Source organism: Lacerta agilis, chromosome 8 (assembly GCF_009819535.1).
Source record: "Lacerta agilis isolate rLacAgi1 chromosome 8, rLacAgi1.pri, whole genome shotgun sequence".
Lineage (NCBI taxonomy): Eukaryota > Metazoa > Chordata > Lepidosauria > Squamata > Lacertidae > Lacerta > Lacerta agilis.
The window spans coordinates 10,063,123-10,203,355 of NC_046319.1; the positions used below are offsets into that span (position 1 = coordinate 10,063,123).

At 46.7% G+C, this 140,233-nt stretch overlaps 7 protein-coding genes across 10 annotated transcripts in view; 4 read left to right on the forward strand and 3 right to left on the reverse strand.

The window, feature by feature from the left end:
* The first annotated feature begins 7,807 nt into the window (after window positions 1-7,807).
* On the forward strand, window positions 7,808-20,593 carry LOC117052453 (F-box only protein 6-like). The gene is made up of 6 exons (XM_033159404.1): window positions 7,808-7,967; window positions 13,980-14,263; window positions 15,167-15,293; window positions 17,446-17,541; window positions 19,139-19,274; window positions 20,280-20,593. Exons 2-6 carry the CDS (start codon window positions 14,005-14,007, stop codon window positions 20,424-20,426), a joined length of 765 nt encoding a protein of 254 aa, XP_033015295.1. The 5' UTR covers window positions 7,808-7,967; window positions 13,980-14,004; the 3' UTR covers window positions 20,427-20,593.
* Window positions 20,594-28,127: 7,534 nt separating this feature from the next.
* LOC117052454 (F-box only protein 44-like) lies at window positions 28,128-35,491 on the reverse strand. Its single transcript, XM_033159405.1, has 6 exons — window positions 35,409-35,491; window positions 33,494-33,763; window positions 31,883-32,075; window positions 30,969-31,064; window positions 29,443-29,563; window positions 28,128-29,015 (listed from the first exon to the last, which is right to left on the reverse strand). The coding sequence occupies exons 2-6, from the start codon at window positions 33,735-33,737 to the stop codon at window positions 28,689-28,691; spliced, it is 981 nt and encodes a 326-aa protein (XP_033015296.1). The 5' UTR covers window positions 33,738-33,763; window positions 35,409-35,491; the 3' UTR covers window positions 28,128-28,688.
* Window positions 35,492-39,167: 3,676 nt separating this feature from the next.
* LOC117052455 (F-box only protein 44-like) lies at window positions 39,168-46,356 on the reverse strand. Of its 2 annotated transcripts, XM_033159408.1 has the most exons (7): window positions 46,294-46,356; window positions 44,489-44,758; window positions 42,507-42,687; window positions 41,703-41,798; window positions 40,271-40,385; window positions 39,751-39,899; window positions 39,168-39,306 (listed from the first exon to the last, which is right to left on the reverse strand). In XM_033159408.1, coding segments are annotated over exons 2-7 (786 nt in total). In that variant the 5' UTR covers window positions 44,733-44,758; window positions 46,294-46,356; the 3' UTR covers window positions 39,168-39,305. The 2 variants fall into 2 exon arrangements, with proteins under 2 accessions (XP_033015299.1, XP_033015297.1); XM_033159406.1 differs by having other exon boundaries at window positions 39,168-39,899.
* Window positions 46,357-49,593: 3,237 nt separating this feature from the next.
* MAD2L2 (mitotic arrest deficient 2 like 2) lies at window positions 49,594-58,154 on the reverse strand. 2 transcript variants are annotated; one of them, XM_033159410.1, is made up of 9 exons: window positions 58,047-58,138; window positions 56,050-56,135; window positions 55,217-55,335; window positions 54,435-54,506; window positions 54,123-54,223; window positions 52,765-52,859; window positions 52,342-52,415; window positions 51,438-51,530; window positions 49,594-50,213 (listed from the first exon to the last, which is right to left on the reverse strand). In XM_033159410.1, the coding sequence occupies exons 2-9, from the start codon at window positions 56,087-56,089 to the stop codon at window positions 50,172-50,174; spliced, it is 636 nt and encodes a 211-aa protein (XP_033015301.1). In that variant the 5' UTR covers window positions 56,090-56,135; window positions 58,047-58,138; the 3' UTR covers window positions 49,594-50,171. The 2 variants fall into 2 exon arrangements, with proteins under 2 accessions (XP_033015301.1, XP_033015300.1); XM_033159409.1 differs by having other exon boundaries at window positions 49,595-50,213; window positions 56,050-56,143; window positions 58,047-58,154.
* Window positions 58,155-78,701: 20,547 nt separating this feature from the next.
* On the forward strand, window positions 78,702-84,913 carry DRAXIN (dorsal inhibitory axon guidance protein). The gene is made up of 6 exons (XM_033156862.1): window positions 78,702-78,739; window positions 78,862-79,223; window positions 80,397-80,696; window positions 82,140-82,223; window positions 83,393-83,482; window positions 84,629-84,913. Exons 1-6 carry the CDS (start codon window positions 78,702-78,704, stop codon window positions 84,739-84,741), a joined length of 987 nt encoding a protein of 328 aa, XP_033012753.1. The 3' UTR covers window positions 84,742-84,913.
* A 3,572-nt stretch (window positions 84,914-88,485) lies between these two features.
* AGTRAP (angiotensin II receptor associated protein) lies at window positions 88,486-106,712 on the forward strand. 2 transcript variants are annotated; one of them, XM_033159411.1, is made up of 5 exons: window positions 88,486-88,673; window positions 100,099-100,133; window positions 100,601-100,712; window positions 101,696-101,894; window positions 106,515-106,712. In XM_033159411.1, the coding sequence occupies exons 1-5, from the start codon at window positions 88,647-88,649 to the stop codon at window positions 106,625-106,627; spliced, it is 486 nt and encodes a 161-aa protein (XP_033015302.1). In that variant the 5' UTR covers window positions 88,486-88,646; the 3' UTR covers window positions 106,628-106,712. The 2 variants fall into 2 exon arrangements, with proteins under 2 accessions (XP_033015302.1, XP_033015304.1); XM_033159413.1 differs by lacking the exon at window positions 106,515-106,712 and adding an exon at window positions 102,115-102,355.
* A 3,675-nt stretch (window positions 106,713-110,387) lies between these two features.
* Window positions 110,388-140,233, forward strand: part of C8H1orf167 (chromosome 8 C1orf167 homolog) — a 31,578-nt gene continuing 1,732 nt past the window's right edge. Inside the window, exons 1-15 of the mRNA XM_033156863.1 lie at window positions 110,388-110,520; window positions 114,113-115,848; window positions 116,867-116,910; window positions 117,909-118,128; window positions 121,825-121,994; window positions 123,228-123,325; window positions 123,889-124,072; window positions 125,034-125,215; window positions 125,670-125,823; window positions 127,695-127,908; window positions 129,164-129,447; window positions 130,490-130,631; window positions 132,162-132,270; window positions 136,690-136,921; window positions 138,068-138,203. Of these exons, the coding sequence (XP_033012754.1) occupies window positions 110,460-110,520; window positions 114,113-115,848; window positions 116,867-116,910; window positions 117,909-118,128; window positions 121,825-121,994; window positions 123,228-123,325; window positions 123,889-124,072; window positions 125,034-125,215; window positions 125,670-125,823; window positions 127,695-127,908; window positions 129,164-129,447; window positions 130,490-130,631; window positions 132,162-132,270; window positions 136,690-136,921; window positions 138,068-138,203 (3,966 nt within the window). The 5' untranslated portion in view covers window positions 110,388-110,459. The remainder of the gene's footprint in view (window positions 110,521-114,112; window positions 115,849-116,866; window positions 116,911-117,908; window positions 118,129-121,824; window positions 121,995-123,227; window positions 123,326-123,888; window positions 124,073-125,033; window positions 125,216-125,669; window positions 125,824-127,694; window positions 127,909-129,163; window positions 129,448-130,489; window positions 130,632-132,161; window positions 132,271-136,689; window positions 136,922-138,067; window positions 138,204-140,233) is intronic.

The window sequence follows — 140,233 nt, forward strand, 5'->3', positions numbered from 1 at the left end:
AGCACCCTGGATGCGGATGGCCAGGTCCTTAGCAGTCTGCACCATAGAGCGGGTGGTCATGCCCTCCACGTTCTCAAGAAGATTGGAGTGGGGCGACAGAGTATAGGCAGCGTGGTCACTGACTGGCGTTAAGGCCGGGTCAGGTTCCATTTGGTCGTTGGATACTGTGGCTATCTCTTCCTGGTCCATGGGTTGGACTATTAGCTGCCCGCCTTGAGCTCCTGCCTGATTGTTCGGGTCTGCATCATTTTCGGGTCCCGGGAGATTATTTTGCCCAGGGACATCATTCTGTGCAGGGGGAGCTGTGGGGGCTTGTCTGGGTCTATTATAGTATAGCGCCATGGCCTGATCCATAGAATCATCGTCTGATGGATCCTCATAAGGGGGTGGTGCAGGACCTCCCTTGGGTTTCCTAGAGGCTTTCTTAGGAGGTTTTATCATAGGCATCTGGAGAGCTGGGGCATCCTTCAGAGTAGTAAGGATTTGATATACGACCTCGAAAGCTGTTAGGTAGTCCAACTGGCGGGGTCTTTCTTCTAGTAGGTGCTTCTTTAGAGCATTCAAACGATCCTGGTTGAAGGATCCCTCCGGTGGCCAGCGGAGTTCAGATGTCAGTTTATCAGTAAAAGATGGCCAGGTGTTTTCGCAGAGTTCTTGCAACTTCTGCCTGGATAATATTTCTGAGCCTGGAATCTCTTTCCAGTGGTCCAGTACAAACTCGAGGGGGGAGTCGGGTTCCGGCTGGGCAAAAGAAGGCTTGCAAGAAGCCTTCTTCCCAGCGGAAGTACGACTGGGCTTCGAAGCCTTGGCACCCATTGTTCCTTGGGGTTTAAGAGGAACCTGGGGTTTTTGGGAAAGGAGGGACGGGAAAGGTATCTTTGTAAGTCGGGGTTTCTCACTAAGGGAGTGGGACAGGGGGGTTTCTTAACACAAGCAAAGTACAGTACACAACGTTCCAATAATCTAGCCTGGTCCCTTGCGTTCACTAGTTCGGCTAGCGGGGCGGCTGACCAGGGGGATCTACTCTAAACTACCTCTTCCTTTCCTTTTTCCTGGAGCTCCCTTTTCCTCTTCCTTTCTCTTCCATTTCTTCTCATCTATTCCTATTTCTCAACCCCCATTTCCACCCATTACAGGGTACCCCCACCTGGCAACCTCCTGCCTATCGTTAACAGCTAAGGAAGGGAACCCTACTGGACGCCTGCCACTGCAGTGCCAGATCGGGCAGCCCTTTAAATAGAGTTAAACGGTCCGGAAAAACCTCCCTTGCGTTCGGAAGCGGGCTCACGCACGACCAGCGTGTTTTACATGGCCCGACCGGGGCGTCTGAGGTTTAGGATAGTGCAGAGAAGTCCTTTGCCCCTTGGCAGCTGGCAAAGTAGAAAAAGAGCCCAGTCCCTTGCGTTCGTTAGACCAGCTAACGGGGCGGCTGACTGGGTATTGGAGAAAAAGAGATAGAGCTCAGGACTCCCCTTTCGAGTTGAGCAGCAGTCCACGGGACAGACTGAGAGACAGGCAAGAAATGATAGGCAAGAGAGCAGTAGATTGCGGTTGCCAGGCTTACCTCCCCCCTCCCCCCAATCACCAGTGCACTGGATTTATACTTACGCGTCTTCCACCGCGATCCGCTGGATCGTTGGAGACGAAGCCGGCTGAACTTTGCCTTTGCTCCCCGGTTGGCTCCCCTTGAGACCTGCAATTACCGCCCGGAGGATGGCCAGGGATCCGATGGGTCTCCACGGGAGAAGAGGGTCCCGATGCCGGCTGAAGACTCGATGGGGTCCCCGGCCACCACGGGAGAACGCAGGTCCCGGGTTTCGGCACCAAGACTGTTACGGAAATTACCGGGTCGAGAAGGCTCAGCTCCCGGTCCTACGGAGGAAGCCCGTGGTTCGCTGCGGAGGCAATGGAGACCAGCCGGAGATTGGAGCAAAAGCAAAGGAGTTTATTGCGCAACAAGGTTCAGGAGGATCCGAACCCCGAACAAAGGGTGTCCTGGACTTTTAAAAGTTCCCGCGATAGCCCAGAATACATAGCGAAATACATCACAGAAACGTCAGAGATGGGAGGGGAGAGAGGAGGTTACAGTAAAATTTACATAGGGGAAAAACAAGTTTTGCATATCAGGAAGGATGGCAGGAACCGGTGAATGGATCTAGGGTGGGTGTAATACACATTGAAGGTTTCTTCTGCGTCAGGACAATAGAAAGCTCCTAGGAGGATGTCTGCTGCCATGGTAGCTGATGGATGGGTGCTTGACTGGATTATCGGGAGGGGTGTATCTCCTCCTGCGGACGTGACTCGCTGCTTAGGGGATTATGAAAGCCACTGAGTGGAGAGTCCAAAAATTATGCAGTATTGAAATAATATACTTCTGATGATCGGAGGATGGCGGGGACCGAGGGGTTAGAAAGGTTATTTTACAAGGAGCAAATAGACACCCGAACCAGGCAAATCGGATACTGCGTTCAGGAGTTGTGGATTTTTACAATAATAAATATTTCGAGCTGTCAAAATTGGGCCACCCAGCGTCTAAATTGTCCATTTGATACATTGTTGCAAGTTATAATTAATAGTTTCCCCAACTGGTTACATTTTGGTTTCGATTCCATTGTTCTCCCAGCGGGGAGCCTGTCAAAACCCACTTAGTGTTCAGTCAAGCGTGAAGGTGATGATTGAATCATAGTAGCTGATCTGAACGTTCCATTTTGCAGGCTGAGCTGAATGCATGCTCCTGATTGGTGGGTTTCCCGTTCATTGAGAAAATGGAGACCAGCGGAGCGCTGTTTGACAGAAGCGCTTCTCCGAAGGTAGATTGAGGCTTGGGGGTGCAGATCGGGACATTTAGGGGAAACCCTTTATCGCGAGGGTTTTATGTGGTGCTTGTGCGACTTGTGTGGTGAAGGGGTACCCGCTCATCGTCGGGGGGGGCAAAGAGAAGAAAAGAGGCTTCCAGGTCCCGCATTTGGCAGCGCGGGAGTCCCGCGAGGAGGCTGCGCGGTGGGGGAAGGTGGTGGCTGGAATTTTTCCCTAACAGGGCTGACCACAGTTCTTGAGCTTTTTTGTGTTTTGTTTAAAGTTTTACAATTCAGGCCCCCGAAACAGACTTTGGACATGCCTGGTATAGACTTTTGAAATTGCCTGCCCTGTAGCTCAAGGCTGCTACCCACCCCCCCAATACATCATACATAAGTCACTGAAGGGGAGGTCTACAGCAGAAATCCTATCTGCCAGGATACCTAATAATTGTCACTGATTGCATTACCTGGGCAGTCTGGCCATTCTTTTGTGATGGTAAATAATTCCTGAATCCAGGTCACAGGCTCACCCTATTCATACACAGATACGCCCTTAAGACAGGATTTTTGAGCAGAGACAATGAGGAGGTTTTCCCATTTCCTTCCTCCTTGCAGAGAAACATTTGAAGTCAATTTGGGAGAGTCAGAATGGTTTCAGGACTTTTTCCTGTACTGTTTCAGACATGTGGTTTATATATTTATGTATGTGTTTGCCTGGTATATTTATGAACATTTATTTTATATATTAAACCTTACGATTCTCATAACAGTACTATTTTCCTTTTTTTAAAAAAGAAAATTTATTGGTATTTCCACATAAAAACAGCAAATAAAACCTACATTATACATATAAAAACAAACTCAACACACAATACAAATAACAATCAAATAAAAACTAATACAAACCTCTAACACGACGAAAACACAGAAACACACCAATCTATATATCATATTCTTATTTTGAATCTTATTTGGGGGACTTCCTCCGTTCTCTCTTCTGCGTTCAATTCTAATTTACTTTAGTAACTTTGTAACTAATTTAACAATCATTCACCATTATTCTTACTCTTCAAAAATATCAACATATCTTATATCATAAAACTTATTATTTAACAAATGAAACCACATTCCAAATCTTAACTTCTTATATCCTTTCTTCTCTTAACTCAGTAAAGCTGTTGCCCTTATTACTTCTAATTCCTACCTTAAAAAAATAATATAATCAATACATTTTCATACAAATCTACAAATTTCTTCCATTCTCCAAATCATTTTTACCCTCTGATGTTGGAGTACCATGGTTAGCCATCCTATTAAATCTCATCTTTTACTCATAACAGTACTATTTTCCAAACAAAAAGGCCTCCGGCCTTTTTTTGCAAAGTTGTTTTAAACATTTTTTCCATCTCATTGTAAATCATTTCCCAATATTATTTAATCTTTTTGCATGCCCACCACATATGAAAAAAGGTTCCCTCCATTTCATTACATTTCCAACACAGATCGGATTCTGCTTTATACAATCTACACAGTGTTAGATACCATCTATGAATCATTTTCAAATACCTGTAGTTCCCTTTCAAGGTAAAAAGGTAAAGGGACCCCTGACCATCAGGTCCAGTCGTGTCTGACTGGGGTTGCGGCGCTCATCTCGCTCTATAGGCTGAGGGAGCCAGCGTTTGTCCGTAGACAGCTTCCGGGCCGTGTGGCCAGCATGACAAAGCCGCTTCTGGCGAACCAGAGCAGTGCATGGAAACGCTGTTTACCTTCCCACCAGAGCGGTCCCTATTTATCTACTGGCACTTTGACATGCTTTCGAACTGCTAGGTTGGCAGGAGCTGGGACCGAGCAACAGGTGCTCACCCCGTCGCAGGGATTCGAACCGCCAACCTTCTGATCGGCAAGCCCTAGACTCTGTGGTTTAATCCACAGCGCCACCTGGGTCCCTTCAAGGTAAAGCATGCAGTAAATTTCTAATCATTCTTCCAAAGTTTCTCCCGAAGATTTAGGTCAGGGGTCAGCAGACTTTTTCAGCAGGGGGCCAGTCCACTGTCCCTCAGACCTTGTGCAGGGGGCAGACTATATTTTGAAGAAGAAAAAAATAACGGATTCCTATGCCCCACAAATAACCCAGTGATGCATTTTAAATAAAAGCACGCATTTTACTCATGTAAAAACACCAGGCAGGCCCCACAAATAACCCAGAGATGTATTTTAAATAAAAGGACGCATTCTACTCATATAAAAACACGCTGATTCCCGGACCATCCGCGGGCTGGATTGAGAAGGCGATTGGGCCAGATCCGGCCCCCGGGCCTTAGTTTGCCTACCCATGATTTAGGTCTATGTTGTGCCCTATATCCATTGCCCAGTGTGTCATTGATGCTTTGACCAGCTCATCTTTTGTTTCCCATTCCCCAAAGTGTGGCCAGTAATACAGTCAGAGGAAAGAAGAGGCAGACTATGTTTAGGGTACCCTTTTTAGCCTCTCCCCCTTTTCGGGGTGTTATAAGAATTCTAAGGTCTCAAATATTTTTTGTTGTTCAGTCGTGTCCGACTCTAATGTACAAGGCAAACACATACATAAGTATATAAACCATGTGTCTGAAATAGCACAGGAGAGCAATATTTCTCTGTAAGGAGGAAGGGAATGGGAAATGCTTTCCAATTGTCTTTGGACTGTAGGGGGTTATACCTCTCTTTTCAAATCCAGTCTGTCAAGTATATGTTAAGCTGAGCACACTATTGAGGAACTCAGGGCCGGTGCTAGGGTTTTTTGCGCCCTAGGCGAGATCACCTTCTGGCGCCCCCCCCTCCGCCAATCTCTAGCACCGGCCCTGCGGAGAAGCCAGATTTCGGGCTGCTCCCCCCTCCCCGCCACTCTGCCGCTGGCAGAGGGGACGGAGAAGCCCGATTTCGGGCTGCTCCCCTTCCCCCACCACTCTGCCACTGGCGGAGCGGCACCGGGCGGCGCCGGGGCAGGGGGGGCAGGCTGGCCAGCGCCCCCTCCATTTTGGCGCCCTAGGCAGCTGCCTAGTTCGCCTAAATGGACGCGCCGGCCCTGGAGGAACTAAGTATTTAGCATCTCAAAAGAATGGCCAGGCTACCCAGAAAATGCAATCAAGTACACAGGTGGCCGCTGTGGTCTAAACCAAAGAGCCTAGGGCTTGCCAATAGGTTGCTTGGTCACTGCTGCTGCCAACCTAGCAGTTCAAAAGCACATCAAAGTGCAAGTAGATAAATAGGTACTGCTCCGGTGGGAAGGTAAACAGCGTTTCTGTGCGCTCCTCTGATTCTCCAGAAGCAGCTTAGTCATGCTGGCCACACGACCTGGAAGCTGTACACCGGCTCCCTCGACCTATAGAGCGAAATGAGCACCGCAACTCCAGAGTCGGACACGACTGGACCTAATGGTCAGGGGTACCTTTACCTTTACCTTTAAGGCATTATCAGGTATCCTGGCAGACAGGAGGGAAGCAACACTCAAATTACTGCTGTAGACTGCCTTCTTCTGTGATGTTTGTATGATGTTTTAGGGGGGTGATCTTGGGCTACAGGGTGGGCATTTTCAAAAGTCTATATAGAGGCTTGTGCACCATTGTTATGAGTTCTCTCCTTCTTGTGGGGGGGGGAGTGGGGGATCCTGTTGCAACTGTTTAGGAGAAAACAGAGAACCAACATAAGGACTCTATACATGTATGGGCTCTTGGGTACCCGATAAGTGGAAAGGAGCAGGTTTTTTTCTTATAACAGTACAGTCAGAAATTCCCAGGTGTCAGAGCCCGCGTTCTGTTAGCCCACAAATTGGAAAAAGAGTGTGGTCCCGAACAAGGAGGATTGGGAACTTGAGCTGATAGGACATACGGAAATAGCAGATTTAACAAATAGATTAAGAGCAACAAGAATATGCATTTCAAGAGGAGTGGGAGAATTTTGCTGATTATATGCAAAATCAACTGTACACATTTGAGAAAGCTGGTAGCATTAAGATAAATCCAACAATTTAACTAATAAATGAAAGATGTAAAATTGGGAGATCTGACAAAAAAGGACATAGCAGAATATGCAGGGAAAATAGTTAAATAGATGAGCCAGGGAAGGGGAAGAAGGGAAGTCATGGATTATATGTAAATATAATATGTAAATGTTTATTTCGAGATGTTAAAATGAAAACTTTAGAAAAAAATATTTATTTTAAAAAGACAATTGAACTTTGGCCAGACTTTGTTGGATAGTACAGAAAATTAGCATTCTGAACGCAGGATTGCAAGAGAGTTGCGACTTTTGTTTTCCAAATTATGGTCCCAGAGCTGCCTTGGGTTCGAAAGAAGCGGGGCAACACAGTCCAAGTAGAGAATAATAGTGTTACTGGAATATCAAGTATGGTTTCAGATTTGCCAGGCTTGTGCTGAGGGCTGTCTCAAAAATGAAGGGATGCTAATCATATTTTAAAAAAAATCTTTTCTAGTCCTTGTCGAAACCTCAAATTTCGTTCCTTAGGGTAGGACCTTAGGCATAGGGTGAAGTAATAAAATAATAGGAATAATAATAATATTTTCTCAGTTATAACTACATTCCAGAGTGAGTGGTACCAAGCACCCAGTGTCCATAAATTCTAATGATATTAAATTGTTGCACAAAGTTTAAACGTCATAAACGCATATGATTAAAATCTGCCTAAACAGAAACACTGTCAAAATAAAGATCCGTAGCTGAAATGCGTAACGAAGCATTCCCATTTTTAAAACGTTAACATAAAGACCTACTTAAAAATAATAATTTTAAAATGGCAACGACAGGAGGCTCGGATTGAGTCAGCAAACGGAACTGATGAATGGCTTCTCGGAAGCGAACCTGGAAATCCTCAACTGGTGACTGACGACAATGGCACTACTCTAAACTTTTCTCAGCTCTGTGTTGCGCCTGGGATTTCCCTTCTTCAGGGAGCAGAAGCAGAGGCCGCTTGGTTGGTGGATCTTGGTTGGTAGAGGAGACGCACCGGGCGGGACTTCCCCCGGCTTGCCATTTTAATATTTCCTCTTGCAGACAGCTGGATACTTTCTGTTTCTCCCTTTCTCCCCTCCTCCCACCTTTTTTTTGCATTCCCTCCGTTTTGCAACTGGGTGCTGCTCGGGGCAGAGACTCCTTTTCCATTGCTCCGCTGGAAAGGTAAAAATCCAGGAGTTTTGTGTTTTTTTAAAGGGATGGGGACCTCGTGCAAGGCAGCCAAGGGGGTAGGTTGGTTGTTGTTGGGGGGGTGTTTTGGTTTTTTTTGCGCGAGTGTGTTTCGCGAGCGCTTTTTGCACGTGAGAACGCGAGAAGGGTCTGTAGGATGAAGTTGGTGGCCACCCCCCGGGTGCATTCCGCAAAAAAAAAAAAGAATCTCCCGTTAAGCCCTGCAAAGTTTACCGATACCAGCATAGAGGCAGAAAGGGGTTGGAGAGGTACTACAAGCGGGGGCGAGGGGGGAGAGGGAGAGATCTTGAGGCTTCTGCGTGTACCGGTAGTTTTGGGGCAGGGGTCGGGAGTGGGAAGAGTTGTTGCTGCTTTTGGGGTCTTGCTTTTAAACATCCTGTTGGGACAGCTGGTTGACCACAGTGAAAACAGGATACTGGGCTGATCAGATGTTTTTACATTAAATAACCAAGCAAAATATTTTTCCTTTGTTTAACTTTATGATGTATATAAAGCAGAGAGAACTGTTTCAGATGGGTAAAGTACAGGTAAAGAATATCAGCGTTACCCGATTATCAAGTATACTTCCATATTTGTGATGAAAAGGTTGCTTGTTTGTTTTTAAAGTCTTGAATAATAAACAGCGGTGCTGAAAAGTGGCCGTATTTGGTGCTCTTCGCCGCGTTAAAACGTCAGGTCTGCGCCGCAGGGCTGTTGTGAGTTTCGTTCGCTCAGAAATTGGAAATGGGAACCGGACGACACCTTAAGAGTTGCCCCAAGGCATTCCCTCTCTGGCTTTGCCGTGATTTGATTGCAAAAAGAGATGGGACAACAAAATGGGCTGATTTGCTTGCAGGGAGGTGATACTGATGTTGCGTCAAAGCAAGTGTGGCGCCCACACGTTCGATTTTATTTTCTTATCGCTTTCCTCCTTGCAACCCCCCCCCCCCATCTTTTTGGGAAGCAGGTTTGTTGCGCAAGAGACCATTCAAATAATTTATAATTGCACAAACGGTTGTCATGTTTCGAAAAAGACGCTATGATGACTCTCATTTTAAATACTCCCTACTATATGTAGGCCAGGGGGTGGCCAATTTCCAAGAGACTGCGATCTACTCACAGAGTTAAAAACTGGCAGTGATCTACCCCCTTTTTTTAGGGGTTCAGGTCAAAGTTGTTGAGCTTTTTTTTTAGGAAGGAGGTTAAATGTTGAGTTTTTTTGGGAGGAGCCACAGTTACTCAGCTTCTTGGGGGGGGCATTGATCTACCAGTGATCTACCGCAGACATTCAGTGATCAACCGGTACATCACGATCTACCTATTGGGCATGCCTGATGTAGGCTATGGAAACTGTGATATATTGCTGAGGGGGGCGGGCAGGAGAAGAGAAGGAGAAAGCAAATCTTCACCCAGCAGTTATGTCTTTGTCTCATCCAGAAAGTATAGACAGAGACGTTTGGGCAAATTTAAAAAATCCACCTGGATATATGCTCCCCCCAGCAGAGTTTCTCTCCCCCCCCCGCCTCTCCATCCCTTGATGATTGACCTCTCTTCCAACATCAACATGCAGTAACAGTAGGGGACACTCCAGGGTTGTTGTATAAGCCTCCCTGTTAACAGTGGACTACACGGCAGGGTTGTTGTGTAGGCCTGCTCTTCTTCTTCTTCTTCTTCTTCTCTCTCTCTCTCTGTCTGTCTGTCGTAAGGTAAAGGTAAAGGGACCCCTGACCATTAGGTCCAGTCGTGTCTGACTCTGGGGTTGCAGCGCTCATCTCACTTTATTGGCCGAGGGAGCTGGCGTACGGCTTCTGGGTCATGTGGCCAGCATGACTAAGCCGCTTCTGGTGAACCAGAGCAGTGCACGGAAACGGTGTTTGCCTCCAAGCAGGGGTGTACGAAGGCTCCTCGGTACCCGGGGCGGCGACCGGAGGCACCCCTGGGGGCGGGGCATCGTGGCGTCACGTTGTGACATCTTGATGTGCCGTCACTGCGGCTCCAGCCCAGGCAGCGGGGGGAAAGCCATTTTTTTAAAAGCTTGCCTTGGCTTTTCTTTTTTTTAAAGGGCTTCTCTCTCCACTGCTGGGCGGAGCCGCCTGCGGGGGGGGGCAGCGAGGATGGGGGGGTGTCACCCTTGTGACACTCCTCATCCTCGCTGGCCACCCCTGCCGCGGGGAGAAAAGTCCTTTTAAAAAAGAAAAGCCAAGGCAAGCAGCCTGCTTGCCTTGCCTTTTCTTTTTTAAAAAAGGCTTCTCTCCCTGCTGCCAGGCGGAGCTGCCCACAGGCGCAAGGGGCGGGGCGGGCCAGCGAGGATGGGGTGTCACCCTTGTGACAAGCCTGACACCCCTCCTCCTCGCTGGCTGCCCGGCAGCTCCGCCCCAGCAGCGGGGAGGAAAAAAAAAGGAAGGCAGGCACCAGCCGCTGGCTAAGCCAGCAAGCGCAGCGCTGCCAATCGCTGGGGGCGGTGCCCCCCCACCCCAAGTGTCACCCCCACCCCAGGGCGCTGCCCGGGGCAGCACCCCCCTACCCCACCTCGCTATGCCCCTGCCTCCAAGACAATAATGCCCCACATACCCCACAAAGAACTCATAACCCACCTACTTTCAGCAGCCAGAAACATCATAACCAGACACTGGAGAGACCTGTCGGGAGTAAGCATGGACCAATGGTACCAAACAGTATGGGAAACAGCTTTACTAGAAAAATTAACCAATAAGCTGAAACTGACACGGGGACAAATAGAAGAAGACGCCTTCACCCCGGTATGGCTCCCCTTTATCACACACACAGCCCAACAAGACAATGACAAAAACTCACCAATAGTATACAAATCAATATGGCTAACCTGATCCAAAACACCCACCCACCCCACTCACACATGAAAACAAAGACCACCACAGCCAACCACAAATGAACAAGCATAGCCGAAGCCAACACCAACCTCTCACCACCAAAGGAACACAACCAAACAGAGAACCTGCACAAACAACGCTGACACCAAATCCTACATATATTAAGTAAAATAGAAATATCATCCCCCCACCCATCTCCCCCACCGTCCACCTCTTTCCCCCCTTTCTTCCTAATGTCTCAACATATGAAACTGATTTGTAAAATCAGAAAGACATTGCACATACTTTTGTAAATCAAGAAAATCTTTATTTAATTTCAAACTTATAAAATACAACCATATCAAATCAACCAATAGAAACAAATAAACAAAAAAGCATATAATCTAGACATAGTAATCCACAAAAAATAATATATGAAAAAACAAAACACACGGGAAAAAGCAAAGAATTATAAATAACGATTAAAAATTGGCTTCTTTAATAAAAAATACATTTAAAAAAACAACAACGCCGTTGAGGTGTGTAGTTTAACAATGAATTAAATTGCTGAATTAGCATAACGCTCCCTCTCCCTGCCACCGCCCAAAGCAAGTGGCTGTCATGGCATCGGGATGTTTTAAACCTTTAAAGCCACACCCAAAATGAGAAATGAGTTACATAAATAAGGAACAGGAACCCCTGCTGTTAGTCCTTTCTGTTTCGTTGGGGCAGAAGTTAAAGGGACTCGGCTGCTTTCAAACACAGTCTTCATCTCTATGCATAGAGATAGATAGATATCAAAACCCCTAAATAAATACTATTCCAACAGGCCTTCGGGAACTGATTTATTTATTTTTATTTTTATTTTTAAAGAAAGGGCTTTTAAATAGTGCAGGGCTGTATTTATTACCTGTATATTAATATATATATTTTTTAAAAAACTATTGTTTCAATTCTATCAGTGGCTTAATGACTATGATTACCTTTTATATGTTCTCAGCTTGTTTGTTTTTATCTCTGTTATAATTTTTGTAAGCCGCCTTCAGTCAGTCCTGGTTTGGAAAGGAGGCAGGTTATAAAATATAACGACAACAGTAATAATAATAATGAATCCATATTACAAATATTGCTGTTATTATTTATACCCCACCTTTCTTCCAAGGTTCCCTCCTGATCCCATCATTTTATCCCCACAACATCCCTGTGAGTGAGGTTAGGCTGAGAGACAGCGACTGGGCCCAAGGTGAGTTTAATGACTGAATTGGGATTTGAACCAATTTGCCAGACTTTTTTTGTGTGAATAGCCATCAGTTTTCTCCTTCAAGCAGATGGTGAGAGTGGCAAAATGGTGTCAAGAACTAACCAGGAAATTCTGTTTTTATGCCATGAAATTTTGTCAGAACTGTTAGGGAACTGTCAAGCATGGTAGGCGAGCAGGCCCCCAGCAGATTTCCTGCAGATTTTGACACTCAGATAGACACTGTCAGTTTGCGGAGGCTCCAAAAATCCATTTAGCCCGTAATTCCGTCTCCAGTGGCAACTGGGCAGAAGGATCTAAGGAAGTTCACAAGAAAGCAGGGCCTTCCCTGCTGTTCCTACTCCACTCCCCATATGATCCTCTGAGGTATACTGCCTTGACAAAAGGAGGTTCAGATCAGCTAGAATCATAGCTGTCAACTTTTCCCTTTTCTTGTGAGGAATCCTATTCGGAATAAGGGAATTTCCCTTAAAAAAAGGGGAAAGTTGACAGCTATAATAAGAGCCAGTGGGGGGCACTTATCTCTAGTTTCAATAATCTGCTTTCCACAAAGGACCAACCAGAAGCCTTCATCAAGGCATGAAGGAGATGGCCTGCCTCCCTCTTGACCGAACACAGTGTCAGGTATATTGCCTTGGAATATGGAGGTTCTGTTCAGGTGCTGTGGCCAATAAAATTCTGAAACGCCAGGGATGGGGGGACGACGACGACGACGACCAGTCTATAAATTATTTCATGCTAACCCTATGCCAGGCTTTATTTATTTTTTTGCAATGATTTATTTTTTGCTTAAAATTATTATTGTACATTATGGGTTGTATTCAACTCACTTTTACTCATAGAAGAGACCCATTGGACCCCAGTCATATCCAATAATTTCAATGGGTCTATTCTGAGTAGGAGTAGTAGGGGACAACCCCCCCCCCCCATGGGTGATTATTAACAAAGACCTCTTCTGCACTAAATATTTAAAGTATTGTGTCACTCTGTGGTGTGGGAAACTATAGTTCCCATAATTCAAGAGGGGGTGCTTTAAATATAGGCCTATACGCAACCATGGATTCGGGACAAATTTGTTGTCTCTGGGCATCGCAGCCTCTACCTATAAAAATGACTATAGAGTTCCTAGCACCCTTTGCAAACTACGGTTCCCAGGATTATTTAGGGGAAGACGTCATGTGTTGGATGTGCTTTAAATGTGGCCCTTCCCAGCAAAAATGTATAAGACAGGTACAAATATCTGCTGGAAATGCAAACAAATAGAAGGCACCTTTTACTGTATGTGCTGGTCTTGTAAGGTAATAAAAGCATTCTGGGAAATGATATATAATGAGTTTAAATTAACTTTTATTTTAAAAAAAACCCAGAGGCTTTTCTATTAGGAATTGTAGGTGCTGATATCCCAAGGGAACAGAAAATACTCTTTATGTATGCGACGACAGCCGCACGGATGCTATTAGCCCAGAGATGGAAAGAAGATAAAGTCCCTAACAGAGAAGAGTCGCAAATTAAACTGTTGTTGGACTATGCCGAAATGGCAAAGCTGACCGGAAAGCTCAAGAACCAAGAAGACCAAAAACTTCAGCAAAGAATGGGGAAAATTTATAATTTATCTTGGAGACCACTGCAAGCAGATGAAAACGTTGGCAGGATTGCAGTAACACTTGTAACGTAGCAAGTACTATGGAGTTATTTAAAATGTGGGACTATTGAAAAAGATGCAGTAGAAAAGGTTTAATAACAGGACCACGGAGGAGAAGTCCAGACATTCAGAGGAATCTTTTAACTGTTGATGTGTATGGTTGTATTGTTATGATTTTATATTCAAATAAAAACTATTGCAAAAATAAATAAATATTTGCAGCCCTTCCCTCAACAGCCCTTTTACTGATTTATTAATTTTTTTTCCCTTTTTTGCAGACAGCCGAGACCACTCCAGAGCAAGATGGTGAACATCGGAGATTTGCCAGAAGACATTCTGATTGATGTACTGTGCCTGGTCCCGGCCAGGGAGCTGGTTCTCCAGTGCCGCCTCGTTTGCTTGCTGTGGCGCGACTTGGTGGACCTCCCTTCGCTGTGGAAGCGGAAGTGTCACCTTGAAGGGTTTCACCCCCGCGCGCCGGACAGGAATGTTCCCGACTGGAGGATATTCTACTTCCTCTCCACCCTTCGGAAGAACTTAATCCAGAACCCTTCAGGCGAAGGTTTGTTTGGCACAGATTTCGAGTTGATTTGGGGCACCCTTTCTTCAAAGTTTGGGGGGGTGGGTTGAGCTGGGCCTCAAAAGTCTGGAGGATGGGATGTGGCCCTCGAGGCCTTTCTGTCTGGCCCTCAGGAATTTCGCAGGCCTCCACAAGCCACGGCCTTCGCTCTCCCTGCTTCCCGACCTGAGCGCTTGTCCCTGGATGGGATGTATCCTTGGTAAAAAGGACACAGGTGGCGCTGTGGTCTAAACTTTCTGAGCCTCATGGGCTTGCCGATCAGAAGGTTGGCGGTTCGAATCCCCACTCCCATTGCTCTGTCCCAGCTCCTGCCAACCGAGCAGTTCGAAAGCACGCCAAAGTGCAAGTAGATACTGTAAATAGGTACTGCTGTGGTGGGAAGGTAAACAGCGTTTCCGTGCGCTCTGGTTTCTGTCACAGTGTCAAATTGTTAAAAACCTTTGAAACTCAATAAAAAAGAATGGGCAGAAAAGAAAAGAACAGCCGTAATAATGTAACGCTCGCTGTCACAGAATCATAGAATTGCAATGTGGGAATCTTTCGCCCCACGTGGGGCTCGAACCCACCACCCTGAGGTTACAAGAGTCTCATGCTCTGCCGACTGAGCTATGGCTTCATGCTGCATTTGTCAAAAATATACCTGCACAGATGTTGGGCTTTCCCCAAAGGATCTGGTAAAATGTCAAGAGCCGTCAGAGCAATTCTGAGCCTTGAAAAGCACATCAAGCTGAAAGAGGAAGTGGAAAGGAGTGCCTCTCTTTCAGCTTCCTCCTTCAAGCTCTATGTACTTGTCAAGGGACTTAGAAAAGGCCACTGCCAATTGGACAGTGATGGTCTCCTCTGCTTTCATTGTACTGTATCTTCTCTCCCTGCTTTTCCCCACAGCGGGCTTCAACTCCTGGGAAATTGAAGATAATGGAGGGGACCAGTGGAAGATTGAAGACCTTCCTGGAAATCACGGGAGGGAATTTCCTCACCCGCATGTCCGCAAATACTTTGTGACTTCTTTCGAGTGAGGATTGTGGGTCTTAACGTGAAAGATCTTAGCATTGTACCCAACAGATTTCTTCCTTTTCTGCTGCACCAGTTTGCACCCAGATGTCACCCTCTGGGTTGTCTCCAGCCAAGTCCTACTGAGAGATAGGCCAGCTGAAATTCCTGGACCTAAATCAGTCTTGAGGACTAGTAGCTTCCATTTTTTATTTATTTTTAAATGAAATGAGATTCCTAGGGTGCGCCAGTTTTCATCCAGATACCGACTACGTTCTACTCGAGAGTTGACCCATTGAGGGGAAAAAGGGACCATAGTCAGTCATGTCTCTTGACTGCAGTGGGTCTACTCTGAGTAGGAACAGTATTGGAAGCAACCCATGCTGAAAGGTGAGATAAGATTGGCCCCATTGTATGGTTGCCAAAGAGAGCAGGAGGTAGGGTCATCATGGCTTCCTGTAAGATGCGGGTGGGGAATCTGGCTTTCAGAACTTGTTGGGCTTCTAGTAGCCATGCTCCAGGATGATGGGAGTTGGAGTCCAGCAACACCTAGAGGGTCACAGTTCCCTCATCTCTGTGTTAAAAGAAGGCAGAGTGGTTATTGTCATGGAATTCTACTCAATTCTACTCCAGAGCAGAACTGTGACGTATAGTTAGCGGCATAAAAACTTGAACACTTTGCAGGATCCCTCCAAAATAGACCAGAGGCAATTAATATTTCATCCAGCAGAGATTACTGCTACTGAAGGCAAATGAGCATAATAGTCACAAATCCAATACGTTCAGGATTGGCACTGTCCATAAGAAATCCAGTTGCAGCAGACTTAACTTAAACTAACAATAAGTCTAAACCTTAAGAAGAGAAGAGGAGCTTGGATTTGATATCCCACTTTATCACTTCCCAAAGGAGTCTCAAAGCGGCTAACATTCTCCTTTCCCTTCCTCCCCCACAACAAACACTCTGTGAGGTGAATGGGGCCGAGAGACTTCAAAGAAGTGTGACTAGCCCAAGGTCACCCAGCAGCTGCATGTGGAGGAGCGGAGACGCGAACCCGGTTCACCAGATTACAAGTCTACCGCCCTTAACCACTACACCACACTGGCTTAACACTAAGCATACTATGTACAGAACACCACACCAGAAGGAAAAGAGATAGAATTAGGAAGTGAAACCCAGGCTCCTTCTACTTTTATGGTCACAGCATGACCTTGACTGAAAGAGAACCAGTTTAAGCCAGCTGTACTCAGCTTCTCTGAAGGAATAACCCAAACATCATGAACCTTCTGCTTGTTTCTGTCACATGGAGAAGCTTCCAGAACCCTCTTGAATTAAGTAGAATAGGAAAGATCTCTACACATCAGAGCAATACTTTTTGCATTAAGAAATGCAAACTGACAGCTATGATGGTAGCCAGGGGCAGTAAAGGCAAGTGATGGTCGAGTTCAGGGATGAGGAACCTGTAGCCCTCCAGGACTCCCATCAGCCCCAGTCAGCATGGGATAATGGGAGATGTTCTGACGGTGTTAGCTAGGGCCAGCAAAGGCAAGTAACTGTTTAGTTCAAGGATGGAGATCCTGTGGCCTTCAAGATGTTTCGGACCTCCCCCCTCAGCCAGCAGAACTGATGACTGGACATGATGCGAATTGTGCCCCAGAGGGGACGCAGCTTCCTCATTCCTCCCGTAAAATTGGGTCGACGCGTTTGTTTGCTCCCTTAGTCCTTCCGTCCTCCCTTAAATTTGCATTGAGACTTTCCAGACCCGGAAGCTGTTTTCAGTGCGTCGTCTCAGCTCTGGAAGAGACCATGTGGAGAAAATCCAGCGCTCTTTCTCTGGCAGTGTGCAGTACTGCCACCATTTTTTTTGGGGGGGGGAGGACACCGGAGGGCTCTCGGCCCCCATCAAGAGTATCACGTCTCCTTCCCCGAGCCCTGGAAGCGTTTGCCCAGCTTAGGGAAGGAGGCACGACGCTCTGACAGGATTTTGGAGCCCTCCTGCCTCCTTCCCAAAGCCAGGCCGGGGGGGGGGGGCTCTTCACATGGGGAGGAGCATCAAGCAGCTAACCCGCCCTCACTGCCCAGCCTTGGCGTCAGGCTACGCCCCTCCCCCATGCACACTCCCCCCCCACCTTTTGAACCATTGGTACTTTTGAACACCTCAAATGTGCCTTCGCAGGTTCTGTCTCAAAAACCAGCTTGTTACCTTAAAGGATCACGGCTACTGGGATCAGCTGATGGACGAGGTCAAGCCAGATATTGTGGTGAAGGACTGGTAAGTAAATTGGGGTGCGGGAAAGGGGGAGGGAGAGAACTGAGAGAAAGGAGAGTACAGAAACGGAGGAAGGGGCCTCAAGTGGTGATAACAGCACTGAAAGCCCAATTTATTCACTATAGAATGAGGCACACTTGCAGGAACAACTATTTGCAAATGTATGTTCACCGTTAACCTCCTCCAGTGGGGTAGTGGCCCCGGGTCTAGATTACTATTTCTGCAGCTGGGTCTCTGCATCCAGCATCCCAGAGCGGACCAATTAGCATGAAAATGGAGCTTTTTAGCCACTGAGAAGGAGTCTTCTAGCCCTTTGCGCCAACAGGAGGCAATTGGAGTGAAAGGAGGCAAGTCGGCCACTGAGAACGGGCTCCTAGGGTCCCTCTGGAGAAGGCAAGCAGGGAACGAGTTGTTCTGTGTGCTTCAAAGCTTAAAAGAAGCTATAAACTGTAAACAAGTTGATACATTGGCAGGATTTTAAGTAAACACTTGCAATTAGTAGAAGATTAGATAAAATTGAGGGAAATAATAATTGGGTAAGTGTAAGTATGGAAAGGCAGCAGGTCTTTGTTTATATAAGGAGCCAGAAGAGGGTGTGGAGGGAAGTCTAGAGATCCAAAGAATCTCAAATAGAAGGTTTGTGAAAATGTGTCTGTACAAATCTAGATCTGGTAGAAATGTGAGTTAACTTAATTGTGGAAATGTAACTGCAGAAAATTAATTTTAAAAAATTTACAAAAAAGCAAAGCATTTAGGAGCACTGAAATGCATAGCTGTCAACTTTTCCCTTTTCTTGCGAGGAATCCTATTTGGAATAAGGGAATTTCCCTTTTAAAAAAGGGAAAAGTTGACAGCTATGCTGAAATGCAAGGTTTCAAGGGAATGGTGTGCAAGCTTTGATTACGTACAGTGGAACTTCTAAAGTCACCCTGAAAAATGATACTGCAGCACTCCCAATCATTTGCCCGTGAAAGTAGCAGATCCAGGCAACATGGGGAGATCTGCATTGATAGTTGCAATGCATCCCTTGCTATTAATGTTATATAGTTATAAGATAATTGCATAATCTTAAAAGCAGGTGTGGCTGTGAGCAGGTAAGGTGGCCATGCCATGGAGGAAGGGCCCCTTAACTTCCAAATTTGACACCACACTACTGACCTCCAGTGACGGATTTATGTATAAGCTAAACAAGCTGTAGCTTAGGGCCCCACTCTCTTGGGGGCCCCCAAAAAAACTAAAGGGAAAAAAACTGGATGTACATTTCCAAAATATAAGATATAAAATATAAGATGTGTAGGCTCCTATGATGTACATATTTTGTTATGTGCAAATGGCTTTAGATACCTATTAGGTCCATAAATTACCATATAGCATATATTCAACACAAAAAACAGCGACAATTTGTTGTTGACAAAGGACAGCTGGACATATAAAGGGCCCCATTGCCTTCAGTAGCTTAGGGCCTCATCAAACCTAAATCCGGCCCTGGACCCCCTCTGCCGTCACATCCTGATGCCATGGAGATGCAAGGTTGGGGGGGGGGTCTGCACCCACCTGTCCAGTGGTGACATCCTTTTGTTCCTCCTGTTCCGCATCCCAGGTATGCCGCCCGACACGACTGCGGCTGTCGCTACCAGCTCTGGGTGGAGCTTCTTTCCGCAGACTACATCGTCCTGCAAGAATTTCACCCCGAAGACGTGGTCATTGAACAGTGGAGCGATGCAGTGTGGCATGAGGTGAAGGCATCAGGGTGGGGCGGGGCAGTGGGGTGGGCCTGCTTGGCTCTGCCTGCCCCCAGAGCACAACCGCAAGCTGGGCATTTGTTTTTTGCCGGTTTGCAAATAAAATGTTAACATTGGGGTCCTTGTGGGGCTTGTGTAGTCCAACATCCTGTTCTCAGAGTGGCCAGTTTGAGGACAGAAGCAGCGATCTCCCTACCTGTGATTCCCATTAACCAGTTTGTAGACCACTATTTGTTTTAAAAAAACAAACCCACCAGAGCGGCTTACAACATATAGTTAAAATCAGAAACTGTGGAAAGATGTGTTCTTAATTGTCTGCCTAAGCCTGGAGGAATAGAAAAGTTCAACAGGCGTTTAAACGTCGGCACAAAAGTTGCACCTGCCGAGCCTCTAGTGGCAGAGAGTTCCACAGGACTGGGCCGATGACACTAAAGGCTCGCTTTCTTGTTGTCAAGTGAGCTATGCCAACTCGGGGAATGACCAGCAACACTCCTGCAGAGGATGTCAGTGATCGAGCTGGGAGATAAGGGTTCAGGTGACGCTTGAGGTAGCCTGGACCGAAAGTTGTTCGAGGCTTTGTAAATTAGTGCAAGGAACTTGAACCTGGCTTGGCAGTAGACAGGCAGGCAGCGCAGACACTTTAACAATGGTGTCATGTGGTCTCGACCCGTCAGCAACGTGGCCGCAGCATTCTGCACCGGCTGGAGCTTCCGAACCACCCTCAAGGGCAGCCCCACGTAGAGCACATTGCAGTAATCTTGCCCATGGTCTACGGTGGTCAAGTAACTTCGGTGGATCTACAGCCTTAAAAGATCAGCTGCTGCCTCTGTGCCTCTCGAGGTTCCTGATGTCGCGACGTCCGATTTGCTACTTGAAGAACAGGATGCTGGGATGTCCAGACCTTTTGCTTCTTTATCCCGCAAAGGTGGCCTTACGATGCGATCAGGCCCAGGAACTTCGCAGCATCCAAACCTCTTCCATTTCTCTCTCTCTCTCCAGGTCTCGCACACGTTTCACAATTACCCTCGTGGCGTCCGCCATATCATCTTTCGCCACGGAGGCATGGACACCCAGTACTGGGCAGGCTGGTACGGCATCAGAGTCACCAACAGCAGCATAACCATTGGGCCGGAGGTGGCAGAGTGAAAGGTCGTGGCGCCGAGAGGCTTGGCTGATTTTTTTACAGAGACATATATCTATAAAACCTCCCTTTTCAGCACTTTCTTTCTCTCGCGTGGTTGATGGGCGAAGCATCCCTTCCTGGCCCTTTTAAATTTGCACAGCCGATAATCCTATTCCATCTCCACCCTTTACAATGATCCTTTTTTTTTTTTTTTGCAGACAACCTGTTTTGCCAGTTTTATTTAGAGAAAGCTGGCTCTCCGCAGTGCTGATTGGCTATCCCTTGTGCCAGTCATGGCTGCGTGCAGCGCTGGTTAGCTGGCCTGTGTGTCCACAGTTACGACGACGCTTCCTTTACGTCTCGAGAGCAGAGTTGGTGTTTATGTCAGTCGTAAAGCCAAGTTTTTTTAATCTCCCAGAGGACCAAAAAATTGCCCACACTTGAAAAAGAAAGTAATCAGCCAGTTTAAAATAAAGTTGGGGGCTTTTTAGTGGTGGGGGAAGGTTCAGGTTTAAAGGCTGGGGGAAAATCCTGCCTGAAGCCCAGAGAGCCACTGCCAGTCAGTGTAGGAAACACTGGCCTAGATGGACTAACAGCAAAAGGCACCTTCCTGTTTAAACCAGCTCTTTAGTCTAACCATGAAGGCTAGTGTCTTCTATTTTTTTATGGGGAAACAGTTGCTCATTGAGGGAGCCCTTGCTCTGTATGGAGAAGGGATCTCCGGCACCTCCGGGTAGAGTTGGGGGCGCTCCCTGCCCGAGACCCTGGAGATCCACTGCCAGTCAGTGTAGACAGCACCAAGCTGCATAGACCTGGTGGTCTGACTCTGCCTAAGGTGATGTCGTTGGTTTGTATTGATTGGGGGCTGGGAAGATGGCAAGCTGGATCCTTCTCTCCATTTCCATGTTATGTCTGTATGCAAACCCAAATTTCAGATGTTCTCTGCTATTCCGGGCTAGGCTACAAGCAGTGATTGTAGCCAGTTTTTCCCACAAGGTGGTGGGTTGGCCAGGATTTTCAGATCACTGGTTATTGCAAGGATGTGGCCATGTGCTCCGGCTTTAGAGAACAAGTCAAACCAACTTTATGGTGGTGGAGAGTTCTATGAATGGATGCATCATCTGCAATGACAAAAAATGGAACCTCCAGCTTTAGATGCAGTCTACCTCCAAATACTTCTCGCTGGGCCAAAGCAGCAGCGAATGGGTGGAATCTGGTCGCCTGCTGCGGGACTTTTCATTGGATATCAGCAGGGCTTTTAGGAGTTTGATGCCTTCAGGCTCTGATTAGGCACCACACAGAGGGAAGAACGGAATCTGGTACCTGAATTGTGCTGGTTTTTGCTTAGAGAACGAAACGTACCTCAAACCTGAGTAGGGGGCAGTTGTGTGGGGAGAGGCCTTAGCTTCAGCCCAACCTAAGACTCCTGTCCTTATGGCTCTTTTAAGATCGGCACGTCCCATTGTAAAGCTTTTTCTCCAGGATGGGCAAAGCTGCTTTCAGGGTCTTATGTCTGTTTGCTAACATTTCTTTTCCACAGGTGGGTGGAGATAGTTAAAATCATGCCCTCCTCACCAGCAGGGGGCAGCCTTTCTCACCACTTTGCAGCTGAAAGTGCCTGTTCTTGTCTGGTGTTTGCTCCTTTTGCTGGAAAAAAAATGCAGCAACTGTTTTGGCACATCCCAAAAAGATCTCTGTTTTGCTGTTTTGTGATAGTGGAAGCAGGAGGATGCATGTACTAGTAGGAATAATAAAAAAACATATTCAAACACCTATTTGCATGATTCCAGAAACCTCCTGCTCGGATTAGCAATGGTGTATCGTCCTAGACACAAAAGGAAAGGAGGCAGAGGCAGTCCAGAAGGAAGGTGTTGGAGCGAGAGCAAAGGAGGGGAAAACAGGAGCAGGGGTTTTTTATGGTTGGGGGGGGGGGGAGAGACAGAAGGTGCCTGAGAAAAGGAGTACATACAAACAAGCAACGATGGGTGGTCAATGAGGGAAAGTGGGGCACCCCCCCATCTTTCAGTGTGCCCACTTTCTAACTTTTAATTGGGACAGGGGGGTGGAGCTATCTGTCACCTTCCTCCTCCTTGGTCTCCATGTTTCTCCTAGTAAATCTCATCAGGGAGGATGATGGGAACAAAACCGCAATCGGTCAGCTCTGCCTATCGCCGCTTCTGGCGCCACCTACTGCTGGCCTCTCTGCCTGCCACCCTATCACTCTCAATGGGCACCAGCCGTCACTGTATATCTTCATATAAAGGTACAGTGGTACCTCGGGTTACGTACGCGATCCGTTCCGGGTCGCTGTACGTAACCCGAAACGTACGCAACACGAAGCACCGAAAAAACCCGCGTCTGACCGCGAAAAAACGCTCTGCGCATGCACGCGCTTCGGGTTGCGGGAGTTCGTAACCCGAAGTGTACGTAACCTGAAGCTTGCATAACCAGAGGTATGACTGTATTGATATAAGAATTTTAAGGTTGTGTGTGTGTGTGTGTATCTGTATATATATATATATATATGTGTGTGTGTGTGTGTGTGTGTGTGTGTGTATACAAGACAAACACATGCATAAATATATAAACCACATGTCTGGAAACAGTACAGGAAAACAGTCCTAAAGCCATTTTGACTCTTTCAGCCATCTCAAATATTTCTCTGCAAGGAGGAAGGAAATCGGAAAGCCTCCCCATTGTCTCTTTGTTCACAAATCCTGTCTTAAGGGTGTGTCTGTGTATGAACAGGGTGAGCCTGTGACCTGGATTCAGGAATTAAGTAGTTATCATCACAAGAGAGTGGCCAAATGGACCAGGTAATCCAATCAGTGACCATTAACAGGTTTCCTGTCAGACTGGGTTCTGCTGTAGACCGCCCCTTCTGTGATTTATGTATGATGTATTGGGGGGTGGTCTTAAGCTTACAGGGTGGCAATTTCAGTAAGTCCATATAAGGGTTCCTCCCTCCTGCATGTGGTGAGTGGGGACCCTGTTGCAACAGTTTAATAAAGAGACGGGGACTGACTTGGTACCGACAGTAGAAGAACCGTAAGTCAGTGCTAAGAAAGCATTAGAGAAAATAGAAGAATTTGGACAAGTAGCAGGCTTCAAATTACCGGTAAATAGAAAAAAGACAAAAATGTTAGTTAAAAATATGGATAAAGAAATGGAAGATAAGATGCAACAACAAACAAATATAGAGGTGGTTAAAAAAATATTTCAGAATTTGGTTAATCTCAAAGAATATAAACTTGTTTCATGATAATTTTACATTGGTGTGGAATAAAATAAAGAGACTTGGAATGAAACTATCATTCCTGGGAAGTCGAAACAAAATAAAAAAATAAAAAATATTCCTTCCAGTAGCACTCCTGGGAAGGATATCTGTAATCAAAATGAATGTGCTACCAAATATGTTGTTTTTGATTCAATCCATTCCAATAATCAAGGGGACAGGTATATTTAAAGATTGGCAAAAGATAAATTCAAGATATATCTGGCAGGGGAAGAAACCGAGAATTAAATTTAAACTGTTAACAGATTGTAAAGAAAGAGGTGGCTTTACTCTGCCAGACTTGAAGTTGTATTATGAAGCAGCCTGCCTCAGTTGGTTAAAGGAATGAACGTTATTGGAAAAAACAGACCTATTAGATTTAGAAGGACATGATGATAGATTTGGGTGGCACACGTATTTTTGGTATGACAAAACGAAGGTACATAAACGATTTGGAAACCACATATTCCGAAAGTCTCTCCATGAAGTATGGGATCGGTATAAAAACCTATTACAAAGGAAAACACCCTGGTGTTAGAAGCTATGAGTGTTAAGAAAATAAACCTGAATAAAAACTGGGTAACATGAAATGTTACTCAAAAATGATGGTAACAAATGGAAATTAAAACCATATGAAGAGGTGAAGGGATTTGTTAACGATTGGTTGCACTACTACCAAATTAATGAGATGTTTAAGGATGATATGAAGAAAAATGGATTTGGAAATATCAAATCAAAATTAGAAACTGAAATATTGAATAATAAGTACAAAATATTGTCAAAAATGTATAAAATATTGTTGGAATGGCATTTGAAGGATGAAGAGATAAAGTCAGTAATGATTCATTGGGCTAAAGATTTTGGTTATAATATACAGTTAAAAGATTGGGGGAAATTATGCAAAGAAGGAATAAAATTTACAGCGTGTAATGCTTTAAGAGAAAATGTGATGAAAATGATGCACAGGTGGTATATTACATTGATAAAGCTAGCCAAACTTTATAAGGTAAATAACAAATGTTGGAAATGTAAATAAAAAGAAGGTACCTTTTATCATATGTGGTGGGAATGTAAGAAAGTGAAATGCTTTTGGGATATGATATATACTGAAATTAAGAAAATGCTGAAATATATACATACATTAAAAAACCGGAAGCATTTCTACTGGGAATTGTAGGTACAGATATTAATAGACAAGATATTAAGCTTTTCCTATATGCAACAACGGCACCAAGAATTTTATTAGTACAGAAGTGGAAACGAGGAATTACCGACAAAAGAATGGCAACTGAAGCTAATGAAGTATGCGGAACTGGACAAAATGACGGGAAGAATCCGAGAGCAGCGGGACCAAAAGTTCATCAAGAACTGGACTAAATTTGTAAATTATTTGAAAGACAGTTGTAGTCAATTTACCGTATTTTTCGCACAATAAGGCACACCTGACCATAAGGCGCACCTAGTATTTAGAGAAAGAAAACAAGGAAAAAAATATTATTTTCTAGAATATTTCTTTCTCTCTGTCACCCCTTCCTTCCTTCCTTCCTTCTTCAATGGCTCAGAAGAATGAAGGAAGGGGTGGCAGAGAGAGAGACAAGGAAGGAAGGGGTGAAAGAGAGAGGAAGAGAGAGGGAAGGAAGGAGAGGGAAGAGAGAAAAGGAAGGAAGAAGGGAAGGAAGGAAGAGGTGAGAGAGAGGAAGGAAGGAAGGAGAGAGAGAGAAGGAACGAAGGAAGGGGTGAGAGAGAAAAAGGAGGGAGGGAGGGGGGTGAGAGAGCAGCGGGGGGGGAGGCATCCCAAAAGCGATGCTGTCAGACGCACAGACATTTCCCCTTTCTTTTTAGGAGGGAAAGGGTGTGTCTTATGTAGCGAAAAATACGGTAAATACGTTGGTAGGATTGCAGGAAGCTTTTTAAGGAAAGGTACAAAAATCACTGCAAAGAAGAATAAGAAATTATGAGGTTTTACTGATTTTGATTTGAAAGCAATGATTAAGTAGTGAAAATGCAGAAATTTGGACTTCCGGCGGCAACGCCATTGCGGAGCGGTCGTGGGTTGCCTCGGCTGCGAGGCGACCCAGTCCGTCCCGGGGGTTGGAGCCCCGCTACCGCAAAGCGGGGCTCCGGTGGGGTGCGGGAAGAGCGTCCCGCACCCTGGGCTCCCCGGCTGTGCCCATTAGTGCTCTGAACCCTTCCCTCGCTCCCCCTGTAAAGGGGGAGTGGGGGTGAAGGGACAACGGAGCCGGGCTATAGGGGACATGCCCCAACCGGGACGCAAATGCGGCGGTCACCCCCGCGACGAGCGTCAAAGTTCTACCTGTGCTTAATGGAATTAAAGAACCCGGTGGTCGTGAGTATTCGAAGGGCTTGACTTTATGTTTTTCGGACGATCCGGGGGGGAAGAGGAAAGGAAGCCTGCCTCCCTCCCTTCGGGCGAAAGAAAATAACCAGTTTAAGTGACTGCTGCTACAGTAATGGATACAAAGTATTTGAACTTTGAAAAGTGAGACTGTTGAGATCTCCCTTTGGGGAGTAAGTCTGTAGAAAATATCTCCGTTTAAAGTTTTGGTCTTTGCGCTCTGGCTTCAGGAAAAATGGCGATGGAAAATTTGGATTGACGTGGGAAACAATTGTAACAAAGGGAGGAACATAGAGACAGGAACTGAAATTTGACACTCACCCCCTCCCCCAATATGTTGGACTTTGTGTTTGAACTTATTTTGAACTCTGAACTAACGGATGAAGAAAGGCTTACTGTCTTGGAGCTGGAACTGCTTAATCGGAAACTGAAAGTCTTGAGTGGGGTAATAAATAAATAAAATCCATTTCCCACAGAGGAGGCTTTCCAAATGTTTTATTCAATGGAAGGAAACCTTGGCAAAGAGTTGAAAGGGATGCTGGAAGGATGGAGAGAGATGACAGGGCGACTCCGAGTAAATGATCCGTTCTTTGGGGGTGGCAGCCCCGGGACGGTAAGATTTGCTATATCCAGACCCCGAGGTGTGAGCTCGGGGGCAAGGGACAAGAAATTAAGATATCTACAAAAAGAAGAAGAATGTTACAAAGAAGCGGAGGAGCCGAAAGAGGAGGAGATGGGTACCCTGATGCTCGATGCAAGGATTGATGTGAACTGTGCCTGGATCTGTGGACATATGGGAAAAGAGGACAATTGGAAGATTGGTTCCGTCGATAGACAGAGAAGGACAATGGACAGAGGGGGAGTGGGATAAAATACTAAATGTAAAATTTAAATGGTTTGTTATGGTATTCTGAAATCGGAGGGCGAAGGTGGTTAGTTTTAAGTTTATTTTGAATAAGTAAGGAGATATTCGAGGTCTTATGTTATTAGCAGCAAGATAAAGGACAGAAGAAGTTAGTATAGATTTTTTGAGAATATTTTGTTAAGATTTATGATAAAGTAAGAGGATTAAGATGATTGTTTTATTTCTAACTGAAGTTAATTTTTAGGGAAAAGTTGTTAAAAAAAAAGAAGATTATGGATTTAAAACCGAAGGTGAAAAGGCAGGGGAAGTCAACTGTCAAGATTCGGAAATAGAATTTTTTTCTTTACGCATGCAAACAAGAAGAAGAATCCTGGCAATATTTGTATTTGTTTTGTATTTGTGGGTGTGGGTTTGGGTGTATGTTTTGTTACGAAAAATGCCAATAAATTCTTCATTAAAAAATAATAATGCAGAAATTTGAAATGAAAGACAGAAAATCATAAGGAAGGTTTGAAGGAAGTCACGGTTCTAAAAAGCCAAAAATTAATAATAAAACAAGAGTGTGTGTAATGGAATGTATTATTGTAACACTACTAAAAATGATATGGCAAAAAATAATAATTAAGAGATAGAGACATACTTCCACATGTGGTGGAATTGCACAGTCATCCAGGAATTTTGGGACAAATTATATAATGAATTCAAAAAGCTATTCAGATTTTCATTCAGAAAAAGACCGGAAGCCTTCCTCCTAGGAATAATGTCAGTGGAAATCAGAAAAGATATAAGACCATTGTTTATGTACTGAACAACAGCAGCCAGAATATTAGTGGCAAGAAATTGGAAAAATGAAACACCACCCACGTTAATAGAATGGCAGGCTCTTATGACTGAATACCTCAACCTGGAAAAGATGACGGGGAAAGTAAGAGGGCTCCCAAAGTATACAAAGAATGGAAAATATTCAAAGATTACCTAAAAACGCATTTGTCCAAATAACAATCTCCTTGCGGAATTAAACTGATCCTTGTAAAACACAATGTGCAAATGTTAATTTATTATAGTACACACAAAAAAAACTAGGGTAATAGAAGGCTGTGTTGTCTTCCACAAACATGGTTTTAACAATGAGTCCATAAGTGACTATGGGGGCCAATTCTGGATCCACACATCCTTCCACAGAGGGGACATTGGTTTCTGAGCGGGAGTTGATCACGGTGTGGATCTGCCAAGCGTGCCTTCCTCTTAGCACGTTTCTCCCTTGCGTCCTGAGTTCGAGTGTCTTCAAAGCCCATGAAACCTTCGGTAAAGGCTGATTTCCAAGTGGAGCGCTCGCAGGCAAGTGTTTCCCAATTAAGATGGCATTAGCAGAGGTTCCGGAACCGTTCAACACACAGGGTTAAAATAGGGGGTCTCTTTTTAGATCCATCTATGCCATGATCTTCAGCATTAAACCATAGAAAAGAAGTTCAGGTTGCCACCCATTGTTGCGATGTGCCCTATGCAATGGGGGGGGGGGCGGAGAGGACCCCTTGCTATCCCAAAACCATCTCACTTAAAAAATAAAAAAGAGAGTCCGTTTTCACCAGCCTCCTAGCCAGCCCATCTCTTGCCTTGTTTTCATATTCAGACATGCTTCTAGATCACAGATATATCGAAACAGGGCATCTGCAAGAGATACAGGTTGAGAGAAGCAAAGAGCACCCAAAATCGAAGCTACAACTGGGTGCAAATTTTTGTGCAGGTAAGGGAAGGGATGGCGGCGCTAAGAGGGGCGGGGCGGCGGCTTTTTACCAGTTATCACTGTACCAGAAATCACCCCCACTGTAAGAAAAACCACAAGGCGATTCGTCACTGCTGGAATGCTCCGGTGGATCGTGGTAATCTAAGTAGTCGGAGTCGTAATCGTAATCCACTGTTGCCCACGGTGGTGGGTGAAGTGTGACGCTGCTTTGCAACACCCTCAGTCCACCCCAGGACGGCTCCCTGTCTTCACTTGGGCCTTGCTCTGGGAAGAGGAACGTACGGAGGCTGGGACGACAGGCTCCCTTGTGCCCTTTGTGTTCAAAGAGGATATGACGGACACCTGGAGGGTAGCTGTTAATAGCGCGATAAACCTGGAGAGGAGAGAGAGAGGGAGGGGGCTGCTGGGTCTGGGGGAGGTTGCAGAGAGGAAACTGCCCCCTTCCAGGATGCAACCTCTCCCCCCACAGCGGTGGCTGGAGGGGCAGAAGTGGGGAAGCCAACAAGTAGGGGGAGAGAGAGCCAAAGAGAGACAGAGGAAGACTAGTTTTGTCTCCATTCTTCTCTTGCCAGATGTTAGGCAAGAGGAGGGAGCTCCCAGGTAGTCAACCAGCTGAGCTGCTTGTCAGTAAGACACTTTGAGGTTTTCCACAATCCAGTGGTATATATCTTTTATGAAATATTTACACACGAAGGCCTGCACGTGGTAGCAGACGGAGGTTGGTGGGACCCCTTTCACCCTCATAGACCACCCTCCACTAATTTAACAAAGTTTGCATTTTCTACTCAGGCTCAGCTCACCGGGAACCACGATGGCACATGAGATTCTTCAAATGGAAATTGATGTTCTTTAAGGACTTCAGAGTCTGCAGACAACAGCTTCACAGTCAGTTTATAGCGTGAACCAGGCCCACTTGAAAAGCTGTTTTTGGTGGGGGGGGGGAGAAAGAAGAGAGAGAAATTATATGAGCTTAGGACAAATTGAGATCCAGCTGGGCACATCGACCAACACTGTTTCTGCCACTACAACATGGTGATTGAAACAAAATTTTCAAAAATTCCTCCCAGTAGCACCTTAGAGACCAACTAAGTTTATTATTAGTATGAGCTTACGTGTGCATGCACACGAAAACTCATACCAATAACAAACGTAGTTGGTCTCTAAGGTGCTACTGGAAGGGGATGGGTGGGAATTATTTTGTTTCGACTATAGCAGACCAACACAGCTACCTACCTGTAACTAGAACATGGTGACTGAGAGAGATCTTGGCAGTGCTTGTTTCCTAAAAAAAATCCTTAGAAGGCTGTGTTGTCTTCCACAAACATGGTTTTAACAATGAGTCCGTAAGTGACTGTGGAGGCCAATTCTGGATCCACACGTCCTTCCACAGGGGGGACATTGGTTTCTGGGCGGGAGTTGATCACAGTGTGGATTTACCAAGCGTGAACAACAACAACAACTGTCTGCTGAGCATAGGGGGCATATGCCATTATTTATTGGCCCATAGATGGTCCTTGTGGCTTTAAAGAAACTCTGTGCATCATGAGTGTCGGCCGAGTGCTGGATCTCTTGAGCTTTTTTATCCACCAGGTGTTTTTTAGTTCTGTGGTTCTTCTTTGAACCTCAGCCTTAGCGTTGGCATAGGTTTTTTTCTTAGCTGCACAGTTTCTATCTCTTTGCCAGATCTGAAGTTCAATCTCACTGTCATTCTCATCAAACCAGTCCTGGTGTTTCTTGGTTTGGTATCCAATAGCTTACCTTAGGGATATGTGTCCCCCAAGGAAAAAAAGCACTGGATCTTGATATCTGCATTTTTATATTTCTGGTTATCTTTGGTCAGGGAAGTGAAGTGTCTCAATATTAGTAAGTTCTCATTAACATTCAAAATAAAACTAAAAGATGGGTCCCAGTGCCTTCCTGATTAACACATCTGGTAACTAATTGGGACTGGGTGCCACTCTAAATAAGCGGAGACAAATTGCAACCCCTAATGCACAAAAGGGCTCAGTGGTTAGAGCATTTGCTTTGCATACAGAAGGTCTCTTGTTCAGTCCTTGGCATGTCCATCTAAGACTGGGAATGTGCCTTCCTGAAACCCTTGAGAACCACTGCCCTCTCTGTGTTGTCATGGAAGTGATGGCCAATGGCCGCCTTCATTCCTCTAGACAACTGCCCCTGGGGCTGAAGCCTAGATCCAAGCAGACCCTCCCCTCTGCATCCAACTCACTGACCACATCTATCCTTGGGATCTCACAGATGCCAAGAACTTCGTTTGGGGTATCCACCCTCCCTGCACCCCAGCCAAGACAGGACACTTGGCACTCACCAGTCCTTCAACACAATCTTGGGTCTGGCTTCATCCATCAATTCATCCCAATAGCCTTCGTCCTTCAAGGTGATGAGCTGAGACTTGCTGCAGGGCCTGAGACATTAAAGGACACCATCATTAACCCACATTACCATCACTACCCCACAGCATTGGGGGATGCGGGTGGCGCTGTGGTCTAAACCACTGAGCCTCTTGGGCTTGCCCATCAGAAGCTCAGCGGTTCGAATCCCCGCGACGGGGTGAGCTCCCGTTGCTCTGTCCCAGCTCCTGCCAACCTAGCAGTTCGAAAGCACGCCAGTGCAAGTAGATACAGTGGTACCTCGGGTTACAGACTCCGCTAACCTAGAAATAGTAACTCGGGTTAAGAACTTTGCTTCAGGATGAGAACAGAAATAGCACAGCGGCGGCGGGAGGCCCAATTACCGGTAGTTAAAGTGGTACCTCAGGTTAAGAACAGTTTCAGGTTAAGAATGGACTTCCAGAACGAATTGAGTCCTAACCCGAGGTACCACTGTAAATAGGTACCGCAGTGGTGGGAAGATAAATGGCATTTCCGTGCGCCGGCTCCCTCAACCTGAAAGCGAGATGAACACCACAACCCCATAGTCACCTTTGACTGGACTTAACCATCCAGGGGTCCTTTACCTTTACCTTTTACCCACAGCATTTGGCTCCCCACAACACACTTTTTTAGTCCATAAAAAAGAACGGCTCATTTGATAGGATTTGGTGATGCAAATTGCTCCACCCTTTAGTAACCATTGCATTTTAATGGGTTATATTTATTGAGAGAGGGTGCTCTCCTTATGCTGAATACAGTGTCAAGCACAAGAACCTGCAGCAGGGCAAATGAAAACTCCTTTTCCTCATCTTTAAGTGGATCTGAGTTCACACAATGATAGGTTCCTCACCCGTTACGTGCAGCAAAGCATTTGTAGAGCTGAACAGGAACATCTTCTTCTTCATCTTCATCACTCTCCCCAAAAGTGTCCATTTCAAAAGGGCCAATTCTCCCACGGATACTTTTTGAGTCTTCTATGGACAGTTCCTCAGTTTCCCAGTGGCCCTCAGCAGGTGTCTGGATTTCCCAGGAGTCCAGGCCATCTGACGCAGCGTGTGTGATGGGGAGACAGAAAATGAAGGGAGAGGCTTTGAGTGCATGGAAGCAGCCAATGGGTTAGAAAGAAAACAAGAAGGACTTGGGCCACTTTCAGACTGTCCCTGTTTCCAAGAGGGACTCAGTTGCATAATGGCAAGTTCAGGGTCCCAGATTTAGGCTCGTTTGGCGATCGTGTGCAAGAAACCCACATCTCAACAAAATCAGACTTCCTGACGCAATGCCATAAAACCCCTCAAATGAATTGGCTCGATAAATAGCCAGTTTCCTTAAATGTGGGGCAAACAATGAGGATGATGGGGCAAAAAACAGGCATTTCGGAAATGACTGTAGTTCAATTACATATTACCCTTGGTTTGCATGAATAAGTATTAGGCACCCTGAGGTTAACTGACATTATTACCTTGGGTCCATTAATACCAACAGGTCTCCTCTGAGTAACAGGTGTAGGGAAGCTATGGCTAAACTACAATTTCCATCATGCCGGCCCATTTCTTTTGCTTGCTGGGATGGATGGGAGTTGTAGTTCAGCAACCTCTAGCTTCCCACACCTGGAAAAAACAAGGTGCTTGGCTATTTAGAATATGCAATTATTTATATACATATGGTGCAATGTGTGTTTTGTGTGTGTAGATAGATAGATAGATAGATAGATGGGCTGGGAGTTAACTGGTTTTTAAGGCCACCGCGAGGCCTTGCAGATTGCTGCTGCTACTGCCAACACATAACGCGGTCATGGCAAGGTGTTTCTGCCACTGCTGTTTCTTCTGTCTCCTAACAGGCCTGCTGGCAGTCTGGTAGTCCCAGATTATTTGTATTTACTAGGACTCACCGCCGAATTTTGGATGGTCCTGAATACCACCATTTGGTAGCCAAGCCCAAAGCCCAAAGTCATGTTGGGATGCATTTTGGCTTGCCTGCTGATGAAACTGAGTGTGTGATGATTGATAATATTGTCATTTATCCATTTTAGACCCCTAAGTAGTGGCAGTTGCCAGGACATTGTCCTGACCACCTCTGTACAGTTCCATCCTTATTTCAGATATTGTGGGAGATTGCAATGTTTAGCCGGTGATATTGTGAGGTTTAACTGCTGATAACATTGCAGTGCTTAGCTGGTGAGTTATTGCGATGTTGAAAAGCAGATATCGCCTGGCCCTTACACACACTGTGATTCGAGATATATTACCAGCTCAAATATTATGAAAAAATTATCATCATGTGAACTTCAAACCAGTTTGGGACGATATATCAATATATCCCCCCTCCCCCAGTGTAACCATTACTGTGCTAGATGAACCAATAATGGGACTCAGTGTACAACAGTTTCCTATGTTCCTAAAGGCTTTGTGATTCAGATCTCTGTCCAGGAGCGTTTTATTCTCCCAGATTAATGGGGACATACCTTGGCCATCAGGGTTCTTGATTAAGTTCTTCTCTAGGCGGGAAAAAATGTAGAAAGCCAATGGCTTTGGAGAAGAGTCGCTGTCCCTTTTCTGGAACTTGCGCTTCCACAGAACCGGCAGGTCTACCAAGTCCCGCCACTGAGAGCAGACCAGCCGGCAATTGCAAATCAGGTCGCTTGCTGGAACCAGGGACAAGATATCCAACAGAAGGTGTTCAGGCAATTTTTCCATGTTCGCTGCCATCTCCCCTTCGATGAGGTCTCAGCTGCCTGAAGAGATGAACCACGAAAGAGGGGAGCAAGGGGAAGGGGCAAACATACTAGATCTGTGAGTGGGCCATAGTCAAGGACAAGATGGGTACTGCAACAAAATGTTGCAGTGTTAAGTGCTGCAGTTCAGCTGCTTTATACCTAGTCAGACCATGTAGCTTAGCATTTCCCAACCCTGCTGCCCACCGATTCATGACTCCCTCCCCGAGATGGGTGCAGGAAGGGGAAAGCCATGCCATTAAGACTTGTGTCTCCTGTTCCTGGTTCACTTGGAGAAACTGACCTCCCAGTTTAATAGTGATCAGCTATCACAAATCTCTCTGGCTCTGTGTCCATACTAGGAGCCAACTTCTAGGGGTTGATGGGGCTTCGCTGCCCCATAGAATGTTTGAGGGAGCCCCCCACCCCCCAAAAAATGTTGATGGGCATTGCCATTCAAATGGTGTGTATGCACCACATCATCATCATCATCATTTATTGAATTTATATACCGCCCTATACCCAGAGGTCTCAATCAGGGCGGTTCACATAAAAAAACCACAGTATATAAATTAAAAATAAAAGCAATAAACCAGTAATACCCCCTTAAAAAGAGCCAAATTTTAAAAGGGTAAGGTTTAACCAAAGGCCTGGTTAAAAAGGAATGTTTTTGCCTGGCGCCTAAAGGTGCATAATGAAGGCGCCAGGCAAACTTCCCTGAGGAGAGCATTCCACAGATGGGGAGCAACTGCAGAGAAGGCCCCGTTCTCGTGCTGCCAGCCTCCAGGCCTCTCGAGGAGGAGGCCTCAGAAAATGATCTCAGGGTCAAGGTGGGTCCTTATGGGAAGAGGCAGTCCTTGAGGCATTGCATCATGTGATTGATTATGCAGGGCAGGGCTTACCTGCCCCCTCCCCCCACATTTTATTCAAGTTGGCACCCCTGTCAGGATCAATACATTTTGTTTAAAGGTGTTGTGTGTTTCGATCTTCACTCATACCAGTCTTCCGTACAGGGGTGCCGTTCCACAGAACCAGCCTCTTTGTGGAGCGTTGTTTTGAGCATGTGCAGAGTTCTATCTGAAAGCCCAAGTGCAAACGGACTCCTGCCGGCTGCCCTTCCCAGATCCCGCCCCACTGTAAAGACCCACCCTCTGAAGAAATACCAAAGGACCTGAAAAGACTCTTTATGTATGCGACAGCTGCGAGGATGCTTTTTGCCCAGGGGTGGAAATAACAGAAAACTCCAAATAAATAAGATTGGATAATCAAGATGGTGGACTACGCCAAAGTGGCAAAATGGACCGGGAAGATCAGACACCAAGATGAGAAGAAATTTAAGGAATGGAAAAAGTTTAAAGAATGCCTTAAAGATCACTGCAAACACTTAAAGATGTTAGCAGGACTTGTAATGTAATTTTGTAAGGTTAAAAGTGGATAAAAAACAAATTTGGATAAATTTAATTAGGTGCAGTAGTAAGAAAAAAAAGATATATATTGGAAGCCATGGGGGCGGGGGAAGTACGAGGATTCAGGGAATCCCATGATGTATAAAATTGATTAGGCTTAAATACAAATGTTATCTGTAAAAAGAAAGATCCACTCTCTTCGATGGCTTCTCTCCCCACCAACCCCCACCCCCACCACCACCATCCCTTCCGAGTCTTACCTGCAATGCAACGAGCGCAGGAACGGCACGACGCCCCCGAGAGCAAGCCTGGTCTCCGCCCCACTCCGCCGCCAGGCAGGAAGGGGAAACCGAAAGCGATCCTAGTCCAGGCTCTCATTTCGGAGAAACGACCCGCCAACTTCCACCAATCCCACTCCTCTGGAGGCGGGGCGAGGAGTGGAATTCCCGCCGGGGCGTATTTGCATAAGATGACGCGCCTCCAGCCAGCCAACGCGCCTCTCGGACCCAACTTTGCAAAGGCAAGAGCGGCGTGGCCGGAGGCTCCGTCCAGTAAAACAAAACCGTCACAAAAGGATATGGGTTACTGGCGAGCGTGGACCATACACAGCTCATACCAAGACTTCCCCTTGCTCAGGAGAGTTAGCATCTGTGACAAATGACCAACGGTACTCAAGGGTTGCCCAACATCCTACTATAAGGAAGATGGAGATCTATGGAGATGAGGATGGCATCTAATCAGGGACTGGAAGCTGGCAGACTCCACACACGCGCCCATCTCCCATGGTTTTGCCTTGCAATTTAGGGCGGGAGTCACAGGACCAGGAGAACGCAAGCACAGAGGAAATCTAATAGAATGCCAATGAAATCTGCATTGGAAAATACTGGCTTGTAGTTTAATGGTGAATTTTGGACATAATGGAGATGTCAAACACCACTGTGGGAGCAGGGCTGGGGTGGGAGAGTGCTGGAGCTCTGTCTGGTCGAGTTGCATCTGGAATCAATTTCAATCTTTACCCCCAAGGATGCGGACAGGCTGCTTGGATGCATGAATCCAACCACCTGTCTCCTTGATCCTTGCCCATCCTGGCTAATAAAAGCAAGCCGGGAAGGGCTGGGCGATGGGCTCTGTGAGGGAGTGTTCCCAGACCCATGGAAGAGGCAGTCATTAAACTGCTTCTTTTAAAAAACATCCTTAGACCCGGCCAATATGGCCAACTATTGCCCAGTCTCAAATCTTCCATTCCTGGGCAAGGTGATTTATGTAATTGTAAGTCATAAAGCCAGGATGGGCAAGGATCCCAAATAAATGCCTACACTTGAAAAAGAAAGTAATCAGCCAGCTTAAAATAAAGCTGGGGGCTTTTTAGTGGTGGGGGTGATTCAGGTTTAGTGGTTCAGGCAAGGCTGGGGGAAAATCCTGCCTGAAATCCAGAGAGCCACTGCCAGTCAGTGTAGGAAACACACCTTCTGTTTAAATCAGCTCTATAAAATAAATGTTCATAGCTGTACAAGGCAAACCCATATATAAATATATAAACCAGAAGTCTGGAAACAGTGCAGGAAAACAGTCCTGAAACCATTTTGACTCTTTCAGCCACCTCAAATATTTCTCTGCAAGGAGGAAGGAAATGGGAAAGCCTCCCCATTGCCTCTTTGTTCACAAATCCTGTCTTAAGGGGGTGTTTGTGTATGAACAGGGTGAGCCTGTGACCTGAATTCAGGAATTAAGTAGTTATCATCACAAAAGAATGGCCAAATGGCCCAGGTAATGCAATCAGTGACCATTAACAGGTTTCCTGCCAGACAGGATTCTGCTGTACACCGCCCCTTCTGTGATGCATGTATGATGTATTGGGGGATGGCCTTAAGCTTACAGGGTGGCAATTTGAATAAGTCCATATAAGGGTTTGCACACCATTGTTTGGGGTTCCTCCCTCCTGCGTGTGGTGAGTGGGGACCCTGTTGCAACAGTTTAATAAATAGACAGGGACTGACTTGGTACCGACAATAGAAGAACCGTTATAGCCAGCGCTAAGAAAGCATTAGAGGAAATAGAAGAATTTGGACAAGTAGCAGGCTTCAAATTAAATAGAAAAAAGACAAAAATGTTAAGTTAAAGATATGTATAAAGAAATGGTAGATAAGATGCAACAACAAACAAATATAGATGTGGTTAAAAAAAATTAAAAATTCTTATAGCAGCTGGCTCCAATGGAAAAGGAGGCTGTGGTTAGGCCTACAGGAAGGCTGCAGGGAAAACGGGAAGAGAGGTCACAATATAAGCAGGCAGCAAACCACACACCTTGATCCTGAGAGTAAAATGACACCTCCCTATTCTGAAAGCCTGGAGAGATGGTGCAGCCTTAATGAATGAATGAATGAATGACATTTGTAGCCAATCTATTTCACCGAGGAGCTCACAGAGGTGTCCATGATTCCCTCCCTCCTCCTTTTATCCTCACAACCACCTAGATCAGAAATGGGGATTTCCCTGCATGATTTTGGGCCAAGATTACTTTATGGAGAAGGGAGGAATCGTCTTTTGGGCAGGAGTGTGTCATGGCGCCTTTATTCATTTGCCCCGTTGTTTATTTCCTGCAAGTTCCGGTCTATTTACTATTTTGTTCACCTCACCTTGGGCTAGTTTCTAGCTGAATGATCCTGACTTGCAGGAGAAATGACTGGCTGTTTATGTCGTCTGTTTCCTGATTCATAGCTTCACTTTTGCAGTTAGATTCATTCACTGTCTGTGCATAACTCCATTATTTCCAACAAGAGGCAGTAATCAAACTTTGCTGGCACGTGGGGTTAGCGTGATATTAGCCATTAGGAGGCCAGGATCTTTGCTCATGCCTTCCATGTCACATTTAGGGTACAGCCTGGTACCAGGGTGTTCTGAACCGCAGACCCAGAGGAGGGCTCGTGGGAGTGCCTGGGTGCAGGTATGACGAAGAAGGAGGCCAAAGACGCGAGAATGATCCGTTCTAGTGCTTTATTAAGAAACGTATAGGCTTACAGCAAGCCAGATCTCCTGGCTTTCTCTTGCAGAGAAGCAAGACAGACGCTGCAGCAGAAGATGGCCTGTCCACACCCAAACAAAAGTGATTATCAGTACATTCTGCATATACAAAGCAGCATACATTTCATTGCCTAGGACTGGCACATCCAACTCTCTAGAGACTGCGATCTACTCCCAGTATAATAAAACTGGCACTGATCTACCCGTTTTCATTGCCAAAGGTTGTTGCATATATTCTGCATATGCAGAAGAAGAAGAAGAGTTTGGATTTGATATCCCGCTTTTCACTACCCAAAGGAGTCTCAAAGCGGCTAACATTCTCCTTTCCCTTCCTCCCCCACAATAAACACTCTGTGAGGTGAGTGGGGCTGAGAGACTTCAGAGAAGTGTGACTAGCCCAAGGTCACCCAGCAGCTGCATGTGGAGGAGTGGAGACACGAACCCGGTTCCCCAGATTACGAGTCTGCCGCTCTTAACCACTACACCAAACTGGCTCTCCAAGCATACATTTCATTGCCTAGGACATGGGTCGGCAAACTAAGGCCCGCAGGCGGGATCAGGCCCAATAGCCTTCTTTTTTCAAATCAGCTAGACTTGGGGGTCAAAAGTGAGGCGGGTGGCTGCTTGAGACAAGCCCCTTCTCCGTCCGTCACACATACAGCAATCTTTTCTTCTGGGGTGGGAGGGTGGGGAAGAGGTAAAAGGAGCCACAGCGGCAGGGGCCTGGAGGTGCCTTAGGAGTGACGCCCGCCGGTGTCTGTGGCTCCGAATCAGTTCTGCGCTCTGCTGGGGAGGCCGCTAGTTAGCTGCACAGTGCGAGCTATGACTGTGGAGGCCAATTCTGGGTCCACACTTCCTTCCACAGTGGGGACAACATTTTCTGAGCGGGAGTTGATCACGGTGTGGATTTGCCAAGCGTGCCTTCCTCTTCGCACGTTTCTCCCTTGCGTCCTGAGTTCAAGTGTCTTCAAAGCCCATGACACCTTTGGTAAAGGCTGATTTCCAAGTGAAGCACTCGCAGGCAAGTGTTTCCCAATTTTAAGATGGCATTAGCAGAGGTTCTGGAACCATTCACCTTTGGTTCAACACACAGGGTTAAAATAGGGGGTCTCTTTTTAGATCAATCTATGCCATGATCTGCAGGGTTAAACCATAGAAAAGAAGTTCAGGTTGCCACCCATCGTTGTGAGGTGCCCTATGCAATGGGGGGGCGGGGCGGGCAGACCCCTTTGCTATCCCAAAACCACCTCACTTAAAAAATAAAAGAGTTGGTTTTCACCAGCCTCCCAGCCAGCCCATCTCTTGCCTTGTTTTCATATTCAGACATGCTTCTAGATCACAGATATGTTGAAACAGAGCATCTGCTGAGAGAAGCAAAGAGCACCCAAAATCGAAGTTACAACTGGGTGCAAAATTTTGTGCAGATGAGAGAAGGTATGACGGCGCTAAGGGGGGGGGGGCGGCTTTTTACCAGTTGTACCACCAATGAAAACTGGATGCACTGTAACAAAACCCATAAGGCGATTCATCGCTGCTGGAATGCTCTGGTGGATCGGGGTAATCTAAGTATAATCGTCATACCAATCTCGCGTTGGTGGTGCATGAAGTGTGAGGCTGCTTTGTGACACCTTCATTTCAGCACAGGTTGTCACCACGTCTTCCTTGTGCCATTTGTGTTCAAAGAGGATATGACGGACACCTTGAGGGTAGTTGTTAATAGCGTGATAAACCTGGAGAGGAGAGAGGGAGGGAGGGGGCTGCTGGGTCTAGGGGAGGTTGCAGAGAGGAAACTACCCCCTTCCAGGATGCAACCTCTCCCCCCACAGCGGTGGCTGGAGGGGCGGAAGGGGGGAAGCCAACAAGTAGGGGGAGCCAGAGTCCCCATTCTAGTTTAGTCCCCATTCTTCTCTTGCCAGATGTTAGGCAAGAGGAGGGAGCTCCCAGGTAGTCAACCAGCTGAGCTGCTTGTCAGTAAGACACTTTGAGGTTTTCTACAATCTAGTATATATCTTTTATGAAATATTTACACAAGAAGGCAGACGTGGCAGACCCTCATAGACCACCCTCCACTAATTTTAAAAAGCTTGCAGGCTCAGCTCACCGGAAACCACCGTGTCACACCATATGTTTTATATGGATATTCTTCAAGGACTTCAGAGTCTGCAGACAACAGCTTCACGGTCAGTTTATAGGGTGAATCAAGCAAACCTGAAAACCTGTTTTTGGGTGGGGGGGGCGGGAGGAAGAGAGAGAAATTATATGAGCCTGGGACAAATTGGTATCCAGCTGGCCACATCAGCCACCACTGTTTCTGCCACTACAACATGGTGACTGAGAGAGATCTTGGCAGTGCTTATTGGATTAATATGTACAGTTGAGTTTCACTGACAGTCTGTAACTGCCTTTCCCGCTCAATTTGTTTGTGATTCAAACAAATGGGGTGACAGTTGCTATTGATTAACTTGTTAGCACAATTTGGATCCTTACTCTGCCAAAGTCGGAATGGATCTAGTACCCAACTCCTATTCCTATGCCCGTTTCTCCCCTCGATTTAATCAAACTCATACTTAATAAAGGAGATTGTTCTTGTTAACTTGACTCCTAGTATATCTTATTAGTATGCTGAATCACTCTTCCGAGCTGAATGCCATAACTTAACAAGGGGTACTCTCATTTGACTCAATAAAAGACCATGTTATAGTTCAAATCAGGAAAAATAAATACAGTAAATGGACAAAAGTACAAAGAACATGCGTTACTTCATATTACACAGCTGACGATTAACCATGCTAGAGAAGAGGCTAGGGGGATCTGGCATCATAAAAACCACACCTGTCATACCTAAAATAAAGAATAAACGCCAAAAAATTGGTGCGCCTATTATACCTCACCAGCAAAAGGAATGAAGACTCCAACAGCATCCAATAGAAAGGCGGATCGCCCGTCAACGTCATCAGACCTGCGCCGACAAATAATGCCCCGTCCACCATTTAAAAACTGCCATCTGTAAGCACCCGAGGACTTTCTGACACAAACCGCTCAGTGGAAACATGGAAAAAAGACGGAGCAGGAGGCAGGGCGGTTGGGGAAGGGAGGGGGGATAAAAAAAATGCAGGAGCAAAAGAAGCCCAAGGTTGCCTCAGAGGTCGCACTGAGTAAGACTCGCTCTGAGGGGATTTTGTCGTTGGGGTGCCGAGTGCCCTCACCTAAAATGGCCGCTGCAGCTTCGCATATGCCCACACACTCCCAGTTCAATCCTTGGCATCTCCAGCCAAGACTGGGAATGTGCCTTCCTGAAACCCTTGAGAACCACTGCCCTCTCTGTGTTGTCATGGAAGTGATGGCTAATGGCCGCCTTCATTCCTCTAGACAACTGCCCCTGGGGCTGAAGCCTGGGTCCAAGCAGACCCTCCCCTCTGGCTCCAACTCACTGATGACCACATCTATCCTTGGGAACTCACAGATGCCTAGAACTTGCTTTGGGATGTCCACCCTACCTGCGCCCCAGCCGGGACAGGATACTTCGTACTCACCAGTCCTTCACGAAAATTATAGGTCTGGCTTCATCCATCAGTTCATCCCAGTAGCCTTCATCCTTCAAGGTGATGAGCTGAGACTTGCTGCAGGACCTGAGACATTAAGGGACACCATCACTAAACCTACATCACCATCACCATCACTACCCCATAGCATTGGGGGATGCGGGTGGCACTGTGGTCTAAACCACTGAGCCTTTTGGGCTTGCCCATCAGAAGGCCGGCGGTTCGTTTCCCCGCAACGGGGTGAGCTCCCGTTGCTCTGTCCCAGCTCCTGCCAACCTAGCAGTCCGAAAGCACGCCAGTTCAAATAGATAAGTAGGTACTGCAGGAAGCATTAAGGTAACTGGCATTTCCGTGTGCTCTGGCTGCTGTCACGGTTTTTCGTTGTGCCAGAAGCGGTCTTGTCCTGCTGGCTACATGACTCAGAAAGCTGTCTGTGGACAAATGCTGGCTCCCTCGATCTAAAAGTGAAATGAGCGCCGCAACCCCATAGTCGCCTTTGACTGGACTTAACAGTCCAGGGGTCCATTACCTTTTACCCAGAGCATTTGGCTCTCACCACTCCCCACAACACACTGTTTTAGTCCATACAACAGAACAGCTCTTTTGATAGCATTTCGTGATGCAAATTGCTCCACCATTTTGTGACCATTGATTTTATGGGCTATATTCATTGAGGGGGGTGCTCTCCTTATGCAGAATACAGTGTAAAGCACAAGAACCCGCACCAGGGCAAATGAAAACTCCCTTTCCTAATCTTTAAGTGGATTTGAGTTCAAACAATGATAGGTTAATCACCCGTTACGTGCAGCAAAGCATTTGTAGACCTGAACAGGAGCATTTCCATCATTCTCCCCCAACCAAACGATTTGATGCTCGTCGATTTTCCAACGGAATCTTTTTGACTCTCCTGTGAACATTTCCTCAATTTGCCAGTGGCCCTCGGCAACTGGATGGATTTCCCAGGAGTCCAGGCCATCTGACGCAGCGTGCGTGATGGGGAGACAGAAAATGAAGGGAGAGGCTTTGAGTGCATGGAAGTAGCTCATGGGTTAGAAAGAAAACAAGAAGGACTTAGGCCCCTTTCAGACTGTCCCTGTTTCCAAGAGGGACTCAGTTGCGTAACGGCAAGTTCAGGGTCTCAGATTTAGGCTGGTTTGGCAATTGTGTGCAAGAAGCCCACATCTCAACAAAATTAGACTTCCTGACGCAATGCCATAAGACCTCCCCACAAATGAATTTGCTCGATAAATAGCCAGTTTCCTTAAACGTGGGGCAAACAATCAGCATGAATGGGCAGAAAACAGGCAGTCTGGAAATGACCGTAGTTAAATTATTACCCTTGGTTTGCATGATTAAGTATTAGACCACCTGATGTTAACTGACATTATTACCTTTGGTCCATTAATTCCAACAGGTCTATTCTGAGTAACAGGTGTAGGGAAACTTTGGCCCTCCAGATGTTGCTAAACTACAATTTCCATCATCCTGGGCCATTTCTTTTGCTTGCTGGGGTGGATGGGAGTTGTAGTTCAGCAACCGCTCGGTTCCCACAACTGGAAAAAACAAGGTGCTTGGCTATTTAGAATATGCAATTATTTATATACATATGGTACAGTGTGTGTGTGTGTGTGTGTGTGTGTGTGTGTCTGTGCGCAGATAGATAGATAGATAGATAGATAGATAGATAGATAGATAGATATAGATAAATGAGCTGGGCGATAACTGGTTTTCAAGGCCACCGCGAGGCCTTGCAGATTGTTGCTGCTACTGCCAACTTGTTCTGCGCTCATGGCAACCTGTTTCTGCCACTGCTGCTGCTTCTGCCTCCTAGCAGGCCTGCTGCCGGTCTGGCAGTCCCAGATTATTTATATTTACTATGATTCACCATTGTACTTTGGATTGTCCTGAATACCACAATTGGGTAACCAAACCCAAAGCCAAAAGAAGGCGAAGAGTTTGGATTTGATATCCCACTTTATCAATACCCTAAGGAGTCTCAAAGCGGCTAACATTCTCCTTTCCCTTCCTCCCCCATAACAAACACTATGTGAGGTGAGTGGGGCTGAGAGACTTCAAAGAAGGGTGACTAGCCCAAGGTCACCCAGCAGCTACATGTGGAGGAGCGGAGACGCGAACCCAGTTCACCAGATTATGAGTCTACCGCTCTTAACCACTACACCACACTGGGATGTAGTCTTGTTGGGATGCATTTTAGCTTGCCTGCTGATAAAACAGGGTATGTGATGATTGATAATATTTTCATTTATCCATTTTATACCCCTAAGTAGTAGCGGTTGCCAGGACATTGTCCTGATCGCCTCTGTATACCAGTAGTTCCGTCCTTATTTCAGACGTTGTGGTAGATTGCAATGTTTAACTGGTGACAAGATTGAAATGTTTAGCTGGCAATATTGTGAGATTTACTTGCCGATAACATTGCAACATTTAGCCAGTGATATTGTGGGGTTTGGCTGCTGATAACATTGCAGTGTTTAGCTGGTGAGTTATCCTGATGTTGAAAACCAGGTATCGCCTAGCCCTTACACACACTGTGATTCGTTATATATTACCAGCTCAAATATTATGAATAAATTATCGTGTGAACTTCAAGCCAGTTTTGGACACTATATTGCCCCCCCCCCCCAGTGTAGCCATTCCTGCGCTAGATGAACCAATAATGGGACTCAGTGTAAGCCAGCTTCCTATGTTCCTAAAGGCTTTATAATTCAGATTTCTGTCCAGGATCGTTTTATTCTCAAAGATAAACGGGGACATACCTTGACCATCAGGGTTCTTGATTAAATTCTTCTTTAGACGGGAAAAAATGTAGAAAGTCAATGGCTTTGGAGAAGAGTCGCTGTCCCTTTTCTGGAATTTGCGCTTCCACAGAACCGGCAGGTCTACCAAGTCCCGCCACTGAGAGCAGATCAGCCGGCAATTGCAAATCAGGTCGCTTGCTGGAACCAGGGACAAGATATCCAACAGAAGGTTTTCGGGCAAATTTTGCATGTTCGCTGCCATCTCCCTTTCGATGATGTCTTAGCCGCCTGAAGAGATGAACCATGAAAGAGGGGAGCAAGGGGAAGGGGCAAACATACTAGATCTGCGAGTGGGCCAGAGGCAAGGACAAGATGGGTACTGCAACAAAATGTTGCAGCGTTAAGTGCTTCAGTTCAGCTGCTTTATACCTAGTCAGACCCTCTATTGATCCATCTAGCTTAGCATTTCCCAATCCTGCTGCCCACTGATTCATTATCCCCTCCCCTATATGGGTGCAGGAAGTGGAAAGACATGCCATGCCATTAAGACTTGTGTCTCCTGCTCCTGGTTCAGTTGGAGAAACTGACTTCCCAGTGCAATAGTGAGCAGCTAGCACAAATCTCTCTGGCTCCGTGTACATACTAGGAGCCAACGTCTAGGGGTTGAGGGGACTTTGCCGCCCCATAGAATGTTTGCAGGAGCCCCCACCCCCCCAAAAAAAATCTTGATGGGCATTGCCATTCAAATGGTGTGCATGCGCGGCATCATCATCAACATAATTATTTATTGAATTTATATACCGCCCTATACCCGGAGGTCTCAGTCAGGGCGGTTCACATAAAAAGATCACAGAATATAAATTAAAAATACCCAATAATACACCCTTTAAAAGAGCACACTTTAAAAGGGTATGGGATGTTGACCGTTCAACCAGAGGCCTGGTTAAAAAAGGAACGTTTTTGCATGGCGCCTAAAGGTGCATAATGAAGGTGCCAGGTGAACCTTCCTGGGGAGAGCATTCCACAGACAGGGAGCCACTGCAGAGAGGGCCCCGTTCTCGTGCTGCCACCCTCTGGACCTCTCGAGGAGGAGGCTTTAGGATATCATCTCAGGGTCCAGGTAGGTCCATTTGGAAAGAGGCGGTCCTTGAGGCATTGCATCATGTGATTGATTATGCAGGGCAGGGCTTACCTGCCCCCTCCCCCCACATTTTTTTCAAGTTGACACCCCTGTCAGGGTCAATACATTGTTTTTCTAAGGTGGTGTGTGTTCCGATCTTCACTCATACTAGTCTACCTTAAAGGGGTGCCATTCCACAGAACCTGCCAAAATGGCAAAATGGACCGGGAAGATCAGACACCAGGATGATAAGAAATTTAAGGAATGGAAAATGTTTATAGCAGGCATCCCCAAACTTCGGCCCTCCAGATGTTTTGGACTACAATTCCCATCATCCCTGACCACTGGTCTTGTTAGCTAGGGATCATGGGAGTTGTAGGCCAAAACATCTGGGGGGGGCCGCAGTTTGGGGGTGCCTGGTTTTTGGAATACCTTAAAGATCACTGCAAACACTTAAAGACGTTAGCGGGACTTGGTTAAAAGTGGATATAAACGAATTTGTATAAATATAATTAGATGCAGTAGTAAGAAAAAAAGATATAATGTATATTGGAAGGCATGGGGGCGGGGGAAGTACGAGGATTCAGGGAATCCCATGATGTATGAAATCGATTATGCTTAAATACAAATGTTATCTGTAAAAATAAAGATCCACCCTCTTGGATGCGCTTCTCCCCCCCCCCCAATCCCTTCCGAGTCTTACCTGGTGTGGAAAGCCCAACGCCCCCGAGAGGAAGTCTGGTCTCCGCCCCGCTCCACCGCCAGGCAGTTGGGAGAAAACCGGAAGCGATCCTAGTCCAGGCTCTCAATTCGGAGAAACGACCCGCCCACCGCCACCAATCCCTCTCGTCGGATCGGGAGGCGGGGCAAGTAGTGGAATCCCCGCCGGGGCGTATTTGCATAAGATGACGCGCCTCTAGCGAGAAAAGGCGAATCTCGGACCCAACTTTGCAAAGGCAAGAGCGGCGTGTCCGAAGGCTCCATCCAGTAAAACAAAACCCTCTCAAAACTATATGGATTACTGGCGAGCGTGGACCATACACACCTCATGCCAAGACTTCCCCCGGCTCAGGAGAGTTAGCATCTGTGACAAATGACCAGCGATACTCAAGGGTTGCCCAACATCCTGCTATAAGGAAGATGGAGATCTATGGAGATGAGGATGGCATCTAACCAGGGACTGGGAGCTGGCAGACTCCACACACGCGCCCATCTCCCATGGATTTGCCTTGCAATTTAGGGCGGGAGTCACAAGACCAGGAGAACGCAAGCACAGAGGAAATCTAATAGAACGGCAATAAAATCTACATTGGAAATACTGGCTTGTAGTTTAATGGTGAGTTTTGGACATAATGGAGATGTCAAACACCACTGTGGGAGCAGGGCTGGGGCAGAAGAGTGCTAGAGTCCTGTCTAGTCCAGTTGCGTGGGATCAATTCCAATCTGTTACCTCTGAGGATGTGGACAGGCTGCTTGGACACATGAAACCTCATCATAGGACTGAAACTGCCTTGGTTGCACTGGTCGATGATCTCCGGAGGGCTAAGGACAAAGGTGAACGCTGTTTCCTAGTTCTGCTGGATCTCTCAGCGATTTTTGATACCATCGACCATAACATCCTTCTGGACCGTCTAGAGGAGCTGGGAGCTGGGGGCACTGTTATACAGTGGTTCCGCTCCTTCCTCCTGGGCCGTGTTGAGAAAGTGCTGATGGGGTATGAGTGTTCAGACCCCTGGGCTCTCACTTGTGGGGTGCATCAGGGTTCCGTCCTCTCCCCCATGCTTTTCAACATCTACATGAAGCCACTGGGAGAGATCATCAGGGGGTTTGGGCTGGGTGTTCATCAGTATGTGGATGATAAACAGCTCTACCTCTCTTTCAAATCAGAACCAGTGAAGGTCCTGTGTGAGTGTCTGGAGGCGGTTGGAGGATGGATGGCAGCTAACAGATTGAGGTTGAATCCTGACAAGACAAGTACTGTTTTTGGGGGACAGGAGGCGGGCAGGTGTGGAGGACTCCCTGGTCCTGAATGGGGTAACTGTGCCCCTGAAGAACCAGGTGTGCAGCCTGGAAGTCATTTTGGACTCACAGCTGTCCATGGAGGCGCAGGTCAATTTTGTGTCTAGGGCAGCTGTCTACCAGTTCCATCTGGTATGCAGGCTGAGACCCTACCTGCCCGCGGACTGTCTCGCCAGAGTGGTGCATGCTCAAGTTATCTCCTGCTTGGACTACTGCAATGCACTCTATCTGGGACTACCTTTGAAGGTGACCCGGAAACAACAACTAATCCAGAATGCGGCAGCTAGACTGGTGAGCGGCCACCGAGACCACATAACACCTGTCATGAAAAACCTACATTGGCTCCCAGTACGTATCCGAGCACAATTCAATGTGTTGGTGTTGGCCTTTCAAGCCCTAAATGGCCTCGGTCCTTCGTCAATGCTTTCTTCTTTAATGCTTTTTTAGCACTGACTAACGGTTTGTCCGGGACCCAGGTGGCGCTGTGGGTTAAACCACAGTCTAGGGCTTGCCGATCAGATCGCAGTTTGAATCCCTGCCACGGGGTGAGCTCCTGTTGCTCGGTCCCTGCTCCTGCCCACCTAACAATTTGAAAGCACATCAAAGTGCAAGTAGATAAATAGGGACCGTTCCGGCGGGAAGGTAAACGGCGTTTCCGTGCGCTGCTCTGGTTCACCAGAAACGGCTTAGTCATGCTGGCCACATGACCCGGAAGCTGTCTGCGGACAAATGCCGGCTCCCTTGGCTATAGAGCGAGATGAGCGCCGCAACCCCAGTCGGACACGACTGGACCTAATGGTCAGGGGCCCCTTTACCCTTTAACGGTTTGTCTATTGTCAGTACCAAGTCAGTCCCAGTCTCTTTATTAAACTGTTGCAACAGAGTCCCCACTCACCACATGCAGGAGGGAGGAACCCCAAACAATGGTGTGCAAACCCTTTTGAAATTGCCACCCTGTAAGCTTAAGGCCACCCCCCAATTCATCATACATACATCAAAGAAGGGGAGGTCTACAGCAGAATCCTGTCTGGCAGGAAACCTGTTAATGGTCCCTGACTGTGTTACCTGGGCCATTTGGCCACTCTTTTGTGATAACTACCTAATTGCTGAATCCAGGCTATTATGGACTGTTCATTTCTTTGTCTGCCCGGACACTGAGATCCAGCTTGGAGGGCCTTCTGGCGGTTTCCTCCCTGCGGGAAGCCATGTTACAGTGAACCAGGCAGAGGGCCTTTTTGGTAGTGGCTCCCGCCCTGTGGAACACCCTCCCACCAGATGTCAAAGAGAAAAACAACTACCAGATTTTCAGAAGACATCTGAAGGCAGCCCTGTTTAGGGAAGCTTTTAATGTTTAATAGAATATTTTATTTTAATATTTTGTTGGAAGCCGCCCAGAGTGGCTGGAGAAACTCAGCCAGATGGGCATGGTATAAATGATAATAATTATTATTATAGAATCATAGAATTGTCAAGTTGGAAGGGTCCCCCAAAGGTCATCTAGTTCCACCCCCTGCAATGCGGGAAAGCAGCGTGGAACACAACCACACCAATGACGTTCCTTTTCCGGAAGCCCCTTTGCCTTCCTTATGGCAGCATCTGGATCAAAGGAACTCACTTGCTTGTTCCTGCAAATGGGCGCAGTCTCAAAAGAAAGGCATTGTGGGTAGATGGCGGGGCGGATCTGCCCACCTCCAGGGCTGCTGTAGCTGCAAAGATGCTGAGCGAGTGGGTTGGACTGCACGACCTCTGAGGTGCCTTCTGACCCCGTTATTGTTGGCTTATCTATACGCAACAAATATTCTTGGATGCATATTCCTGCCTTTTGGTGGCCATCGAGCTATTCCTTGTTCCCTTCCTGATAGCTAAGGGTACCGAAGTTATCTCAAAAAGATCTCTTGTTTTGCTGTTTTTGTGATACCAGAGGCAGCAGGATGCATTTATAGGAGGGGATGTTGAGAGCTGGGAGTCCAGCAACATCTAGAGGGGCAAAGTTTCCCCCCAGCCCCGGGGTCAAGCTGTTGTCGTTTTTGGGTACCCCACTTAAAGTTTCCTTGCAGGAGTCCCACAAGAAGCTGGCCAACAATGTAAGTGCTTCCTATTTATTGATCAACAGAAAAAAAAATATATCTCACAGTGGGCAGTCACAAGAGGTCCACTCAGGACACCTTTAAAATCACACGTACAGGCTCCCAAACAAATGACAACACAGAGTCACGCGCAAGGCCCCTCTCGAAGCTCAAAACTTCCAATAAATTGGAAAGGCAGGCCTCACTCAGGTCTGGAAGCTTGTCAAATGTGCACACAAAACCTGCCAGAGAAGGTAAAAGTTTGCTCCTCCGGGATCTATTCTCTCCTTACATAAGAGAAAGAACGCTTAAAAAAAAAAATCCTTTCTCACACACATTTTTAGTGGAAGAATTGTTGGCAGAGTGTGCCAAGTCGCCGAGGACCGCCATGTTTTTAGCACCCGTGTTAACAGCAGCAGAGCGAGCAGCAGCTCAGAGGTGTCTTGCGTCTGGAGAGCATTTGAGGTCCCAAGGTACGGTGAGGAAGTGCTGGGAATCAGGTGCCTTTTTGGGCTCTCTCTTCCACGTAGAGCTGCATCTGTGAATGGAGGCAGACAGGAAGAGCTTTTCAACAGAAGGCAGTGTTGTATAGTGGTTAGGGTCATGGACAAGGGCCTGGAAGAGACCAGGGTCCGACTGTCCACTCAGCCATATGTGTCCTTGGGCCAGTCCCTGCCTCTAGGCCTCCCTCACAGGGTTGTTGTGAGGGTGAAGCAGGGTGGGAAGAGCCATAAACGCCACCTTGAACTCCTTGGAGGAGAAGATGAGATAGGGATGTAATAATAAAACTCTCTCTCTCTCTCTAAAGCACTTTCATTAATTTTTTAAATATTTTAATTTTTAAATATTTTATTTAATATTGACTAAACTAAGGTCTACTCAGCAACTAAAAAGGGACAAAGTCCACACTGACGCAACCTTAGAGCAAACAACATGCAGGAGAAAAAAGGGGAGAATCTTAATGTTTTGGGTTAAAAAAAAAAAAAACATTTAAAAGTTGGAAAATTCGTGGAGAGTAAACCATATGCCTCTTGCTTGCCTGGACAGAGGATGGGGAGAGAGTATATGCAGAAACCAGTCTAGTATAAAATACCGGTACTAAAATCATAACCTTTGCCCCGCCCACCTCTGGCTCTGGCCCCGCCCACTGCTGGCTGACACCTGAGCAGCATGTATTATATCAGAGCCACCCATTCTGCCACCCAATCGCCTTGCAGATGGGTGTAGCCACAAGTGCCAAAGCTCCACCCACATATTGCGGGTAACTGCGGAGTTCTGTAGCTCCCTTACCCTGCCCCCTACTGGCCAAAAGGGGGGGACTGCAGGGAGTTCTAGCCAATATATTAGAAACAGCTGCGACCATTACCTACCTGGTCTTGAGATCAGCTGAGGCCAGAGAGCCAATCCCAAGCAACCATGTGCTATAAAAGGCAGGGCAACTGTTTGCTGAGTGTAGATCAGGCGTCCCCAAACTCCGGCCCTCCAGATGTTTTGGCCTACAACTCCCATGATCCCTAGCTAACAGGACCAGTGGTCAGGGATGATGGGAATTGTAGTACAAAACATCTGGAGGGCCGAAGTTTCGGGATGCCTGGTGTAGATGGTCTCAGAAGCTTGTTGCGCGCGCGCACACACACATGTACGGGTCCCTGAGATGGTGGGCCTTGTTGGCAGATCTAGGAGCCTGACAGTCCCAGAGGGGGAAAAGGAATTGCTCTTCAAAGAAATTTCATTTTAAGAAAGAGCACCCTGCTGAACTCACCTTTAAAAGGTCCGACGTCATGGTCTTCAGCGGGATCAGTCGAGGGTCACGCATGTGAACATCCTGCTCATCAGCGAGAATCCAGGGGAAATCCTTGGGTTAAAGATGCAAATAATTTGCTTTATTTATTTCAAATTTTTATTTCGCTTCACTAAATTTATATACCACAAGAATGTAGAGATAAACCTCAAAGCGGTTAACAACAAAAAAAAAAAACACAGCACAGAAACATAAGAGACCTGCAAACTACAGTTCCCAGGATTCTTTGGGAAGAGCTACAGCTTTCTAAAGTGGTATTAAAGGATGCTGCTGGGGCCTTAAAAGTAGGGCAAGGAGCTGGAACCGGAACTATTTAGCTAATAACTAGTGAGAATAATAATAAATTTATTATTTATTCCCCAGCTACTCTGGGCGGCTCCCAACAGAATTAATGATAATAATTAAAAAGCGATCAAACAGACATAAAAAACTTCCCTAAAGGTATCTTCTAAAAATCAGATAATGAGGAAGGGGCTCACAACTCCCATCATCCCTGACCATTGGCCATGCTGGCCGGTGGTGATGGGAGCTGGAGTCCAACAACATCCAGAAAGCTGCCCAAAATGACGGAATTAATAAGAAACCACTAAGTTTTTTTCTTTTTCATATTTGGATGAAACAATTAATTTATTCTTTTGTTTTGTAACTTTAAAAAACAATGCAATAAAGATTTAGTGTAAAAATGGGGGGGACAAAAACAGAAAGCTGCCCGGGGTCCCCCCATCACAGATTTAAATGATGGGAAGGCTTGCTAAATATATCTGAGCCATTCAGGAGTTCCAAGGAGCTTCCTGGCAGAAGAGAAAGAGGCTCTTGTGATTGACGGCACCCTGTTGCAGAACTCGCGGTTTCTATTGCCTCCTACCCTGATCACTTGGATCTTCTCCATGTTGCGAGTGGCAGCTTCTCGGGTGTGCACCAAGACAGTAAAAGTACAGCCTGCAAGAAAGGGAAGATGGAATCTTTAGAAGACGGAGAGGAGAGACGGGAATGTCTCTTTAGAATCCAGAAGGGAGGGAGGAAGAGAAGGAAGGGAGAAGGGGTGGAATTTTTAGAACCCAGAAGGAAGGGAAGGGGAGACAGGAGTTTCTCTGTGTAGAGGTCTGGGGAATCATAGAATTGTAGAGTTGGAAGGGACCCCAATGGTCATCTAGTCCAACCCCCTGCAATGTAGGAATCTCAACTAAAGTATCCACGGGAGATGGCCATGTATTTGAGGAGGAGGAAAACAGGCTCAAAAAAATCAAAACAAGCTAACTTAGAACACAAGCATGACTGGCTGGCCTACCTGGAGGGTTGTTGTCCAGGACTGCATCGCAGACACTGATTTTCAAAATGAAGGCACGCAGCAGCTGTTCCACGTGGTTCAGGAGGGAGTCAGAGCTGGGGAAGGAAGAGGTGGGGGGTGGGCAGACCTCAATCACATGATGGAAATGTAGTTATATAGATTAAAAGGGTACTTTGTTTAACCAAACCACAGGGAATCTGAAAAAAGCTGGGGTCCTCAAAGTAACTTGTGGGCATCTCAAAACCGTCAGAAACACACACAACCTTGGCACCTTCCCTTTGGGGGGGGGGTCTTAGGGAGAAGATTCTTTTCAAGACAGGTCCCCCCCCCCAGAGGAGCACTGCCTGTTTTGTTGTTGTTCTGCGTTTTGGTTTTTGGAGATGTAGATGTTTTGCCTATTATGGAGAGAAGTTGAAATGTTCATAACAGCTCCTTAGGTTTCCAAATGTGCTGCTGCCCCACCCCCCACACCAAATGGATGGGGAAGCCTCTACCCTGAAAACAGCTCTACGGTGGAGATTCTTAAGTCAGGGATGTTGCTGGACTGCAGCTCTCAACAGCTTCCGCCAACATGGCCAACGGTCGGGGATGATGGGAGTTGGAGTTCAGCAATATCTAGAAGGCCACAGCTGCCCCATCTCTACATTAAGAGGAAGCAGGAATGGGAGTTACCAGTGTTCTGATTAATAAGATGATGATGATGATAATTTATTATTTATACCCCGCCCATCTGGCTGGGTCTCCCCAGCCACTCTGGGCGGCTCCCAACAAAATATTAAAAACAAGATAACACATCAAACATTAAAACCTTCCCTAAACAGGGCTGCCTTCAGATGTCTTCTAAAAGTCAGGTAGTTGTTTATTTCCTTGACATCTGGTGGGAGGGCGTTCCACAGGGCGGGTGCCACTACCGAGAAGGCCCTCTGCCTGGTTCCCTGTAACCTCACTTCTCACAGGGAGGGAACTGCCAGAAGGCCCTTGGCGCTGGACCTCAGCGTCCAGTCTGAATGATGGGGGTGGAGACGCTCCTTCAGGTATACTGGGCCGAGGCCGTTTAGGGCTTTAAAGGTCAGCACCGACACTTTGAATTGTGCTCAGAAACGTACTGGGAGCCAATGTAGATTGCTCCATTCAGGTTTTCCTTTATGTGCTTTGTCCACAACCAGGATCTTGGAAGAGTGTGTGGTTAGTTCAATACAGGCATGTGATGAGAGACAACATACTGCAGTGGCTAGAGCGCTGGATCAGCGCCGGGGAGATCCAGGTTCAAATCACCACCCAGCCACAAAGCTCTACCCACTACACCACACTGCCTCTGCAAAGTTTGGTACAGCCTTTTGGGGGCAGTAAGGCCTCACCTGATGGACAGCAGGGGTGGCTGCATGATTTCAAAAACAAATCTCTCCACGGGATGGTGCTCCTTGTCCAGAATGACCACCACCACTTTTTCCACGTCATTCTGAAAAGCAACAGAGCACAAGAACTTTTTCTTACTTCGAGTCTGTTTGCGGAAGAGCTCTGTGTAGCACCAAAGTCTCCGTACACCCATACCAAGTTACATTGGTCCAATATTATTATACCTACCAAGACCAAAACGTCTTGGGGCTGGATAAAATGAAACACCAACTTCCAGTAATTCCCTGATCTTGTGCTGACCGTCAAAAACTTACCTTCTCCAGCAAAGGTTTGATGCAATGGAGGGTGTCTTGGATGTACTGATTCAGCTCTGGGTGGCAGGACATCTGTTCAAACAAATATCTCAAGTTGCATTAAAATATGCATGGATTTGTCAAGGGGGGGGGGAATCCTGCCAGACTGATTTTTAAAAGAAATGTTACAAATTAGCAGATTGGGGGAATGCGGGTGACATAATTTAACTTGATTTCAGCAAAGCATTAGGAAGAATGGATACAAAAACAGTGATACCTTGCTTCTTGAACTTAATCTGTTCTGGGAGTGCATGTTCCTCTCCCAGTCCTTCCGCCGCTACCTCCTTCGCTCCCCCTCCCAGCCTTTTAGAGGAGGAAAACCAGGAAAAAAAATATTTTTTTTCTAGTTTTCCCCCTTTAAAATTAGGTGCATCTTATGGTCCGGAGTGTCTTATGGACCAAAAAATACAGTATATAGGTATTTAAAGTAGATAAATAAATGAGCAAATTAAATGAATTTGGATATGCTGAAGATATTAGAAAATAACTTTAAGGAACCACAGAAAGAGGGGGAAGGAAGTAAAGTTTTGAAATGCTAAAATGATTGTAAAATTAATGAAATGTATAAACCTGAAAAGTATAATTTTTTTTTAATTGTTTCAGTAAAGTACTTAACAACCTGTTTAACAAGGGTGGTTTGATAACAATTGTGGATCAGATGACGGTAAAATGATACGATGGGCAACTGGCCAACCTAAAAAGATGTTTGCGTGGTCCACCCGAAAGACAGTCACATCACTCACCTGGACAGGCACATTGTATTTTTTCCTTTTCTGAAAGATGCCCGTGGGGTAGACTTCTCGGACATAAAGGATGAGGTGAATGGCTACTTCCAGGAACTCAGAAAGGACATCAGCTACAACTGGAAGGGAAGGGGATGGATGTAATGAAGGCGGAGGGTTATTGTTTTGTTTGTTATTATATTATGTATTTTTGTGGTTTTATACTGTCCTCAGATAGGGGGCGTGGGTGGCGCTGTGGGTTAACCCACAGAGCCTAGAGCTTGCTGATCAGAAGGTTGGCAGTTTGAGTCCCCGCGACGGGGTGAGCTCCCGTTGCTCTGTCTCAGCTCCTGCCAACATAGCAGTTCAAAATTACACAGTGCAAGTAGATATATAGGTACTGCTCCGGCGGGAAGGTAAACGGCGTTTCCGTGCACTGCTCTGGTTTGCCAGAAGCGGATTAGTCATGCTGGCCACATGACCCGGAAGCTGTACGCCGGCTCTCTTGGCCAATAAAGTGAGATGAGCGCCGCAACCCCAGAATCATCAACGACTGGACCTAATGGTCAGGGGTCCCTTTATATTTACCTTTACTGTCCTCAAACAGACAAAATACAATTATTAAATAAAATTATTAAATAAAAAATGAAGCGGGTGGTGTCTTTTTAAAAACCGTTTTGGTACAATTGGAAGGCACTGCTGAAAATACTGGTGAAGGTTGGTCACTGGGAGATGGATGCAGGTCTGTGGCCCAGCCCTGATAAATCGGTTTCCCTCCCCTTGATTTTTAATAGAGCTAGGAGTCAAAGTAGGTTTCTGTTCTGAAAAAAATTAGAGAAAAACGGTGCCAGTACCTTGTCCGAAGTTGAGGTCCTGTCGAGTTAAAGTGGTCATCTCGGCAGCAACTTTGGAAAGATGATTACAAAGGGAGTCTCGGTACCTGAAAGACTGATAGCATGGAGATTTGGGGAGGGGAAGGGAGATTGTATTCAACTAAGTCCTTCTCAGAGTAGACCCAGTCTAAAATTAGCCATGAGGACTAGTAACCTTCTTTTAGAAAAAGAGAGGGGTCAATGCTGTCACAGCAGCTAGATATGCTGTCACAGCAGCTAGAATTCTTGTGGCTAGAAAGTGGAAAAATGAATCGGTACCGACAATCTTAGAGTGGCAGATGTTTATGTTAGATTATTTGCAGCTGGCGAAATTGACAGGAGGAGTTAGAGGAGAAATGACGCAGGAAACTTTTGGTGAATGGAAAATATTTAAAGAATACATAAGAATATATTGCAATAATAAGGCCATATTAGCAGAACTAGAGTGATACTTGTAATTAAACAAATATTGAATACTATTGAAGATAAAGGAATGAGAAATGAAGATAAAAACTGTGCAGACAAACAATGATGTAATGAAAGTACATTAAGAAAGATCGGAAGATTTGTATGTATGTGAGAAGTGTGGTTATGTAAACCAATTTTAACCTTTATTCGTGTTTTTCTTTTTCTTTTTATTTGTTTTCTTTTTCTATTTCTTCTTTTTTATTTGTATTGATGAGACTGTAAATATTTTTTTAATGTGTGTAAATAAAACCAATAAAGATTACTAAAAAAAAAACAAGAAAAAGAAAAAGAGAGGGGTCGCCTCCAATGCTAGTCCTAGTCACAGTAGATAGGTATAACTGACGTCCATTCATTTCAATGGGTCTACTCTGAGCATAACTTAAATTGGATGCACCTCCCTAGAGTTAACATGAAAGGAACCCAATTTAGAGGCTGCAACACTAGGCATGCTAACCTCAGCCTAAACTCCACTGAACACAGTGGGATTTACAGTGCAATGTAAAGGGGGGGCTATTTGGTGGTTGTTTTTTATTTTTATTATGTATTTTGTGATTTTATATCTTGATTTTATTTCGTTAATCACCCTGAGACCCCTGGGTATAGGGCGGTATATAAATTCTAATCATCATCATTATCATCTTATGCAGATTACTCGGAAGTAACCTACTGAGACTGGTGCCCTCCAGCTGCTTTGCCTTGTCGCCGCCCCCCAGCCCCGTGCTTTGCTCCTCCATAGTTAGGATTGCCTTTCAGAGGTGCCAATTTGAATAAAATATGGGGGGGGGCCCTCAGGTAAGCCCCGCCCTGCATAATCAATCACCAGACGTGGCGGGCATACACAATTTGAATGCCAATGTCCATCAACTTTGGCGGGGGGTGTCCCAGCCAGCCCCCTCAAATATTTTAGGGGGGCCAAAAGGACCTTGGCCCCTAGAAGAAGAGGAAGAAGAAGAGTTTGGATTTGATATCCCGCTTTTCACTACCCGAAGGAGTCTCAAAGCGGCTAACATTCTCCTTTCCCTTCCTCCCCCACAACAAACACTCTGTGAGGTGAGTGGGGCTGAGAGACTTCAGAGAAGTGTGACTAGCCCAAGGTCACCCAGCAGCTGCATGTGGAGGAGCGGAGACGCGAACCCGGTTCCCCAGATTACGAGTCTGCCGCTCCTAACCACTACACCAAACTGGCTCCTATGGAGTTGGTTCCTATGGATCTTATTATGCCTGGGACGGAGACCCCTTGAATCCGGTGGGCGTACACGACGGGAGTAAGTCCAGTGGGGCTTCTCTCTGCGTAAACATGCCTGAGCGCGATCTGATCGAAACGCACCATTAAAAGTTGCCCCCCCCAAAAAAAGCACCTTCAGCCCCTGCAAAACGCAAGGCAGACATCTGCTCGGGAGTCAGCCTCTCCCTGGACACCCTTTAGGGTTTACTCCAGAGTAAAGAGCTTCTGGATCGGGCCGCGAAGCCACGCGCACCCCCAAAACGCCTCTCCACCGGTTCCACCGTACCTCTCTCCGGGGCGCAGCGCGGGTCCCTCTTCGCCCGACCCCGAGCTCGCGGCGGCGGGGAACAACGGCGCCTCCGCCCCGCCTGGAAGGCTGATGAAGGCGGAGCAGCCGGAGGAGGAGCTGCCGACCCCATGACGCGGCCGCCTGACGTCCTCGCCGCGCTCCTCTCTTCGCCTCGCAGGTCTTAGCGCCCGGGCGCCTCGGCACCCAGGCGCGCCGCCCATGTCTCTGTGGCGTTGGCGCGCCGCCTGTCCAGCGGAGACTTTAGCGCCGCCGCACCTCTCCAACAGTGGGGCTTATTTTATTTTATTTTATTTTATTTTATTTTATTTTATTAAACTCTCGCCGTCCCCCGCCGCCTCTCACGGCTTAACGGTTGCCAACTTCTCCCCCCGGCCCTGCTCCTATGCCTTTAGATAGAAACAACCTGAGCCGAAGAATTTCGCCGATGAATCCCACGGTCTCGCTCACTCGCTTGCACACCCCATGGATATTTGGGGTGAGGAGTGGGGGGGAAGAGACGATTCTGGGTGGGTGGCATCCAACTTAAGTCCTACTCCGAGTAGGCGCACTGAAATCAATGGACCTAAATTAGCCCTGAGGACTAGTAGTAACTTTCGGTTCGACTAGAAATGAGATTCTTAAAGTGCCCCAGTTTGCATCCAGATACCATACCCTGGGTGGTCTCCAATTTAAGCCCTACTCAGAGTAGACCTTTTGAAGTTAACGGGCATTTCTGGCGGTCGGCTCCGAGAACATCGACGTAGTCAGGATTTTTTTTGGGGGGCAGGCTTTTTGTTAGGCCGGCAGGCCTTTTTTGGGGGGGTGCAGAACCGCAGTTTGCTATGTATTTTTTATTATTTTTATTTGTTTAGGGGGGGCAGCTGCCCCCCCCCGCTACGCCCATGGCTACGAACCTCTGCTGCTAATGGTGCAAACCTAGGCAGATAAGTAATTTGGCACGCAATGGTTTTGAACGCAGAAAGGTTGCCAACTTTTCTTCCCTTCGCCCGCACCTCTGCTTTTAACAGCTGCTCGTCACCCGCATATTTCAGTTTCACAAAACGGCGAATATAAAACACACAACTGGTATCAACGTTGTCATAGCAGGTGCTTTTTTTGTTTGGTTTCCCCCCCCCCCCCTGGCTGAATATCGTACACAGTATATTGATTAATCTGTCTATCTTAAATGTGGAGCAGTTTAGAAATGTTCTGTTTTTGCGGGGGGTATTGTTAGCTATAACAAAAGGGGAGGAATCATAAAGCTGAATAGGGAAAAGCGAACAGCATTTATATTTTGTTTTTGCTGCATATTGCACTTCACTTAGTTTTTGTTTTGTTTTTTAATTTTTAGAATTGATTTAGCAAAGCTGAAAAACCACGGAACAGCGAAGGGGGAAAAAAAACCCAAGCACAGAACTGGTAGCAAGGGTGCCATCAGTTTTCACAATGAATAAAGTCGATCTAGAGGAGGGAGACCCAGGTGGAGACCCCTCCCCTCTATTCTCCAAGGCAGAGGTAAGGGAGTGTGCGTAGAAAGTGGAGAGGGAATCGTTTTAACCAGCTCAGCAGGACCCTCTGGGTCTCATTGTCATTACTCCTCTCCCCACCTCAAAGGCATCAATTTACCCTTTGGGAGTTTCCCACAATCCTCTAAGAGGAAGGCGGGATGAAGATGATGGAGGTAAAGAGGGGGAGAGAAAGTGAGCCCCTACCACCACCCAGAGGGAAAGGAGCGCCAGGCTAGACCCCCACCCCTCTCTCCCACCCCACAGCAAGCCAATTCTCTCCCCCCACCTCCTCATCTCCCTGGGAGAGAGAATATTACATATAATTGCTGGACTGTCGCCTTTTTAAAACATCTAGGCTACTGGGTACCAGTTCCCTTTGTCTCCTTTGTGTGAGTGTGCATTTGTTTCTAGACCGAGCAAGCAGCTCCCCGGCACTGCTCCGGGGGCGCGCGCGCCTGACGACGTGAGCGCGCCTTCCCCTCTTTGCAATTCATAGAAATCCATGACTCCCCCTCCTAATCGTGTTTTCTCTCTCTCTCTCTCTCTCTCTCTCTCTCTCTCTCTCTCTCACACACACACACACACACACACACACACACACACAAACCACACCCCTCTCCCGAGCAAAGCATGCTCCTTCTCAGACACTGTTTCCCTCTAAGTCTGGGAGCTTTAGAGAAAGTCCTCCCAGATTTTTCCCTGCACCTCACTTTTTTTTAGAAGTGGGGGATACTCCTAAGCCCAACCCCTCTCTCCCCTCCCCTCTATTTGCCCCCTCCCTCCTGTTCAGCACTTCGGGTTTCAGGAGAAAGCAGCGCCGCGTTGGACCAGCCGAGCTGCCTCCCAGCGCTGACCTAGTAGGAAGCAGGTAAGCTCCGCACGCGCGCATCTACCGCGGCATCTGCGCGGCAGAGGAGGCTGGCAGCCTGGCGCTTGGTGGGAACTCTTTATCTCCCCAGACTTCCCTCCGAGCAAAAGATTTTTTTTATTTTTGAACAGGGGAAATATTTGGCGGGTGGATGCATTTCCTAACCTGTCCTTAGGTTATTTATTCTTAAAAAGGTGAGGGTTCTGGCATAGAATTTAAAAGAATGTTCGGATTATCTCCCCATAAACTAGTCATTTTAGACATGTGAGGAGTTGTTGGGGATTTTTAAAGCGATCGAGCGGTATATAAATTTTATGAAAGAAATGTATTCGTAAGTCGCTTTGAGTTTGGTGCCGGGAGCTCCACAAAAATAAATTAATGAATTATATTTGGGGCTTTTTGAGAAATATATTAATGAATTAATTAAAGAATTATATATGGGGCTTTTTGAGAAACCCAGAAGGTACCACGGAAGTGAGGTTATAAAAACCTATTTATCCGTATCAATTTTTTCCTTCCCCGCTCCCAATCCACGCTAAGATGTGTATCAAGGGCATGTCAATGGTGCAGGTGCTAGCCCTACTCAGAGTAGACAGAAATTAATGGGCATCGCTACCTTAGGTCCAACAGATCACTTGGAGGAGACCCACTGAAACGAATGGACCCAAGTTAGCCATCTCAATGAAGCTCAGTGAGTCTACTCTGAGTAGGAACTAACAGCCCCCGGAGGCAGAGGAAGTCTCCAGCTTCCCATTTGCACGTTATAATTCTAGCAGCTTAGATCCCTGTAGTTATCAGTTTGCTCTTGAGTCGCTCCACTTTTCATTTAATTTAAATTTGCCTTTTTCTGTGTTGGCTTCAAGCTGCACATATATGCTGTGTGGGGTGTGAACGAGGTTTTAATACACACTTCTTGTTATTGTGCAGCTCCCCGGGACGTGTGTGTATTTTAAAAAATGACAGGCAGTGAACAAATCTTGACATACAAAGTAACTTGCTGAGGTTTGCTTTAGATGGGGGGGGGGCTCGGGAGTTGGTGGGGATTAAGACCCTCATTACCAACAGTAGTCTTAAATTCATGGTTACAGGCTGGTTATCTTGGATCCTTCCATCACCAACCCATAATTTTATAAAGCAATTAAGGCACGAGGTGGAAGTTGTCTCCCTTCCTCCTTGGATTGTGGCAAAACACCTTCACCCACAAATCCCCAACCCTGGACACTTTTCAAGTCAAATAAAATGTAATAGCAAGGATCCTGTCTCTTTCTTTTGGAATAGCTCCACCCCCCCTTTGAACAGGGACACCCCATTTCCTTGGAGAACTGAGACAAAGACACATTTCAGAGCTTTGGCATGGGGGGGGTCTACTTCTCTCTCTCTCTCTCTCTCTGCTCACCTGAGCCAATTTGTCTCCAAGGGATAATTCTGGATCTCTGGAGTTTGTGCAAAAGGTTTCCTAGATTGAGCGTGGCTGCAGTTTGAAAGAGAGTAAAACGTGTATGTGTTTATGAAATGTTTCATGCTGCAGATGGGAACTTATAAAAGTGGCAATAGGTCAGTTTCAGAGGAGGGAAGTATTAGCGACCCCATATTCGGCAGATGCTGCCCCCCCCTTTTATGATACGAACATGAAGTGTCTGTCATACTTACCGAGAGTCTTGCCTCTTCCATTTAAGAGAGTCCTTTCATCACAGAATCTCCAGTTGAGACGGTTTGATTAGAAATATGATTCCATCTTTGTGGTGAGACTTTTTTTGGGGCTTGTTGGATTCTTTTTGGGTGGGGACTGGAGGAAAAGGGGCTATAAGGAGTAAAATTTTGCCCATTAAAACTCACATACATTTCAAAATCCAGAATATTACATGCACACAAACTTATCCAGTCAAAACCAATTATAAATATTGTCCTTGAACCCAGCACAGTTCACTTCTTTAATTGTTGACTTTTCTCTGCACAAAATAAAATATTGGGGGTGGGTGCTTAAAAATGCAAGACTATCCTAAACGGCTTTCTAATTTAATGTTGATGGGATTGTTTTAATTCTATTTGTTTGTTTGTTTGTTTCACTGAGTGTCCTGTGCATAGAGACAGCTGTCATTAAGCAGTACAAAATTGTCAAAATTATAAATTGAAAGGCATCGGGGAATCCCACACTTTGGACCTAAGCGTGAATCTTATTAGGATTTTAAAATGTATTTAAAAAAACAACTAAGATGCACCATTCAAAATTAATGTTCCCAATGTTTTGCCACAAGGGACATTTGAAATTCAAGAAGAAATGTCAATGGGGATTCCTTAGGTCAGGAACAGTACGATTTCAGGCTTGTCAGATCTACTCTAGTTTATATTGGGACTCCCAAAATCTACCAACCGGAGTTGGGCGCAAAAGACATACTCTTAATTTTAAAAATAAACAAATCAGAGCCTAGGGGTTTATTTTCAGGACTAAACTTGCAATTCTTTCAGACACAGACACCCTCCTAGTGAGCTGTCTTCATCTCAGCAGCCTAATTGAGGTGGGAAAAGTCATTTTCCTGTAGCTGTTAAAATGAGTGGGAGTCAGAAACCGATAGCAAAATCCACCAGAGATCTATCAGGAGATCTTGTGTTGGGCATACATCAGTCTCTCATGATATACTAAAAAGGGAGAGAGAAGAGAATCATGGTGATCCACTGGTGCGGATTAAATTTGCAAAGCAAGACAGCAGAGATTCTGGAATTCTTCATAGTTAAGGCTTAACGGATTACTGCTAAGGACTTGGTTCACACAGAATGCTTAACCATGGTTTATTAATTCATGGTTCAGAGTAGGTGCGGGGAATCTTGGGTTGGGTCCTCCAGATGTGGCTGAACTACAACTCCCATCAGCTTCAGCTAGCATGGCCAATGCCCGGGGATTATGAGAGTCAGGGCCAGCCCACTCATGAGACAAGGTGAGGCGACCGCCTCGGGTGGCAAGATCCAGCGAGGCAGAAAATTTGGCCTCTGGGGGCATTCCTCAGCTGAAAGCTGAGACATGATCCTTGGAGGTGAGATCTGCCCCGTCAATGCAGTCTCTACAGCGGTCTCTTGGCAAATAGGGGGCGCTACTGGTCTCCTCCCACCCTAGTTCCCAATATCGTTATTTACTCTCACCTTCGTCCTGATGCAGATTTTAATTATCTCCTTGGTCCTGACGTAGATCTTCGCTCACCACTTCTTCCCTGGCAGGGGTGGGTGGTTAGCCTCAGGTGCCAAAATGTCTTGGGACAGCCCTGGATATAGTTCAGCAACAGTCAAAGGACCAAAGGTTCCCTACCCATGGCCCATTGGCTTATCTGTGTTCTGCTGTGTGGTCATCTTCTTCTTTGGTGATTCCTCATAGCTGAGAAAGATTGTCTTCCATAAACACGGTTTTAAGAGTGAGTCCGTGACTGTGGAGGCCAATTCTGGATGCACACGTCCTTCCACAGTGGGGACATAGGTTTCTGGACAGGAGTTGATCACGGTGAGGGTTTGCCAAGCATGCCTTCCTCTTAGCACATTTCTCCCTTTCGTCCTGAGTTCAAGCATCTTCAAAGCCCACGACACCTTTGGTAGAGGCTGTTCTCCAATTGGAGCGCTCGCAGGACAATGTTTCCCAAATGTCGGTGTTTATACTACACTTCTTAAGATTTTCCTTGGGAGAGTCTTAAACCTCTATGGTTGACCACCAGCATTACGCTTTTCATTTGTGAGTTTGGAATAGAGTAGTTGCTTTGGAAGACGATAATCAGACACACAACATGACCAGTCCAATGAAGTTGATGTTGAAGAATCATTGCTGCGACACTGGTGATCTTTGCTTCTTCCAGTACACTGGCATTAGTACACTTTACTGGAAGTGTACCGTGTGGTCTAGGGGTGGTGAGCACCAAACATTTCAGAGCCCAGCCAGCCATACCAAACCAACTTTCCATTCTTTAACTCAGGCTTCCCCAACCTGGTGCCCTCCAGGACTTGGTGGACTCCAACTCCCATCAGGCCCAACCAGCACGACCAACGGGCAGGGCTGATGGGAGTTGCAGTACAGTAAGTCCTGGAGGGATGCAGCCTTCCCATTCTTGTCCTAGAGAGGGATGGGGAACCTCCAGATCAGGGCTGGCGTGTGCCATTTTGCCGCCTTGCCCTGCCCTGCTGCCCCGCCCCACCCAGTTTTGACTCTGTGTGCCGTTCCCCATCACTGTTCCCCACCTCCATTGTCATGATGTTGGTCAAGGCCAGCCCTGACATCAGATGTGAATCTGGTTTGAAGTCCATATCGTGATATCAGTTTCGTAATTTTTGACCTGGCAACATATTGCGAAGCGTGCTGTGCAAATGCGGGGGGACACACCAATGCTTCTTGATTCCTGCAGCCCTTCTTAACTCTGCCGGCTCAGCTCTTCCTCGCCTTCTGCAGGGGACCGCAAATCATAAGAGCAGACGCTGGCAAAAAATCACGATGCGGGGAAAACCATGAAGCCAGCATATGCCTCTTGAGAGCTCCATCTTTCTTTTAGACATACAGTGGTACTTTGGTTCCCGAACGGCTTAGTTGTTGAGCAAATCGACTCCTGAACACCACAAACATGGAAGTAAGTGTTCCAGTTTTCGAACATTTTTTGGAAGCCAAACATCCAACATGGCTTCCGCTTGAGTGCAGGGAGCTCCTGCAGCCAGTTGGAAGCCGCGCCTTGGTTTTCAAACGGTTTCGGGAGTCAAACAGACTCTCAGAACAGATTAAATTTGAGAACCCAGGTACCACTGTATTTTGGTATATCGTGATGGTTAACTGGTGATATATCACAATGTTGAAAACCGGATATCGCCCAGCCCTATTCCTAAGGGCCCCCCAGCCAACTGTTCCCCTTTGTAGGAGGAGGACAGAGCTTTCTGTGTGTTGTGTGATACAATCTGACCTGTGACCCCTAAGCTAGCCTGCTTGCCTTTGGGCATGGTGAAGGGTTTCGTTCCATTGCCAGGGTTGAGATAAGATTCAGGTACAAGGCTGATCATCTCCCATATATGGAGGGACTTCTTCACCCATTGCAACTTGCTCCCACAAGAGGCCGTGATGGCCATGAACGTGGATGGTTACAAAAGAGGACTGGACAAATTATTGGAGGACAATATGTCTACTAGCCACAATGGCTATGCTCGGTCTCCATGGGTGTCGCTATGGTATAAACCACTGAGCCTCTTGGGCTTGCCGATCAGAAGGTTGGTGGTTCGAATCCCCGCAATGGGGTGAGCTCCTGTTGCCCTGTCCCAGCTCCTGCTAACTTTGCAGTTCGAAAGCACACCAGTGCAAGTAGATAAATAGGTACAGCCGTGGCGGGAAGGTAAAAAGTGTTTCCATGTGCGCTGGTTTCTGTCACGGTGTCCTGTTGTGGCAGAAGCAGTTTAGTCCTGCTGGCCACATGACCTGGAAAGCTGTCTGCGGACAAACACCGGCTCCCTTGGCCTGAAAGTGAGATGAGCGCCGCAACCCCATAGTCACCTTTGACTCAACTTAACCATCCAGGGGCCCTTTACCTTTATCTTTACCTTACCATGGTCGGAGGTAGTAATGCTTCTGAATACCAGTTGCTGAAACCCACAGGAAGGGAGAGGACTGTTGTGCTTGGGTCTTGCTTGTGGGTTTCCCATCGGGGCATGCTGAGAACAGGATGCTGTACTAGGTGAGCCAGTGCCCTGATCCAGCAGCCTCTTCTTAGCTTCTAAAATCACATTCCCTCCCCCACCTGGGAACCATAGTTTGTTCAAGTTCTGTGCATTGTAGCTCTGTGGAGGGGGGTGGGTAAAGTATGTTTCCAAGCACAATTCCAAGTGTTGGTGCTGACCTTGAAAGCCCTAAACATCCTCGGCCCAGTATACCTGAAGGAGCGTCTCCACCCCCATCGTTCAGCCAGGACACTGAAGTCCAGTTCGAGGGCCTTCCGACTGTTTCCTCCCTGTGATAAGTGAGGTTACAGGGAACCAGACAGAGGGCCTTTTTGGCAGTGGCGCCCGCCCTGTGGAACCCCCTCCCCTCAGATGTCAAAGAAATAAACAACTACCTGACTTCTAGAAGATAGCTGAAGACAGCCCCACTTACAGGTAGGTAGCCGTGTTGGTCTGCCATAGTAAAAAAAAAAAAAAAAAATCCTTCCAGTAGCACCTTAGAGACCAACTACTGTAAGTTTGTTCTTGGTATGAGCTTTCATGTGCATGCACACAAAAGCTCATACCAAGAACAAACTTAGTTGGTCTCTAAGGTGCTACTGGAAGGAATTTTTTTATTTTATTTTGTTTTGAAGACTGCCCTGTTTAGGGAAGTTTTTAATGTTTGATGTTTTATCATGTTTTTAATATTCTGTTGGGAGCTGCCTAGAGTGGCTGGGGAAACCCGGCTAGATGGGCGGGGTATAAATTGTTGTTGTTGTTTGTTTGTTTGTTTGTTTGTTGTTCCCATAATTCCTTTTCTGGGAGCGGAATGCTGAGTCTGCTTTTCTGCACCCAAGAATAATGTGCAAAGGCAGCCCCAGAATGCTTTAATGTGCAGATGGAGGCCATTAATCAACAGCATCTTCCTGCCATAGAAGAGCGGCCCTGCTTACAGGGGTGGCTTGGGGGTGCCTTGCAATAATGTATTGCGGCACCCCAGTTGTTGTGTTGTGCCTGGGTCCTGCTTGAAAGTTTCCTGCAGGCACCTGGTTGGCCTCTGTGAGAACAGGATGCTGGATTCGATGGGCCATTGGCCTGATCCAACAGGCTCCTCTTATGCTCTCAAATCATATTCCTTCTCCCACCTGGGAACTGTAGTTTATTTAGTGTGCTGCACATGTAGTTCTGTAAGGGATAATCTACAGCTCCCAGGATTCACTTTTGGGTGTTTGGGTGTTCTTTTAATGTGTGGTGTGTAATGCAGCCCCAAACGGAAGTTGCAGAAGAGCAAATGATAAATGGCCCCACCCTGACACTGGCACGCCAAATACATGTGGATAATACAGATCTATTAAAATGAGAAAACGGGCATGATTGCAGGCAACCCAGCCTCTTGGATTCCCGCATTTGCATGTTATCTCATTTGAATTGATTTGCATGATCCACGTGAGTTCAGCTTGTTACTTTCTATTTTTTCTTTTTCAATAAAAATTTATTAAATTTTTAAAACAACAAGCATAAAATACAACAAAACAATACATAACACTACAAAACTACAAAAAATACAAAAAATAACAAAATTAAACACAAAAATACAAAAATCTTGACAAACACTTATTAAACTATCCTTATCATGTTCCTCACATTGTTTAGGGACCTCCTCACATCCTCTCTTCCGCGTTCATTTCTAAGCTTCTTTAGTGATTTCATAACATTACAAAATCATCATTCTCATCATTCTCATCTAATCTATATCCTTATAAACCTTGTATAATCATCATTCTCTTCTATTCTTAATCTTTTTAAAAATAAACATAACATAATACTATCTACTTCTTATATATCTTAACCTAACTAATTACATAACTGTAGCCTTATATATCCTCTGATTTCAGCTTGTTACTTTCATTGCATTTCGAGCAGAATCTACCCACGATCTTGCTCTTCAGAAGAAGTTGTCATATCGAAGTCACTTTGTCTCTCCAGTGGGTTGATATTAAATTCCAAAGCCAGCTTGACTTTTCTTTTCGTCTCTGTACTGTATATAGACTTGGTCAGGGAACTCTGGCCACAGCAGTTCAGCAACTGGTGACTTCAAGACTGGACTACTACAGTGTAGTATTTATGGGGCTTCCTTTTTGCATTTGACTGGGAAACTGCAGTTGGTGCAGAATGTGGCAGCCCAGTTGCTGACAGGAGTGAGGCTCTTTCAGCTCAGAGATATGCACTCGGCCAAGTTCAAGGTCTTACTATTAGTATACAAAGCCCTTAACATATTGGGGCTGGTTGACTTGCATGCATTGCCCTATACCAGGCATGTCCAACAGGTAGATCGTGATCTACTGGTAGATCACTGGACATCTGCAGTAGATCACTGGTAGATCATTGGTTCCCCCCAAAGTAGCTGAACATCTGTGGCTCCCCTAAAAAAACCTCAACATTTTACCTACTCCCTGAAAAAACTCAACCACTTTGACCTGAACCCCCCCCCCATGGGTCTTCCTCCTTCCTAATAAAAGCTCAACAACTTTGACCTAAACCTCAAAATTGGGGGTAGATCACTGCCAGTTTTTAACTCTGTGAGTAGATCGCAGTCTCTTGGGAGTTGGCCACCCCTGCCCTATACTGTATGTGTTGCCCACTCGGCCACTTTGATTTGCAGTACTGGAACTCTTACAGGTGCCACATAATACTCATTCAGTATTTCAGTGTGGCAACTGTGGAACTCCCTGCCTGTTGACACCAGGCAGACACCTTTGCTGTATGCTTAAAACATTTCCCTTTAGGAACACCTACCCAGACACATAGATGCAAATGTGTTTTTCTTTTCTTTTTCACTGCTGGTTTTAATTAATTTTTTAAAACTAGTATTTTTACTAGATAATTTTTGTATTCCTTGAAAACCGCTTGGAGGTGATATCAATCGCATGAAGTAAAAAGTAAAATATAAAAATAAACATGGGCGTGGCCAGGGGTTTTGTTTGGGGGGCAGGCTTTTGTTAGGGGGGCAGAATCGACGTGATTGGCAAGTTAAGTATTTCTATTGTTTCCCCCCTGCCCCTCCCTTGGCTACGCCTATGAAAATAAACACAAAAATAAAAACAAGAAAGGTTGTACCCAAATGAGTCCTCCTCGGTAGACCTGCTGAGATTAATGGACCAAAGTCTATCATGTTCTACTTGTCTAACCCTGGAAACAATCCAGCTCTTGTTTTACCCAGCTGAACATATCTGTGCACATCTTAGGGTACGTATATACCCGAGTATAAGCCGACCCGAATATAAACCGAGGCACCTAATTTTCCCACAAAAACCTGGGAAAGCTTATTGACTCGAGTATAAGCCGGTTCACCTTTGCCGCTGTGGAGGAGGAGGAGGAACGAGCAGCCCGAAAGCAGCCCTTTGGGCTGCTCCTTCCTCTTCCTCCTTTGCCAAGTTTGATTTATGTGAGCAGTTCAGGAATGAAACAAGCTGCCTGGGGAGAGTAAAGAACCGCTGTTCTTGTACGCTTCTTAAGGAATGGTTGACTGGGGAGAGTGGGTGGCGGCACGAGCGGAGAGAAAGGGCTTCTTTCTCGCCACCCCCACCGCCCGCCTCACTCGAGTATAAGCCAAGGGCAGCTTTTTCAGCACCAAAAATGTGCTGAAAAACTAGGCTTATACTCAAGTATATAAGTACCTTTTCCCAACCTAGTAAAGGTAAAGGGACCCCTGACCATTAGGTCCAGTCGTTTCCAACTCTGGGGTTGCGGCGCTCATCTCGCGTTACTGGCCGAGGGAACTGGTGTACAGTCATGTGGCCAGCATGACTAAGCCGCTTCAGGCGAACCAGAGCAGCGCACGGAAACGCCGTTTACCTTCCCGCCGGAGCGGTCCCTATTTATCTACTTGCACTTTGACGTGCTTTTGAACTGCTAGGTGGGCAGGAGCTGGGATCGAGCAACAGTACCTCACCCTGCCGCAGGGATTCGAACCGCCAACCTTCTGATCAGCAAGCCCTAGGCTCTGTGGTTTAAACCACAGTGCCACCCGCGTCCCATTTTTTCCAACCTAGGTACCGGTATATACCTGTATACCCTACTCAGAAACAGCAGCATTCCTTTATGTGGACTTAAAATAAAATACTATAGTCAAATGAAATCACAGGTAGGATTCGAGATAAAAGCAGCGGAAGGAGGAGGATAAAATAACTGTAATAGATCAAGATATAATGCAGTAGAAAAGGTTTCAGTAAAAACTGCAGAGGTGGGGGTGGAAAGTCAATTTATGGAACCAATGGGTATGAATATTATTGTGAAAATGCTTGAAAAAATTAATTAAAATTTTTTGCAAGCAAAAGAGAAAGAAATGGCAGTGTTAAGTTGTATGCGAAGAGTTGGAATGGAATGGAATGAAATAAACATAAGACGAAAGGAGAATCATGACCAGATTGGAAGGAATAGCCACCCAGAGGGGCTGGGGAAACCTAGCCAGATGGACGGGGTATGTATGTATGTATGTATGTATGAATAAATAAATAAATAAATAATAGGTAGGCCACTGTGAGAACAGGACGCTAGCCTGGACTAGATGGGCGATGGGCCTGACCCAGCCGCGTCCGTCTTCTGTTCTTGAAAGGGAAGTTGGGGGAGGGAGGAGGCCCACCAAGTTGGAAAGGATACGCGCTTGTCCGGAGTCCTTGGTGGGCCGTTTCGTGAAGAACGAATTGCCGGAGTTGGCAAGGAATTTAAAAGACAGAGAGGCTGGTTTGAAGCAAAGGGGGCGACCTCGGCTTTCAGAGCGGGCTGAATGCGCAGGAAACGGTCGGGGGTGGGATATAATAGACCAGTCCCCAGAAAAGAAGAAGAAGAAGAGGGGGTTTCCAATGGATCCTTAGGGGGCGCTTTTCTTCTCTCCTCTTGGGAAGTTTGCAAAGCGAGCGGACTGGGGGCGCCGAGGCCTCGCGCGCTCGGCGGGGTCCCGGGAGCTGTCCAAGCATGTCCCGTCTCTCCCAGGCCCGGGCGCGCAGCGAGCAGATGGAGACCGGCGCAGCGGGGCAGGCTCGCCGTATTGAGCCCGGCACAATGGGGCCCCGTCTCGCCTGCTCTTGCCGGCTTCCAGCAGGAACCTCCTCGCCGCCCGGCTGCTGGTGCGCGCGGGCTCCCGACGGGCGCTTCCGAGACGCTCGTCCATCATCCGGCGCGCCCCTGCCAAGTCCCATTGACGCGCCCGGAGTTTTTGGCACGGACGGCGCGGCCGCTGGTGGCGCATTGGGGCTCGCTTCGGACGCGCAATGGGGGGACCCGGGGGACTGGGCGGGGGGAGGGAGGGAGGTGGGCTCCTTCCTCTCATCAATTTGGAAAATATAAAAATGGGGAGGGGGCGCGCGTCTTTTCAGCACAATCTCTGGCTCTTTCTCTCGACGCCCTTTCAAATGCGCTTCCCCAAGGACGCGCGCAAGCTTCCCTAGCCCGGGCGCCGTGGAGACAGCGCAGCCAGCACGACGCCGCACCTGTTCCTCCGGCCCGGCGAAAATGCCAACGCGCTTGATGGATTGCCAAGCGGCTTTGTGCAAATATATATACGCCACAGTGGGACTTTTTTAAGAGGGGAGGGGAGGATAATAAGTCTTGGCTGGTGCAACTGGCCCCGTTTTAACCAGGCTTAGTTCTTTGATGATCCGGCTTGGGGCGGAAAGGGCGGGTGGACTCAGCGGTTGTACTATTCATTATTACGTTTTGTTTGTGGGTGGTGGTAAGAGTTTTTTATTTTTCGTTTTGGAATGTATACAGATCCGAGAGAACGGCTGTAAGGACAGCTGAAAATTAAAAGACGAGAAGCCAAAGTATTGTATAAAATAGTGGCTGGATATCTCAGTTGGTGCTGAGAACGCCAAGGCTGCAGGTTCGATCCCCGTATGGGGCAGCTGCTTATTCTTGCATTGCAGGGGTTGGACTAGATGATCCTTAGGGTCCCCTTCCAGCTTTACAATTCTGTGATTCAAGAATTCTATGATTAAGCAGTTTCACGTGGGCTAAAGTAACAAAAGTCCAAGGAAAGACTATCGGTGTATTGTAGAGCTCCAGATTTGCCACAGGCTTGGGACGCTTCATAGGGACGCGGGTGGCGCTGTGGGTTAAACCACAGAGCCTAGGGCTTGCTGATCAGAAGGTCGGCGATTCGAATCCCCACGACGGGGTGAGCTCCTGTTGCTCGGTCCCAGCTCCTGCCCACCTAGCAGTTCGAAAGCACGTCAAAGTGCAAGTAGATAAATAGGTACCGCTCCGGTGGGAAGGTAAACGGCGTTTCCGTGCGCTGCTCTGGTTCACCAGAAGCGGCTTTGTCATGCTGGCCACATGACTCAGAAGTTGTACGCTGGCTCCCTCGGCCAATAAAGCGAGATGAGCGCCGCAACCCAAGAGTCGGACACGACTGGACCTAATGGTCAGGGGTCCCTTTACCTTTACCTTTACCTGGGACGTTTCATAATGATGGTTCTGTTGTATGTGTAAGAAAAGGAGCCAAATCATATTAAAAGTGTCTGGAGGGTCTAGCGCTTGTCGAAATCTCAAATTAGGCATAATTTCCCCAATTATAGATGAATTCTAAAACATTTTCTTGTTTTCTGATCTGGCTTGAGAAAAGAGCAGGTGAATTTAGAGATTACATTATGATTGGAATTAATGATAATTAGTATTAGTACTAAAGGGACGTCTCCACACCCATCGTTCAGCCCGGACACTGAGGTCCAGCTCCGAGGGCCTTCTCGTGGTTCCCTCGCTGCAAGAAGTGAAGTTACAGGGAACCAGGCACAGGGCTTTCTCAGCAGTGGCACCCTCCCTGAGGAAAGTCCTCTCATCAGATTCATCAAAGAGAGAAACAAATATTTGACTTTTACAAGACATCTGAAGACAGCCCTGTACAGGGAAGCTTTTAATGTTTGGTGTTTTATTATATTTTTATATGTGTTGGAAACTGCCCAGAGTGGCTGGGGCAACCCAACAAGATGGGCAGGGTATAAATAATAAAATAATTCCTAATAAATTTTTATCTGCCGTTTACCTTTCCGCCGCAGCGGTACTTGTTTATTCTACTTGCACTGGCGTGCTTTTGAACTGCTAGGTTGGCAGGAGCTGGGACAGAGCAATGGGAAGTCACCCCAACGCAGGGATTCGAACCGCCGACCTTCTGATCCACAAGCCCAAGAGGCTCAGTGGAAAATGGAGTTTCCGTGCGCTCTGGTTTCTGTCACAGTATTCTGTTGCGCCAGAAGCGGTTTAGTCATGCTGGCCACATGACTCGGAAAGCTGTCTGTGGACAAACGCTGGATCGCTCAGCCTGAAAGCGAGAAGAAGAAGAGGAGTTTGGATTTGATATTCCACTTTTCACTACCCGAAGGAGTCTCAAAGTGGCTCACATTCTCCTTTCCCTTCCTCCCCCACAACAAACACTCTGTGAGGTGAGTGGGGCTGAAAGACTTCAAAGAAGTGTGACTAGCCCAAGGTCACCCAGCAGCTGCATGTGGAGGAGCGGAGACACGAACCCGGTTCACCAGATTACAAGTCTACCGCTCTTAACCACTACACCACACTGGCGCTGCAACCCCATAGTCACCTTTGACTGGACTTAACCGGCCAGGGGTCCTTTACCTTCTTACCTTTTTTACCTGCACTTCACCAAAACGTCCTGGGCCAGCTTACAACAATGTAACTTTCAGAATTAGAAACAGGTAAGGTGTGACATAACTGAGCTGTAGTTGGTTCAGGGAGCCGTGGACCCAGAAAAGTTGAAAAATCTCTTCTCTAGGAGGTGTCGAAACCGGACTGGCAAGGGGTGTGGCCTGGAGTGAAGAGGGGCCAAGTAGTTCGGCCTGGTGGGCCAAATCTGCCCCTGCACCAGCCCCTGCTGCAATTCCACCAAAGTTCTCTGCTGCAAGCATGTGAGATGATCAGGGGAGAGAATGGCAGGGAGCCAGCCGCTGTGATCGCCCATCACAGAATCTAATTCTTCCTTCGGATATATCTTTGTAGAAAAGGAGCTTTGTGGAAGAATGTGCAGGGTGTGTGTGTGTGCTGATACAACTTGTTTCTTGCTGTTGATAATGTTCCTCTGTTTCCTTGGCCTTGGTGAAGTAACAGATGCCAATCTGGTTTCCGTCATTTCCGATTCTTTTTTTCCTTTTTTTTTACACGTCGCTTCTGGTGGAGGAGAAATCCTGGAACATTTACTTGGCTGCCGTTAATATGGTGGCTGACAACGGGGTGTTTGATGCCCCCCCCCCCAATTTCCTTTCAGGGCAGGCAATGCTTCCGTTGTGATCTGTCAATTTTCACTGAAAAACACCAGCCGAGGGAAATTGCAACTTGGCTGGTCGCCTATGGTGCACTAGAATGCCTCTCTAGGCGACCAGGCGGGAGAAAAATCACCATCAAATACAGGAACGAAAAACCACCAGAAGTACCACAGAGGCTAACATTTTTTAAAAAATAGGCCTGGGAGGACAGAAAAGTCTTAAAACTGGCAGTGCTCGTGTCTCCGTGGGCTCTGCTAGGTGGGGCATTCCATAGCTAGGGATGCCGCCACCAGAAACTCGCTTTGGACTTCAGAGTGATGGAGAACACAGAGAAAGGCCTCCTTAAGGTTCAGGTAGGTACATAGGCTTGACTACTGCAATATGTTCTGTGTGGGGCTGCCCTTGGACTTAGACAGGAAGCCCCAGCTTGTGCAAAATTCTGTAGTCAGACTGTTGATGGGGATAAGCCAGGTATAGGCAAACTCGGCCCTCCAGATGTTTTGAGACTACAATTCCCATCATCCCTGACCACCGGTCCTGTTAGCTAGGGATGATTGGAATTGTAGTCCCAAAACATCTGGAGGGCCGAGTTTGCCTGGGATAAGCTATTGAGAGCACATAACTCCAGTGCTCCAAAGCTAATGCTGGCATGACCCATAAAGGATTCAAATCTCATATTATTAGGAATGCTTTGTTCCAGGTTTGGTTGAGAAACAAAGATCTGTTAGAAAGGAAAACACCCTGGTGGATATCACCTCTAGAAGCTAAAGCTCATAAAAGAACAAATATGGAAGGTAATTGGCCAAGATATATTGACATTTTGGTTCAAGAAGGAGAAAGTCATAAACTGAAATCATAGGATCAGTTGAAAGGGAAAGTAAAAGACTTCTGGGAGAAGATATACAATGAGTTGAAAAAGCTGTTGAAAAACACATTTAGTAAAAAAACCAGAAGCCTTTTTACTGGGTATTTTAAACCACGAAATCCCAAGAGAAGATAGAACAGTCTTTATGTATGCCACAACAGCAGCAAGAATCTTATTAGCTAAAAACTGGAAGACAGAGGAACTACCAGCGATTGAAGAATGGCAGATGAAAATGATGGACTATATGGAGCTCGCCGAACTGACCAGCAAACTCCGAGACCAGAGGGATGAAACGGTGGAGAAAGACTGGAATAAATTTAAAGTATATTTAAAGAATTATGCTAAGATTTGTATTTAAAACAACCAGGAAGAAATAGATAGGCAGCAGATATGGAAGTTAGATAAGACGTAGTTATAGATGTTATCTATAACTACTAGTAATGTGAAACCATTAAAAACTAAGAGAAAGTTGTTTTTTGTATTAACATTAGATTATAAAAAGTTAAAGAAATTACTAAAGATAATTTACAAGGAAAGCAGACGGAGAGGGCGTGAGGAAGTCAATATACAATGCTATAAAAGAGGGTTAGATAGATATAATTAATTGTTTTTATTAATCTTTTTGTTGTGTATTTTGTTGTAATGTTTTTTTGTTGTATGTGTTGTTTGTTTGTGGTTTTTTTAAATCAATAAATTTTTTGGAAAAAAACAAAAACAAAGCTAATGCTGGCATTAATTTATGAGGCCCTTAACAACTTATATCCCTGCCCTATCACTGAAATCCTGGGGGAAGTTACAGGCAGTCCCACATGGCTCTGTTGCATGGGAGCCAGTGTGGTGTAGTGGTTAAGAGCGGCAGACTCGTAATTTGGGGAACCGGGTTCGTGTCTCCACTCCTCCACATGCAGCTGCTGGGTGACCTTGGGCTAGTCACACTTCTCTGAAGTCTCTCAGCCCCACTCACCTCACAGAGTGTTTGTTGTGGGGGAGGAAGGGAAAGAAGAAGAAGAAGAAGAGTTTGGATGTGATATCCCGCTTTTCACTACCCGAAGGAGTCTCAAAGCGGCTAACATTCTCCTGTTATTATGTTAGCCGATTTGAGACTCCTTCGGGTAGTGATAAAGTGGGATATCAAATCCAAACACTTCTTCTTCTTCTTCTTACGACCAGAAGCTGGGCATTCAGTGTTGTATGCCCAAAGCCTGCGGAACTCCCACCCCCATGAGATCAGGCAGGCAATTTCCTAGCTGCACATCGGGCATACAGCAAAGACTTTTGTATTCCAGTAGGTGTTTGAAGGTAAATTTCAGGTTTCAGTTTGTTTCATGGTGATCTTATTGTGTTACTTTGTATGGTTTGTCAGATGCACACTGCTAACAAATGCTAATAATGAAGCAGAATATCAACGCCGTAAGTGAGTAAATAGCAGCGGAGGGATTCTGTTAAGTTTGAACCCTTCTCCCTGAAATACTAGATTTCTAAATGTGAGGCATTTACATTAGATTTTTAAGTGCAAGGCATTTATACTAGATTTCAAAATGCAAGGCATTTATACTAGATTTCAAAATGCAAGGCATCTATGCTAGCTTTCTAAATGCAAGGCATTTATGCTAGATTTCTAAATGCAAGGCATTTATGCTAGATTTCTAAATGCAAGGCATTTATGTTAGATTTCTAAATGCAAGGCATTCGCCATAATTTGGAGGCTCGTTCCATCAATGTGAAGGCGGACACAGTCCAGGCGCAGGTTGATTATTGCTAGGCTTTCGACTTTGGGAAGGCCGGGGATTTTCCCTCCAGAGTTTTATTTTTTGCTCCAAGGTCGGGTGTGTGAGTGACAAGTCGGGTGGCCATCTGCTCTCCATCTGCTTCAGCATCTTCAACTTCCTGATTTTTTTCCACCAAAGGCAAGCCAGCTGTGTGGCGCAGGCAGGCCGGGAGTGCCAACCAGGTCTGGCAGGACAACCCTGGCGTGGCACGGCGCAACAGCTGGCGTGCGGCAATGCATATTATTGGAAGGCACCCCTGCACACATAGGGTCGCTCTTCTATGACAGGGAGACACTGGGTTGATTAATGGCCTTCATTTGCACATGAAAGCATTCTGGGGCTCCCTTTGCATGGGCTTCTTGGGTGCAGGAAAACAGACTCAGCATTCAAAATGTGTGTTTGTGTGTCCCATTTTTTCCTACCAGGAAAAGAATCACGGGAACTGTAGTTTACACAAGACAGAGTTGAAATGCATAGAATGCTAAACAAACTACAGTTCCCAGGTGGGGGAAGGAATGTGATATTAGAAGCTAAGAAGAGGCTGCTGGATCAGGCCAATGGCTCACCTAGTCCAGCATCCTGTTCTCAGCGTGGTCTGATGGAAAAGCCACACGCAAGACCTGAGCACTATAATAATAATAATAATAATAATAATAATAATAATAATAATTTATTTATACCCCTCCCATCTGGCTGGGTTTCCCCAGCCACTACAGCGCTCTCTCTCCTCCTGTGGTTTTCAGCAACTGGTATTCAGAAACATTTACTGCCTCCAACTGTGGACACAGAGTAGACTCATCGTGGCTAGTAATTTACCCCTCCCAGAGCTACAGCTCCCTTCGCAAACTACAGTTCCCAAGATTCTCTGCGGGGACTCATGTGCGTACACACACACACATACACAACCACTCTGGGCAGCTTCCAACACATATAAAAACAGAATAAAACTTCAAACATAAAAAACTTCCCTAAACAGGGCTGCCTTCAGATGTCTTCTAAAAGCTGCCACATTCTGGATTAGTTGTCGTTTCCGAATCCCCTTCAAAGGTAGGCCCCACAGAGAGCGCATTGCAGTACACACCACCTGATTGCAAAAACAGAGCTTTACAAAAGTGTCTTGCGTGAACACAGCTTGGGCTGACCACTGTCCTTCAGCCTAACTGACCTCACAGGGTTGTTGTGAGGATAAAATCAGGCAAGGCGAGAAGGAGGTGTTCTGAGCTGACGGGTGTTTTCTTCTTTGGTGATCACTCGTAGCCAAGTAAGATTGTCTTCCATAAACACGGTCTTAACAGTGAGTCCGTAAGCGACCGAGGAGGCCAATTCTGGATCCGCCCGTCCTTCCACAGTGGGGACATAGGTTTCCGGGAGGGAGTTGATCACGATGAGGGTTTGCCAAGCGTGCCTTCCTCTTCGCACGTTTCTCCCTTGCGTCCTGAGTTCGAGCGTCTTCAAAGCCCATGATACCTCTGGCAAAGGCTGTTCTCCAATTGGAGCGCTCACAGGCCAGTGTTTCCCAGTTGTCGGTTTTTATACTACATTTTCTTAGATTTGCCTTGAGGGAGTCTTTAAACCTCTTTTGTTGACCGCTGGCGTTATGCTTTCCATTCTTAAGTTCGGAATAGAGCAGTTGCTTTGGAAGACGATAATCAGGCATCCGCACAACATGACCAGTCCAATGAAGTTGATGTTGAACAGCTGTATAGGTTGGAAATAAATGCAACTGATGTACAGCAAGTTGACACCCTGCTATTTCTGTTACAGGTGAGGCACCTAGAAGCATGGCCTGCATTGCCTCCCTCTCTGCCTCCACAATCTTTGCCTTCTGCCTCCTGATTGTCTGCCCCACGGACTCCCTCGACCCCGGGCCCGCCGCGCCCCCCCAGCCTCCCCGCGGTCGGCAACAGCTTCCCGAGCCGGGATGCCTGGCCGCACCCGATGATACGGACCACGATGCACCACCGCGGGCACGGCGGCCTCAGCAAACACGACCGGGCCCATTATGGCATGCCGGCGCCCAGAGGGGGCAGGGAAGGGGCTGGCCTGCGGGTGCTCAGCCGACTGGCATCGGGCGACGACCCGGGGTGGACGGAACGGCCCGCGGGCCTCCGGCAAAAGGACGTTTTCCTGGGCTTTGAGTTTCCGTATCCCGAGCAGGAAAACCATGCCCCTGGGTCCGAACGGGTGAAGAAGCAGAACCGTGACCACCGGCGGCACAGCCGGAGAGACAGGTTGAGGCAGCACAGAGGTACCGTATCCTTCGAGGGCATCAGGGGTGGTGGAGGGTTGCCGAGGCCACACAGCAGGGGTGTAGGAGAGGAACTTGTGGCCCAAGGGCCACATCTCCACGTTCGGTACCTTCCAGGGTGTGTTGGGGACGTGTGAATGCTGGTGGTGGGTGGGGCAAGGTGGGGAAGTGGGTGGAACCAGGGGCCCCATGGAGCTTACTGGGTAACCTTCAGCCACCCCAGGCCCTCCAAGTATCCCTATTTTCCAAGGACAGTCCCAGGTTTCCAGCAGCGGTTCCAGCTTCTTGTTCGATCCCGGAATGTCCCGGTTTTCCATAGGATGTCCCTGTTTTCATCAGAGAAATGCTGGAGGGCATGCCACTCGCTGCTTCTCAGCCTGACCTACCTCTCAGGGTTGTTGTGAGGCTAAAATTGCATTGCCCAGGTTGTTTTTCTTCCCGTCAGACGAGAACTGCCCGTAAGAGCAGATCAGAGGAGCCCTGCTGGATTGTGCATGCCCATGGCCCAATCTGGTCCAGGATCCAGTTCTCACAGGGGCCAAATTTCCCCAACGGACCTAGGAAACTAGATAGACTGCCTCTAGACTTGGAGGTTCTATAGGAATGTAACAAGAGCCAGTCTGCTTGATCAGCCCTATGGCCCATTTAGTCCAGCATCCTGTTCTCACCGTGGCCATAGTGAGGAGGCCTGAGAGCAGGACTCTGCCCTCTCCTCTCCTGTGGTTTCCGGCAGCTGGTGTTCAGAAGCATTACAGAGCACAGCCATTGTGCCTAGCAGCCATCAAAAACTTCCTCCTCCTCCTCCATGCATTTGTCTAATCCCCTTTTGAAGCCATCCAAGCTGATGGCCATTGCTGCCTCCTACAGGAGGGAGTTCCACAGATTAACTGGAAAAGTATCTCCCCCCCACCCCGTCCTGAATCTTCCAACATTCAGCTTCAACGCGGGAAGGACGTTATTGTTTTATCTCGTTACGACGATACGTATTTTTGTGCTTTTATATTGTAAACTGCCCCGTGACGCTCGGGTGAAGGGTGGAACAGGAATTTATCAAATAATAAACAGAATAACGGGACGCCCGCGGGTTCTTGCACTACGAGAGAGAGGGAGAAGGACCTTTTCTCTGCCCGGTTGTCCTTTTCGCTCTGATCTCGCACTCTCAACCTCCTGCAGGAAAAGCTTCTGACCCGGGCCCAAGCGCCCTGTACAAGAAACCTGAAAGCTTTGAGGAGCAGCTTCAGACCCTCCATGGCGGGGAAGGGTCTTCGGCCGGCTTGCCTCCCACCTCCTTCCTGGGCCCCACGGTAAAGACGTCCACCGAGGAGCCCCCTGCCCTCCGCGCAACGTCCGCCCGGCCTCGGGTGCGAGTCAGGCAGGAAGGCGACGTTATGCCCACCCTGGACATGACGCTCTTTGACTGGACTGACTACGAAGATCTCCGGCCGGATATGTGGCCTTCAATCCGGAAGAAAGGTGCGTCCTGTTTTATCATCATCTTTTTGCGGGGTGGGTGGGTGTAGTTCAGAAGGTCCCGATCCCTAGGGCAGTGTTTTTCAACCACTGTTCCGCGGCACACTAGTGTGCCGCGAGATGTTGCCTGGTGTTCCGTGGGGAAAATTGAAAAATTCAAAAGATTTGTGTTTATTTGATTCCTATTCAAGAGAATTACTTTATATATAGTCAATATAGGCACAGAGTTAATTTTTTTAACATTTTCTAATGGTGGTGTGCCTTGTGATTTTTTTCATGAAACAAGTGTGCCTTTGCCCAAAAAAGGTTGAAAAACACTGCCCTAGGGGACTCCAGGTTATTTATTTCACAAAATTGATATGCCGCTTGATTGCTTTTAAAAACAAAAAACAAGAACACCCTCGAAGCGGTTTACGGAAAGAATAAAATACCCATACAGTGGTACCTTGGTTCTCAAACTTAATCCGTTCCAGAAGTCTGTTCCAAAACCAAAGCGTTCCAAAACCAAGGCGTGCTTTCCCATAGAAAGTAATGCAAAACGGATTCATCTTTTCCAGACTTTTAAAAACAACCCCTAACACAGCACTTTTAACATGAATGTTACTATCTAATGAGACCATTGATCCATAAAATGAAAGCATTAATCGATGTACTGTACTATCAAATAAATAAGACAGTATTGTAGATGATAAAAATTAAAATTAATTCCTTTTTCTTACCTGCACTGATGATAGTCATTGCTTGGATGGGGGGCTTTTATCCATTTCCGCAGTCACACAATCGACTGGGTTCCACACAGTCACAAAAACAAATTAACCGAAAAAGCCTCAAAAACACAAAATAAGTAGCAAAACCAAAAGTGGTACCTTGCTTCTCGAACTTAATCCGTTCCAGAAGTCCACTTGACTTCTGAAATGTTCGAAAACCAAGGCATGACTTCTGATTGGTGCAGGCACCCCAGAAACAATAGCTGACAACCGCATTGGACATTCGGCTTCCGAAAAACGTTCGAAAACCGGAACACTGACTTCCAGGTTTTCGGCATTTGGGAACCAAGGCATTTGAGGACCAAGGTACCACTGTACTTAAAAACAACTATGGGAAACCCTCCCCAAAATAATTAAACTCGACAATAAGCTAAAAACCAGATTAAAACACACCACAGCTGGCCAAAAGAAGTACAGTACCTGCCTGACATCAATATGCAGGGAGTTCCAAAGTGTACTATCAATGCTAAAATGTTAAGTTCTTGCCGATTTGCAACCAGGCCTGAGGGTCTCATACGTTTGTGAACAACCTTCCAGGGCCAATTTTCCTGGCAGTGGGTGTGGCCAGAGGCAAAAGTGGGTGGGGCAATGGATAGGAATCCTACACATGTAAAATGCAGGTCTTTATACTCCACTCCGCCCCCCCCTTCTCATCCTATCTCGCTTTCTCCCCCGCTAGAGAAACAGCGTGGTAAGAACGGGGGCAACGAAACCACCCCCGTCGAGGGAGAGTCCTGCGACCATCACCTTGACTGCCTCCCAGGTGAGCAGCAGCTTTCATGAGGACTAGCGCCGGTGGAGGCAATCAGAATTGTATGTGGTGTCATGAGGAGAGCAGGCCGTCCCCTCCTGCCCCTCCTCAACCAATCCAGAGGAGCGAAGACATCCACACCACAACTCATTTGAAGCACATGACTCCCCCAAAGCACCCTGGGAACCGTAGTTTACCCCTCATAGAGGTTCCCAGCACCCTTAACAAACTACAGTACCCAGGAGTCTGTGACTATATCATTGCAGACGATCCTAGTCTTCAAGCATTGAGAGACTCCAGGGGTTCCTGGTTGACGGAGACTGTGGTGTCTTTAGATATATGGTTTTATTTACACCTGCAACCTGAGCATGGGGATGGAAGGGCTAATGGCATTAACAACCCTAACAGATTCTTGCTTCCCCTTGGAGCACCCCAAGTCCGGCATGGAGCAAGACATATCTCTGTGTCTCCAGCTTCCAGCACCAGCCAAAAAAACTCTCACGCAAAAAAAATCACAAGCCCCCTTGGCTTGTTGTTCTCCATCTTAGGATACAGTGGCATCCATCCAGGTGAGGTAGGAAAAGGCCCACCTATTTGTCTCCATGGCAACGGAGCCCACTCTTTTGAGATGCAAATGGTGGGTATTTAGCTGAGCTGCTAAAGCAGGGGTAGGCAACCTAAGGCCCATGGGCCGGATGCGGCCCAATCGCCTTCTCAACCCGGGCCGAGAATCAGCGTGCTTTTACATGAGTAGAGTGTGTGCTTTTATTTAAAATGCATCTCTGGGTTATTTGTGGGGCCTGCCTGGTGTTTTTATGTGAGTAGAATGTGTGCTTTAATTTAAAATGCATCTCTGGGTTATTTGTGGGGCATAGGAATTCGTTCCATTTCCCCCCCTCCAAAATATTGTCCGGCCCACCACATGGTCTGAGGGATGGTGGACCGGCCCACGGCTGAAAAAGGTTGCTGACCCCTGTGCTAAAGCCATTCATTATCTTGACCCGACCAATTCTCCTGTAGATTGTAGACTCCCATATGCAGGATCGCAACTTTGGCAGGGATCCAAAGAGGTCATCCAGACTGACCCCCTCCCCCCCAAAAACCTACAACACTGTGGTCCGTACGCAGCTAGAGAAGAGAGTTTGGATGCTTCTTAACTTCTTCCCTCCTTGCATTGGCAGGATGTTGCTGTGATCTACGGGAGCACCTTTGCAAACCCCACAACCGTGGCCTTAACAACAAATGCTACGATGATTGTATGTGCACAGAAGGTGAGGGCTGACGCTTGCCTGGTGGGAGAGAGTTGAAGCTGTCCCCTCCCCAGTGACACAGCACTGGGGAGCGCCAGGAAACCGGGAATTACGTTCATGTGTGGTGGGGGTGTAAATATGTACACATTTTCTGGCATAGCGTTTAAGGAGATAACAGAAATCACTGGGTTAAAGCTGACCGGAAGTCTAGAGCAGGCATAGGCAAACTTGGCCCTCCAGATCTTTTAGGACTACAACTCCCATCATCCCTAGCTAACAGGACCAGTGGTCAGGGATGATGGGAATTGTAGTCCCAAAACAACTAGAGGGCCGAGTTTGCCTATGCCTGGTCTAGAGGTAGCATTGTTATCAATTTACGATGGAATGGAAGGTTCGCAGGTCACAAATTTATTGACAGCTGCTCGCATTATGATAGCTAGGAAGTGGAAGGGGCAAGCAGAATATAAAATGGAATGATGGTATAAAGAGCTGTGGGATATAGCTATGAATGATAAATTAAAATGTGCTGTTAAGGTAAGATAGGGAATATGCAGGAGAAATGATTTCGAGAAGATGCGGAGGTTGTTTGTCGAATTTGTACTGTTAAAATGGAAAGGGATCAAACCATCGCAAGAGATGTTGAAATTTTGGGAGGTTGGATAGTTACAATGGAATGGTCTCGGTGGTGCGGCGCACATTTTTATTCTTATTTATTTATGGTTATTACTTTGTCAAAATAAAATAATCATAAGAATAAAAGGGGAGAAAAGAAGGGGGGAAAGCACTGGGGAGCAAGCCTCTCCTATGGGGTGCTCAAATCAGTGAGGAGTTGCCATCAGACACCGAGAACAAGGCAGGGCCAGCCCAGTCACAGAGGCACCTGCTTAGGGGTGTCAGCCTAACTTTCAAACTGGCCTACCTTGCAGGGTGGTTGTGAGAATAAAATATGTGTGGAGGGCAGGGAACAATGCATTTGCCGTGATTTGTTGACTGGAAATTAGATATCCAGTTAGACCTTTTAAATATTCATTATCAGGTTTAAAAATCTGTTTTTGTTTTCCTTGGGAGAAAGTTGATTTCTCCTTTGGGTGAGGGAACGTTGAATTTTTCTCGTCACAAATTTGCTGTTCTCCTCGCTCAAGGCCTCCCCCCTCTCTCCCAACTTAGGCCTACGCTGCTACGCCAAATTTCACCGCAACCGCAGGGTGACCCGGCGAAAAGGCCGCTGCGTGGAGCCGGAGTCCGCTGATGGAGATCAAGGATCCTTTATTAATGTCTAGAAGGATACCAGGGTGCTTTCTCTGGGCCTGGAAGCAAGAGGAATTAATTTATAACTAGTGTCACCCGGGAGGGACACAGACCAAATGACTCAGACGCTGTAGGCTGAGCTGGGATTGAGAGAAGTGCATAACAGGGGCAGGTTTTCATAATTCAATTGCAGGGGGCTGGGGCACTCGACCCTTCGAACTCTTCGATTCTATGAAATATGGAGGCACAATTTTACATCTCCCCAGAGGGTTTAGCACAGTGTTTTTCAACCACTGTTCTGTGGCACACTAGTGTGCCGCGAGATGTTGCCTGGTGTGCCGTGGGAAAAATTGAAAAATTCAAGAGAATTACTTTATATATAGTCAATATAGGCACAGAGTTAAATTTTTTAACATTTTCTAATGGTGGTGTGCCTCGTGATTTTTTTCATGAAACAAGTGTGCCTTTGCCCAAAAAAGGTTGAAAAACACTGGTTTAGCAGATTTGGTCTGCTAAAATTAAGAATCAAACACTCCCAAGAGGAGCTTGCTGGAGTATGCCTGCTGCTGCTCTTTCTGAGTCCCTGTTCCTGGCGGGGAGTCCCCTCTTTATTGGGGGCAGACTTCTCTGGGAGTGTCTGTATCGGGAGCGATTGAATACTATAAGCACACCCACACACACCCAGTGAGCCTTGGGGCAGAATGATAAACTTTTGTTGGAAGCTAGAGCAAGGAATCAGCAAGAGTTGCACCCCTCTTGTGTCACGTTGTCGACTGGGAAATCTGGAGTGAGGAATAAATCCTGTAGCCTGAGCTGCATTGGTCTGCTGCATTGAGACTTTGGCTTGTATACAGTTGGGCGTACCGATTGGGGTATATGTACCAGAACAAAGAGACACCTCATATACAAGTGCAGGGACCCAATCCAAGCCAGGCACTGTTATAACTGCACCAATCTGTGCAAAGGACCCCAAATCCAGAAGGACACAGACATCTCTCAAAGGATGCACCACGAGAATCTGAATTTCACACCCCGTGTGTTTGATCAAGCCAATTCCTAGTACTTTTGCTTATTATCCATTCATTTGCACACATCAATTTGCTTCTGCTTCCTATCTGATGGGAGGAGGTCTGCAAAGTCCTGCCCCATCTCTTCACCCAGTGCTTCCTGTTCATTGCCAAGCTTACCTCCATCAGGTCTAGAAACTTGAATCCCAGCAGCCACAGCATGGCTTACAAGCACCTGGTTCCTAACTTCCTTCCTCCTTCTCATCCAGGACATTGTCTCTCTTTTTTTAATCTACGAAGCATTCCCCTGCCGGCTTTCAGTGTCTAATTCATTTGGTTAGCACCCTTGAATCTGTTATTTATCATTATTTTAGGAGGAGTGGGGGGTGGGTCCTTTGGTGGGGGAAGGGGGGGATATTTGCCTCGTGAAGAGCGTAAGAACGTTTCTGGTTGCAGGGAGTCGATCGCCTCCTGTCACCCATTAGTCAATGCCGTGATGTGCTTGCATGTTCCTATTTTGATGAAATGTAAATAAAGAGATAGTTATCCTTCACACAACCGCATCCGGGCTCCTTTTTCTTTGAACGATCAGATGAGCTTGCTGCAAGCACACACACCCCTAAGATCTGGGCTGTTTTGCAAGTGACCTCCTGCCACCCTCTCCCACCCAGCCAAACTGACCTCGCACTTTGCTTTCGGAACCTGCGCTGCCCTTCAACATTCTGTGACTGGTCCTTTCTCCCTCTGCCAGCAGAACATCCAAGATCATTGCATGCTGAGCCAACAGATGGCCAGGGTGGTTTTTTTGTTTTGATTTTTAAATCATCCGTCCATCTAGCTCAGATCTGTCTGCACTGTCTGGCAGTCTCTGGGGGTTCAGAGGGTTTCCTCAGGCCAACTGAACTTTGCCCCTTCCCCAATGAACAAAGCAAGATTCTAGTCCTCATGGCTTTGAAAGAATGGGTTGATTTAAATAGGAACGTAAGACGATGTCTTATGCCGAGTCAGGCCATTGCTCTAGCTGGCTTAGTATTGCTTACACAGTCTGCTCTGGTTATCTCCTGCTTGGACTACATCAATGAGCTCTACGTGGGGCTACCTTTGAAGGTGACCCGGAAACTACAATTAATCCATAAAGCAGCAGATAGACTGGTGACTGGGAGCGGCTGCCGAGACCATATAACACCAGTCCTGAAAGACATACATTGGCTCCCAGGACATTTCCGAGAACAATTCAAAGTGTTGGTGCTGACCTTGAAAGCCCTAAACGGCCTCGGCCCAGTATACCTGAAGGAGCGTCTCCAACCCCATTGTTCAGCCCGGACACTGAGGTCCAGCTCCGAGGGCCTTCTGGCAGTTCCCTCCCTGTGAGAAGTGAGATTACAGAGAACCAGGCAGAGGGCCTTCTCAGTAGTGGCACCCGCCCTGCAGAACGCCCTCCCATCAGATGTCAAGGAAATAAACAACTATCTGACTTTTAGAAGACATCTGAAGGCAGCCCTGTTTAGGGAAGTTTTAAAGTTTTATCGTGTTTTTAATATTCTGTTGGCAGCCGCCCAGAGTGGCTGGGGAAACCCAGCCAGATGGGCGGGGTATAAATAATAAATTATGGTGATGATGACGACGACCGGGAGCAAGGGGACTCCAGCATTTCAGGCAACAGTGTCTCCCAGCCCTACCCGGAGATTGAACCCAGGACCACCTTCATGAAAAACAGATGCTCTACTGCTAAGATCAAGACCTAGAAACGCAGGAAGCTGCCTTGTAACAAGAAAGACCACTGGCCCCCTTAGCTCAGTAGAGCCTACACTGACTGGCAGCAGCTCTCCAGGGTTTCAGGCAGGGGGCATGGCCAGTCCTTGCTGGAGATGCTGGGGAAGGAAGCTGGGAGCCTGTGTGGGCAAAGGAGACGCTCTGCCATGGACCAGTGACCTCTCCTTTCGCAAAGGACTCTTGGTGCAAACTCCCTTTTTGTAACTCTTTGCCCTTTATCTTTCCTGCAAGGATTCTGGCTGTCCTGCTTTATCACTCCTGCAGAAGAAAACTGGGTGCGAAAACTCTGCAAGGCCACAAAGAAATGATATCCAGGGCACAAACAGATTAAAATTGCTACATTGCTTCGGTTGGCATTGGAGGAGGGGGAAATTTTGCTAGCCTAGGAAAGTGGAGTTTTGAGTGGGTGTTAGGCTCGGCGCTGCTTCAGTTGGGGGCGGGGGAGGTTCTCTGTACATGCTCTATTTCCCCCCTTAAACCCCTTTGGGTTTCGGGGGGGGGCTGGAGCTACTCTGCATGTGCTCAGTGGAACACAGACCTTAAAAGTCTTCTAAAAGGCGAAAAAAGCCTTTTGTTCCAAGGCATAGGTGGGGTGGCCCTCTGTCCATGGTCAGAGACACCTCACAGCTAGATGCACCAATTAATGTCGCATTCTTTTGAGCGGCAAAAGGTGACAACATCAATTAATTCCGTGGATACACCACTCCGCCTTCACAAAGGCAGGAAATAATAGACAGTTCGGTTTTATAAATTGCGGTTTTTATGTGTTCTGGGCTACCAGCCTTGAAATCTTAACTTCATTTTGGGAAAGCGGGAAGAGGCCTCTTCGGATCCCAGCAGCAGGTGGCTTTGCTGTGAGCCAGAGAGCGGCAGTCGCAGTGGCGCAGCTGCTGTTGCCAAAAGGGGCGCCACTCCGGAGCGGCTCCGGTTCCTGCAGCTGGCCGGGCTTTAGCGCTGCCCTTGTTGCCGAAGGAGGAGCCTCTCTCCCTCCCTCTCCCTCTCCGCCTGGAGGGAGTCACGGGTCGGCGGCAGGGCTGGACGGGGCGGAGCCCGCCCGGGAAGGGAAAAACGGAAGGCGAGGAAGTGATGCCAAGTCGAATTTGGGAGCCAGAAGCGGCGCGGCGCGAACGCTGCGCTCGGGCGGCTGGCGGGGCGTCATGGAAGTGCCCGCGGTGAACCTGAAGGTAGGCGCAGGAGAGGAAAGCGAGCGGGGAAGGAGGAGGTGCGAGGCGCAATTGCACAAGGGGCTTTCCCTTGGGAGAGGGGCTCGTGCGCAAGGGAAGGTGCAAGGCCTTGTACGTGGGTGCAGTTGGCAACTGAGTAGGAGGCAGGTGTGTTCGGGGGTGCAAGAGAAAGGGCTGGGGGGCTGGACGGGAGGCAGTGGGTGTGTCAAAGATGGGCTGGTATCCAGGTACGAGGCAGGGGGATGGACTGGTTGCTTGCATTTATATCCCACCTTTTGAGCTCAAGGTGGTTGGCATGGCTCTCCTCAGTTAATCCCCACAACAAGCCTGCGAGGTAGGCCTAGGTTGAGAGTAAGTGACTGGCCCAACGTCACCCAATGAGCTCCATGGCCAAGTTGTCATTCGAACCCAGGGCCGAGACTGTCATTCTAACTCCTGCACCACGCTGCCTCGCAGACTGGGCGTGTGTGCCCGAGAACATGGTTTTAGTAAGTTGGCAATGCTAGTAAGCAGAAGCACCCGGGGCAACTTGTATATTTGGCAGCCTGGGAAGTTTCCTAGAGGAGTTGATGTTTATGACGCGTATTCTTTGTTACAGGCAATGGTTTGTAAAACACGCACTGAACCTCTTTCTTCTGTTCTTTTCCTTGTAAAAGATAAGTAAGCGCGGAATGGCTGGTGCCTTTCTGGGAGGGGGAAGGTGTGCCTGGGATTAAGAGCAGGGATCGTTCCCTGCTTTTCCTTGCATCCGGGTTTTGGGTACTGAATGTCCATCCATGTGCAACGTTATTGCACTGGCTTTCTAAACATGCACTCCATAATAATAATAATAATAATGTATTTGTACCCCGCACATCTGACTGGGCTGCCTCAGTCGCTCTGGGCAGCTCCATGACTCTTGCATAGGAGATTCACGACACAAAAACTGACCCCTCTTTTCTGCAGAAAGACATCCATTTTCCACCCCACCTGCGGAACTATTTCCTAGCCGGTATATGTTTCCCAATGGAGCACCTTGCCACTTTCCCCTTTGAATTTTTTTTTACCCCTGCACCTGGGCCGATGTACTTGGAGGGCTTCATAGAATCAAAAGATGGTAGAGTTGGAAGGGAACCCCAAGGGCCATCTAGTCCAACCCCCCGCAATGCAGGGATCATAGCTGAAGAATCCCTGACAGAATGCTTAAAAACCCCCAAGGAAGGAGAGTCTACTACCACCTTCCATAGGAGACTGGAAAGTTCTTCCAAATATTTAGTTGGGATTGCCTTTCTTGCCATTTGAATCCATCGGTTCACGTCCTAGTCTCCGGAGCAGCAGAAAACGAGCTTGCTCCGTCTTCCATGTGACAACAGTTCAGATATTTCAAATTTCTCCAAAAACTCCTCCCCACCCCAACACCCCATGTGATGCAAAACATTGTCCTCCGATATGTCGAAATCCACACTCGGCCATGACCCACAAAATTCCTGCTAGTGGCGGTTTTTATTGCTGTCTCTGGCGTGGATCGCCAGCTCTAGGGAAAAACAAAACCTGCAATGCTTCTGGTTAAGTTTGGAGGTCATCACATGAAGATCTGATCACGTTAAAGGTTCCGTTCTTAGTTCGGGCTAACATACATACAGATAAACATAATTTTATTTGTATGCTGCCTTTCCATAGTTCAAACCATGCTCAAGGCGGCTTACCGCATTACAGACATAACAAAGGTAATCATAAACAATAAACATAAAAAATACACAACGAAATGGAACAATTTCCACCTAGATCATAAGAACATCTAAAACAAAACCCCATCATCTAGCCCAGCCACTGAGGTCCACCTCTGAGGGCCTAGGGAAGTTTTTAATGTCTGATATTTTATTGTATTTTATGTCTGATATTTTATTAATGTCTGATATTTTATTGTATTTTAAATATTTTGTTGGACGCCGCCCAGAGTGGCTGGGGAAACCCACCCGGATGGGCGGTGTATAAATAATAAATTATTATTATTATTATTATATTATAAACAAACCATCGTTTACAGGCACTAGTTAGCTCTCCTCTTCTGTCTGTTTGGCCCTGCCAGTTCTAAGATGCGGTGGCCTTACGATGCAGAGCAGCGGTTGCAAAAAATTACCCCCCCCCCCCGCACACAAATGCATGAACTATGGTTTGCAAAACCAACTTCAGACCACGGGTGGTTGTTCTGGTTTAACAGATGATTGCAGGCTTGGGTTGAGCACTTGCAATGAGGGATGGGCAGTTGGGGACCGCATGCCAGGGGCAGTGACTGGAGGCTATGGCTGGTGATTGCCTCTCATATGCGTGTGCAAGAGGCAAACTGAAAGTACCACTTGGGCACCCTGGGGGGCTGCTGTGAACCCCCCCCCCCAAAGGGTCACATGCCAGCTCTATGTTGCTGACATGTGTGCTGTACCATCATTTAAATTTCCAAACCATGGTTTGGTGTGATATAAGAAGCTGAAGTTGTCATGAATGAGTTTGAATGCTGTCTTAATTTGCTGCAGACTTGTTATTTGGCTTTGAGTAGCTTCTAGCCTGGTTTTTCCTTTCTGTCAAATGGAGGTCACGGTGGCCTCCCTTGCAGGGTCCTGCTGAAGCTGAATTTATTACACAGCACCAATATAAGATGCGTCCCTAGGCCTCTCAGCGTGCCTGCCTGCTGAGCTGATTTATCTGGTTAGCAAAGTGCACATAATGGGAGATGTCCTTTATTAATGTCGCCCCCTTCCATAGAGTACTCTATATGTAGAAACCTAGCTCATCAGGGTGATTTCTGAGCACAGATCCTCTTCCTTGACGTGTTAGTTTTCTAGCTGCAGGGAGAGTGGGCTTTGTTTCTCCGTGTCAACTCACAAATGTCGAGATAAGGTTTCTAAGTGGATAGTGCCTGTTGAAATTTAGAGAGTGAGAGCATGGCTCTTAACTTTATATGGAAGTTTTGGGGAGGACATTTGAAACTGAGGCGGAATTTGAAACTGCTTTGCTTTTTTGGCAGCCGTGTAAATCAAAGGTTCTGTGCTATGATCGGTTTGGTTAATTATTAAATGTAAGTGCTACTAAAACAAATTTTCTTTCCCTCCCCCCCCTCTCTCACACACACGTCTAAGCAGAGTTTGCTTATATCTCTCCCCCTTTTATGGGGGGATCCCCTAGAGAGTGGGGTGGGTGTGATTTTCTTATATGGCGAATCCTAAAATCCCTGTAGAATTCTTTTTTAGGAGATTTTGAGACAAGCAAGAAAGCTGTGCCAGAAGCTTCCTGAGATCCAAAGTCTCCTCCTGAAGAGGCAACCCTCTTTGCATGAATCAGGGGATTGAAACTAGGAGGTGGAAGTACACCAAAGGATGGAGCTCCTGCACCCTTAATAGTTGTTTCCTGCTGCCTTTAAAGGTGCGGCAGCCCTGTAATATATACTCAGAAGTAAATTCAGCGGGGCTTGCTCCCAGATAAGTGAGTGCTGCGTACAACTGCAGCCTTAAACTGCAGATTAAAGTGTTTTCCCTTGATGAGTCGTCGGGACTGACAATGAACAAAGTGGACAAGCGTTTGCAGAGATGCTTGCTAGGGTTGTGCCCATCTCCAGGAAACAAAGTTGAACCGATTGAACCTCCTTGTTCAGGGACAGTATACTGGTACCTCTGAATTAGCAGTTGCTTCAGGAAAAAAAGCAACACAGGAGTTTTTTATCTCTGTGCCCCGTTTATGATTTCTGGCTGACAATTGGAAGCTGGTCTACAGGGCTTTTTGGCCCAGTCCAACAAGGCAATTCTTATCTTTTACATAAATCCATGCCTTCCCCCTACATTCTTCTAGGGCTGCCAGCAAACTCCCAAGCAGCTGATTTTTTTCCTGTCTCAAGGCTACATAAAATGGGTTACTGTATATTTTCTTTGGGGAAGTCACTCTCACTCACTCTCTGTGTGTGTCCAACGTTAAATAAGGACAGGGGTCAGCAACCTAAGGCCCATGGGCCTGAAGCAGCCCGTGGAGGTCGTTTGACCGGCCCATGAGCCACCCCTGAACCAAGTTGCCCACTTGCGCGCTGCGCTAAACTGGCACAGTGCGGCTTGGGGACTCGCTTTCGTGGTGCCAAAAATCATGTCTGCGCAGACGCTGAAAATCGCAGGTATGCTCCCTCTCCCTCTCGCGATCTTGCCCACGGAGGGATCTCCGCGAGACCAATGCGGCCCAGGCAAGATAAACCTTTCTGACCCCCAAGCAAGGACTTCCTGATAACAGAAGACTGAGAGTCCTGCTGGATCAGACCAGTGGCCCACCTAGTCCAGCATCCTGTTCTCCCAGTGACCAACCAGACGCCCCAATTGGAAGGAGGACTCCAGGGCAAGGGCACTCTCCTCTCCTCTCCTGTGATTTCCAGCAATTGGTATTCAGAAAATTTACAGTACCGACGTTGGAGGCTAAGGTTGCCACCCATCCCTAGAAAGATAGGGTCACCCTGTTTTGGGACAAATGTCCGCCACTGCTTGGCCCTCTCCACTGCCCTGACCTGACCTCTCCTCCTCCGTCTGCCCTCAAGTCTCTTCTGAAGCCAGCATGGGCGAGAGGCTGTAGCTGTAGCTCAAGTCGCCTGTGGGAACCGGCCATCTACCTCTGGCCCCTGCCCATCCTCGTGAGTCAAGGGGAAAAGCAGGGCCAGGGTGGTGAGGGAGGCGGGAAGGTGGAGCATTTGGTATTGCAAATGTGTGTGCCCCTCAATCCCCACCCTCTGACCCATCCTGTATTTTGCCTGACCAAAGGTGGCAGCCCTAAGAGGCAGAGCATAGACATCGGGACCAGTAGCCATCAATAGCCGTCTCCTGGGCTTGCCGAATGGAAGGTTGGCGGTTCAAATCCCCGCAACGGGGTGCTCTGTCTCAGCTCCTGCCAACCTAGCAGTTCAAAAGCATGCTGGTGCAAGTAGATAAATAGGTACCACTACGGCGGGAAGTCAAATGGCGTTTCCATGTGCTCTGGCTTCCGTCACGGTGTTGCATTGTGTCAGAAGTGGTTTAGTCCTGTTGGCCACATGACCTGGAAAGCTGTCTGTGGACAAATGCTGGCTCCCTCTGCCTGATAGCGAAATGAGCGCCACAACCCCATAGTCTCCTTTGACTGGACTTAACTGTCCAAGGATCCTTTAGCTTTTTTTACCTTTACCATGAATTTGTCCAATCCTCTTTTAAAGCAGTCCTTTTAAGGCTGTTGCTGCCTCCTGTGGGGAGTGAGTTCCATAGATTAACTCTGTGCCGTGCAGACAAGGCCTTTCTTTTATCTGCCCTGAGTCTTCCAACATTCAGCTTCAGTGGATGGTCCCAAGTTCTAGTATTATGAGAGGGAACCAAGTTTTTCTTTAACGTGTCATTATCCTCACATTTGTTTATTTAAATAGCATTTCCAGCCAGAAAGGCTTCCAGTGTGGCTTGGATACAATCAGTCAAGACAAGGCAGGCTTGCAATCTATGTATGGAAACAAACAAACAAACAAACGGCATAAAAGGAAACAGGAATAGGGAGGGAAGAGGAGAAAATCAAACATGGGCACTTCTTAAAAATATTATCAATCATCACACACCCTGTTTTATCAGCAGGCAAGCCAAAATGCATCCCAACAGGACTACATCCCAGTGTGGTGTAGGGGTTAAGAGTGGTAGACTCATAATCTGGTGAACCGGGTTCACGTCTCCGCTCCTCCACATGCAGCTGCTGGGTGACCTTGGGCTAGTAACACTTCTCTGAAGTCTCTCAGCCCCACTCACCTCACAGAGTGTTTGTTGTGGGGGAGGAAGGGAAAGGAGAATGTTAGCCGCTTTGAGACTCCTTCGGGTAGTGAAAAGCGGGATATCAAATCCAAACTCTTCTTCTTCTTCTTCTTCTTAAATAGTTGTTCTTATTTATTAAATTTGTATACTGCTGTTCGTCCAAAGATCACAGGATAGTTCCCAGTATAAAAATACAAAATGAATGCACCGAATATATAATAAACAAAATCAAAATCAGTAACTCCCCTCCCATAAATGCATAGAAAAGGCCAGAGATGTAATGAAGGCACCTAAAGAGATGTAATGAAGGCACCAGGTGAGCCTCCCTGGGGAGAGCATTCCACAAATGGGGAGCCACTGCTGATAAGGCCCCGTTCTCGTGTTGCCACCCTCTGGACAGAGGAAGAAGGGCCTCAGATGATGACCACAGGGTTCAGGTCAGTTTATACAGGGAGAGGCGGCCCTTGGGGTATTGTGGTCCTGAGCTGTTTAAGGCTTTATAGGTCAAAACACTTTGAATTGGACCTGGAAACTAATTGGCAGCCAGTGCAGTCAGGCCAGGATTGCCATTATGTGCTCAAACAGTCTTGCCCCCATGAGCAACTTGGCTGCCGAATTCTGCACCAGCTGAAATTTCCAAACCATCTTCAGAGGTTGCCTCATGTATAACATGTTACAGTAATCTAACTTAGAGGTTACCAGAGCATAGACAACAGAAGTTAGGCTATCCTTGTCTGGACCACTTGGCACATTTTTGAGAGTTGGTGGTGGTGTCCTTTCTTGAATTTCACAACGATCACCTAGGCAAAGAGAACAAGGAAATGGCAATGACTGAGCAAACCGGGAACCAAAAAGAGGGTAGAGAACAGATGTTTCGGGTTGGATTCCTTTTATATGATGACCAGTGGTTACTTCATTACCGGTATTTCCTGAGCTGGGAAGAAAACATCATTCATTCACTGTGTGTCCTCTCTGATGTCTTCGTGTTCCCCAGATTTGCCCAATCATGACCAGTCACTGGTCTTGTCATTCTGGGGTTTTCTTAAAAATGAAAATAAAAGTGTAATCCAGATTGCTTTGCAAACCTACCTTTTAAAGAGCTCCCTTAAAGAATGCAAAACGTATCTGCTGATGCATAACTCATGGAAGTAGTAATTTCCCCCCAGATGCTGGTTTTTATTTTATTTATTTATTTTGTTCCTTGAGTGCAGTGTGAAATGCCTGTTCTTTTAGATTCATGGTGCTGCATCTAGGTCCTGAAGTTCTAGTAGGTCAGCTTCATTTGCTGGTCCCACTAGGGTGAGAAGTGGCAAGCAGGTGTTTATATACCACCCTCTAACAAAATATTAGAGCAGCTTGCAGCAGTATCAGTTTTTAAAAAAGCATTAAGAGCAGCACAAAACTATTTTTTTAAAAAAAGAAAATTGCACAGGGCTGTTGTCATAAAAAACAACAACCAAGTTTCAAGAGACACCTGAAAGTCAAAAGTGGGCATGTGCCCTAGCTAGCTGCTATTGGCTTAGCTGCTGTGATGTCACAGAAAGATAAGGCAGCTCCTGGGAGATCATAAGAATCTTAGCTCTGGAGGTTTTTATGGGTCTGTTTTCTTTGGTCTGCGGCCAATAATGAATAAAACAAAGGCCTTTGTGGCGGCCTTGAAAGTTGATCTCCATTTTTTGGCATCTCCTCAGTGGGTCCCCTCTCGCAGCCTTGAGGGAGAGGTTGTGGCACTGTGTGCTTATGGATCGATTTGCAAATAGGCTGTCTCGGTGAGTTTTGGGGAGGGAAAAAAAATCAAGAACACCTTGAGGAATTCTAAAACTCCCAGCTATTCCTGACTCCTTGCGAACCAGTCTTAATACTTTGTAATGAATTGCTGGCTTTTGTGAGAGTTTCTTTTCTCCCCTCGCACCAAAAAACACCCCCCCAAGCCCACAAGCAATTATGCTTCAAAGGTTATAAAATGTTTACCAGGTTCCTGCCGGCAGAGACCACCCCCCCCCTCCAGTTTTTCATTCTGTAAGCCATAAGGGGGCAATTAATTTTGTCAAAAGTCCAGCTGTGTTTGCAGAGGGTCTCAGTGTTAATCGTGTGGTGGTGTCTAGGGCATTTCCAGAGCTTGGAGAGGAGCATTTTTTTTTTTTAATTAGCTGTGGGTTGTTTTTTTTTAAATGAATGTTGCATATTGAATAGATGGCTGGGGGGCCCCAGATTTTTAATTAGCCAAGGTCTTTTTTAATGATTGTTGCATATTGGCTAAACACCCCCGTCCCCAGAAGCATTGCTGGTTAATATAATTGGACATTTTTTAAAAAGCTGTCAGCTTAGCTGTTGAATATATTAAACGCTGTCAGTTTCAATGATTAATATACAAAATTATATTTTCCCTGTTTGCTTAGGGCTTTTTAAAGAGAATTAGTGATAACGGCATTGCGACATGTTACTGGTTCAGGAAATTGACAAATCTCCAGTGGCATTTCACTGGCCTATGTATATATCTTATATATGTGGTCTCTTGTTGTTTTTCCATTCCTTTGACAGATGGATGTTTTACTCTACTTTTCAGTCAGGATTGGCTCTCACCGAATCTTACACTGGACCAGAAACTTTCAAGGATTTTATTGTTTGCATGTACATTATTTTAATATGCTAAGACAATGGGCTGTATCCAATTTAGTTGGATATAACTAAGCTCTACTCAAAAGTAGAAGTCAATCAACCTGAGTAAGACTAACATGGGAGACAGCCTAATATCTTAAGCATGTGGTGGTAGAGGCTTGGTAGGGAAGGAAGGGACCTTCTCACATGCTCAGAGGAACTTTAAGAATATTAAGAATTATTTTGCTGGACTGCGCCAAAAATCCAGCATCCTGTTTTCTGACTGCAGCTAACCAAATGCCTCTGAAGAGCTCACAAATGGAGGGCCTATGCCCATAACATCTGGCATTCAGAGGTATACTGCACCTGCCAATGGAGGTTTTGTTTGGCTCATAGCTGGTGAAAGATTTGTTTATCTATTATTACATTTCACTCATGTATCTATTAAAACATGTTACATGTTATTGCATCCAGACACATAGATGTTGACATGTTTCAATCCCTTTCAATTATTTGTAGTTGTTTTTCATTGTCTTTAACTTTGATGATTTTAATATGTCTTTGTAACTTGCTTAGAGGTTTTGTTGCACCATCAAGTGCTATATATAAATTTTGTTCAATGAAAGAAACAAATTTAATGAATTTCTATTCTACTGTTCTTCCAAGGAGCTCAGGAAAGGCATGTATGGTTTTCTCCACCTGCTCCCCTCCTTATTTTATGCTCACAACAACCCTGTGAGGCTGGTTATGCTATGAGAGGCAGCAAGCCGCCCAGGATCACTCAGTGAACGTCATGTGGCCGAGTGGGGGATTTGAACCCCAGTCTCCCAGGTCCTAGTCCAGAACTCTAACCACCACACCAACCCTGGGTCTCTCCATCTGTCCCCCATAAAACAAATTTTAGTAAGCCATTCAAGCTGGTTTAATCAGCTTGGGGGTACTTTTGTGTTGCTTTTGCACCACAGGGGCCGTCCCCCGGGATTGTCTTAAACCCTAGGCTGAATTCTATAGGAAAGAAGCTGTGGAAAATGGATGCTTGGCACAAATTTCTGGACTGGGATGTTTGCCCAGTTGCGTCAATAACAACAATCTACATTCTGTTGTCATCGCAGGTCAGAAAGGACACATTGCTCCTAAAACACAAACACCCTTGTATGCTTTCTGCTTCCAGGTTCTCAGTTATTTCTTAGCAATTTTATTTCATGCTGCCTCATACCAGGAAGAGGGAAACGGGTTATGAATGCATTTGGCGCTGCTTTAAAACATTGCAAAATCACTGAAAAAACAGGTCTTGTTTAGAACTTGCATAGAGCCGCAAATATTAATAAAATTAGTTTATTAAAGTGTACGGTAGCTACTAAGGTTTTCATACCTTAGTTTTCGAACAGCTTAGTTGTCAAACTTTTTGGCTCCCTAACGCTGCAAACCCAGAAGTGACTATTCTGGTTTGCGAACTATTTTTGGAAGCTGAACGTCCGACTGGGCTGCTGTGGCTTCCGATTGGCTGCAGGACTTTCCTGCAGCCAAACAGAAGCCGCACTTTGGTTTCAGAAAGTTTTGGAAGTCGAACAGACTTCCAGAATGGATTCCATATGACTCCCAAGCTACTGCTGCAATTCCTTAAAGCTGTGGTGGGGCATCTGTGGCTCTGCAGGTGTTGTCTCAGATGAAACCCAACCAAAGGAGGTCACCTACCTTCACCCCCACTTCCCAGCCACTGCTGAAATTCCCATTGTGATTCCTTATCTGCCTTTGAACCCTGGGAAGGTGGAGGCTCCTTTGGGGTGGGGGTGGGGTGGGGTGGCTTCCCATGTTTAGGAAATTGGCAAGTTAACTGTTCTGGATGGGGTTGTACTCCCTCTGAAGAAGCAGGTGCGTAGCTTGGGAGCACTCCTGAATACATCACTGTCACTAGAGACCCAAGTGTGTGGCTAAGAGTGCCTTTTACCAGCTTCGTCTGGTTCGCCAACTACAGCCATACCTGGATGGGATAGCCTGTTGGGTTTTCTTAATATTGAGGTGGTCAATGGTGCTACTCAGAGGTGTGTGTTTGTAATTATAACCTGCATGGCAGCACACCTGTGAGCTCTTGACAATACAGCACACCTGAGGTTACCTTAACAATTTACCGGTAGCTAATTAGCAGGGGGAGTTTACCTGCTGCACCGAATGCAGCGATGTGATAGGGTAATTGATTTTTTTGAAAACTGTATTTAAGTTGACCAAATGCTTTGCATGGAACTGGCTGGTGTAGAGTGGTGAGTTGCAGTTGTTTGATTATTATTTAAAAATAAAAGATAAGCAAAGATATTGCGGGCAAGTTTTTATTCCATCACCCCAGTTGCTACGCAAACTTGGTTGGCGAAATAAGTCCAACATAGCCTGACCACTGTAGTCCGTGCACTGGTGACTTTGGGGCTAGATGACTGCAATGCGCTCTGTGTGGGGTTGCCCTTGGATCTGGTTCAGAACGCTGCGTCCAGATTGCTGACAGGCGCTTCTGGTCGAAAACTTGGAACACCCTTTTTAAAGCACTGGCTGCCCATCTACTGCCGAGCCAGGTTCAAGATTCTTCCAGTAATTTGCAAAGCCCTGAACAACTTACCGGTAGGTCCATGATACCTCAAGGATCGCCTGAACCCTCATATGCTGGTTTGATCACTAAAGATCGTCTGCAGGAGTGTCGCTGGTCATTCTGCAAGTTGGTGAGGCTCATTAGACAACAATGAGTAACTGAGCCTTTAGTGCCATCGGCCCAGTCCTGTGGAACTTTCTGCCACTAGAGATTCAGCCAGGTGCGCCTTCTGCGCCACCTTTCCAACGCCTGCTGAAAACCTTTCTGTTCCGCCAGGCTGATGTAGGCAATTCAGAGTACTTTCCCCACAATGTTATGCTGATATTAGCTTTTAACTCTCTTGCTCTTAACTTGTTTTTAACTTTTTACGATTTTATTATTTTATACTGCTGTAAACTGTTGCGATAAATTCCTATGGCACAGCACTATCTAGATATTTTGGGAGATTAATAATCAGGCTACATTATTTTTTCCTTTCCACTTGCAGGCTATCGTCCTGGTACACTGGCTGTTGACGACATGGTAAGTTAGTAATACTGCGTTTAATTACGATAATTGGTTGATTAATTCATTTGTTGCACACCCTTCCTAGTAAGGGGTGCCTGTCTCCATCCCTATTAACTTTCAAGAAGAATTTGAAAATGCTCCTTGTAACCTAGGTGCATTTGCTGGCTGAAGAATACTGTTGTTGTTTTTAAGTGTTTTTGGAATGATTTAATCATGCTGTCAATGGCTACTAGCCAGGGTGGCTTTGCTCTCCCTCCACAGTTGGAGGTAGCAATGCTTCTGAATACCAGTTGCTGGAAAGGGCATGAGGCGGGAGTTGCTCTTGTGTTCGAATCCTGATTCTGGGTTTCCTGTTGACACATCCGGTTGGCCATTGTGTAAACAGGATGCTGGACTAGATGGGTTATTGGCCGGATCCAGCAGGCTCTTCTTACATTTTTATTTTCTTTCTTTTGCTCTTTATTCTCTTCTACCCTGGACAGGGGCTGCATGGCATCTTGGTTGCCAATTTCCTACCCATGGGGTAACTTCACCATTCTTGCCCTGGGTGTCTGGGCAGTGGCCCAGAGGGATTCTATTGATGCAATCCTCATGGTAAGTTGTTGTTTGTTGTTGTTGTTGTTGTTTTTAACCCACCCAAATCACTGTTATGAATACATTTGCCTGATGAAAAAGGATTCTGGTGGATTTGTTGATTTCAAGGTGGATGCCCCTAGTTTTAACATGCCTATGAGAGGTGGGCTGGTCACCATGGTACAATTAGGACCTGTAACAAAGCCTTGCCGCCTGGAATCTTTTTATTCAGGCTGCCTGCCTGCCAGCCAGCTGTACCCTTGTTTCAGGATACTCCATTCCACTCCTTCCAGTTTCACATCTCCCCTCCCTTTACAGCAAAAGGTCTCTGGAGGTGCTGCCTGTTCCCAAGTGCCCTGACTTTGCAGTGCTTGGAAATGTTGCCGGGCGGGGGGGTGGGTGGGTGTTGAGACACGGGTTATGCTTCTGCAAACTGTTGAACCTCTCCACGCCAGCTGATGGCCTTCTTCTTGTGCATGCACGATTGTTTTTTTGGCACTCAAGAGAATGAGCCTGCTATTGGTATATACTGGAGATGGGAAGGCGGTTGCCCTCTAGTTGTTGTTGAACCACAAACCGCCATCATTCCTGGCTGTTGTACCAAGTCAGCTGGGGCTGATGAGAGTCGAATGACATCTGGAGAGCTGCAGGTTCCCTGGTTTATAGGCTATATCGGTTGGTCCTCCGTCCCTGAAATAGACCCTCACTTGCCTTTACTGCCCCCGGCCCGGCAACCTCCATCACAACAATGCCTTTTGTTCATGGAGAGCTGGGCAACCTGTGTGGTCCGCTGTCTGTGGTTGAACTCCGCTTCTCATCATCCCTGACAGTTGGCTGTGCTGGCTGGGACTAATGGGAGTTGTAGTTCAGAAATGCTTGCCTTCAACTTCCCCCAGCTGCCTCCATCGCTACCAGAGAGACCACAGACGATCCCCGTCCTTGACTTCATAGGCTATATGAAGGGAAGGATGAGTGGTGTCTTGTACCCTTTTCTCTCCTTCCAGTTCCTCACTGGGCTTCTGCTGACGATCCTGACGGACATAATACACTTCAGCCTGTATTACCCTCAGTCATCTTCGCTGCCCGACACCACCCGTTTCAGCGCCGGCATGGCCATCTTCAGCCTCCTCCTCAAGCCCTTGTCTTGCTTCTTCGCCTACCAGATGTACCGGGAACGTGGAGGAGAGTATGCCTTCAACCTAGGTAGGCGGCCATTGCTCAATCGGCGCCTGGGTTTTGGTCCTCTGTGAATGGTCCCGGCCCTCGTGTTCTCTCCCATGTGGCCCACCATGTTCTTTGGCCCTGCCAATCTTAGCTAAACTCCCGCCCCTTCTTTTCTCTCTATTGTCAGCTTCCCGTTCATCTTTCTTCTTAAGTCGTGCATCCTTTTCTCCCTCTATGTTTGATTTCTTTTCCCTTGCAGACTGGGAGCCTTCGTCGGAGCGATATTCTGCCCGGGATGGTATTGACTTCACTGCTTTATCCCTTATTTGCCATTGCTGAAATGCCTTCCTCTTTTGTTTATCAAGTTTTCTTGCCTTTTTATGCACCTCTGCTCATTTGGAGACAAGCATTAGCCTCCATCTTCCTCCTGGAAGCTTTTAAAAGCACTTTTTAATGAAGATCAACAAATATGAGGAGAAAATGTCTCTGAGAGCAAGATGGCCGCCCTTAAGGCAGTAGAGGCATTTTGATAGGAAGAGTAGCTCTGAGAGCAAGATGGCCGCCCTTATGACATGAGGAATATCTTGGGGAGCAAGATGGCCACCCTTAAGGCAGTAGAGGCATTTTGATAGGAAGAGTAGCTCTGAGAGCAAGATGGCCGCCCTTATGACATGAGGAATATCTTGGGGAGCAAGATGGCCACCCTTAAGGCAGTAGAGGCCTTTTGATAGGAAGAGTAGCTCTGAGAGCAAGATGGCCACCCTTAAGGCAATAGAGGCCTTTTTACATGAGGAATATCTTGGGGAGCAAGATGGCCGCCCTTAAGGCAGTAGAGACCTTTTGATAGGAAGAGTAGCTCTGAGAGCAAGATGGCAGCCCTTATGACATGAGGAATATCTTGGGGAGCAAGATGGCAGCCCTTAAGGCAGTAGAGGCCTTTTGATAGGAAGAATAGCTCTGAGAGCAAGATGGCCACCCTTAAGGCACTAGAGGTCTGTTGATATGAAGAATAGCTCTGTAAAATAGGCCCTTTGATATGAGGGTGTGTAGCCTTGGCAACAGAAATGTAAGCACAGGGGTAGCCCATGTGGTGTTTCTAGATGTTGGACTACGACTCCCATCATCCCTTGACCGCTAGCCATGCTGGCTGGGGCTAATGGGATTTGGGAGTCCCGACATCACCTGCCAGCTACTCCTAGTGTACAAACTGCCGTGGCTTTTGAGCAGGCTTCCTCAAACTCGGCCCTCCAGATGTTTTTGACCTACAACTCCCATGATCCCTAGCTAGCAGTCTCAAAACATCTGGAGGGCTGAGTTTGAGGAAGCCTGCTTTTGAAGTTCTTAATTTTTTTAAAGACTTCTTTGATTCCCTTTAGCAAGCTACGATTCCAAGAGGGAAGCCATATATCTCTCTGGAATCAGCTTAGGGCCAAGGTTCTTGCAACAATTTTTACTTGCACTGTTTGGATTCAGGTATCCCCCAGCTGTGATGAGAGAATTAAGCTTCGATGATCACAGTATTCAGCAGAGAAGGGAATAAAATCCTGTCAACTTACTCTGTGCAGCCTTTTTATTTATGTCCCTGTCCCATGGTGCGGTTAAGAATGATGCAAAAAAGGAGTGACACCCTCCTTTTCAGAAAGGTGTCCTCCATATCTGTATTCTGCAAAAAAAGAGGGATTTAATTACCGTAAATCAGATGTGGGGTACCTTTAGCTCTTTAGTTTCCTGCTCCTGATTTGTAAGAACATTTTGGGGATCTCTAAAGACTGGTTCACCTTTTATGGTGGAATTTCCCTGTTGTGTTTTTTGGGTTTTTTATGGGGGGGGGGACCTTTTGGGACTCAAAGATATCGGTTCTACCAGAGCACATTGTCTCTTCAAAGAAGCAAGGAGTGTTGATGGCAGCTTAATAGTTCCGATTCATCCTTTTCAACCATCATTTTGTTGATAGCCGTGTCCTTTGAGCCATATTTGGACCCTTCTGCTTCTGGGCCTGTTTGCAAACTGCAGGGAATGAGGTCAGTGGAGGAAACACAAGTCTTAACCACAAAGGCCGCCTGAAATAACCATACATAATATCAAGCTAAAGTCAGAGGTACACCACACCACAAATTTTAAACACATCCATCACACACTTGTGAGAGCCAGCGTAGTGCAGTGGTTATTGTATTATGAAAAAGTTTTAATAAAAACTTGTTTTTTGGGGTTTTTAAAAAAATGAGTTTAATGATTAAATGAGGTTGCAGAGGTGAACCATGTGTGGCACCTTGAGTTCCTCTTAGGTAAATGTGGGACATAAATGCAATGAAATAAGCACACAAATCTCCCCAGAGAATCCTGGGAATTGTTGTTTTCTCCTACAGAACTATAGTTCCCAGAACCCTTAACCTACAGTTCCCAGGATTCTTTGGGTGAAAGTCATGTGCTTTGGGTGTGCTTTGAATGTATGGTGTGGATCTCTACTTAGTTCTACTAAGAGGACACACATTAATATTAACGGGCCTAAGTTAGTTGTGTTCATTAATTTCAGTGGGTCTACTCTCAATTCAACTAATGTTGGCTACAACCCATCTCATGGAAAAAAGAGTTTTTTATATATAGAAAGCATGCTGTCCAAATATATTTCCCGAGGAAGCTGAACTCAGCGGTGCTTACTTCTGAGCAAAATGCATGGACTAGCAATTTGTCTACTCACAAACCAGTTCCACTGTGTTCAGTGGGCCTTACTCCCACTGAATTGCTGAGTTCAGACTCCTCCATCTCTTGCGCAGCAACTCTTTAGTAAAAATAATAATGAGTTTCCAAACTGTGCTTCTGAGGAATTTTAATTTAACGTGAAGTGAGCTCTGACAGATTTGGACCAAGTCACTATTGAGGGCTGAATCCTTTCCCCAACAGTGAACCAGATGAGATATTGGGGGGGGGGGGCTGCATTCAATGCCCTCTTGTTTGTCAACAGCACCTGATATCCAAGGAAAGACTGCCTCTGCACATGGAGGCTCAACTTTCATTGACCAGAATAACTTAATATTCTTTGGAATCATTTAAGTCCTAAGAAACACTGTGATATTTTACACATTTAAACAAAGCAACACTTGAATTGAAACCTAACAAAAACAGAAATCTTACTAAAGGCCAGTGTCCTGCTGCTATCAATGACCAGAAATCACACAAGTGGGGCATATATCTATAATGGTGTTCCCTCCATTTCAGGGGTGGTGAACACTTGCCCCTCATGGTTGCTGGACTACACATGAACTACAACTCCCATCATCCCTTCCTGGGGGTTAAATGGAGGCTGGAGGGCTACAGATTCTTCCTCGGGCCCAAAGACCACCACTTGCCTTTACTTCCCTCTAGCTGCTTCTGTTGTAACTCTATTACTGCCATGTGCCTTCATTGACCCAGGCTACCTCCATCACAACTCTGCTCTCTTTTAATGGACGAGGAACCTTTAGCATCCAAATTTTGCTGGATTCCAGCACCATTCTCACGTTCTCTTCCAGCACCATTCTCACGTTCAGAAGGTCACAGGTGCCTGCCTCTGTTCTAAAAGCTGGCCTTTAGAGGTAGACTGTCTCTGGTTTGGGAGGCTCAGTTTAGCTTTGGTGGTCAACAGCTCCATCATAGATAGACCCCAGGGATGCGGGTGGCGCTGTGGTCCAAACCACTGAGTCGCTTGGGCTTACCGATCAGAAGGTCAGTGGTTTGAATCCCTGTGACAGGGTGAGCTCCCGTTGCTCTGTCCCAGCTCCTGCCAACCTAGCAGTTCGAAAGTACACAAGTGTAAGTAGAGAAATAGGTACAACAGTGACAGGAAGGTAAGCAGCATTTCCGTGCGCTCTGGTTTCCGTCACGGTGTCCTGTTGTGCCAGAAGCGGTTTAGTCAAGCTGGGCACATGACCCAGACAGCTGTCTGCGGACAAAGGCCGGCTCCCTCGGCCTGAAAGCGAGATGAGCGCCGCACCCCATAGTCGCCTTTGACAGGACCTAACCATCCAGGGGCCCTTGACCATTATTTACCTTACCATAGATAGACCCAAGCTCCCGGAATTTACCAAACTATTTTAAAAGTCATCTAAGACTGGGCCAATGGAGTCCAGAGTGTTTGCATAAAGAAGGTACCGTAGAGCATGTGCAGAGTGCTTCCCCACCTAGTCGCTCACAGCAACCCAAAGTGCCACCTGAGAAGCAAGGTTTCCCAGACACAAAGCACCTCTTCCGATAATCCCTCGTTTTGGAAATTAATCACTGGCAATGGACAACGAAGTGCAATGGCTAAGGGAACTTGTGACTCTCCAAACATGGTTGGGCTGCCAACTCCCATCAGCCAGCATGGCCAATAGGGACAAGGATGGGATTTGGTGTCCTTCAGCAAGGCTGGAGGCAGAATTGAGAAGGAAGCAGTGGCAGTAAAGGCAAGTGATGGTCTGGTTCATTGATGGGGAACCTGCAGCATTTCAGATGACAGGTTCCAATTCCCATCAGCCCCAGCTGCCATGGTCAGTGGTTCCTAGGGGCAGCGAAGACAAGTGATGGTCTAATTCACGGATTGGAAACTTACAGCTCATCCCAGCACGGAGATTCTTGCTAGGAACACCTTGAACCCGAATCCAAACGCTAAAAGCTGTCGCTTTCCCCTTTCCTTCTGCGCAGGTGTCCTCAACGTCGGGCAGGACCGCAGCTCATACCAGCCCATCGACCACCCAGAGCCGCCGCGCACCTACCCAGACGTGGCTACCAAGGCCCCCCCGCCTCCCCCTTATTGAGGCATCCCCTGAGCCGTCCAAAGAACACTGGGCCCTTTCCGTGCTGCGTTGGGGAAGAAAACCGTCTTCGCCCCTTACCCACAACCCCACTTCTTCCTCCCCACCAGAGGAAGCGGGGTTTCTTAAAACCAGTGGGGGGGGGACTTTGGCGACAAAGCAACCTGTGGCTTCTCGGTCCTCCTGAATGACTTGAGGGTTTTCTCATAGTTTCTGCCGCAAATCCAGAGCACATCTTGGACAACGATGTTTTAAAGTCTTTCCCCCGATCCCAGAAATGTCAGAAATGCAGAAATTTACTTCTGCAGCAGCAAACTTCTCTGTATTTTTTCCAGCCACGTTGATGCTGATCGATTGAGCCTCTCAAGGCTACCCTGGGAAGAGTAGCCCCCCCCAAATAAAATAGTCCCCCCCTTCACTAAGAGACTCTAGCAAGAGAGTTGTTAGCTGAAGGATCTGTCTGCTTACAGGAGCCAGCTAACTGATTATTTCCAAAGAGAAATCCATGCCCTCACCCCTGTTGTTGCAACTGTGCCATTTTTCTGCCGATGATTTGCTGCACGCACGCACCTTCTGATGACAGGTGTAGGTGTGCTGATCGTTCTCTCTCTCAAAAAACACTTGTGTGCCTTCAAGAAAACACACAGCCTTCCTTTCTTCCCATGATCTTTGTATGTATGTATGTTTGTTTGTCTTCCTAAATAAAATTAAAGAACCTTTTAAATAAAACGTTTCTCTCTCACACACACAAAGTCTTGAGTTTGATAATGGCACTGGCTTCTTTCTGCTAGACTCACTTGTTTGTTTGAGCTGTAACAGGTGAACGAAGCTGGGTGGTTGCTAAATGGGGAGGGATGGTGAAAAACAGAAGTCACAGAAGAATCATAGAGGTGGAAGGGACCCTGGGTATCATCTAGTCCAACCCCTTGCAACGCAGGAATACGCAGTTGTCCCATACGGGGATTGAACCTGCAACCTTGGCATTATCAGCACCATGCTTTAACCAACTGAGCTGCTCAAAGGCCCATCTAGTCCAGCATCCCATAGTTGCAAATCAGATATCCCAAGGAAAAACCCACAAGCAGGACCCAAGCTCCAGAGCACTCTCCCCATAATAATAAACCATAATAGCTAGTTGCCCCCTATGAATTTGTCCAATCCTGTTTTAAAGCCATCCAAGTTGACCATCCCTGCCTCCTGCAGAAGTGAGTTCCATAGTTTAACTTCTGTTTCAGTGTATCTGAAGAAGTGTGCATGCACAGGAAAGCTCATACCAAGAACAAACTCAGTTGGTCTCTAAGGTGCTACTGGAAAGAATTTTCTATATAGTTTAACTGTGCACTGCAAGAAGAATGACTTCCTTTTTTTAATAAGCTTTTATTATTTTCTACATTAAACAACAAATACACAATACATCATACAAATACAATTGACAAAAAAACACACACACACAACAAACACATTAAAGCAGCAAAAGAATAACAAAAGAAAACTTATACATACCTACACAGGAACACTAAATAGATAATAATAATTGTTTAATTCTAATTTCAAATCTTATCTGGGGACTTCCCCCGTTCTCTTGACTGCGTTCAGTACTAATATACTTTAGTAACTTTGTAACTATTTTCTTATCATTCACCATTATTCTTAATAAACTTTCAAAATACTAAGTAATCATATATATCTTATTACTAAAACAACATAACCTTAACCATTTCTAAAGAAGAATGACTTCCTTTTGTCCATGCTGAATCACATTCATTTTTATTGGATGCCCCTGAGCTTAAGCATTATGAGATCAGGGGGGAAATATCTCCCTGTGCTCTTTCCAGTCTTAGAACTATTTGCCAGGCCCCTTTTCCAGACTGATACAGTTCCAGTTGCGACCACGTGGGTGCCAGGTTGCCGAATGACATCTCCATCCGGCCAGCAGGTAAGCCGAAGAGCTCATTTGCTGCAATTATATCCCACCGTTTTTCCCCACGTGGTTCACCCCACTTTTCAGCCAATCCGTACAACGACCCTGCGAGGTAGGTTAAATGGCTCGAGGTCACCCAGGTGAGCTTCATGACTGGGGGGGGGGGATTTGAACCCTGATCTCCCAGGTCCACGTCCGACACACTAACCACTATGCCACTCTGGCTTCCTAGACTCTTTCTGCTATGGGGCCATGGGCACAGCCGGGGTGTGGGTGTGTGCAGCTGCCCTCCCCCCTCAAAATCAAGTAAGTCAATAAAAATACTTAATTAACTGGCCAATCGCTTCGCAGGTAACTCAGTTCTCCATCCCACCCCCCAAAATCCTGGTTACGCCTATGTATGGTGCAGCTATATACCGGTAAATTCTGTAGGTGAATCAATATAGGGAAAGTCAGCCCCGCGAAATGTGCAGCAAAGCGGCGCCTTTCCGGCCGTTGCGCGCCCCTCTCAAGATCCTTGCCGCGGCCCCATCGGAGAGGCTGCGGCGCCGGCGCTGCGGCTGTGGGCTGTCCAAGTCCCCCCTGGCTTCCCCCCTTTGCATTTCCGTCGGTTTAAAGGAAGGCGCGGGAGCTTGCTTTGCAACGGAAAGGGAGCCTAGTCTGGGGCTGGGGGCGTCTCCCCTGTCCTCCCTCCTCACTGTGGGGCAGTCGCTTGGCTCGGTTTTCTCTCCCGAGGTATTTCTTTAGCAGGGACACAGGTGAGATCTCTCCACCCGCACCCCGTGCCTCTCCTTTAGCAATTCTCCCCCACCCCCCACCCCAGTCCCTGCATGGGGCAAGGGGAGCGGTGTCAAGGCTGTCCGCCATCGGGAGCAGGATGCTGGGTTAGAAGGAGAGGTTTCCCCGATTTGCTCCAGCGGGGCTCTTCTTCTGTTCTTGGGTAGAAGGGGTGGAGAGCAGGCCTGAATGCGATGGCCCGGGACCACCAGAAAATCACTGGCATCATGCATATCAGAAGGGGTGAATCAGGAATTGATTAACTCCCTTAAGACAAATGCGTATCTGGGAGCAGGGAGGTTCTCCAATGCAGGACGTACCGGTAGTTCAGTATTGGTGCCACCAAGCCCCAAACAGATCGGTGCTGATTATTATTATTTGAATTTATAAACCTCCCTATAACCACAAAATACATAGTAAAAACAAAAACCCAATAGCCCCCCCCCCCAACCCACTTAAAAAGGGCATAGGATGCAAATCAGATCAACCAAAGGCTTGGTTAAAAAGAAATGCGATTAGGTTAGGAGTATGCAAGATTCTAGTCTTTATTGGATACCCCAAGATTCCGGAGTACCGGCGACTCTAGTAAATAACTCAAGATTCTAGTCCAAGCTTTGTCATAAATTCATCCCCAGCGGCAGCTTAAGAAGACAGCTTAAGGACATAAAATGGCCTGGATGAGGCCCATCTAGTCCAGCATCCTGTTCTCACAGTGGGAAGCCCCCAAGCAGATCACAAGCGCAAGAGCTCTCTGGACTCCTGTGGCAACAGGTAATTGCTTCTCCCAAAGAACCCCGGGAACTGTAGTTTGCTAAGGGTGTGCTGGGGATTGCAGATTGTAAGCTATAGTTCCCAGGATTCTTTGGGGTGGGGTGTGTGCTTTAAATGTATGGCCACTCAGTAGCGCATACTGACTTTCAGAGCCGTTCCCTGCCTTAGAATCATACCAGCGTAGAGTTGGAAGGGACCCACTGCGGTCATCTAGTCCAACCCCACTGCGATGCAGGAATAGCAGCAAAGAAGATCGCTTTGTTTACCTCCTGTTGCTTTGACTTTCCAGGCAGTTGGTGCTGTGGCGTCGCCCGGGGTTTCCTGTTGCTGGATTGGCCTTGAGTTCAAAGGGACGACCTGGACGGGATGCCGAGAGGCAGGAAGAAAGAAAACATCCCTCCTTTTCTGAGCAGCTATGTGGCGTCTGGTAAGCTGAGGCTTCCCTGGAGTCCACTAGGGTGGGGTGGACTTGACTGTCAACTCCCTCCTTGCTTAGTCTCAGGGTTGCCCCTTGCAGAGCCCAGCAGGCAGGAGGTGGAGGCGGAACTGGAATGAGTTGTCTCCACCTGCCATTGGCTCTGGCGCCCCCTGCTGTTGGGCTCCACCAGTGCCAATGGGCAGCAGCCAACCACTGCCCCCCTGGACTGTAGCTGGTGTGTCAATCAAGCTCAAATGATCCTATTAATAATTTTTATTACATTTCTTATGTTTTCAGAAAGGGTTAGGAAAGAGATAGTGGGGAAATGATCCATAATGAATTGAAAAAAAAATGTTTTAAAGTACTTTCCCAAAAAACCAAAGTCTTTTCTGTTAGGGATAATTCAGACTGAAATTCCCAGGTGTCAAAAATAAAGGTTATTTATTTATGCCACTACTGCGGCCCGTGTTTTGTTAGACCAAAAATGGAAATCGAGTGAGGTCCCAACCAGGGGCCATTTGTTTTTGTTCCTGTTTTATATATGTGTGTGTATGTATGTGTATTTGCATATGTAAATATATACAGTATCTTGTGTTTTTATGCTGGGATCTTCAGACAAAGAGCATTATACAGATTGAATAAGTAAATAAATGAAATCGTATCGGCAGCAAAGTCATTGGCAGCTCCAGTAGGAAATAGATGTGCTCGCGTTTGCGAAAGGGGAGATTAATTTATTAGGAATTGGTTGGAAAGGTTTATAGTCACATCGTTTATCAGGTTTAAGGAAGGAGGGGTCTGTGGAAGACAGGTGGGTGGGTAGTTTCAGGATGGGCATAGTATAGTAGGCAAGCAGCTGTTGATACTTGGATGGAGGTTTTTCTTTTAAAAAAATTGAGGAAGTAATGAGAATTAGAAATTAAATACGTTATTTGTCTTTCTACGTCGTGACATGGGGTATGGCACACGATTATGATGTGTACTGAGGAGTGCATTGTCTTAGAATCAGAAAAACGTTTGCATAAGAACTTGCCCCTGAGCTCGCTTCTCCTCCTCCCTCCTCCTCCCTTTTTCCTTGTACGTTATGTCCCTTTAGAGTTTAGACTGTAAAACTTGAGGGCAGGGACCTGCTTAGCGGTGATTTTCGTAAGTCACTGATGGGAGCCATGTTTGGCTAAAGAGGCAGAATATGGATCCCTTAAGTCGTACGTCTTTGCTCTTGAGCGATGATTACTGTGCGCATTTGAGAATTGCTTGAAATAATTCATAGAAGATACTTTTCCATGGGCAAGACATCAGCGTGTGGTTCTGCTGCTGCCGCCGGCCAGACAGACTGGGTTGTTCTGGAGCTAATTTGCCCGGCTCGTCTAATTACAAGTGGATCAAAGCCTCCTTGCTCCTCATTTCCACCGCCCTGCATGCTGGACATCTGGTTCCACAATGACTAACTGGCATCTTAAATCGAGGGCTCTAAGCTGCTTAGAGTGACTCAGCTGGCTAGCACACTTCGGATTTCGAGCATTAAGCGTGCCGTCAGCTGCCGGGGAGAACCCAGCACGGTGGGGTGTTGTCGTCCCCCCCCCCGCCCCAACCCACCAAGGCCAGAGAAGCGAACACAAAGGGGCACCTGCTTCCACCCCACACTCTACCCCACAGTTCTGGACGGAGCCGGGAGCATGTCCCACGGTGCCGATCGGAGTGAGTAAGGCCGCTGCGGGAAGAGAGGCGGTTTTGCTGCAGGAGGTGCGTCGTAAAGCCGCACGCTTGCGATGTGCTAAGAGAAGCATTCGACAGCTTAGCACAGGCACAGGCAAATAGCATTTGGCTGGGGCGGTGGGCACCCTCTGCTTGGTTTAGAGTCCTTGCAGAGGGACGAGACAGGTGGCAGCGGCAGCAAAATGTGGCAGAGTATCTTGGTGTCCTAGCCAGCGCTCAAAATCCTACAGCCTTGGCCCAGTGTACCTGAAGGAGTGTCTCCACCCCCATCGTTCTGCCCGGACACTGAGGTCCAGCACTGAGGGCCTTCTGGCAGTTCCCCGCTGCGAGAAGTGAGGTTACAGGGAACCAGGCAGAGGGCCTTCTCGGTAGTGGTGTCCGCCCTGTGGAACGCCCTCCTTTCAGATGTCAAAGAGATAAACAACTACTTGACATTTAGAAGGCAGCCCTGTTTAGGGAAGTTTTTAATGTGTGACATTTTAATGTATTTTTAATCTTTGTTGGAAGCTGCCCAGAGTGGCTGGGGAAACCCAGCCAGATGGGCGGGGTATAAATAATAAATTATTATTATTATTATTATTAAGCTACTGAGGGTGCCTTGTTCTCAAAGAATAGAGTATATCTATCTTCCCCATCTGTCCATCGACCTATATTTGGGGGAGTTGCCTGCTCAGGTTTATACTTAGTCCCGTTTTGCTCTGTTTCGGTTGGCACCGAGCACCTGAGTTTGCTATTATAGGGAGGGTGGACCATAGTCGAAAACTCTTACTTGTGGCAGAGCCTGTGAGAAGGAGTGGGTTGGTCACAGCTCTGGGGATTGGCTGTGTATCGCTCGCTAATCTCAAATCCAGGGACGGACTGTTCTAGGACAGTCAACCCCGTGCAACACCTAGAGAATCATGGCGCGCATTTGAAATCCAGGGGTAAGTCCTTCCTATTATCTGCCCTGAATCTTGCAGATTTCAGCTTCATTAAATGGCCCCGTTGGGTTCCGGTACTATGGGAGAAGGAGGAAACCTTATTCACTTTCTGCAAACAAAGCATAATTTTACAAACCTCTGTAATGTTTCACTTTCTCGCCGTTTTTAGAAACTTAAATGTTCCTTGATTGTTGCGTCAATTTACAGTGTTCATTGTAAGTGTATTATTATTATTATTATTATTATTATTATTATTATTATTATTATTATTATTATTATTATTACCACCATAATACAGTCATACCTTGGATCTTGAACACCTTGGCTCCTGAATGATCGAAACCCAGAAGTGAGTGTTCCAGTTTTCGAACGATTTTTGGAAGCCAAACATCCCATGGGGCTTTGGCGGCTTCCGATTGGCTGCAGGAGTTTCCTGCAGCCAATCACAAGTCGCGCTTTGGTTTCCGAACGTTTTGGAAGTTGAACTGACTTCTGGAATGGATTCCGTTTGACTTCCCAGGTACGGCAGTACCGGTGTGCTTTACTTTCCCACAGTGCACCTGCACCACACCTTTAAAGCACATGGCTACCCACAGGAATCTTGGGAACTGTAGTTTGTTAAAAGTGATGGAAATTGTGGCTCTGTGAGGGAGAAATGACATGTGCCCAGGATTCTTTGGAAGAAGCCATGTGATTTAAATGTACAGTACAAATGTGGGATTCAGCAAATGTATGTCAGTTTTCCACATGTTCTTCTGCTCAGATTCCCTGTTTTTAGACATCACGGCATGTCAGTAATCCTAGTTTGCTTTTGTGAAGTCACGGAATGTTCACGCACATCCCAGCTTGCAAAGTTGAAGTCTCTGACATGGGGTCACTGTTAAACACCAGCCGCGGGAAGGGATGGAAAAGTATTTGACATGCATGCTGAGTCCCAACATAAACAGCTTTATTCCTCCCCTCTGCAGAGCAAAGAAACGTTCAGAGAAACATCAACATCAATCTGTACCTGTCCACGGAAAGGCACGTAGCAGCCGACTCCGTTGTCCGCAGGTCAGACTGCGGAGGAGCGAGTGCCCAGGGGAGAAAACGGGCTGCGTTCACGGAAAAGGGAAGCAATGACCTGCAGCAACACCGTGCGGTTCAGACCAACCTCTCTTGCCCTTATTGGCCTTTCCAGGACACCACTGGCGTCTCTTTATCCAAACGGCAAAGCAACCTTGCGCCGAAACTGCAGAGGGGTGCATCTGGAGACTCAGAGTTTACCAGCGATGCACCGACTCCATGCCTCTCTCTCTGCTCATGCTCAGAGCAGCTCGGTTTAGAGGGCAACCCTCCGAGCCACCTCTCGAGTCGAAGCCGCGATGTCTCTCATGCTTGCGGCACCCTCTCCGAGAACAGGATGGGAAACGAGGACCAATATGGATCAAAAGCAAGCCATGTCTGTGCGTCGAGAAGAATCTGTGGGCATCTCGGGGACTGCAGAGGTTGCTTCTCTCCGGCCGAATTGTCCGTGATATCGTCTCCTGGCTCTGTTTCCTGCCGGTGTCCTCCTACGAGCCCCGGGAGAAGCGACGACTCTTTGCATCGTGGGCCAGGCCTTACGTTGGACCATTTGAACTCTTCGACCTTGGCGGAGAGCACTCGGTCTTCTGCAGCGCTCCAGACCCTCTTGAAGTCTTCCCGGACGTCTGCCGACCTGCACAGCTCCCTCCGGCAGCTCAAGCGAGAAGCCGCCTCGATGGGGGCTTTGGGCTCCTCCCCCTGGGAGTCCAAGCGTCCTCCTCTCCTTTGCCAACCGCTCCGCAATCCTCGGATCTCCGCCTCGACTGTGCTGAGTGCCATGGAGCATCTCGCGGCAGGAGAGAGCTACGCCAGGCAGGCCAGCGTTAAATGGCGAGCCCCTTTCCCCAGGGACTGGGGTGGCACTTCCACCGTGGGCAAACCCATCTCCGTTGTCTACAGGTGCGGAAACGCTGGGTTGCAGACATGCCCAACGGAGGCCTTGGACCAGTCAGGTTTCCGTGCCGGCGTTGATCTCACCTCGCTGGGACTTCAGGGAGAAGACCGCTATTCCGAAACCTCCCTTCGCTACCTCGAATGTTGCTCGGGCGGCGCATGGCGGACTCCGGAAAGAACGGGTGAATGCGGCTGTTCCAAAACCCGCTGCCACCAAAGGGCGGCTGATCCGGAAGAGATTACCTCCGGAGAGTTTCGTCGCTCCGAGTTGAGTCTCTCGGAGCATGCCTTGAGTCTCCTTTCCTTTGACAGCTTGGAGGTCTCCCTGGAGGCGTTGTGCGCCGATCCTCCGGCAAACCTGGGGTCTCCTGTGTGCGTCAGCCTGGTGGTGCATTCTCCTGCGTGCCAGTTTAGGAACGGCGCCCAGGATTCTGACGTCTGCGAAGCTGGGGGCGAACCAGGAGAGGACAGCGGGGGGCCCACACTCTCCGCAGAGGAGCACGCTGCGGATCTGCCCCATTGGAAGCTCAGCCGCTTTGGAGAACATTGGCAGGCTGCCGATAGTACAGGTGCGGCCGTTGTTGGGAGAAGTGCCAACGGTTCCCCGAATTGCACGGCCGACGACTGTGGGCCTGGTGCGGAAAATGGTCAGGGAGGAGGGCCTTCAGTGGAACAGACCGGGAAAAGGACCACAGCATTGTACGACGAGGAGATCAACAACGCGTTGGATGATAAGCAAAAGGAGGTGAGCTCAGTCTGTCTGTTACTAACTAAAGCAGGCATAGGCAAACGCCGGCCCTCCAGATGTTTTGAGACTACAATTCCCATCACCTCTGACCACTGGTCCTTTTAGCTAGGGATGATGGGAAATGTAGTTCCAAAACCTCTGGAGGGCCTGAGTTTGCCTACGCCTGAACTAAAGTTTGGATTTTTTCGTTTCATTCCTTGCTTTGTTTCCCTCTATTTTTCTTTTCTTGTTTGGCTTTGTTTTGGGTTTTTTTTTGTCCTCTGGGGTAAGGAGAAGATGGCACGCAGATGACGGTGATGGTTGGTTGGTGAAGGACTCTGAGTGAGAGGCAGGGAAGGGAAGATTTCCCAGGGTGGGAGGCTGGGAGAAGAAAGGGAAGCTCTCAGGTGAGAGCTGGGAGAATCCACCTCTTTCTGGGTGGGATAAGAGATAAGATTTACCTGTGAGAGAGGACTTTGTATTCTTTTTCTTTCCTTTTCTGTTTTTTCTTTCCGTCTAGATCGCTTTGTTTTTTATTGTAATGTATTATGGAAAGTCTTAATAAAATCTTTTTTTTAAAAAAGTTTGGATTCAGGAGCAATGCCCTAAATGTAGAGATCCCCCCCTCTCCTGTTGCTGCCAACCAACTGAAGTCCAAATTGATACAGCCATTCCGCTTACCAGCTAACGGAGTGGCATGTTGGATGTACATTGAGTTTTGTGGCTTGTGGCCTTCACTCCCAGCTTGTGGCGGTGAGTTCCACAAGTTAGTTGGAGGCACAACTGAATTGTGTGAAATAAGCTGGTGTATGCCAGGGTGTGTACATTGTTTTATTTCGATCTGCGTTGTGGATTCGGGCAGCAGACCTCTGCTTTCCTCAAGCTTTTTCAGCCCAATTCAGGTTACCATGGCGCAGAATTTAGAATCTTGTGGGTGTGGAATGTCCCAAGCCTTGAGTGCTGCCCAGAGATTCCATAAGAGGAGGGACGAGCTTGTTCCAACATATTGTCTTGGTTTTTCTTTCTTTACTTGCAGGACCTGGAAAGAGATGTTGAATTGATGGAGAGGAAGAGAAACAGGTAATGCTTTTGCCCGTCTTTTAAACGCTTTTGGTGGTGTAAATGTTATGAAATGTGTTTACATTTTTTAAAAAGACACCCCTCCCCCATTTAAATCAAATACAGTGGTAACTTCGTTCTCAAACTTAATCCATTCCGGAAGTCCGTTCCAAAACCAAAGCGTTCCAAAACCAAGGCGCACTTTCCTATAGAAAGTAATGCAAAATGGATCCATCCATTCCAGACTTTTGTATTTAAAAAATCCCTTTTAACGTGAAATTTACTATCTAACGAGACCATTGAGCCATAAAATGAAAGCAATAATCAATGTACTGTACTATAAAATAAATAAGACATTATTGTAAATGATTAAAAAAAAATTAAAAAAAATTCTTACCTGCACTGATGACAGTCATTGTTTGGATGGGGGGATTTTATCCATTTCCTCAGTCAATCAATCAATCAATCAATCAATCAGTAGCTGAACTGGGTTCCACACAGTCACAAAAACAAATGAACTGAAAAAGCCTCAAAAACAAAAACGCAAAAACAAAAGTGCCAAACGTATTCCGTTCTGGAAGTCTGTTTGACTTCTGAAATGTTCGAAAACCAAGGCACAGCTTCTGATTGTTGCAGGTGCCCCAGAAACAATAGCCGACAGCCATATCGGATGTTTGGCTTCTGAAAAGTGTTCAAAAACCGGAACACTTACTTCCAGGTTTTCGGCATTTGGGAACCAAGGCGTTTGAGAACCAAGGTACCACTGTAGTAAATAAATATTTTTTAATAGCAGCATGTATTTTAAAAAGCTGTAGGTGGAGTGAATGCCTGTCCATTCAAAGGGATGTGTGCGTTGTCTCTAAAACCTGCTTTCTCTTTAGAAGTATCTCCTATTCCCTTAAAGAGATCAGATCAGATTAATCAACTCAAGCTGATCACTTAATCAACTTAAATTTGTGGTGGTTAATTGGTTAAATGGAACACTAGCTCTTTGTTTCCTTTCTTCCTCTCTCCCCCAGGCCTTTGCCCCAGAGGGTGGACCCCCAGCTGGAGAAATGCTTTGTGGCCTGGCGCAAGCACGTCTCTGGGAAGACGGCCGCTGCCCGGGCTCTGTATGAGCACCAGCTGTTGCGCAAGGGGCTTGCTGCCCTGCGGTGGGCCGTGCAGTTAAGGAAGGACCAAACAGGCATTGCCCAGAGGAACCACATTCTGGCGGTGCTGGCTGCCAGCTTCCAAAGGGTAAGAGGGCTTGGGGGTGCGTTAAGAGCCAGTGTGGTGTAGTGGTTAAGAGCGGCAGACTCGTAATCTGGTGAACCGGGTTCGCGTCTCCGCTCCTCCACATGCAGCTGGTGGGTGGCCTTGGGCTAGTCACACTTCTCTGAAGTCTCTCAGCCCCACACACCTCACAGAGTGTTTGTTGTTGGGGAGGAAGGGAAAGGAGAATGTGAGCCGCTTTGAGACTCCTTCGGGTAGTGATAAAGCGGGATATCAAATCCAAACTCTTCTTCTGAGAGCAGGGTGCAGCCAAGACGGGCCCAGCTTCTGGGTCCAGCTATGCCTCATTGACAGAACTCACGCCCTCTCTGGGGTTTTTGAAATATAATTAAATTTGGAGAGCTGCTGCCAGTCAGAGCAGCCGATCATGAGTTAGATGCACGGATATGCCAATCTGCAGATGGTAAGTTCCTCAAGTTTCCAAGTTCGTTGGTTTTTTGTTCTAGCCAAAGGCCATGTCAGACTTGTATTAAGGCAGTTACAGGTAGGTAGCCGTGCTGGTCTGCCGTAGTCGAAACAATATTAAAAATAAAAATATTCCTTCCAGTAGCACTTTAGAGACCAACTAAGTTTGTTCTTGGTATGAGCTTTCGTGTGCATGCACACTTCTTCAGATGTTTTAAGGCAATAGCTTGTGAAATATGGACCACTTATAAACACCATCTCCAACTCCTTGAAAGATTCAATCAATGGTTTCTCTCCAAGAATTTTTACACATCACTTGGGAAGACAAGCAAACTTATGCCAGTGTACTGGAAGAAGGAAAGATAGTGTCGAAGCAATGATTCTTCAACATCAACTTCACTGGAACTGGTCACGTTGTTCGGATGCCTGATTATTGTCTTCCAAAGCAACTACTCTATTCTGAACTTAAAAATGGAAAGCGTAATGCTGGTGGTCAACAAAAGAGGTTTAAAGACTCTCTCAAGACAAATATTTAAAAATCTAGTATAAACACTGACAACTGGGAAACACTGGCCTGCGAGCGCTCCAGTTGGAGAACAGCCTTTGCCAAAGGTGTCGAGGGCTTTGAAGACACTCAAACTCAGGACGAAAGGGAGAAACACGCGAAGAAGAAGGCAAGGCACGCTTGGCAAACCCTCACCGTGATCAACTCCCACCCAGAAACCTAGGTCCCCACTGTGGAAGGACGTGTGGATCCAGAATTGGCCTCCACAGTCACTTATGGACCCACTGCTAAAACCATGTTTATGGAAGACAATCTTACTCAGTTACGAGTGATTGCCAGAAAAGAAGAAGAAGGCAATAGCATTAATAAAAGAATACAGAACATACATCAGGCATCCCCAAACTTGGCCCTCCAGATGTTTTGGGACTACAACTCCCATCATCTCCAGCTAATAGGACCAGCGGTCAGGGATGATGGGAACTGTAGTCCCAAAACATCTGGAGGGCCGAGTTTGGGGATGCCTGAGATTCATCCTTAATATAAAAATGCATACTGTAAATGCAGACTTTGCCAAGTTCCTGAGCATTTGAACACAGTGTCCCTTGTGCATCTCTGACAGCTCCAGTTACAGTGGTACCTCTAGTTACGAACTTAATTTGTTCCGGAGGTCCGTTCTTAACCTGAAACTGTTCTTAACTAGAGGCGTGCTTTTCCTAATGGGGCCTCTTGCTGCCGCTGCGCCGCTGGCACACGATTTCCGTTCTTATCCTGGGGCAAAGTTCTCAAAATCTTCCAGGTTAGAGGAGTTTGTAACCTGAAGCGTTTGTAACCTGAGGAGGTTGTAAGTAGAGGTTCTACTGTACAGGTATAACATTATTATTTTTTAAATCCAGTTTGCCAACATCCATTCTGAAAGAGAGAGAAGATAGCCAGAGACGCCTACAAACTCAAACCCAACTTGCTTTCAGATGAAACCACCGAATCAACGCAACAATTTTATAGCGATTTTAACTACCTAACTCATTTTTCAGGATTCCCCCCGCCCCCCAAAGCCAGTGCATAGAGGGACGCTCTGTGTTTTACAAAGCTATTGCTGTCGCTTAAAGAAACCAAACCATTTCTGCTGGGGTGCGCCTGCCTGCTTGTGCGAACAATGGCTCCAGATATCTCTTGGGTCTCTGTAGAAGAGGCAGGCTAGCAGATAATAAGTGATGTCTTCCCCCTGAAGTTGACCACAAATACAAAGTCTGTCTACGTACCCAAATATTCTTGTAGGAGCCATCCAAGACAGCCAGTGGGCTTCCTTTGGAAATGCGTCTCAGTTCAGGCATTTCTTAAGGAAGCTGTCAAGAGTTTGGTCAGATAATTAGCTATAAAATCTGTGTTCTCAAGAGAGGATACCAAGGTGGAAATTGGGTGTTCCTAATTAGTTGCAGGTCCCTTGTGGCTTGTATCCAGAAGAGCCCATCCCTTAGTTGACATCCTTCCTGGGTGTTATAGGGTCATTTTTTTTAGATATCTTTTTTATTGAAGGGCATCACTTGTGAAAAATTTATGGAGTGTGAAATTGAAGCTGCGATTCCTGCATTGGGGTTAGACTAGATGACCCCTGGGGTCCCTTCCAGCTCTGCAATTCTTTGATTCTATGTCTGGAGGCAGTTGGAGGGTGGGTGGCGGCCAAAAGATTGAGGTTGAATCCTGACAAGACAGAATTACTGTTTTGGGGGGACGGGGCAGCTGGGCATTGAGGACTCCCTGGTCCTGAAAGGGGTAACTGTGCCCCCGAAGGACCAGGTGTGCAGCCTGGGAGTCATTTTGGACTCACAGATGTCCATGGAGAAACAGGTCCAGGGCAGCTGTCTACCATCTCCATCTGGTATGCAGGGTGAGACCCTACCTGCCCGCAGACTCTCTCGTGGTGCATGCTCTAGTTCAGTGTTTTTCAACCTTTTTTGGGCAAAGGCACACTTGTTTCATGAAAAAAATCACAAGGCACACCACCATTAGAAAACGTTAAAATTTTTAACTCTGTGCCTATATTGACTATATATAAAGTAATTCTCTTGAATTTTTCAATTTTTCCCACGGCACACCAGGCAACATCTCGTGGCACACCAGTGTGCCACGGAACAGTGGTTGAAAAACACTGCTCTAGTTATCTCCTGCTTGGACTACTGCAATGTGCTCTACGTGGGGCTAACTTTGAAGGTGACCCAGAAAATTTAACTACTGTAATCCAGAATGCGGCAGCTAGACTGGTGACTGGAAGCAGCCACCGAGACCATATAACACCGGTCCTGAAAGACCTACATTGACTCCCAGTACGTTTCTGAGCATAATTCAAAGTGTCAGTGCTGACCTTTAAAGCCCTAAACGGCCTCGGCCCAGTATACCTGAAGGAGCATCTACATCCCCATCGTTCAGCCCAGACAGTGAAGTCCAGCTCCGAGGGCCTTCTGGTGGTTCCCTCCCTGCGAGAAGTGAGGTTACAGGGAACCAGGCAGAGGGCCTTCTCGGTGGTGGCACCCACCCTGCGGAACGCCCTCCCATCAGATGTCAAGGAAATAAATAACTATCTGACTTTTAGAAGACATCTGAATGCAGCCCTGTTTAGGGAAGTTTTTAATGTTTGATGTTTTATCATGTTTTTAATATTCTGTTAGCAGCTGCCCAGAGTGGCTGGGCGGGGTATCAGTAATAAATTGTTGTTGTTGTTGTTGTTAATTAATCTAAGCCCGGTTCTTTGTTAGTGGCAGGATGCTGTGGCAAAGCAGCGGAAGGCCCAATCTTTCCAGCAACAGGAGGTGGCGAGCCCCGGCAGAAGCCCACTGGCAACCCCAGGAAAAGGGGGAGTAAGGATGTCCCCCAACCCTTGCCACCTACCTGCGGAACACCTGGAAGACGCCGCCCGGTACAGCAGGTGAGTAAAAGAGGAGACAGACAGGAATCCCAGTTTGGATAGTTTGCTTGGGATTGTAGCATTAAATTGATTGCAACACCCCTGCGAGGTAGGCTGGCTGTGAGAGCTGGGGCCAATCTAATCTCTGTAGGTGAGCGGGAATCTGCATCCCGGCCTCCTCAGTCTGAAACTGGCCGCTGCACACAGACACGCACTTTGGGAGGATAAACAGAACCACAGTGACTTTTTTCCTTTCCTTTTTAAAATTTATTTATTTGGATTTTCAGATTAAAGTTTTACAGTCACAAGATAGGAGAAAACTATCCCTGTATGCAGTCACAGCAGCCAGAATACTCCTTGCAAAGAACTGGAAAGGAAATCACATACCTACAAAAGAGGATTGGTTAATTAAAGTTGATAGAACTGGCCAAATTAACTGCGGTAATAAGATATCAAACACACCAGAAATTAAGGGCGCAGTGGTTATGGTTCGAAGAATATATGAACAAACACTGCTCTAAAGAGAACATGCTGATATGTTTAGACTAAGCTTGCAAGGTGATTTGATGTTATACCATAATAGTACTATAAAGGAAGTAATTACAGCGATAAATGATATGCAGTGTAAATAAGAACTTAAATGACTCAAGGATGACGAGTGCTGGTGGAGGCGAATCAAATGGATGTGGTTCCTTTTTTCTTACCCTTTCCCTTTACTCTCTTTGGTTTTTGGGGTTAAGTGTGTGCACTTTATTGTTTGTTTGTTAATATGCTTAAATAAAACATCCCCCCCAAAAAAAGTTTTACAGTCACATATCCAACATACAACATAAAAACAAGATTCCATAGAACCGAGTCCGATGGGCGGTGAAGAAGGAGAGGCCGAGCTCTGGCCGCGGGCCCACTTTAAATGCAGTGGGCACGCCCTTGCTGGCCGGGCCGGTTGGCCAGCCGGGCAGGGCGCCGCGCCCAGAGATCAGCCAATAGTGCCAGGGGATGGCAGCATCCCCTGGGCACGTGCAGGGGACGTGATCAACTGCAACCCCCCCTCCTTCCCCCCCTCCTTACAATGGTTTTTAAGATAAATTATAAATTTTCCCCATTCCCTATTAAAATTTTGGTTCTTCCTGATTTCTGATTCTTCCGGTCATTTTGGCCATTTCAGCGTAATCCATCAATTTGATCTGCCCTTCTTCTCTGGTCGGGACTTTTATCTTCTTTCCACCTCACCTATTTTCCTCGCCTATTTTTCAGGGCAGAGGGAAATCTCTGGACGCAGCTTCGTCGCCAGCAGGGAGGGGGCGAGACCTGCAGAAAGGCGGCGGCTTTACGGGATGTGAGGCGCCTGGCTGGTAAGGCTGTTGCCCCTGAGCAGCTGCTTATATAGTGGTTCACAATAAGTTGAGAAGCTTGCAGCAGGGAGTCCCTCTGTGCAGGATGCCTGCTCCGCCAGCCACACCCTTTCCCAAGGTATTCCGTTCCGTTCCCCCCACCAATGACGACAGCGGAAGAAGAAGAGGAGGAGTTTGGATTTGATATCCCGCTTTATCACTACCCGGCTAACATTCTCCTTTCCCTTCCTCCCCCGGTGGGGGTGTGCCCACCGGATACAATTTTATAGATTTGTAGAATTGGAAGGGACCCCCAAGGGTCACCCAGTCCAACCCGCTGCAATTCAGGAATCGCTACCTCCTTTGCTCCACCCACTTGTGCCTTGGGTTCCACCGACCAACGGCCCTCAGAAAGGAATGTGGCCCCCAGGCTGAAAAAGTGCTCCCCGCTCATGGGGCCGCAAGGGGTCTTCTTAGGCGTTCTTACGGCACGCAGAGTATTTGCCCCGAGCCTAGAAAAATCTACCCGCCTGGCTCTCTCACCTCCGATCTCTCCCCCCCTCCTTCTCCCTGCAACGCAGCAGCTTTCAGATTGTGGCGCCTTCAGAAGGAGCGTCTGGAGAAAGAGGAGATTCGCGCCCAGGAAGCTCTCGCCCTCCTGGAGAAAAAGAGGCTGGCGAGCGCGTTTGAGGCCTGGCGTTGCCGCTACAGGGCAGTCCAGCGGATCCTGCCGCTGGTGGCTCAGGTGCAGAGAGGGCTGCTGAGCCGGTGAGCCGAGCATGATGACGGTCATTTTTAAATGTGGGCTTCTTGGTCTCCCCTTACAGGTGAAACTCGAAAAATTAGAATATCGCGGAAAGGTTCATTTCTTTCAATAATTCAACTTAAAAGGTGAAACTAATATATGCGATAGACTCATGACATGCAAAGCGAGATATGTCAAGCCTTTATTTGTTATAATTGGGATGATTATGGTGTACAGCTGATGAGAACCCCAAATTAACAATCTCAACTTTGGGGTTTTCCTCAGCTGCCCGCCATAATCATCACAATTATAACAAGCAAAGGCTTGACATATCTCGCTTTGCATGTCATGAGTCTATCTCATATATTAAACTCCAGTAGCTAATGAAAACAATTGCTTACATAAATGGACTTTTCCACGATAATCTAATTTTTCGAGTTTCACCTGTACATTCTTTACCTCTTTGCGACAACCTTCTGGGGTAGGTTTGCATTAGCACAGCGTTCCCCAGCCTTGGGTCTCCGACTGTTTTTGGAATACAACTCCCATCATCCCTAGGTAGCAGGGATGATGGGAATTGTAGTCCCAAAACAACCTGGAGACCCAAGTTTGGGAAACACTGCATTAGCATCATGCAATGCCGCTCTACGTCTTTGCATTCTTCACAAGAGCCTTGCAAGGGAGGCCAGTATTTGCTGCCCTGCAGCTTCCACAGCAACCTTGCAAGGTGGGTCAGTATTAGCATCCCAAGATGCTGCTCTGCAACCTTCACAACAAGCCTGCAGAGCAGTGGCTGTCCCAGAAGGCCACTTGCGTTTGAATTCCCCTTCGCCCACCTCCCCTGTCGGAGGCAGGTCACTGGGAGGAATCTCAATTGGGCAGAGTTGCCGCCAAGGGCAGCAGGAGGCTGGGCCATGACGGCCTGATCCTGCTGCCAGACTCTTCCTAAGCCGTTCTTTTCCTTTCCCCACCCCCCTCCCAAAGCTGCTTCCAGGCCTGGAAGTCCGTCGCCGACCGGGAGGCGCTATGCAGGCACGGCAGGGAATGCCTGCGGCTCGAATCCCTGAGGGTGTATTTCCATCAATGGACGCTGATGATGCAAGTCCGGGAAAAGGCCAGGAAGACTCTGCTGGAGCTGTGGGCCTTGAAGCAGAGGAGAACCCACGGTGAGAACCATAACAAAGTCAGGCCATCGGGTCCAACTTGCTTGGGATTTCCTGCACTGACTGGCAGCATCTCTTCGGGGTTTCAGGCAGAGGCCTCTCTTCCTGAGCCGCAGCCTCCCCCTAAAAAAATGAAGTGAGATTCTAGTCCTCATGGCTTTGAATTAAGGGGCTGGCTTTCATTAGAGTCAGAGGAGAGCTACAAGGACAGGTCCTTGGTTCCATCTAGCCGAGTGTTGTCCACACTGGTTGGCAGCAGCTCCCCAGGGTTTCCAGGTTTCCCTGGAGATACCGGGGTTGAACCTGCGACCTTCTGCATTCAAAGCAGGTGCTCTAACACTGAGCTGCTCCCAGTGAGCCTTTCTGGAAGTTTAGAGAAACCCCATCATTTGTGTACTTGAAATTCCTTCTAAATGCTTTTTTTTTTTTTATCTCCCTCCCGCACTTAAATAAGCAGGGAACATGGATGCAGCTGAGAAGGTTCCTGCAGCACAAGCGAGGTGGTCCCAAAAGAGTGGCGCCGATGCTCTGGACGGCTTCTACCGCGCGTTAACGTTGCAGCAGGCCTTCCGGACTTGGGAATCGAGGTGGCGGGAATCCCAGCAGGCAACGTAAGCACTCAGACCCTGACCTAAGAGCGAAGAAATCGGGGGTAACAGGCACAGAAAGGTCTTCCTGTATCCAAACCACAGCTTCCATGTTTCGTTGTTGTTTTCAAAAAGCAAGCTCCTAGTCCTCACTGATAGAGGGCGAAATTTTGGAAGCCGGAGAGAGGAGGCTGAATCCAGTTTCCGAGGGACTGGTTTCCCCCTCCCATGGCTAGCCGCATGGGAAGTTGCAGAATTCTGGTTGCAGAATTTTTTTGTTTATTTTTTCTTTCTGGAGCAGGCTAGGCCCTGGCCAGGATCTTCTTCCTTCCCATACCACTTATTTTGTAACGGGGAACATTCAGGCTTACAACCCTGTCTCCTATCATGTGAGGTGGCTCAACCCTTTTAAAAAATAATAATAATATTTATACTTTTCAGGTTTATACATTTCACTGATTTTACAATCATTTTGACATTTAGAAACTTGACTTCCTTCCCCCCTCTTTCCGCGGTTCCTTAAATTTATTTTTAATATCTTCTGCATTTGCTCATTTATTCATCTTCTTTAAATATATACTCTTATGAAACTGCGGGTTATTACAATAATTCTGCCAGTGTTTTTATCCATTTACAATTTATCAGTAAATATTCAACAAACCATTTCATATATATTCTTATATATATATATATAATATTATATATATATTCTTATTTTTCCGGTAAGTTTTGGCACTTCTGTATATTTCATAAGTTTTGGTATCCATTCTTTCTTTGCTGGGACTTCTGCTTCTTTCCATTTTGGGGCAAGTAACATTCTTGCTGCTGTAGTCGCATACATGAATAAGTTTCTATACAGTTTAGGTAGTTCTGTCCCTATAATTCCCAAAAGAAAAGCTTCTGGTTGTTTTTTTTTTTACCAACGTTATTTTAAACATCCTTTTCATTTCGTTATGTATCATTTCCCAGTAAGCTTTAACCTTACAACAAGACCACTGCATATGATAAAAATAACATTTTTTCTCTTTACATTTCCAGCACTTATTTTATTCAGGTTTATACATTTTTGCCAGTTTACTCGGTGTTAGATAACAGTGATACATCATTTTCATATAATTTTCTCTTACACCATAGCATGCTGTGAGATGGCTCAACCCCGCATGATTATACACTGACCGAGACTGTTTTTGTTTGTTTTGTTGTTGTTTTGCTAACATTTTATTAATTCCCCAAAAATCACAAAAACAAAAAACAATAGTAATATTCTCATTCAAAATTTAAACAATACATCTTAATTGACTTCCCTCCACTCCCCCTCCTGGTTCCATTATTTTACTCTTATTCATGCACGTCCTTAAAATCTTATATCCTTAACAATCCAATTTTTAAACCTCATTCATCTTATTACAAGTGACTTTTAAAAGTTCGCCCAGTGTAAAAACCTATACACAAAGCTTACAAGATGATGATTTAAACATTTCCCTTATTAGAAAAAAAGAAAGACCAATGTCATTTTGGGTTTCAAATTAACTAATAGATCCTGCATATTTCATTGATTTAGTTTACCAATCTTCTTTGGCAGTCTTCCTTCTATGGGGATGGGCTGGTCTTGGCCTGGCTACACTGACTGAGATTGTTGATCCATCTAGCTCAGTACTGTCTACACTGACTGGCAGCAGCACTCCAAGGGTTTCAGAGAGGGGACGTTTCCAGGCATGCCTGGAGATGCCTCTGGGGATTAAACCCGGGATCTTCCACATGCAAAGTGGGTGGCCTGTCCCAAGAATTCTCCCGCTGGTGTTTCAGAATTAACCCTCTGCTGTAATCCTGCTGTTTCACTTCAACAGAACAGAGTTACTTTTCTCCGAAAGCTCATAAAGGCCTTTCCCTTACAGCGCTTTCCACCGAGTCTCAGAAAGGCGGCAGCTGAGAGAAGCTCTTGGGCTCTGGCGCCGGAAGACCCTCTGCCTGCATCCTCTTGAACTCGGCCCCGGGGACCTCGCTGAGGACCATCTCCTTGCGTCGCCGGATTCAGAGGAGTCTTCCCTGTCCTCTGGTTTCCATAGCAATGTGCCTGCCCCGCCTCTCTCCGGCGGTTCGCTGGACAAGGTGAGGACAGTTCGCCGACAGGCTTCCCTCTGACCCCAGGGTAAACGCTTTGGTGCAGGGGTCCCCAAACTAAGGCCTGGGGGCTGGATGTGGCCCAATCACCTTCTAAATCCGGCCTGTGGACAGTCTGGGAATCAGTGTGTTTTTACATGAGTAGTGTGTGTCCCTTTATTTAAAACGCATCTCTGGGTTAATTGTGGGGCCTGCCTGGTGTTTTTACATGTGCAGAATGTGCTTTTATTTAAAATGCATCTCTGGGTTATTTGTGGAGCATAGGAATTCATTCATTATTATTTTTCCAAAATATAGTCTGGCCCCCCGCAAGGTCTGAGGGACAGTGGACCGGCCCCCTGCTGAAAAAGTTTGCTGAACCCTACTTTGGTGCATAGGTGGGGTCGGCAAATGGGACAAGCAGGGGTAGCAGATAGATAGATATACACCCACGCACACAAAAACATTTATTATTATTATTATTATTATTATTATTATTGAATTTATATACTGCCCCATACCCAGAGGTCTCAGGGCGGTTCACAGAAAAGATCACAACATCTCCTGAAGGTGTCCTGCAAGGCAGATGGTTTGGACCCCCCCCCCCCGGGTTTTCTCCTTCAGCTTTTCTCACAAATGTATATAGCCTCGAGGCAGCAGAAGTTTAGGATCAGGTTTTTTTTCCATTAAAAAAGATTTTTTTTACTAAGTTTTTCTGTTTTACATTTTAGAATATGCATTCCAACAACCTTAAAATATCAATGGCTTTCCTCCTTCTCTTTCTATGGTTCATTTTGCATGCCATAAATCCCTGCATATTTTACATAAACTATACCATTCAGTATTCCATTATTATATCCATCAAAACTTATTTACACTGCTGGATTTATCTTAATGCTGCCAACGTTTTCAAGTGTACACAATTCCCCCCCATATATTCAATAAATGTTTTCCAATCTTCTTTAAACGTATGTTCTTCTTGTTCTCTTATTCTATATGTTAAGTCTGCAAGCTGCATATATTCCATCAGTTGAAGTTGCCGTTCTTCTTTAGTTGTGACTTAGGATCAGTTTTCCCCCTTCATATATAGTGTAGAGTAGACAGATTGACACAACTGAACCTATGTTAGTCATGTCCATTAACTTCAGTGGGTCTCTTCCGGCTAGGACTAGCATTGGAGACTCACTCTATATATATAATCTTAAATAAACCAGTATTTAGAAGCACAAAATTAATACTTCTGTCATTTCATAATTGGGAATAGGAAGGCAGCTCGGAGGAAAGTAGCCAGGCTAGCACCTCCTCATCGTTGACGATTGAAGACTCGGGGCACCTTCCTCATCACGGCTCCCCATCTCCCAGCCATTTCCCCAGTGGCTCGCAAGATCTCGCTGCTGCAGATCTCCTCATGCCAGCGCCCTTCCCTCTGGGTAATGGACACACCCAGGATCGGAGGCAGCTGCTGGCGAAATGTTTTGCGTTTTGGTCGGCCAGGACCATGCAGAACCTGAAGGCAGAGCAACAAGGCAAGCTGGCTCTCCTCTCCAGGTAAGAGCCTTGGGCAGGGGTCAGCAACCTAAGGCCCATGGGCCACAGGCAGCCCACAGGGGTCATTTAACCAGCCCCCAAGCCACCCCCGAACTGAGCTGCTCGGACTCGCTTCCGCGGCGCCGGAAATCGCATGCGCGCGTGCAATCTGGCCCACGAAGGAATCTCCCCTGGAGTGACTGGCCCAGGCGAGGTAAACCATGTCGACCCCTGGTCTTGGGCAATGGATGGGGGCGAAATCTGATACAGTTCGCCTTTGAAGGCGAATCTACCTAATTCACAATTTTCCCATCGATACAGGGACCAAAATTTAGCCTTCCTTTGACATTTGCCTTTCTCAGAATTTTGCAATGCAGTTCTCCAGCTGAGTAAAAGAAATGCAAATGCCAGGCTAGTGATACACATTAAAATGCATTTATTAGTAAAAAAAAAAAAAGGCACCCAAAGATGTATTATATTTGTTAATGTACAGACTTCGCATGCAAAACCGCAGAAATCGCCTTTAGTGAGCCGAATCCTTGCTTTGAGCAAGCACGGATTCCTTTTATTGGAAGGCATTCAGACTGATACTCGGTATAAAATGCGGAAATTTGTGTTTATTTAAGGAAGTACAGTCGTACCTTGGATCTCGAACGCCTTGCGAGTTGAACGTTTTGGATCCCGAACATCGCAAACCCCAAAATGAGTGTTCCGGTTTGCGAACGTTCCTTGGAAGCCAAATGCCCGACGGGGCTTCCGATTGGCTGCAGGATAAAAAAGTGCACGCATTAGGGCAAAATTGCAAAAAAAATAATATGTGTTTGTAAGGAGAAATTTACACTCGGTTGTTGAAAGCCTGTTTAAATTACAGGTGTGGATAGTTAAGATTGGGAAGACGAAGAATGGAAATGGATAGGTTCTTTCATCCCTATTTCTATATGAAATTCACCAGGGCTTTCGTTTCCTGGTCCGCGGCAGCCGCCCGCCGTTCTACATGGCACACGACTGTAGCGTGGCTGGAGAGTGCCAGGGGGCAGCGTCTTATGGCGTCCTGCTTCGGGAGGTGGAAGGCGGAGTTCCTGAGAGCTGACCGGCGACGGAAAGATGAACGCCCACGGCGGAGACCAGCGGGGTACGGGGCGACGTGGCGATGGAGGAAAGCGATCAGGGGGTCCTGGGCTCTGCGTTTTAGTTCCGTCAGCCAGGTGAGCTGGGGTGGGGGTGGTTTCCACAGGCGGTTGGTATCTGAGGTTCCAGAGCTTGAACAGGAACAGATGCCCCTTATGGGGAAAGCTGCAAGCACAAAGGCCCTTCACCCGCTGTTGGTTTCCAGATGTGGAAGGAGAGCGGAGTCATAGCTGGAGGCAACGATGCTTCCATAGAGAGTTTATCCCAGGCACCCCCAAACTCGGCCCTCCAGATGGTTTGGGACTACAACTCCCATCATCCCTAGCTAACAGGGCCAGTGGTCAGGGATGATGGGAATTGTAGTCCCAAAACATCTGGAGGGCCGAGGTTGGGGGTGCCAGTAGGAAGCTCAGGGGCAGGGCCCCTGCTTGGCATGCAGAAGGTCCTGGGTTCGAATTCCTGCCGCATCTCACGGCAGGGATGGGGAAGACCCCATGCCTAAAATCCCAGAGAGCCTCTGCCGGTTTGGTTCGTTCTAAGGGTGCTTCCTGTGCAAATCCTGCCATGAGGCTTGGCATGCAGAAGGTCCTGGGTTCGAATTCCTGCCGCATCTCACGGCAGGGATGGGGAAGACCCCGTGGCTAAAATCCCAGAGAGCCTCTGCCGGTTTGGCTCGTTCTAAGGGTGCTTCCTGTGCAAATCCTGCCATGAGCCCTTGACCCCTGGGTGGATCCTAACCAGGGTGGATAAAAATCAATGATTTTTTAAAAAAATAAATCGGATTTTTTTGATTTAAATCGGATTTTTAAAATAAAACGCTTTTGAAGGAAAAATCTTTCCAAAGATAGTTTTCTATTTAAGTTACATAAAAGTTTTTCATGTGTGCTAAAACTCAGTTGAAGTTTTTTTTTTAAAAAAAACAACAACCGTTTAACCACATCAGTTAACAAACATGGATACATATGCTATAATGTTATTGTTTTAGTTAAATAAGTTGTTTAAATTGTTATTAAGGAAATGATTGTTTTTCTCTTTCCAATACAGTACAGCAGAAAACTTGTCCAAATGTAAACAGTTAACTTATTAAACCTCGCAAGAATTTCATAATTATCTGTCTGTGTATTTCTAATAGTATAACCAAATCAGTAATTTTTGATATAAACTGTAAAAGCTACTGTGAAAATTTATTCTTCCAAAAAATGAAACCTTCATCTGGTTGTAAATATTAAGATTATACCAGCAAGAATGAGTCTTTCTGTAAAAAAATGTTTTAAATCAAGTCTTACTGACTAGTGATTTAAATCGTGATTTACAGTACTATCCCGAGTTACGTACTTAATCCGTTCCGGGTTACAGTACATAACCCGAAAAGGACGTAACCCGAACAATTCGTTCTGCGCATGAGCAGACCGAAAAACCAGAAAAACTGCGAAAAATGCTCTGCGCATGCGCAAATCGTGCGCGCGTCGGATTGCGCTTCCGGGTTAGCGGAGTTCGTAACCTGAAAAGTATGCAACTCAGAGTGTACATAACCCGAGGTTCGACTGTAAATCAAATCCACCCTGCTCCTAACCCTGTTTTGCCCTTTATCCCTTCCTTCTTTCCAGGCCAGCAGCTACTGGACGAGAGCGGCTACCTTCTGCCAGTGTGTCCGACAGCAGAGTGGCTTCATTGGAGCCTGGAAATTCCTGAAAGTGCCCCTTCTTTGGCCAAGCAGTAAGGAACTCCCCCTGTGTGTCGTTTTCTTGGGTGCACAGAAAGTTTTTTTTATCGCAGGGACAATGCCAAACGCGGCCCCCTGGGCCTCCTCAGACTTGGAGGACAGGGAGAGGAGAGTGTGTGAGTCTCTGTAGAAAATTAAAAATTGTCATGTCCTGTTCTGCCTACTTTTGCTGCTTGCCCGAGCAACCGTGGGCAGGAAATGGGACCCCTCCCTCCCTAAATTAATTGATATTGTTATAAGTTGGCTATTATTGGGGGAATTTTGGAAAAATAAAAGCTTGTTTGTGTAATAATAATTGATATTGCTATCATTTGGCTATTATTGGGGGATTTTTGGAAAAATAATAAAAAGCTTATTTGCTTATTATTATTATTATTATTATTATTATTAGATATTATAATTTGGCTGTTATTGGGGGAATTTTGAGGGGGGAAACTTATTTGCATAATAAGTGAGTGTGTTTTGGAAATTGTTTGTGTGCCAAGGTATGTCCCTTCAATAGAATGGGCTGTAAAAGTATTTCTCTGCAATGTTAAGGTGAATGTAAAAGTGTGTCTGAAGCATTGAAAGGAGGGCTGCTCTTGCAATCAGGAATGTTTGTTAGTTTGTTTTTAAAGTTGGTACAGTCTTATTTTGTTTCTTAATTGACCTTTGGTAAAGCAATGAGAGTGGGGAGATGGACAGAAATAGAGAGAAGCCTTAGTTTAAACAGCAAGGATTTTTCTCTTTGCAGCAGTGAATCTTGCAAAGGAAGGGAATTTGCCACCCACAAGGGGGGGAAGAAGATTATGTCTTCTGAGCAGTTTGATTGTTTCCAACAGAAGTTGATTAGAGGGAAAAGTTTTATTTTATATCCCAGGTTTTAAGTTTTTCAGGGAAGGTTTTGAAACAGAAGAAATGGCTTCTTAGCAGAATGTATTTTGGAATGTAGATGTAGGTTTGTGGAATGTGTAATGAAGGAGAAGAGAATGTTGAAATAGAATGGGAAGGGGCTCAACTGGTTAGCAACTGACAGTGTAGCCCTGACAGTGTAAGTTAGGATTTGGAGGAAGTTTGAACCTCAGGAGGAAAAGGGGACAGAAATTTTGGAATGATTGGAAGAAAAATTGAAGATAAAGTGAAGATATACATATCATAGAATCATAGAGCTGGAAGGGACCCCAAGGGTCATCTAGTCCAACCCCCCTGCCCAGCAGGAAACAATATTGAAGGCAATACACCACCCTCCATGCCAAGGTTGCAGAGGACATCTAGGGGGGTGAATCCATTGTCCAAACCATGGAGAGGACCACCAGGTTGTTGCCATGGAAGCATGAGACAATGAGAGAGGCCTGAAGATGGCTCTGCTTCAGAGGTGGTAGATATAGTAAGCCCTTCAAAGATTGTTTTAAAAGGGACAGGGGCTTTCCCTATTGCCTGTCCATAATTTGTTGTTACCTAAAAGAAACCTGAAAATTGTCACTATTTGAATGAGCACATCAAGGGTTCAACTCCATTGTCCTAATGAAACACCGTTGTGAGGAGTTAGCAATTTTGCTAAGCTGGCCGCCACGTGTGAGATGATGAGAGTGACCTAACGATGGCTCTGAAGCGAGATAAATAGGCCAAGTTCTATTCTGTCTGACAACCCAACTTTGTCAGAATTTGTTCCCTACTGCCCTGTTCCACCCTAAGTCCTCCTGAAGGTCAAAAATAGGTTGGTGGTGGTGAGTTAATTCTTGGACACAAGGTCCTGATAGGCTTGGTGAGGTGATAAGTAGAAAATTAGGTACTGAGGATCAATGGCTGGTGCTTGGATGCAGGAAACAGAAGAGGAGGGAAAGTTAGTTTTTGATATGGCTGTTGGAATCGGTAATATAATTGGGATGGAGAAATGGAATATTAGGAAAGAGAAAACAGTAAGGAGAAAATAGCTATACCCAAACACCCTAGATCATTTGTACAATGTTATATTGGAGAGGATTAGTTGCTATGTAAAAGTTTCTTAAAAGGAGAATGTTCTGAAGGATGTCAAGATAGTGAGATTTGCTATGGCTCTAGTAGTGTGTCTGGAAGGTGATGTTGAAGAAGTGGATCTTATTTGGGAAAAATTGTATCTTTCTGTTCCCTGACATTAGCAGAGTTTTATGTTAAATTGGTCTGAAATTGTGGTGATAGTATGATTGTATTGTGTACTTGTTTATATTTGTGTGTATTTTAAGTTTAGAGTGTTTGCATGGATTGGAAAAATGAACTAAATTATTATTCTGGGCCAAAGAAGTAGACCAAAGAGCTATGGGATAATTATTGCGGAAGAATATTGTATTTCGAGGAGATAGTGATCCGGCATGGTCAGTAATATCTTGTGAGTGTATGGGAGGCTGTCCTTATTTGATTGGGTTATTCTAGCTGGCCTCCAACAGGTAGGAGGACTGAGGTGTGATTAATATCGATACCTGTGAGGTTAATCTGTGAGGCAAAAGAAAGGCTGGAGGGGCCCAAGACACCACCCTCCAAGGGCAGATATAATCTCTGTAACTATCTTCTATTCTTTTAGCAGGTGCCCTAATGCCATGTAGCTTTGCTAAGCCAGTTTTATCCCTATGCAGCGACTCTGAAACCTAAGTGGCAAAGATCCTAAACAGTCTTTATGACAACACTGCCAGTGGTGAAAGTGGCTGGTGTCCGCCTCCTTATGTAGAGACAGAACCTGCCACAGTGTGCTGAAACATCCTGTGAAGTTGGAGATCCAGGGAAGCAACAAAGGCCAAGAAGCAACAAACCTGCTGCCAAAGTGCATGCCAATAGAAGAAAGGGAAGGAAAAGAACACTGAATGGGAGGACTGAGTGATCATATTGCCTTAATTTGTGTTGACCAGTTACCAGATAATGTGACCAGCTGAACAGTTTCTGTAATTAGTGTTAGGAATATTCGATGTAAAATATCCTTAGTTGTATCTGTTGATATTGTGTTCCCCATTGTTATTTTGCCTTTGTATTTTCTGTTTAATGCAATGCAAGCATATAAAGTTGTGTCATGGATTCTTCAGCTCATTGCCCTTGTTAGAGAATATCAGTCATTTCCCAGGGACGCGCTGGAGAAAGAATTCCAGCGGTCCGAAGAAGAGGAGGGAATGGAAGGGGTTAATTAGCTAACCTATATATTTACCTGAATGTATTGTTAGTCCAGTGAATGTATTGTATAAAAGTGCCCCTGTTAAGCTTTTCTGTATGAAACTGCTCTGTAAAGCTGTGAACTTTGATCTGCATTGTACTTCTCTCTGGCAAGCTTTGCCTTACTAAGTGTCTGGAGATAAGAACAGTAGACCTTACGCAGAGAGTACTGTAGCTGTCCTTCATTGAGAGGAACTGTTGTCTAGGTCAAGAGATAGGATGGCCTTGCTGGAGTGCGCATGAACCAACTCTGGCTAAATGTTCTTTTGCCTTATATGTCCTTTTGCCTTATATGTATAACAGGAAATGTACAACAGGAAATGTTCCTTATATGGACAAGAGGAAGTTTTCCGAAGGTGGGGGGAATGAGTTGGAAAACTGTATAAGAACTGCTGGTAAACTGACTAACTTTTGTACTTGCTTGGCTATCTAAACACCGAAGTACCTCTGCATGCAGAAATTAAATCTCTCTCTCTCTCTGAAGCCAGAAGCCTCAGGTTTTTTTTACTTCCATGTTCTCTCACCGGGCGCAACAATGGGAACCCGTAGGGGCAAATAAGGCTCCAGATAGATAGATAGATAGATATAAGTTAATCCGTTCCGGACGTCCGTTTGACTCCTGAAACGGTTCAGGAACCAAGGCACGGCTTCCAATTGGCGGCAGGAGCTTCCTGCTGCCAATCGGAAGCTGCGCCGGATGTTCAACTTCCAAAGAACGTTTGTGAGCTGGAACCTTTGGCTCCCAAGTTGTTCGGAAGCTGAGGTTCCACTGTAATCAAAAAAACAACAACAACCCAATACCCCCCCCAAACCATTTAAAAAGGGCATAGGTCATAGGATGTCAATCAAGGCCTGGTTAAAAAGGAACGTTTTTCCCTGGCGCCTAAAGGTGTGTAATGAAGGCGCCAGGCGAACTTCCCAGGGGAGAGCATTCCACAGACAGGGAGCCACTGCAGGGAAGGCCCCGTTCTCGTGTTGCCACCCTCCGGACCTCTCAAGGAGGAGGCACACAAAGGAAGACCTCAGAAGATGATCTCAGGGTCCGGTTAGGTTCATATGGAAAGAGGGTATTGCGGTCCTGAGCCGTTAAAGGCTTTATAGCTCAAAACCAACACTTTGGATTTATGTCAGCAGTGAGCAGAGGCAGGGCAGAAAGTGGACGGGGCATCCTCTCCCCCCGCCCCTCTATTTCCGCCACCCTTTCACAGGCTGAACCCGGCTCATCCATTGTGCATTAACCTGGTTTCCCTTCTTTTAAGGGCGCAGGCGGACGAGCGAGGAGGCTCCTCAGCCAGGCTTAGCCATCCATTCCAGGCTGACCTGCAGCTCTTTCCGTGTCTGGCTGACGCTCTATAGATGCCAAAGCAAAACCCTGGGGCCACAGCGGCTCCCCATGCATCTGGAGGCAGTAGGACAAGGCAGCAGACATGGGTGGAACCAGGAGACCAGGCCTGAAACGACCCCATCCATGGTGGGCAGGAGGTGGCTTGGGTAAGGCTGTGAGCTGTGAAGTCCGTTGTGTGCAAAGAGGCAGGAGAGAGAGAGAGCCTCTCAGCTGGGTCAATGTAGCCTCGCATTTGAAATCTCACATTTTGAATTTCTGTGCAAGCGAGTAAGCAGACAGGGGATGTACCGGTGGTGTTTGATTCCTAGTAAGTTAGCAAAAATGTATAGAACAGGTACACATACCTGCTGGAAATATAAAGGAAAAGAAGGTACCTTTTATCATATGTGGTAGATGTGTAAGGTAATAAAAGCTTTCCGGGAGATGATATACAGTGGCACCTCGACTTAATGACGTTAAAGCGTTCCAAAGGCGCCCTCGTAAGTCGAAATTTTCGTAATTCGAAAGGCGCTATCTCCGGAGGGGGGAAAAATTCGTACCGGTAGGTTGAGAAAACTGCATTAAAAAACTCGTAAGTCGAGGTATCGCGCCGCCGCTTTCCCTTCGTAGGTCTAAAAAAAAAAATTCTTCTGGAAATGATTCGGAAGTCAAAAACGACGTACGCCGAGGAGCTCGTAAGTTGAGGTCCCACTGTATAATGAAATGGAAGAAAAACTGTTTAAAATGTTGTTGTTGTTCAGTCATTCAGTCGTGTCCGACTCTTCGTGACCCCATGGACCAGAGCACGCCAGGCACGCCTATCCTTCACTGCCTCTCGCAGTTTGGCCAAACTCATGTTAGTAGCTTCGAGAACACTGTCCAACCATCTCATCCTCTGTCGTCCCCTTCTCCTTGTGCCCTCCATCTTTCCCAACATCAGGGTCTTTTCCAGGGAGTCTTCTCTTCTCATGAGGTGGCCAAAGTATTGGAGCCTCAGCTTCAGGATCTGTCCTTCCAGTGAGCACTCAGGGCTGATTTCCTTCAGAATGGATAGGTTTGATCTTCTTGCAGTCCATGGGACTTTCAAGAGTCTCCTCCAGCACCATAATTCAAAAGCATCAATTCTTCGGCGATCGGCCATCTTGATGGTCCAGCTCTCACTTCCATACATCACTACTGGGAAAACATTAGCAGGATTTTAGTCTCACCTGTAATGTAACCATGGATAATATGGATTGATATGAAATATAGGTTATGGAATAATATGCAGTTATAAATGTTGAGAATAAGCTCTGTTTCCCTCTCTGCTGCAGGAGGAAGTATTTGGCACGGTGGAGACACTACGTCCTCCTGCACCGATTCCAGCACAGAAAGGAGAAGCAGCAACTGGCAAGGGCATGGATGGTTTGGAAGGATAGCTGCCAGACAGAGCTGGCAGTGCAAGCTTTGGTGAGTGAATAACCTTGTCCCTTTTGTTCAACCTCAACTCTATTCCTGGGAAGTGATCTGCAGTAAAAGGAACCTCACTGGTGTTTGTTTGTTTTTTTTTTATAAAAAAAACCAAACCACTGTTTTTAAGTTTCTAGTCCATAAGGGATATGATGAGAAGCTTGATAACTCATGGGTGGTGCAGCGGTCAGGATAATGAGCTGGGGTGCTGTCTCCCAGTCCGAATCTCCGCCTCCCCCCCCAAGCAAATCATTCCCTCCCCAACCTTTCTCCAGGCTTCCATCTGTAGAATAGGTGCAGATAATGCTGGTTTGCCTTTGTTGTGATCAATACTTGCTGGGATGATCTAGGTGAGGTGTTTATAAGCACCTGCAGCCTCTTTCTTAACGGTGGAAAAGTAATTAGGACTATTATTTTTAAGGACTAGGGTTGCTTTCAGACGGGAAAGTTATACACCATCTGCTGTCCAGTGCTGAGCAGTCATTGCAACTTATTCGCTGGGAGTTTGCAACAGTGTTGGAAACCCAGATATATACCGAATAAGCTATGGCTCCTTAAACTGGGGTTAGTTGCCATTTTCGGGCAGACAGCCCAGCAGTTTTATTTTACAGTACTTTTTTTTTTTGGTTCCTGAAATTCATTCTGATTGTGCAGATAAAATATTGCGGATAGAATCTGTTGCTAGTGTGTGAAAACAGGCAAGATCCAAGGACCCCCAGGTGCGCAGCTCCAGGTGGTGGAGACGTCAGGCGCCATCCTGGCATTTGGGCATCTTCACTCGGTTGCAAAATGCCCCTGGCAAATCTCGAACACTGTTTACAGAGAACCTTTCCCAGCCCTGGGGCCACATTCCCTTCTGGGGGCTGCATGGCAGAGCAATTAATATAACAGTGGTACCTTGGTTGTCAAACGGCTTGGCTCCCAAACACATCAGCTCCCGAATGCTGCAAACCCGGGAGTGAGTGTTCTGGTTTGCGAATGTTTTTTGGAAGCCAAGCATCCAACGCTGCTCCCGATTGAGTGCAGGAAGCTCCTGCAGCCAATCGGAAGCCGTGCCTTGGTTTTCGAATGTTCCAACTTTGACAACCAAGGTAAAAAGGTAAAGGGACCCCTGACCAATAGGTCCAGTTGCGGACGACTCTGGGGTTCATAGAATCATAGAGTTGGAAGAGACCACAAGGGCCATCCAGTCCAACCCCCTGCCAAGCAGGAAACACCATCAAAGCATTCCTGACAGATGGCTGTCAAGCCTCTGCTTAAAGACCTCCAAAGAAGGAGACTCCACCACACTCCTTGGCAGCAAATTCCACAGCCGAACAGCTCTCACTGTGGCGCTCATCTCGCTTCACCAGCGTGACTAAGCCGCTTCTGGCGAACCAGAGCAGCAAATGAAAAAGCCGTTTACCTTCCCGCTGGAGTGGTACCCATTTATCTACTTGCACTTTGACGTGCTTTCGAACTGCTAGGTTGGCAGGAGCAGGCTTGACAGCCATCTGTCAGGAATGCTTTGATGGTGTTTCCTGCTTGGCAGGGGGTTGGACTGGATGGCCCTTGTGGTCTCTTCCAACTCTATGATTCTAGGGACCGAGCAACGGGAGCTCACCCCATTGCGGGGATTCGAACTGCCAACCTTCTGATCGGCAAGCCCTAGGCTCAGTGGTTTAACCCACAGTGCCACCCGCATCCCTTTACAAGGTACCGTTGTATAATTTTACTTCTGCACAGTAGGCTGTTTTCTGCCTTACACACCCTTCTAAGGCGAGTGAGGGGCACGATCCGAGTTCGAGCACACATTTGCAGTTGGGCAAAACCACTTGAAGAGGGTGCAAAGGGTGGCTTGGGGAGGGATGGGAATAAAGAAGAGTCCATCTGGCCACATCCCCAGGCCTTAAGTATTGTTATAGATTTGGGGAGGATTCCCACCCCCAAACTCTAGAAATGGATAAATGGTAGGGTTTTGATTTAATTGGAATGTGGATGATGAAAGTACAAACTGCAGAGCTGTGGCGGACAGGGAATCCCTAGGCTAG

Coding starts and splice junctions, on each gene's coding strand:
- LOC117052453 (XM_033159404.1), top strand. CDS start 14,005: ATGGTGAACATCGGAGATTTGCCAGAAGACATTCTGATTGATGTACTG. Junction 15,294..17,445: donor TACTTTGTGACTTCTTTCGA/GTGAGGATTGTG, acceptor GTGCCTTCGCAG/GTTCTGTCTCAAAAACCAGC. Junction 17,542..19,138: donor GATATTGTGGTGAAGGACTG/GTAAGTAAATTG, acceptor TCCGCATCCCAG/GTATGCCGCCCGACACGACT.
- AGTRAP (XM_033159411.1), top strand. CDS start 88,647: ATGGAAGTGCCCGCGGTGAACCTGAAG. Junction 88,674..100,098: donor TGCCCGCGGTGAACCTGAAG/GTAGGCGCAGGA, acceptor TTCCACTTGCAG/GCTATCGTCCTGGTACACTG. Junction 101,895..106,514: donor AGAGTATGCCTTCAACCTAG/GTAGGCGGCCAT, acceptor CCTTCTGCGCAG/GTGTCCTCAACGTCGGGCAG.
- MAD2L2 (XM_033159410.1), bottom strand. CDS start 56,089: ATGACCACTTTAACTCGACAGGACCTCAACTTCGGACAAG. Junction 54,224..54,434: donor TCAAACCTTTGCTGGAGAAG/GTAAGTTTTTGA, acceptor GTTGCTTTTCAG/AATGACGTGGAAAAAGTGGT. Junction 52,860..54,122: donor CCACCCCTGCTGTCCATCAG/GTGAGGCCTTAC, acceptor TTCCTTCCCCAG/CTCTGACTCCCTCCTGAACC.
- LOC117052454 (XM_033159405.1), bottom strand. CDS start 33,737: ATGGCAGCGAACATGGAAAAATTGCCTGAACACCTTCTGTTGGATATC. Junction 31,065..31,882: donor TGCTTTGCTGCACGTAACGG/GTGAGGAACCTA, acceptor TTAATGTCTCAG/GCCCTGCAGCAAGTCTCAGC. Junction 29,016..29,442: donor ATGTGCCATCGTGGTTCCCG/GTGAGCTGAGCC, acceptor TCTCCTCTCCAG/GTTTATCGCGCTATTAACAG.
- LOC117052455 (XM_033159406.1), bottom strand. CDS start 44,732: ATGGCAGCGAACATGCAAAATTTGCCCGAAAACCTTCTGTTGGATATC. Junction 41,799..42,506: donor TGCTTTGCTGCACGTAACGG/GTGATTAACCTA, acceptor TTAATGTCTCAG/GTCCTGCAGCAAGTCTCAGC. Junction 40,386..41,702: donor ATAATTTTCGTGAAGGACTG/GTGAGTACGAAG, acceptor ACCCAAAAACAG/GTTTTCAGGTTTGCTTGATT.
- DRAXIN (XM_033156862.1), top strand. CDS start 78,702: ATGTACAGCAAGTTGACACCCTGCTATTTCTGTTACAG. Junction 80,697..82,139: donor GCCTTCAATCCGGAAGAAAG/GTGCGTCCTGTT, acceptor CTCCCCCGCTAG/AGAAACAGCGTGGTAAGAAC. Junction 83,483..84,628: donor TGATTGTATGTGCACAGAAG/GTGAGGGCTGAC, acceptor CTCCCAACTTAG/GCCTACGCTGCTACGCCAAA.